We start from the raw sequence: 133,755 nt of genomic DNA, 5'->3' as shown, positions 1-133,755 counted from the left end.
CACTGCTGAATAAACAGGTGACACATATATGTGATCACCTTCGATTTTTGTATATAAAATCTTTGTATAGAGTAAGGTGCAATTTGTATAATAAGAGCACACATATTGATATAAAGGTAACTGCCTGGGAAGATGCATAGAAAAGCTTTGTCGTCTTGTTATTAGAACCAGTGGTTGAAGGAAAAAAGATTTTAACTTTTTGTATCATGACCTTCTGTACCTTTTTATTTTTTATATGCAGATATGATACTTTTTTAAAATTTTTATTGGAGTATAGTTGATTTACAGTATTGTGTTAGTTTCAGGAGTACGGCAAAGTGAATCTGTTATACATGTATCCACTCTTTTTTAAGATTCCTTTCCTAAACAGTCCATTGCAGAATATTGAGTAGACTTCCCTGTGCTATACAGTAGGTCCTTAACAGTTGTCTATTTGATATGTATATAATAGTGTGTATATGTCAATCCCAGTCTTCCAATATATCCCTCCTGGATCCCTTATCCCCTGTTAACTATATGTTTATTTTCTATATCTGTAAGTCTATTTCTGTCTCATAAATTCATTTGTTTCCCTTTTTTAAATAAGCTATATCATATGATATTTGTCTGTCCGTTTGACTTACATCACTCACTATGACTAGCTCTGAGTCCATTCATGTTGCTCAAATGGCATTCTTTCATTCTTTTTTAATGAGTAATAGTCCACTGTGGGCTTCCCAGGTGGCCCTAGTGGTAAAGAACCTGCCTGCCAAAGCAGAAGACAAAAAAGACGCAAGTTTTATTCCTGGGTTGGGGATCATCCCCTAGAACATTCCAGTATTCATGCCTGGAGAATCCCTTGGACAGAGGAGCCTGGTAGGCTACGGTCCATAGGGTCACAAAGAGTCAGACATGACTGAAGCAACGTAACACACATACATGCACACATATATATCTCACATCTTCTTTATCCGTTCCTTTGTTGATGGACATTTAGGTTGCTTCCACGTCCTGACTATTATAAATAGTGCTGCAGTGAATACTGGAGTGCATGTGTCTTTTCAAATTATGGAGGAAAGAAGTCTCTTCAATAAGTGGTGCTGGGAAAACTGGATAGGCACATGTAAAAAATGAAATCCCTAACACCATACACAAAAATAAACTCTAAATGGATTGAAAATGTAAGGCCAGATACTATAAAACTCTTCGAGAAAAATATAGGCAGAACATTCTTTGACATGAATTGCAGCAAGATCCTCTTTGATTCACCTCCTAGTGTAATGTAAATAAAAACAAAATAACCAAATGAGACCTAATTAAGCGTAAAAGTTTTTGTACAGCAAAGGAAATCATAAGCAAAATGAAGACAACCCTAAGAATGGGAGAAAATATTTGCAAACAAAGCAACTGACAAGGAATTAATCTCTAAATATACAAACAGCTCATTCAGCACAATATCCAAAAAACAAACAGCCCCATCAAAAAATGGGCAGAATATCTAAATACTCATAAAAAGACATATAGATGGCCAAAAAGCACATGAAAATTGCTCAACATCACTAATTACTAGAGAAATGCAAATCAAAACTACAATGAGGTACCACTTCACGCGGTCAGAAGGGCCACCCTCAAAGTATGCAGCTGTAATATTTTTGTAACTTGTTAAAAAAGACTTTTTGTTATCTCTCAACCTGTTTTCTTCTGAACTAAAGTTGTGTCTCAGTTCAGAGCATGCTGCAGTGCAGTGGCCTATACCTTAGACTTTGCAAGTAAAAGGGAGAGAATATAGCACTGTTGTGATGGAAAATGAGGGAAGTCCACCTGGACAAAGATATGAGAAGAAGTGAGGGATGAACACCCCTGCCAACTATTTCTTCTCTCTGAATTCACCCTGTGGCCTTCATGGCCCCATTTGTCAATAAATTACGATGTTTTATATTCTGACTATCTTACAGTCACCTAAGTGTAAAGGAAACCTTAACGTTTGTTTGGCCTACAAATAATACAGAGCACATGACGTTTAGGAAGAGGAGGGAAACTCCCAGCCATGAGGGGCCCCAAAGCGGTTGTAGACTTTTGCGAGCACTTCCCCATTGTCACTGCTGTTGACAAAGAAGCAGAGCAGTCAGGTCCCAAGAAGATTGTGCTGTGTTCTCGGAAACAATCTATTACTGCACTCTGGTCTGGATGGCCAAACTGAGGAGAACCAGCTACAGAGGAAAAGAAGGCCCTTGGGGAATGTTTAGCCTGCCTGGAGTCAACATAAACTATTTGAGATCAGTCTAATGCATGAAAAATAAATAAGCAAAACGGTAATATGTGGCTTTCCAAAGCGTCAGCTGAAATGACTCACATTTTCAGCTAATAAAAATAAATGTGTTGGGTAAGTTAAACATTAAGCTATTGTAAGCATTGTTCCCAAAGCTTTTCCAGTGATGGGAAGATACGTACCTTGGGTTGGAGATAAAGAAGAAAGAAACCTTTGGGGTTGTTCTGTCTGTGCGTTGTTTTTCAGAGCTTTGGTGTTTTGCCAGATTTTTTCTACCAGGGAATTAAGGTTTCTGTTTTTGGATCCTGTAGTGGAGGATCATGTGCTTTAATTTCAATGATTCCTTATGCATTTTACTTGATACTCATATGCTTCTTTCATCTGGATGGCTCAGAGCTCAGCTGTTTATTTCTTCATGAAGCTTCTGGTGCTCAGTGCTCGGTAAGCACAGAGTAATCACCCCTCCCATGATTTTGCTAATACAGTCACTCAGTACTTACAGCAGAGAAAGAATTCTTATGAGCAAAGAGAAAAGTAAGTTCTGGATGACTTGTTATTTGGCATGGTTCTGGATCAATGGAAAGAAGAGATCCAATAATTCAGATTCCTAAAGCAGTGACATTCAGATTTCCCTTTTAATTTGCAAGTTAACTGCAAGTTAAGTTACTTGAAAAAGGTATTATTGAATAGCAAAAGAAACACTTTCTGAAGTTACTCTTTTGTACCAAATTCCTTTCAATGTTTATTGTGCCATCAAAATTTATAAATAAACAAAAAAATGCATACATATATATATGTATTTATAAATAATAAATATATAATGTATATATACATTATATAAATGTGTATGCTATATATAATACTTGAACTCTAAATAAATGGAAAGAAATTAAAAGAAAATTTAAAATGATGCATCCTGTTGATGTTATAATAATTAAACACTTAAAGATAAATGAACTCATCACCTATATTTGGAATATAAAAAATTAAATGAAATACATTTTATTCCTGAGGAAACTTATGAAAACCAGATTCAGCTCTCATGTTATGTTTCTGGAGTCAGATTAAAATAAAAAGTAACTGGTCTTATCTTGGCCACAGTCCACACTTTTTTAATAAAAAAGACTTTTTTTAATAAAAATAGATTTACCATTAATGCGTCAAAGATTCAGCTACTTTGAGCTTTGAAACATATTTTAAAGGCCATTTAGTTAAAACTTTCTTTTTCTATATCAGGAAACCTCTAAGCACTTTGCTTTGTTGGGGAACAATGAAAATTTTAAGTCTCAGCCTTTTAAGAAGTAATAATTAGTAAAGTCATGAATTATTGTTCTCAGAAGCCCTGGAAGATTTAAAATTCTCATGAAGCCCTAGCTAAATATACTTTCCTCTCTCACCCACCCAGAGATGGTTGAAATCTAGTGCTTAAGTTCAACGTGTCTGTTTCTAAACAGCATTTAGAAGCCTCTCGATTCTGTGCTGAAGTTTCTAATCTGTGTTTGGTTAGATACTGAGTATTAATGATACAAAAGGAAATAAGGGAGAATGGGAGCCACAGATCCAATTGTTTGAATACCACACTTATTATCTTTTCTTAATTGAAAAAGCAAAGAACAAAGTCAGCGATGGGAACAGTATAGTGTATTGTACCGTTAGTCGTACCAGTTCTTTAGTCAGATTGCCCATTTCTCACCATTTAGTAGAGGAGTGACATTGAGCAGGTCACTTAATTTTTTGAGCTACCCTTTTCTCACTTATCAAATGGGGAAAATACAGATGAATACACCCCAGTGCTACAAAGACAAAAATACCACCTGCCTCGCAGGTTTATTGTGAACAGCAAATGGCTTAAACCAAGTCTGATGCTTAGGGCAGTGAAAGCCTCTAAAGTGACAAAATGCCTAGTGTCCACCTTACAGAAATGCAGTGTGTCCACGGGCAGCAAATGTGCAGTGAAAAGAATTGAAACCTGGCAGCCTGACGATTGGATCTACCTTGGCGGTTTTCTGCTTGGTAAGTAAACTGGGGTTTCCAGTACCCCACTTTATAATCATGACAACAGTGCCTGGCCCACTTTCCTCAGCTAAGGTGCCAGGGGAATCAAAGGAGACCTATTTGAAAGCATCTCACAAACCTTAAAGACCTGTCCGATTTTGCTCTTTACTGTCTGGGGTCAGTGAGTGAATAAGCTCGGGACACCATGTGGGAAGCTCTGAGTGACAGGTGACAATCTGATCATCATTTGTTGTGTCTACCTTTCACTTTTCAAATTCTATTCTTTTCTCATTTGCTAAAAATAATATCTAAACCTAACTAAAATATACAATAATATACAAATTTTCTAACAAATATGAGTTTAAAATAATGAAAATTAAGCAAATCATCCATTTATATGGAGCATAAGCTTTTTTCCCCTGAATGTTTTCTTAGCAACAAAAAAAGTTGAAATTATCCTATGCTGATGTGATAAAATCTTTCTCATTCTCATTTAGTTTGGTTTAGACCCTCAGTCAGGTCTGACTCCTTGTGACCCCAAGGACTGCAGCACACCAGGCTTCCCTGTCCATCACCAACTCCCGGAGCTTGCTCAAATTCATGCCCATTGAGTCAGTGATGCCATCCAACCATCCCATCTTCTGTTGTCCCTATCTCCTCCTGCCTTCAATCTTTCCCAATGTCAGGGTCTTTTCAAATGAGTCAGTTCTTCACATCAGGTGGCCAAAGTATTGGAGTTTCAACTTCAACATCAGTCTTTCCAATGAATATTCAGGACTGATTTCCTTTAGGATTGACTGGTTTGATCTCCTTGTATTCCAAGGGACTCTCAAGAGTCTTCTCCAACACCACAGTTCAAAAGCATCAATTCTTTGGCACTCAGCTTTCTTTACAGTCCAACTCTCACATCCATACATGACTACTGGAAAAACCATAGCTTTGGCTTTTTTAAAAAACTGTTTTATATTAGAGTGTAGCCAATTAACAATGTTGTGATGGTTTCAGGTGGACAGCAAAGGGATTCAGCCATTCATGTACATGTATCCTTTCTCCCCTAAATCTTCCTTCCCATCCAGGCTGCCATGTAACATTGAGCAGAGTTCCCTGTGCTATGTAGGTCCTTGTTGGTTATCCATTTTAAATATAGCAGTGTGTACATGTCCATTCCAAACCCTCTGATTATCTCTTCCCCCATCTTTCCCCCACAATTTTCATTGACTTTTGAAGTAAAATAATTGCATTGAATGTACTCTGTAGTATGTCCCTCAAACATATGTATTTATTAAAATGGTATTTAGAATGCATTTTGAAGGATCCTTCCTCCACAAGATAAAAAATATCAAGCCGAAATGCAGAAAAAAAAAAAGCCCTAAACTGGTTTAACCAGATTCAAAGGGCCCTTAATGGTGCTTCACTTGAGAAGCATCAATACCCTATTGAAAAGACTGGAGTGTGAAACAATATTTGTTCCACTGAAATGAGTCTAATGCTCTTTAGTTTAAAAAAAAAAAAAAGCTTTACATTTAAATAGCCTTTGCAGTTGACCAAGTACTTTCACATACATTACTTCCTGTTCTTGATCTTGTGGTCTGTAAGGAAGATTTTGGGTTGCTCATTTTGGATGTGAGAACCTGAGGCCTGAGGAGAGAGGGGCTCACAAGCTGATGAGGGGCAACCCTTGACCCCTTGACCACAGCCCATTCCTTATGATGTAGCTGTTTTCCATCATGTGTCTAAAGAACTAGCAGGTGGTGTTTGCCTGTGTATTATATTATCTGATAGAGTAGATAAGAATCCAAAGAGATGTCACCTGTAGCATCTGCTGCACTGTGGGGAACAGGCCACTGCCTGCCCCACCTGCCCCATAACTTGTGGTGGTGGTGGTTTAGTCGCTAAGTCGTGTCCGACTCTTGTGACCCCGTGAACTGTAGCCCACCAGGCTCCTCTCTCCATGGGATTCTCCAGTCAAAACACCAGACTGGGTTGGCATTTCCTTCTCCATGATAGCTGTGTACACTGGAGCAAGTCACACCATTTTCCTTCATTTTTCTTGTCTGTAAAATGAAGACCTTATAAATAGTAATTCTATATTAATACCTTCTGTAAGATTTTGATCCAGATGTTCAAGCTGGTTTTAGAAAAGGCAGAGGAACCAGAGATCAAATTGCCAACATCCATTGAATCATCGAAAAAGCAAGAGAGTTCCAGAAAAACATCTATTTCTGCTTTATTGACTATGCCAAAGCCTTTGACTGTGTGGATCACAACAAACTGTGGAAAATTCTGAAAGAGATGAGAATATCAGACCACCTGACCTACCTCTTGAGAAATCTGTATGCAGGTCAGGAAGCAACAGTTAGAACTGGACATGAAACAACAGACTGGCTCCAAATAGGAAAAGAAGTACGTCAAGGCTGTATATTGTCACCCTGCTTATTTAACTTATATGCAGAGTACATCATGAGAAACGCTGGGCTGGAAGAAGCACAAGCTGGAATCAAGATTGCCAAGAAAAATATCAACAATGCAGATATGCAGATGACACCACCCTTACAGCAGAAAGCAAAGAACTACTAAAGAGCCTCTTGATGAAAGTGAAAGAGGAGAGTGAAAAAGTTGGCTTAAAGTTCAACATTCAGAAAACTAAAATCATGGTATCTGGTCCCATCACTTCATGACAAATAGATGGGGAAACAGTGGAAACAGTGTCTGGCTTTATTTTTGGGGGGCTTCAAAATCACTGCAGATGGTGATTGCAGCCATGAAATTAAAAGACACTTGCTCCTTGGAAGGAAAATTATGACCAACCTAGACAGCATATTAAAAAGCAGAAACATTACTTTGCCAACAAAGGTCCATCTAGCCAAGGCTATGGTTTTTCCAGTGGTCATGTATGGATGTGAGAGTTGGACTATGAAGAAAGCTGAGTGCCAAAGAATTGATGCTTTTGAACTGTGGTGTTGGAGAAGACTCTTGAGAGTCCCTTGGACTGCAAGGGGATCCAACCAGTCCATCCTAAGGGAAGTCAGTCCTGAATATTCATTGGAAGGACTGATGTTGAAGCTGGAACTCCAATACTTCGGCCACCTGATGTGAAGAACTGACTCATTTGAAAAGACCCTGATGATGGGAATGATTGAAGGCGGGAGAAGGGGATGACAGAGGATGAGATGGTTGGATGGCATCACCAACTCAATGGACATGAGTTTGAGCAAACTCCAGGAGTTGGTGATGGACAGGGAGGCCTGGCATGCTGCAGTCCATTGGGTTGCAAAGAGTCAGACACAACTGAGTGACTGAACTGAAGATTTTGATAAGGCTTGAATGAGTCAACATGTGTGCATGTATTTTAGATACGGTACAATTTAATTACGCATTGGAGTTGCTATCTTTATTACATGACTCTGAAACAGGCTGGGACCTGGGACCCGGGACCCTTCACTGCAGGGCTTGCACCTGGATAAATATCTCCTAGAGCAACAAAATGCAAAGAAACATTCAGAGACTAAAAATAACTGTCTGCATGCAGCAGTTGGGGCAAATTATGGACAAAAGATACATTAAGACCAAAAGCAAACTTTCACTTCTGAAGAGCAAGGAGCAAATGCAGGGTGCTGCCCATGCCCTCTGCACTCAATACCATAAAGGAGGTGGGGAGACCACTAAGCCACCCCGCCAGCCCCACCCATGAACACGCTCCTACTCTCACCAGATATAAGGAACCAGCTCGCCTGGCACCAGCCCCAGGAGTGAGCAAAGGAACCTGTTACTTGTTCTCACTCCCTCCTGCTGCAACATGGGCCTGAATTACTTGTCTGACCCCTGATCAATTTCTAGTGATTAAAAAAGCCAGGTGGCGCTAGTGGTAAAGAACATGCCTGCCAATGCAGGAGACATTAAGAGACATGGGTTCGATCCCTAGGTCAAGAATAACCCCTGGAGGAGGCCATGGCAACCACTTCAGTATTCTTGCCTGGGAAATCCATAGACAGAGGAACCTGATAGGCTACCATGCATAGGGTCAAAAAGAGTCAAACACAACTGAAGTGACTTAGCACACACACGAGGAAGCTAAGAACTTTGGTCAGTAACAATTTTCTGTCTGAATTATATGAATTTTGAGCATTCCCCTTGTAAGAAGATGCCATGAAGGGGATGAGAGAATGGGATTCAAAGAGCTTCTGGCCTTTGGTCTTACTGTGGACGGCTTACTAAACCTCTCAAAGTAAGGCAGTCATGGAGAGGAAATGTATAATATATGTAAGGACATATTTTGGTGCTTGACACATGTAAATACTCACCGAATGTGAACTTTATGATCCATTTAAGAAATGTGTTTCTACATATGTAATGTAAAAACTCCATGTCCACACATGCTGTATTTGAGATAACGCTTACATCCCACGCTGGCATTGTAGAAAACTGGCATTATAGACAAAGCCGTGGTTCCCCCATCCTTCCCCTTATTGTCAATCCAGCCCCGCAGATAGAAGCCAACATAAGCAGAATGAAGCAGCTCTAGCCTGATGCCAATCTATTATCCTAAGTGAATGAAATTCAAGCCACCCTGGGGTATGTTTTTATGTTCTATCCACCAAAATAATGGGCATTCACTTTATCTAGCTGCTTTGTTTCTTTCTTCTTGGACTTTGTTGCTTTCATTTTCATCCCTGCCAAGAAACCAATTAAAAAAAAAAAAATACCGCAAACAATTGGCCATACTCTCCAAGGCTGTTCAACCTACATTTTGGGCTTGCTACAGAAGTCTGTGGTTTTTCCAATCTAATCTAGGTAAAGATGGTTTTAGAGAAATTAAGAGTTTTCTCACATGATAAAAAAATGGCACAGCAGTGTGGACTGTGAGATGGGGAGTCCTGAGCTATGATGTGGTCCTTCCCACCTCTGCAGCATCTGCTGTGCTGCGGGAGAAAGACCACCGCCTCCCCATCTTCCCCCCACTCCAAGGCATCTGTGTACTCATCCCCAGAGCCTGGGAATATGTCACCTTACCTGACCACAGGGGCTTCGCACACTGATTAAGTCAAGAATACTGATACGGGGAGAGGACCCCAGATTTTCTGAGTGGGCCCAGTGTCTTCTAAGCAGCAGCAGGGAAATCAGAGGCAGGGAAGCTCGGAGGCAGCGCGGAGGTCAAAGGTGTTGATGGCAGTCCTGTCACCTGGTATATCTGTCTCTTTCCCGCTGTTGACTGCTCTGTGTGGTTCACACACATCCCACTGATGTACCTGATACATGATGTAGGACCGCCCACTTCAGTGGACAACCACGCCCTTCTCTGGAGGAAGGGTGTTTCCCCAGGATTATAATGGATCTTGGTCTGTGCATCTCAAAGTGCTGCACTGCAAGCCACAGAAGCTTAAAAGGAAAAGAAACATAGGAATATTGGATAACTCACAGAATCACGAGGAAGACTGTGAAAATGGCGGAGGAGATGTAATTTATGTGTGAGTGAGTGAGTGAAAGTCACTCAGTCGTGTCTGACTCTTTGTGACTCCGTGGACTGTAGCCCACCAGGCTCTCCTCTGTCCATGAGATTCTCCAGGCAAGAATACAGGAGTGGGTTGCCATTCCCTTCTCCAGGGGAATTTATGTGTAATTCTACTCATTTCTGCCAGGAAAAGTGACCCAAAAGAATTAGTTGTGTTTCATTGGTTACATAAGTATGTGGATTTGGTGGGGGGAGGAAGTGACTTCTTTTAGACATAACCTTATTTAATAGTGGGGTCTCTTTATGTTGCCAAGTACATTACAGCATCTATAGTATTTTCCTGCCTGTCTTTCCATAGTTAGAAACCCTCCTTCCACCACCATAAAAATCATTGTCCATTTCCCAACACTAATTTTTTTTTCTTTTTTTCCCATCACATTTGAACATCAGGAATATGTAAAAGGTGGTGGGTAATCCCAGGAGTTGAGAATGTGGTCTGAGAATGAGCCAGCAGTGAAGCTCGGAGGCTGGGAAAAAAGAAGAGGAGAATCAGACGAAACTCTTCATCTTAGAGGCAGAGAAAAAAAAAACCAAAGGAAATGAGTCACATTTCAGAGATGAGCCTGGGAATACAAATCAAAACTGTGATTTATCACGGGTTGCGCTGAAGATACCAATTGTACAACTGAGCACAAATGCAGGAAAACCCCTGTGGGTCCATAGGCTGTCATCTCTAGACTCTGATTCTACTTTTTCATTTTTCATCTGTGGTTTAGTGGCCTCTCTATAGCACAGATTCTTAGTGACTGTCATTTTCTCTTCCTGATGGTACATGGTCCACCATGGACAGTCTATTTCATCTTCTTTAGACTCAGGGGACTGGACCAGGAATATCAACTCTCGTACCTATCTAGCTTGGGAGATGGGCCCAGGAAGCTTGAGGTTCCTCCCACTTCTGTGAGTGTGGCTGTGGTCCAAGAAGTAGGGAGCTGTGGGTTGCAACGCTTACCTAGCAATCCACATGTCTGTAGCAGTGTATGCAGTTAGCAGACTCTGCCATCCAGTGGGTAAACACTAACAGAGTTACCGAACCCTTCGAAGGGGACTAGACTAGGCTCCTGGAATTGAAAACTGATTAAAACCTCTTGAGGCATTTGTTTACAGTGCAGCTTTCTGGGCCCTGACCCTGTCATTCTAATTGATGAGTCTGTGGCTATTTGTAGGAATCTGCAACTTTAACAAGCACCCCCTTCCTCCACTGATTCTATGAAAGGTGGTCCACATTCAGACACTCCTGTCCAGTCCCCAGGGTAAGTCACATGCTCAGCGCTCCCGGCTCCCCTCCCTTGATGTCCAGTTTGGAAAATGAACAACAGGAACTCCAGGTGGAAAACTTCAAGAGGTTCTCAAGCAGATTGCAGTAGCTACAGATGACGTCCAGCCTTGGCAGTAACGAGCTTCTGTTAGCAGTCCCTTGGCAGTGCTCTTAGTGCAAAACCCATCTGGGAAGACGCCGCCTTCAATGTGCAGCTGGCAGTGGGAAGCCCCCAGCATGCAAGCCCTGGTTGTCCAGAGCATCTGGTTATGAAAGACCGCACCCCTGCAGGGTCCCTTTACAACCTGTACTGCAGCAGATGGACTTGACTGTACACAGCCTGGCCGTGAGAGATGTTTCCTGCCTTTGCAAGGTGATGACAAGCTCTTTGTTTGGTTATGTCCTCCCGGGGGTGCCCTACCCCCAAACTGGGAACCGCCAGGCTTATAATAGATGTGTTTCATCTCTCCCTGGAGGGTTCTGGGCTCTGGTCCAGTAGGTTCCAGAGATGATGGACACAGTCCAGAGAGCACCATCCGCGGTCGTCCTAACTCGGGAGAGGGAAGGGGACATTGGACTCACTTGGAGGATCTGGTGGGTTTTGCCACATCACGATTCTCCCCCACTGTCACCTGCTTTCCAGGTTACACTGCTTCTGGCAGCATGGATGATGAGCCTGATCTGGGCAAATCACTCAATTTCCTGATTCTTTGGAACTTCCAGCTACCATGCGGTGCAGGGTGTGGACAGGTACTGCCTGGTACCCTGTGGGGCCACAGTGAATGCTTGTGCCAGAGCTCACAGTGATTACCCAAGGACCCCACTTTTTCCTAATGTCTCTTGCAGTGAGGCTGGCCACGTCCTGGAGTTCCAGCCCCAGAAGAGATGTGCTCACCTCCCAGTCTAGACATAACCCACCTCACAGACTTTCCCATTTTCTTTCCCATCTGCCTGATGGGAAGAGGGGACCCTCTCCCCAGGGGACATCATGGAGGAGACAGCTTTGTCTGTCAGGCCCTTAATGACTGCTTATGTGAGAAATAAATTGCTCATGTGGGCACCAAAACTCAGGGTCTCTTTGAGGATTAGCCTGTTAACATAGGCTAACACAGTACCGGCTGGCAGCCTTGCAGATGGCTCACCCTAGTGATGCCAATATTTTCTGTGCCATATACAGCCTTCCCAGGGCAGGAAACTAAAGAAACTATTTTCCCTATACCCTGTCCATCCAAACTGGGTGGACCTGTGCCTTGCCCTCTTGTTAGGAATCCAGATTACTCCTTCTGTAAACAGAAAGCAAAGATGTGAGTTGGGACTTTGTCTGGTCTTATAGTCATCAGGTAGATTACTCACAATAACCGAGCTGTTGATACAAGTACCTGAAGACTGAACCCAGGGCTGTTAAAGCCTGTACTTCAGCTAGTTCCAGGATGCAAATTGACCACCACCGTGTCATCTCCAAGAGAGATACACACAGCTATCTGTGTGTACACTGAAGTGGGTTGCCATTTCCTGCTCCAGGGGATCTCACATCTCTTACATCTCCTGCAAGAGAGACACACACAGCTATCTCTGACCAGTACTATGGCAGCATTGTATCAAAGCAAACCTCACTTTATAGAACCTATGTTCTTGACAACTACACACAGTTGTCAAAACCATGAATCAAGTCATATTTAAATGGAACAAGGAAAGAAATTTAATGCAAGAGTCCTATAGTTCATGGTAGGATTGCATTAAATTTCATTGTCTTGAAAACTGAGTGTAGTATATTTATCAGCCCAAATGCTGCAGTTGCGACTCAGGAACAGACATTCCTTGATGGGACAGTGATGACACATGTACTGAAATTCCCTAGTGATAGCTTTGACCTAGATGATTATGCAAAATAGAAATAAAATATTCCGATTTTGAAAAAAGTTGGCATCCTATGCTAACCACATCCAGCTTGCAAACCAACAGGTTAGCTTGCTGCCTTCTCAAGAATGCTGATGGAAGACATGAGACCCCTGGGATAGTGGTAAGGACCACAGGTTCCTCACATCAGTGGCAGTAGCCAGAGTGGCCAGTTTCCCAAGTGCCAGTTCTCACAGGGGGATACAAAGAGGGCCACACCATGGCTGTGCATGTAGTGGGCTGACTTACAGGCAGGAGTCCTGAACTTAAAGAGCTGAATCCTTTCTGCTAGATGGTCAGCATGCCTCCCTTTGCTTCAGAGGGAGGTGCTATCTCTATTTCTAAGGCAGCTAACCATATACACATCCCTGAAAAGACAGTGTGAACCAAAGGCAGTCAGAACCTCTGGTCATGAGATGGGCACAAATATGAGGGGACAGAGAGAATTGTCTCCCAACAAAATCTACTCCTAGATCCACACCATCCTGGCATTTGGTGTATTTTACAAATATAGCACTTGGACTAATCTGATTGAAAACTGTGCCCAAATCTTTTCAATTTGGCTTAAGCTTCAACTTCATCTCAGTCGTGTCCAACTCTTTGTGCCCCCATGGACTATAGCCCACCAGTCTCCTCTGTCCAGGGGATTTCCCAGGCAAGAATATTAAAGTGGGTTGCCCTTTCCTCCTCCAGGGGATCTTCCCAACCCAGGGATCAAACCAGGGTCTCCTGCCTTGGTAGGCAGATTCTTTACCATCTGACTCCAAGTGGCAGTGAAACCACCCTGCAGGATTGACCCTAACCATGCCTGACCCCCAGGACTCTGGACCCAGCCAGCATTACAAGTCCATCAACCACCAGGCCTGTCTTACAGAGCCAGCCCTCTCCAGCTGGTCCTGTTAGTGATGGCTCAGCCTCCACCAGGACCTCAAGGAGAAAGTCCCGGCAATTTTATCATCATTCCTAAGGTCCCTGACCAGTGAGCTGGGTCTGAGTGCAGTGTCTTCAGGACCTGGGCGGTGTCTCTGACTTCAGCAGCCGACGGCATCCATTCTGCACACGAAAAGGCCGAGGAGCCACTACAGGAGAGGCTGGGAAGACAGGCAGTTGTGCAGGAGTTGCAGGAGCTGGAGCCAGGCCCTGCGGTGCTGATGGAATCAGTCAGTGTAAGGGAAACAGTGATTAGATCACAGTCAGGGTTGTCTGGCAGGAAATGGCAGGCCCAAGAATCAGTACAATTTAAGGCATTTAGAACAGTTTGGAGAGCCGCACAGGGCCTGTTCCTTCATGAGAAAGGCTCTGGGCAGCTCTGGAGGACAAAGACCAAGAATATTCTTCCTCTGCTGATCTGCGGTCAAGGGGGCCCCTCCCTAGGGACCAGGATCATGGCCCCCTTCTACCATCGTGAACCTATGACCTGTTTCAATAGCTATGACGTCAGCTTTTCCCCAGTTCTCTCCTAATTTAGCTCATACCATTCATCTAGAAAACTCAGGTACAGGAAAGACAAGGGTCTGGCTTTTGATAAAACTTAGAGACGTGAGTTCTATTCCCCACTCAGGCCTGGGTGAGGCACTGAGCGGGGAATGGACCAGAAGATGCTCTACCAAAAGCTCTTCATCCCTGTGATCTGGAGCCCGTCACTCTGGCAAGGGGACCCAAGCAGCTGAACCAAAGCTAAAACTGAACTTTCTAGGTCTTCTTGTTATCTGGACTGCCAACAGATTGAAGTATCGTGCATTCACAATGCTGTGTTAGTTTCAGCAATGTGTGTGTACAGCACAGTGATTCAGATACACACACACATATATTCCTTTTTCAGATTGTTTTCCCTTGTAGTTTACTACGGGATACTGAGTATAGTTCCCTGTGCTATACGGTAGGTCTTTGTTATTTATCCATTTACATACAGCAGTGTGTATCTGCTAACCCCAAGCTCCTAATTTATCCCTCCCCAACCCCCTTTCCCCTTTGGTAACCACAGATCTGTTCTCTATGTCTGTGAGCCAGTTTCTGTTTCATAGATAAGTTCATTTGTGTCATATTTTAGAATCCATGTATAAGTGATATCATATGATGTTTGTCATTCTCTTTCTGACTGACTTCACTTAGTATGTTAATCTCTCGGTCCATCCATGTTGCTGTAAATGGCATTATTTCATTCTTTTTATGGCTGAGTAATATTCCATTGTATAAATATGCCACCTCTTCTTTATCCATTCATTTGTCTATGGACATTTAGGTGGCTTCCATGTCTTGGCTATTGTAAACCATGCTGCTGTGAACATTGGGATGCATGTATATTTTTGGAGTATGGTCTTCTCCAGACATATGCTCAGGAATGGGATTGCTGGATCATATGGTAGCTCCGTTTTTAGCTATTCTTTTTATCCTGTTCATTACCCAGGAAGCAGCCCAAAGGAGGTGATTACTTTCTTCAACCAAGTGAAGTCAGTAACAGACTTCTTTATTAAGGTGTATAAATCAGGAGAGGTGATGGGGGTGGAGCCAATAGAAATTTTAGTCTATTTTTGAGAAGCTCACTCTCATGGTATGCAGTCCTAGGTGCCTGTGGGTGACAGGAAGCATGGAAAGTCAGCTGAATAACTTGACCATTAGCATACTGCTGAGTGGTTTCCACAATAAAACTACACCATTGTTAGATTATAAATGTTCCCCAAACCCGAAAACAGTATACAGCTTCTTTTCAAGGGCTATAATAATGTGACTTCAGTGAGCTGATCTGCTTGGAACTTCAACATCACAACCTAAAAAGGTGTCAAAACTGGTGGTGTCAAAGCCTGATGTGGCCTGTCTGCCAGGATTCGGGAAGGGGCGATACTCTGAGCCAGTAGGCAGTCTCACCAGTAGACAGGTGGGTCTACCTTTGGCAGGAGTCCCAAGCCTAGCAGGTGGGAGGAATCTCTGAATCTGAGCTATATTGGGGCCTGACCTATAATAGTGACTATGTTGTGTTTGGTACAATAACACATCCAAGTGGTAATGATGGGAATCTGAGCGATCCAGATTCATTCATCCCCAGGAGTCCTGTCACTGTCCTTGGAGAGCAGGCCCTTAGTGTAGGCATTTACATGAATGATTCAAACAGCATCAGCAATTGTGATTCATTTCCACAGTCAGGACTCCAAATAAAGGAGCCTTTAGCCTGTGGGTATATAATTTTTGAAGGATGTAGGACATTAGTATAACCCAGGAATAAGTAAAAATAGAGTAGGACCCTGGGTTTCAGCTCAGCTAATCTGTCAGCAAACCACGCCCAGACGAGTTAGAGGTCTCTGTGCACCAAGGGCTCTGCTGAGCCAGTAGCTTTGGGGGGAATAATGATGCCCCCCCAATTCTACAGTTGCTGCCTTTTCCTATAAAGCTGAGATGCTTCAGGGTTACACAACTGCATTCTTAAACCATTTTCACTTACTGAGTGAGGCTGTGGGAGCTTCCCACCTTGTTAATCACTGAGACTAAGTCAAGCTGCCCCCAGATGGAAGAGCAGGCCGGAGAGACCAGCAAACTCCTTCTGGTCAGGCATTCGGTTTTGACCAAAGCCTCAGAGCAGCCAATTAGGCTAGACAGTAGCGGTGGGGGGTGGGAGGGGGTTGTCATCGCTGTGAGGGAGGTGACAGGTCTAAACCCCAAGAGGGACCTCTGGTGAAGGCTGATTTCCTCTGCCAGGGGCTCTAGTCACCAATGATCAGACCAGAGTCCTGCAGCCTAAAGATTTCAGCTCCTCAAATCGTGGGCGCTTGTTTGGTCAGGAGCATCTCCTCAGACACCAGGAATCAAGGAAGCAGGAAAACAGAAAGGTCACTTCCAAGTGGACACTCAGAGCTGTAACAACAGTAGTGGATTAGCCTAAAAGGTCCCAAACACATTGCTTCCCGTGTCCACTATGTGTGTGCATGTGTGCTAAATCGCTGTCGTGTCCAACTCTTTGTGACCCTATGGGCTGTAGCCCGTAAGGCTCCTCTGTCCATGGGATTCTCCAGGAAAGAATACTGGAGTGGGTTGCCATGCCCTCCTCCAGGGGATCTTCCCCACCCAGGGATCGAACCTATGTCCCCCACATCTCCTGAATTGGCAGATGGGTTCTTTACAACTAGCGCCACCTAGCCTAAATCCCATTAATGTAATTCACATGCCCCATCTCACCAGGGAATGAGCTAGGATGTGACTTGTAAACACAAGTCATAACATTTCAGTTCCCTCCTCCCTTCCCACCCCTCCTACCCAATATTCAGGTGAGTGCTCATGACCTGTGATCCCATCCCGGGGCAGAGAGACCTTGACCTCATCCCTGTCTTTCTCCTTAAAGCCGCTGAGGCCTGAGTAGGAGAGGTCAGGGAATGCAGGGTGGGGGGGGCAGGTGGAAGGTGGCTCCCACCGGCTAAGTGAGGAGCCTTCACATTTAATTTGGAGGCAGCTCATGGCTCAGCGAAGTGAACGTCCAATGTTGGGGCCCGACACCCTGGAGCAGAAGTTGGGGTCCTTGGGCTCACACCGTCCATCTCAGCCTGGGGACCGTGGGCTCGGCAGCCTTTGCAACATCGAATTCCAGCTGGTGGTGTGGGGCTCGCTCACTGCAGCTGATGAGAGCTCCACTTGCAAGGCAGCAACTTCTTTTTAAGGAGATTACTTTAATCTGGGGTGTGTGTTGCCCTATTTCCAAGAAAATATCCTTAAATTCTTTCCCAGCTGACAGGTGAGGTTTAGGGTGTCTTCCAGGGCTGTGGGTGTCATTTCCATCACTTGTCGGAGCCAGTCTCTCCGGTCACATTAATCAGCATTGTAACCCAATTGAGGGCACAAAAGGTTCAAATATACGTCCAAGCCTACATGAGTTTTCTGGGGCTGCTGCCGAAACAAGTATCCAGGTGCTTAATAGCAGAAATTTACCGTCTCCCAGCCCAGGAGATGAGAAGTCCAAAACCAAGGTGTCAGCAGCTTGGTTCCTTCTGACAGCTGTGAGAACTGCCTGTTCCCATGCCTCTCACATAGCCTCTGGTGATTCTGGCAATAATTTGTATTCTTTGACTTGTAAAAGCATCACTTCGGTCTCTGCCTTCATATTCATATGGGTTCTCCTAGTGTCTCTCTGTCCAGATTTCTCCTTTCTCTAAGAACACCAATCATGTTGGATTAGGGGGTCTGGTCTATCTGCCCCATGTGACCTCATCACAACCAATTACACCTGCTCTGACCCTATTCCCAAATAGGGACCAGGGGCTTCAACATATGGATTTTGGGGGGACACAGTTCACCCCACAGCCTTCTCAGTGGTTTCCATGGGAATCTGTGTGATTCCCATGAGATTTCTCAGGGAAATCTCCCCCAAAGAACCAAGGTCACTTATGGCAGCCAGGACTACTGAAAAATTTCATCAATCCTGACTGTCATTTCTGCAAAGATCTGAGGTTCGTGTGAAAGTCTGTCAGGAGACCTAAACCTAAGAGTTCCCAGGAGTTGCATTCTTCCCTAACAGGCACGATGCTTCCAACATAGCACACGCACCTCACAAGTGAACTAGCCAGTGTTTCAGTGATTCATCTGGTTTCCGCTCACAGGGCATGTGGATTGTCTTCCTTTGTGTTGAGTGTGAATGTCCATTTCCATGAATGTGGTCTGAAGAGGCTGGAACCTTGCTCCAGTCTAGGACAGTTCTTAGTACTGGTTATGGTGACAATGTGGACTTGAGCTGGCAGCCTGACTGGGGAGAAAGCTCTCACCCAGAGGAGTGTTGCAACAACCAAGTCACTGTTGAGACAACTGAACTTGAACCTCCTGCCTGGTACTTGACATGAAACTCCCCACAAGCCTTCCTCACTAGCTGACAAAACAGACGAACACTTATCACCCCATGGAACACACAACTTGGTCATCATCATTGCTACCACATCCCATGGACTCTCCCTTCAAGTCCCGTTGATCAGCCCACAGGACCCTCACCTACCGTCTTCCAGGAAGCCACACTTTCCATCAGCCTCCCATCCTCACTGCCAAACTGTCAAGACTACAAAGAGTGAGATTTTACTCTACTTGTGAGTTAACAGGTTAAACTGCCATGGTTTCATGAATTCTGGAAGAAGACACATGCATTCTCTGGGCCAGGGACAGAAGACTTCATGGCTCACAGTGATGCCAGCAGACAAAGAGAATCAGAGTGTCTTGTACTGGCTTCCTGCCCCCAAACCCATTTCCACAAGACAATGTGATCTCTGCATGCAGTGGTTTGAGTTATAGGACAGAAACCCCCAGCTTAGGAACACAAACGTTTTATAATGGGTAGTAACTATGCCTGCCTTTTGCTCTGCAGGAAGGCATTATTGCTATTTTCTAAGGGTGCTTGTTGTACAAACATCCTTGAAAATATCATGTAGAACGAAGGCAGTCAGTCCTCCCATTTCTCTACAAAATGCAAGAGAGTGATGGAAAAACATCTAGCAGCATGCGACCAGGACAAACTGACCCAGAGCTGGTGCTACTAACCATTACACTGCACTCGGATAAGCTGAGCAGTTTTAGTCTTAAATTTAAGGCTATTCTCCTTTTTAAAAAAGATTTTATTTGTGATTTGAAAAACTTGAATATGAGTTTTGTCAGAAATAGGAGTTTTACATACCTAAAGAAATATATTTCAGTCATACTAGTAGTATGGGGGTTTCCTCGGTCTGAAACAGCAAGACCCACAAGGAAACAAAAGTATTAAATGTTGTTTTTGCTTAATTCGACAGTTCATTTTCTTTTTAAACAGAACTCATTTAACATTTTAAGATTTTTATTTAACACTTTTATTACAATATTTATGTGGCAGCAATATTTAACAAGCTTCTGAGACACAGGATAAATTTCTGATAGATTTTGCAACTCTGCCAGAAGTAGAACTCAAAATAAATGTGTTATTTAAAACAACTGTGAAAGTAATAATAAAAGAAGTGTTGTTAGTATTAAGGAGGTTTTCAGTGCAAGGCTCAATGGCTCTCCTATTTCACATAGAGAACAATGAAAAGAAGTACTTAAACCAGAAAAAAATTGCTAGATACTTAGAGCAATGCACAGTTACCAATAGCTTGAGAAAATACATTGAGAGATATGTTTAACATTTGCCAAAAAGAAAACTTTAGTTGCTCATATGTGAAACCCCATAAATCATTCCACAGAACCAAGAGTGAAAGAAATTATTCCCTTTGTGCTTCAAAAATCAACTGGTCACATCTAAGTCAAAATTCACAGACTTCTTCTGGTTCTTCATTCTCCTCTCATTCCAAATAGGACTTGCTATTTTCTCCCTTCTAGATAATAAGTTCTTAGTCTGAGGGTCTCTGCTACGCCACTGGGGTGGCCCAGGAGTAGAATCCAAGGAATCCCCAAATCTCTGGAAATTCACATCAGTCTTGGGGTATAAGAGCATGTGCACATGCTTGGGAGGGTGATGGTCTTATCTTTTATCTTTTATCCAGTTCTCAAAGTGATTTGTGACTCAGTTAAAGTGGAGACCCACCAGCCTGTTGTAACAGTTTTCAGAGTAAAATATAAAGACAATTCACTAGGGTAAGTGAAGAAAATAGTATAATTTCTATTTATTTTCATGCTTTTTTAAAGATAAGCTTCTTACTATATTTAGTATATCAGATTGAGAACAGCATATTACATTAATCATAAATATTAACAATACATATATGACAACATGTATTTTTATGGATTCATAATATATTGTCAGTTTACTAAAAAATTGTATTAATACTAATGGTGTGCCGAATCCAAAAGGTTGGAGAACGCTGCTTGAAATTAGTGATTATCAAGCTGTGTCATAGGATTCTGCAGGGCATCTCTAAATTACATGTGGGAGGAGGTGAAGGAACAGAACATTCTCAAATACTAATATATTTTTATCCACTTCAATTTTCCAAGATACAATTTATTTGGGGAAGCAGGCAGCTCACTGTGATTGAACAACCTCACTGGCCACCAGTGCTTCCAAAGGCACAGAATTTCTTGAGCTTCGTCACTGTGACTTCCCAAAAGGCTTCAGCTCTACCTTCTTCTTGGGTATATAATGTGTTGGAGTGTCCAACTTCTACAACAGCACCTTTGTTTTGCTTTTCTTTGTTTTAGTTCCCCCCAAGACTACCACATTGCTCTTTCTTCAGTACAGATGGATTTGGCAACATTTCAGACTAAACAGACAGTTTAAGATTTGGGCATTATGCAAAGTCCTTTTCTGCCAAGTGATTTTCTTCCCAATCTGTAAGGTTTGGTTGCAATTTAATATTTTGACATGAAATATTTGAAAAAACTGAAAGGCAGCAGACCTTTATCGCAAATCTTCTACCAAACTTTCTGAGACTAAGTCCTAGATCTGCAACTTAAATGTCATCCCAATTTCTATCCCATCTTCCTGACACTAAATTTATTATGATGAAAAAGAATTTGCATTGATAAGAAAAGAAGCCTGGCTTTTAGGATATCATTTTTTTTTTTTTTGCTTAGTTTTTTTTTTTAATTTGGAATCTATGCATTAATGAAACCTATTTTTTTTTTTTTGCAGGCACAGAATGCAGGAAGAATATTAATAGTTTTAGAGGTAAAAGTGTGTGGATTGTGTGAGCTGGTCAAAACAGATGCATGTGTGAGACAGGTCAAGGGCAAAGCTGCTTCAGGAGAAATATAGGTGGCACTAAAGTGTAGAATGTTGCAAGAGTGCATATCACCAAGTGAGTGCACATCACTCACAACATAAAAGAAGCATTTAAAGGGAGCCACACTTCGCCTACAATCTGGAATCAAACACACAAAAAGCAGAAGGAGACTGAAGGCAACTGGACTGCAAAGGGCTAATCACTTCCAGAAGCTCCCCGCCTCTCACACTGGGAGGGATTCCTCCCCCTTCTCAGGAGTGAACACAGAGTTTTCCCAGGACTGGAGCCGAATTCCCACAGAGACTGCGACACTATAAAGTCTGCTGAATAAAGCAAGCTGTCCCTGCTTTTAGCTTGTGCTTAGACCCAGGGGATTGCACTTCCCTAGCATCTCTGCGGCAGTCTCTGCAGGTTTGGTTGTGCAGGAGATGATAAGTCCTTCTTGACAGGCTTTGCAAGGCCTCTGGCCAGACTCCCCCCACCTACCACCCTCCCCCTTCACATGTGCCACATCTGTCAACCTTTACCCTGCAAACCCTCCTTTACTTAACTGTCCCCAAGGGAGACGCACTCAAGCCCACAATCAGGCACAGACAAGCTCCTTGTTCCATGGTTCAGGGAAGGGCAGTACCCAATGACACCACCCTGACAAATACCCATGGGAGAGTCCTTTCCTCTGGGGAATAACGACTTATCCAGGTAAAACCCACGCTCTTACAGCCAGGATAATCCACTAACCCATTCTCTTTGGGACGGTTGTCACTTTAGCAGAGACGTGAGCGTGTCTTTCCAGCATTACACAGCCTAGACGGCATTCGGGCTCTGCTCTAGTGCTCTCAGGGGTGGGGATCGGGGGCGTGCGTGCCCCCCAGTCACTCCTCCCTTCATTCCCCCTTACCTTGCCCAGCAGCCTGCTGTGTCCACAATTGCTCCTCACCTCACCATAGCTGCCCTGGAGGGTCTGGCTATGTCACAGACAGGTAATTTGGAGAAAAGTTTAGTAGTAAGAAAAAAAAACTACTGGAGCAACCATTCCTTCTTTCCCACCAAAGGGTGTGAAGGACAAGTGAAAGTGACATGAAATTTCCAGGCCAGGCATCCCAGCTTTGTGTTCATACTTGTGGTCCTACATCACTTTCTTCTGAGATACAGATGGATGCTCATTTAGTCATCTGCACAGGTAAACTCCATCCTCATCCACGCTGCTCCTGGCATGCTTGCACAGGCTCACATCTCAGCATCACATTCCTTCCTTTTGCGCTTGAAGTGGTTTGAAAACTGCTGGGGAGGGAGGCAGAAGCCAATGGTCTGCTTGTTGTGCTTCTTTCTTTTCTTTTTAAGCCATTTTGAACAAACGGTTCTATGGAAATGAATAATAACTAATAATAACGATGATTAACAATCATAGTCACTCTGACAAATGGTCTTTCTGTCCTTTCTGTCCTCCCCCACCCACCAGCTCATTCCAGGCACCTGAGGATGCAAAGTGCACCCTGCACCCCAAGCCTCTGTGTCCGTGTGGACACGTGCACTTGCCTGGCAGTCCTTCCCCTTGGCCTGATGAGCTACGTCTTTGAAGACCAAGACCTTTCTGCAGGCACTGAGTCTCCTCCTTCCGGTTCCACGGCGTTTTGTGATTATTTTTCTTATGTTCACCTTCCAATTTTCTTTCTTGATAAAAGAGGCCTTACTTGGAATTCCAAAAACAGCATTATATGTTTCTGGCACATAGTAGTCATTCAGTAAAAGATGAACAAATACATGAAATGAGTTTCTTCAGTGCTAGGTTCAAAAACTGTGTTTTCTTACAAAGTCCAGATGGAAGGAGAAAGAGAAGGAAAAATGGGAACAGATCTTTGAACTCTATGTATTTCACTTTGCAGATATCTCTGGGAGACGTCAAGGGAACTCTATGCTCACTTGAGAACTACATGTGCCAAGTGAATTTATTCTGTGTACTGGACACAAAATAATGGGACAAGAAGTCATGGAAACAACAGAACAGAAGAACAGCTCCTGGAATTCTTAGGAGGAATAGGCATCTGGGGACTCAAATTGTATTACAGAACAGTTGACTTGGTGGTAAGATTCATCCCTCGACCCTGTCAGAGACCCTCTGTGTCCACTCTTTTCTCCATTCTCAACTCCACGCCAGTCTCAAGCCTCTGTCTTGGTCCCTCACTTTCCTCGTGAACTCACCCTCAGGCTCTGTCCCTGGGCACCTTCAGTGATCCGGACCTGAATGTGTCTCTGACAAGTACATACTCTAGAATTGATAAGGCAGAGATGAGAAAGGGATTCCTCAAAGTTTTTAGCATCCAAGTTGCAGATTTTGAGCACATCCGTCACGGAAATGTTGTGTGTCCATCTGGTTATGTAGCATCCCACAGTTAAGGAGCCTTTGCACACTAGGCTAGGTAGTCTATAACAGGTGGTTGAATATTTTTGAGAAAACACATTTTAGTAACTCTTTCTTTGGATAAAATATCAAACTTATGGAAAGATTGCAGGAATAGCATAAGGAATTCCCATGTAGCTTTCACTCCGATTGCTTACATTTCCCTCAGATTTTTCCAACAGAATCTGATCAACAGAACATGCTGGTCATAGCAAATACCCTCATCCAACAATACAAGAGACAACTCCATACCCGGATATCACCAGATGGTCAATACTGAAATCAGATTGAGTATATTATTTGCAATCAAAGATGGAGAAGCTCTATACAGTCAGCAAAAACAAGAAAGACCTGGGGCTGATTGTGGCTCAGATCATGAGCTCCATATTGCAAAATTCAATCTTAAACTGAAGAAAGTAGGGAAAACCACTAGGCCATTCAGGTATGATCTAAATCAAATCCTTTATGATGATACAGTGGAGGCGATGAATAGATTCAAGAGATTAGATCTGGTAGACAGAGTGCCTAAAGAGCTGTGGATGGAAGTTTGTAACACTGCAGAGGAGGCAGTGACCAAAATCATCCCAAAGAGGAGGAAATGCAAGAAGACAAAGTGGTTGTCTGAGGATTCATTACAAAAATAGCTGAGGAAAGAAGAGAACCAAATATCAAGGGAGAAAGGGAGAGATATACCCAACTGAATGCAGAGTTTCAGAGAATAGCAAGGAGAGATAAGAAGGCCTATTTAAATTAAAAATGCAAAGAAACAGAGGAAAACAATAGAATAGGAAAGACTAGAGATCTCTTCAAGAAAATTGGAGATATCAAGGGAACATTTCATGCAAGGATGGGCACAATAAAAGACAGAAACAGTAACGACCTAACAGAAGCATAAGAGATTAAGAAGAGGTGGCAAGAATACACAGAAAAACTATACAAAAAAAACCAAAAAAGATCTTAATGACTCAGATAACCACGATGGTGTGGTCATTCATCTACAGTCAGATATCCTGGAGTGTGAGGTCAAGTGGGACTTAGGAAGTAATAGTACAAACAAAACTAGTGGAGGTGATGGAATTCCAGCTGAACGATTTCAAATCCTAAAAGATGATGCTGTGAAAGTGCTGCACTCAATATGTCAGTAAATTTGGAAAACTCAGCAGTAGCCACAGGACTGGAAAAGGTCAGTTCTCATTTCAATCCCAAAGAAAGGCAATGCCAAAGAATGTTCAAAGGTATGATGCTGAAGCTGAAGCTCCAATACTTTGGCCACCTGATGCAATAAGTCGACTCATTGGAAAAGACCCTAATGCTGGGAAAGATTGAAGCCAAAGGGAGAAAAGGGCAGCAGAGGATGAGATGATTGGAGAGCATCACTGACTCAATGAACATGAATTTGAGCAAATTCCAGGAGATAGTGGAGGACAGAAGAGCACGGCATGTTGCAGTCCATGGGGCTGTAAAGAGTTGGACACGACTTAGCGACTGAACAACAGATTGTTTCTATTTTCCTTCACTGGTTCTCTGTGTGTACATGTGTTTATACACACACGCAGAGAATATTTTTTGAATTCCAATTAATTTACAACTTTTGGAACATAAATTATTAGCAAATTTGAGTCTGCTTAAACAGGTGATAAATAACACACATTTTATGGTTTTTAATTTCCCTTAATTTCTAATATTTTGCTTGTAATATGGGCTCAGTTCCAGAAAGAAAAATATATTTAAGTCTTGATTTTACTTTTAAATACTTTTATTAACTTCATATGCTTGTAAGATTATAACTATATTTTCCCAAGTCCTGTGGTAGTCCCCAATAATAGGATTGACATTTAATGAGCCACATCAGTGCTTCAAGACACAGGATCATTATTGAGTAAATAAGAATTATTGTAACATATATAATAATACACAGGGATGCTAAGAGACCTATCAGAAATTATTGGTATTCCTGAGGTCGCCATGGACTAGCCTGGGGACCAATGGAGAGAATTTTTAAATTTTTAAGCTGAGTTCTTCTCAGATCCACAAATAAGAGTTTCCTGTATCTATAGCTCTGCTAATAGTGACTTAAACACTTTTATGTTCCTCTTTCTCTAGCTTTGAAGCTGTATTCATTTAAAAATCAGATCTTATCTCCAGCCAAACTCTGTATGTTATTTAGTTCAGCAGAGATCTTAGACTAACATCACTAAAAATAAATGTTTATGTTCTAGAAAAATGTTTTGAAAGTTCCAGAATGAAATCACAGCATCATTTTCTTCATCAACATTAACATTCCCTTTAAAAACATCATTGAGTTATTTCACTAGAATAAAATATTCACAGATGTGTACTTAAGACAAAAGCTTGATTCTGAGGACATATATACACACCAAAGTGCTCAACACAAATACTTAAAAATAAGCTATCAGCAAAAAGTACAAGTCTTATTTCTGACTTCTGAACTTAGATTTTCCTAATGCAACAACTTTCTGTGGCTCAGCCTGGCAATGGAGGGTGTCTGCTGAAATAGGTCCAAGTTACTCCTGTGTGTGTAAGTACTTCACTTCTGACTTTATGGCTCACTCCCTGAATGCTGCCTTTACTCCACGTTGCTTCAGTTAAAGTAAATCATAATAAGATTATTGCATGTTAATATAGGCCATAATCCTCTTTTACCCTGAAGATGGCACAAAAATGAATTAATAGAAATGAAATCACTATTATGAATTAAAATAGCCTTTACCATGTACAGACTTTTAAAAATGTCAAAAAAGGAAATACTTATGACATATTATGTTGTTATGAATATTTTTATAAAATCATCTTGATATTTACAGGAGAACTACTTTAGATTCATATTGCATCTAACCCATAATGGCTTATTTTGTTTAAGAAAAGGAAAAAGAAAAAAGTGCAACAGGAAAAAAAAAAAACTCAATCTATCTTATTATATATGCTAACTGTTAAATGAGGAAATGGAACACAATGTACAGTTGAAAGGTTCAAAGAGCTTATGGTATCAAGACTATCATTTCTATTCAAAAAGCGCTTTTAAGGCAACCAGCGCTACCAAAAGCACTTTAATAACCAGGGCAGGATATGCAGACAGCTCACCAGGTGGTACAGGTCACTACATCACCTGATTTATGTACAAGGTGCTGAGTTCTGAGGACAGGTAATAAGTGATTCTTATATAACAGAAATATCTCCTCAAAGTCACTTTTTGAGGCTTCTTTGTTTTTCACTGAAAATTTGAATATTGAAGTGAATACATTTTTGTCATGTTAAGTGGAAGGAAAAGTAGATGGTGACTTGGCTCCTGAAATGTTAATACTGGTCCTCAGCTCAACACCATACCAGTGTGCTCTCAGAGGGTCCACTCACGTTCCAAGGAGTCAAACCCCAAAGGCTAACAATCAGGTGTGTGTTTGGTTAATCTATTCCTGATGCTTTGCCTAAAAAATTGGCATTGGCTTCCTCAACATCTTTTTTCTGAAACCACGGCTTTGAAGTTGTTCCTTGCTGATACGCTTCCAGAAAATGACAGATCCCAGGAATGTCACTAGGAAAGTTTGGTGGAAGTTCTTCCCTTGATCGAGGTGTAAACACAAAACCAGGACAGTCTTTGAGTAATCTGGAAAGATTAAAAGGCAGATATTGATCATAAAACTCAAGATCGACATAACTGTCTAGTCAAGAAAAGGCAACATAACTAAGGGAACATTCCTGAGAATGTTGATAAACCCACCATCTTCAGTGTGATTGACAAAAAATCCTAATGATGTTTACAAACATCATCACAGAATAACAATGAAGAATCAATTCACAATAACAGAAAGTTCCACCAAATGATGGATTTCACTCATATTAGGAAAAATAACTATAAAATATTTTTGTAAACATATTATCTATGATGTATACAACAGTGTACTTCATAGTAGTGGGAAAAACCCAAATGATTCAAAGTCTAATAATATAAGAAAATAACATTATAGAACTGAAAGAGTTGAAAGATATAAGACACTATATCAATTCATTCATTTTGTAAATATTACTGAGAAATAATAATGGGCAAGAACTTGTGAAAGAAAAGTTCTATATAAAACACACACACACATATATATATGAAAGTGAAAGTCGCTCTGTCATGTCCACCTCTTGTGATCCCATGAACTATACAGTCCATGGAATTTTCCAAGCCAGAATACTGGAGCAGGTAGCTGTTCCCTTCTCCAGGGGATCTTCCTAACCCAGGAATCGAACCGGGATCTCCTGCATTACAGGCAGATTCTTTACCAGCTTAGCTCCCAGGGAAGCCATATATATATACATATACATTTGTATATATATATATATATACACACACATACACACATAATGTGAAAATGGGGTTTTTCCAGTGACTCACTGGTAAAAAATCTGCTTGCAATGCAGGAGATGCAGGTTGAGTCCTTGGACTGGGAAGATCCCTTGGAGGAGGGCATGGCAACCCACTCCAATATTCTTGCCAGGAAAATTCCATGGACAGAGAAGCCTGGTGGGCTATGGTCCACAGAGTCACAAAGACTCGGACACAACCAAAGCAACTGAGCCACACACAAAAAATGTGAGAATAACTTTGGGATCTCTTTGGATAAAGTTTTTATGAATTCTAGATTAGTGGGACTAAAGTGAGGTTTAGTTGTATATATGGATATTCTACTTACTATCTGATATTTGCAATATTTTTTCTTCTTAAATTCCTAAGAATTAAATTTCCTCTTAAATTCAGATGTTCTACCAGCTTTTATTATTTGCTTCATTGGTCCATGAGCATAAACTCATTTTAAATTCTAATCACACTGATTAAGTTACTGGCTCCTCTTCCCATTTGCTTCCCGAGGTCTCTGTCAAATGCAAACTTAATAAGCATCTCTCTGATCTATTATTCAGGCCATGGATGAGAACAAGATCTAAACCAGCTTCTACAGAAAATTACTCATATCTTCCCTTCCACTCCCCAGCCTACAATGGGACATCTAAATGAAAACAGTGATGATATTGTGCTAAAATTCAGAACTATAATGCTCTGTATGTGCTGAGGAAACTGTTATATAGACATGAAGGTCTCAAGGATTACAGACCTCAGACAGAATACATGAGAGTGTTCAATTAACTAATTTTATAAGTGCATCAATAAATATGTAGTCTGCAAAAGAATAAAACAAGTGAAATGATCTTTTAGTCATGGATTTGTAAATATTTCAAGTACCTATTATTTATAAGGCATAGTAGTTGGTAGTATATAGTGAAAAATTACAGAATTCCACAGTATTGAAAGTGTAAACTTCAAAGTCTGATAGATCTAAGTTTGAATAACAGCAAAGATGTCAGATTTCTAGCCTTTAAAAGGGAACTATAATAATACACAGGGCTTCCCTCGTGATTCAAATGGTAAAGAATTCACCTGCAATGTAGAAGACCTGGGTTCAATCCCTGGGTTGAAAAGATCCCCTGGAGATGGAACCCCATCCCTAGCTTCCTCTCTTCCATCCTTTGGAGAAGGGCATCGCAACCCACTCCAGTATTCTTGCCTGGATAATTCCATGAACAGAGGAGTCTGGCAGGCTACCATCCATGGGGTCGCAAAGAATCAAAACCGACTGAGCAACTAACACTTTCACTTCCATAATAATACACATCTCTTAGGACAGTTATGAAGATTAAATAAATTGTTTAAACAAGATTTATTAATCATCAACTGGATGTCACATAACACCTGCCATATTGGTAGCAATAAGTTTGATAATATAAGGCATCAGGAAATAGAAACCTGCAGACACTATGGAACACAGATGGGTTTGGACAGCTGAGTGATGCTGAGTAAAGCTGAAACTGAGTAATGAAGCTCACGATCAGGGAATATCATTCATAAGTATGTTATCTAGAGACATGTGTATAAGTATATTTATCAAATCACTTTGCATAATAATGAAAAACTGGCTATCCTGAAATGAACCATGGACAGAAGACAGACTGGCTTACTTATATCCTAGAATACATATTACATCACAGGCACATCTGGTGACATGTTAGATTTATCTCCTACCTGCCTGGGAGAACCAACTGTTAGATACTCAGGAATCTGCAAGCCAATTAAACCACGGAGAGTCTGAAACCAGCCACAGTGTAGTGTTTATACTTTAGAAATGGTAAATGCTAGAAGTCAGGGAGTATCTACTTCACTTCCCAAGCTGGCCGACCAGCTTACCACTGCATTTGGAATACTTTAACTGAATGAACTAGATTTATATGAACTGGATTTACATCTTATCAAGAAAAAAATCTCAAAAACATAATATTGGATGGATTCAAGGCAAGTTGTAAAAGAATATGGATAGGTTCAGTGGAAGTCTATTTTTCTCTGGTTTTATTTTTGTATCTGGCGCATTTAGAAGTGACTTTAAAGCAAATCATTAGAATGTATTAAGAGCCTTTCTTAAGATCACACAGCTGGTAAGCCCTGTACTGGGGACTGTAGGACATGTCTTCTGAATGCAAATCCCATGCTTTTTAAAGAAACTTACAGATAAACACAGTGTCATGGAATTAGATGTGTTCATTAAGTCATCTTTTTTAAAAGATCCAAATTTATAAGGAAAACAGATTGGAAATATAAAACCATTTAGATGAAAGCTTGAGGGAAGAAAGATCCGAGATTAGCAGCAACAGTCAGAAGGCAGATATTCACATGCGAGGGCGGTTTTCTTACTCCCGGCGACTGGACACCACGTCCTCCAAGTGGCTGCATCAACTCTCCTAATTCTATCATCTGCCCTTTACGCTCCTTGCTTCCTCATGGAATCCAAGTCCTGCTTCTGTGTCACCTCAGGAGTTCCTAGGTCAACCTTCCCACCCACAGGGGTGGCTCCATTATGCCCCATCTGCCAGTTTTGTCTTTAATGATCTTGGATCATCACACACCCTTCTCATCAATCCACTGATCCAAAACTTAAAACGATACCGAACCTAGTCTCTGTGAGTTCTCTGCACTTCAGTAAAAACAAATAAAAATGCAGGAAATTGTCCCCGAGAATAAAACTCCTCATGACATTTAAAAGAAAGGAATGTATAACTGCTATTACATTGCTACTTTCTAAATTACTGATTAGAATTTGAAAACAGAAGTTTGAAGGTAGTGGATATTTTTGGGTGTGGGGATGTAGTCTGTGTCCTAAATGTACATGTTTCATAAATATATCAAGGAAGGTATGCTTCCTAATATTATTTTGTTGAGAAATACCATTCCAGGATTTAACGTATCATTAAAGCTCTGCAAAGAAACAATCACCTTTTATATCTGCATAAATTCTCATAAAATCTACCCTTGTCCTGAACTTAACCATTTCAGGCACAGGGATGAACTGAGATGACCATGCGAGGGTATGTCCAGGGCAGGTGAGGAATGTGTCTTTGAACAGGTGGCATCTGACTTAAGGTCAGATCACGAGAAGGAGGAAAACCGGAGATGACCCGGGAGAGAAAGGGAAAACAGGCACCCTCCATTCAGGAATCAGTTTAGCAAGTCTGATGAATAAAAACGAGGCTGGGGTTGCAGGAGATCCATGAAATAAGGAGAAGGTGGAAGAAAATGAGGTGGTAAGAGCTGATGTGACTATGACCAGAGATAGCACTTGAGTCAGTGGTTACAAGTCTGATTTTATTCTGGTTGCAGCGGAGGCCACTGGAGGGCTTGTAGGGCAGGGATGACAGATCTGCTTATGGTTTAGGAAGAGAACTTGGCTCTTGTGTGGAGGATGAGCCAAGGAGCAGGCACACGAGATACAAGAGTGAGGGTGAGGCTGGGCTGGGGTGGTGGCGTTAGAGGAGGTGAGAAAGGCTATGTGCAGGACACACGTGTGGAGGCAGGGGTGGGGCATGCTGGGGAGAAGGGAGAGATCACTCTGAGGTCCCTGGTTTGAGAAACTAGGGAGACACTGCTGCCCTTTAAAAAGACTGATGGAGTTTCACTGGGTGGCAAGTAGATTTTATCCACATGGGGGTGGGGAATTGGAAATCAGTTGTTCTAACATCATCACATTAGCCATCTAATAGGTCAGTTAGTCATGTGAGTAGAAATACAGGACAGAATTATATGAGTTTAGCTCAGTGGAGAATCATGGGTCAGGCTAGAAATAAAAGTGGTAAATCATCAAATTTCGGAAACATGAGAATACAGACATGGCTCTGGGCAGGACAATTTTTCCAAAGTGTTGTGGTTTTGAGACAGCCTGGGACCTGGGGATCCTTTGCTGCAACGCTTGTACCTGGACAAACTTCTCCTCCAGCAACAAAATACAAAGAAACTGTGGTAGTGAAAATAACTGTATGCATATGCAGCTGGAGCAAATTTTGGACCGAAAGATACAAAAAGAGCAAAAACCCAACTGCCACTTCTGAGGAGCAAAAGCAGGGGATTGGGAGCAAAAGTAGGGTACTGCACATTCCCCCTGCACTCAGCGCCACCAGAGGGATGGGGAATCCACCTAAGCCACCCCTTCAGCCAGACCCCTGGACACACCCTACCCTCACCCCATAAAAGCAACTAGCTTATCCTCCACTCCAGGAGCAAGCAAGGGAAATTTGTTGTTACTTGGTCTCACTCCCTCCTGCTGCAGCAGGAGCCCCAATAAAGACTTGCCTAAATTTTCTATCTGGCCTCTAGTCAATTTCTATTGATTAAGGATGTCAATAACCCGGTGGGGAACGGTTTTGTGGAGACAGCAGCAATCAAGACAAGGAGAAGGTAGAGCCAGGAGGGAACCTGGTGAATCTGTTGTCACAAAAGCCTGAAGAGGAAGATATTCAGAACATCTTGAGATGGTGAGGAAGATAAGGAGAGAGAACTGACCCTGAGTTTAGCAAGGGGCACCCATGACCCTGCTGGGATCCATCGGAGTGGCCTGTGAGGGACAAACGCTGACCAGAGTGAGCTGAAGAGCAGGGGGAGGCCCTGAGCATAGACGACCTGTGTGCTGAGTTTTTCTGGAAAAGAAGCAGGAACTTAAGGAGACAGAGACAGTCTTGGAAACAAAACAAAGATGTTACCTTTAAAGAGGTAAGTAAACAGATATGGCTGTATTTTGATGGGAAGAATCATTTCCTTGGAGGAACTGAACATACAGAAGGCTGATATTTTCTAAAGAAAATGTTTGAGAGGACAGCAAATCCGGAGCAGGGCTGTCAGTCCCCAGGACAGGAACCACACACAGTCAAGGGTGCCAGGGAGCAAGGTGCACTGGATCTGAGCATGAAGCTGGTGCGGTCCTTAGCAGGTTTCAACCTTTCTTGTGCAAAAGAAAGCAAGGTTTTCAACTTAGAATCAGGGCTGGAAAGGAAAGTTGTTTGGAGTAGAAAGAAGATGCTAGGAAACCATCATAGAGACTAGTTCACTTGCTTGGAGTAGAAAGAAGATGCTAGGAAACCATCATAGAGACTAGTTCACTTGCTTGGTGTATGTTAGCTACCATATAGATCTGGAAAATCTTTTTGTTCTTCAAGGATTTCCATTATAATTTGATTTTTCAAAGCAGATAAAATGTATACACACCTGGCACATGAATTAAGGGCATTCTTTTCGGGGACCATGCCCATCAACTTGTGCGGTCTCTGTAACTCTGGTCAGAGTCAGAATACCTCCCAAGCCCGTGAGAAGGAATACATTATTACTCTTTGCTTAAAGGATAATAATGGGGGAGACAGGATATACATCCAGGATGACAGCCAGGCTGCAGGTATCTCAGGACTAAAAAGTAGACTAAAAAGTAGTTTAAAAACAGTTAAAATGAGGATGACACAATTATGGCTTTTCTCTAATATTATCTAAGCAAGAAAAAGTTATGAAGAATGAGACAAATCAATGAATAAAACTGACAACTGCATATAAAAAAGTACATTTCAGGCGCTCAGCGGGGTCATACCTGTAAGTGGTTGGGCTGACGTTGATTTTCCGGGGGACACTGCACGATTCAAATTTGTTAGCCAGGGTGACATTGTTTCCAAAAAGGCAGTAACGAGGCATTTTAACTCCAACAACTCCAGCAAAAACTGACCCAGAATGCAGTCCAATGCGCATCTGAAAGCAAAAAGTAAGTCAGTGTTCTCGCCACTGGAAAAACACTCCTGCTTGTCAGTGCTGTTTGCGGGACTGTTGAAATTATTATACTCTTCACTCTTCCCACACCTCCTCCTTCCTCCAAACCTCCAGCTGATGTTTCTCTACTCCTCCCTTCCAAGGAAGAACCCCTAGTGAGGCATCAGTCACCCCTCTTCGCTTCTCCATGGATGCACTTGGGTTTATCACACAACGTGTATTTCACCCGTCTTTCCTATCTGAGTCAAAGCCCCCCACAAACCTACCACAGTCGCCATGGTGACCAGACGCCGTCTCTGCGGGCTGCTTACATGAACCTGCTCTGTCCATTGGATGAGAGAGACAGGACTTTTGGAACCCAGAAGCTGTTTCCCAAAACACGGTCACTTCTCAGGATATAAAGTGTGGGTGTTCAGGTATTTTGCTCACAAGAACTTTATGCCAGACACTACCTCACTATTCAAATAGTCAACTCGGGGAGAAAAAAATTGTAATATTGAGGCAGAAAACGACAGAGGAAGCAGAAAGCTGGCATTGCTGAGCCTGGATCGCAGCAACTATAAACACTTCAGTCAACAACATCTGGATCCATGGAAAACAAGAGTCGTGCCATATCTGGGTATAAGAGGCAGTCAGAATACACTGAGGTGAATGTTTAGGAATTCTGAAAGCTATTGATAATCTGGAGAGCAGTTAAGACAATGTTTTAAACTGGGATCTTTTAGACTGAAAACTGGCTGATCTAGAGGAGGCACAGATTTTTAAGTCACTGCTACAACGAAGCAAGTGAGAGTAAGGATGTTTAAGATGACAATCAGACACCACCCGTTTGCTATTTCCAAGTTCTATGTTCAGTTGACCATTAAAACAAGTTCCATTAGATCCCTGTATTGTACACAGAGGCTAAGGACTTAGTCACTTAGATGTAATTTAGAATACAGGAGACTCCAGATTTCCCAAGTTTTATGGCTAATTTCAGACCTCTTCTAGAAACTTCTGAGAATCATTTGTTAAACCATGAATTCTGCAAAATTTTTAAACAAAAGCACGACATCATGAATCAGGGGATTTGTATTAGAAACCAAAATTCTGCTAATAGCTGGCAGTCTGACTTTTTTAATCGAAGTATACTTGACTTACGATATTATTTTCAGACGTACAATATAATTGTTCAATATTTTACAGATCATGCTCCACACAAATTTATTATATAATGTTAGCTCTTTTTTTGGCACTGTACATTACATCCTGTAACTTACTTATTTCATACCTAGAGGTCTGTAGCTCTGACCCCCACTCCTGCCCTCTCCCCCTACCTGCTTCTCACTGGTGACCACTGACTTGTTCTCTGCGTCTGGCTGTCTGACTTTCTCTAAATCTCCATATTTCCCCTGTACTCTTTCCTCACCTAAAAAACTCAGGATTGGGTTACTTTTAAAGCCTCTTCTTCATCAGTTTTACTTTAAGCACAAAAACATAGATTTCTATTGCGTCCGGCTTTTTCTTCCTTAGGAAAACATGGTTCTATACATAAACAATTAACAAAGAACAATTTAAACAAACCAAGAAAAGGTGACAAAAGGCTACCTTCTGCTTATAAATACCAGGCATACTTTCATAAGTTTTTTTTTCTTTGGGCACTCTTCTCATTAAACCAGTTTCTCCCTTGTACCTAGTTATTCTAGCTTTTAATAGGACAAGTTCATTGTAGTGTTTTACTTTCTATTGCATAATTAATATAGAAATACATCCTCCTTGTAAACATCCGAACAACACAGACAGGGCCAAGGTCCCTTTGCTTTCTCCCCTCCCTCCCTCCCCCAGCCCTGAATCGCACTCTTGACTCCAAAGCTTTCTTATCAGAGAACTTTGTAAATTTACAAGCACAAAAATGGTCCAAAGTATGAGGTGCCCATCATGCCCCAAATGGAAATCTGCTGAGGAGTCTCCCATCCAGGGCCACTTTAGACGGAGCCCTTCCACACACTGGCTGCTGGGCTGGGAGGGAGGCTTCAGAGCATGCAGTGAGTGCATTCTGCCCTTTCTGTCTCCCGCTGTGCTTCTCAGCCTGGGCAAGGTCTCCATCGTAAGACACAGTTCACCTGCGGTCTTCCAAGCCTCAGCGGGTGGGTGGGTGTTAGTGAGGAAATCAGTAGAATAAGTGAGTCGACAGTTAGTACACAAGACATGCGGGAGAAAGACACAGAGTTTGAAACCAAAAACATTTCCTATTCTTTCACTGTGATTCCATTTCATGGGGAAGGAGGGTAAGAAGTCGTAAAAGCCTGGGCTTTGCAGCCAGAAACACACAGCTTCAAATCCAGTGGAGTCTTGACCGCCCTTGTCCATCACTGAATTGTGGATTCCTCTACAACATGGTTCAACTATATCATACATTACATATACTACATATATACTAAGTAAAATGATGTTTAAGTCACAACTGCTCCTGTGACACACATTAGTGTTTTTTTCTCACTACTAAAAAGAGTCTGCACTTGTGGTAATTCATGAGTAACCCCTAAGGCCACCAGAAATTTCCTAGGTCAGTACAAATAAAAAGGCATGTTTAAACCTGAATTTATAGGTCAGTAAAGCTAAATTATTATCACCTGGGTAACCATCTTTGAAATTGGCTATAAATAATTCTTGCAATTGCAAAACTGTTAAGTACATTTCTACAAATGTCAAAAATCATGGCACTAACCCCCTTCCCCAAACATACACATCTTAATTATAGAACCCATTTAAGTGGAGATCACTGGGTTTATTATTAATCCGGATATTTTAGGCATTCACTTTGATGCTATGAGACTCCTTATCAAAAAAAAAAAAAGCAAAACATAATTATCTTCTAAAAAATTATAGAAATTAGCTATCTGGAAAAGTCAGACACTGTGATGCTTTTAAAACACAGTGGAGAATTGTTTCACACTCTTCCTATTGCGACCTGGCATCTACGTCTTCTCCCTTCTGGGCAGGCTTAAGGTTGCTTTGACCAATAGTATACAATGGACGTGTCACTGTTTATCTCCTAAGGCCAAGGTGTAAAAGGCCATACAGCAGATACCGACTTTGTTCCGTGGACACCCACCCCCAGGTAAGAAGTGTGACTGTCCCGAGGCTGCCCAGCTGGAGCAGGACATGGAAGCACTGGGCTGACAGTCCCAGTGGGGTCCATCCCCTGCCACGCCCACCCTCTGCCATGCCCAACCACAGAACCAGGCAGGTGAGACAGGCGGTATCTTGAAATAATCCTCTGGTTCAAGTGATGTAATTTCAGCTACTCTGCATGCCCTCAGCCACTGAGAATTCCCAGTGGAGGTACCAGATACTGTGAGAAATGACAAAGTATTCATGCTGTGCCTCATCCAAACTCCACTGCACAAAATCAATGCATCACGAAAGCTCTGTGGTTTTACACCACTAATTTTAGGGAAGCGTGTCACACATCAGTATATAACTGGGATGACCATTCTCTTAGAAAACAGTTGTGAAGGCTTACACATACAGCTTCTATTAATATTAACACTGGAGAGAAAAAGAAAGTGAAAGTTAATGGCTCAGTCATGTCTGACTCTTTGTGACCCATGGACTGTAGCCTGCCAGGCTCCTCTGTCCATAGCATTCTCCAGGCATGATGCTAGAGTGGGTAGCCATTCCCTTCTCCAGGGGATCTTCCCAACCGAGGGACTGAACCTGGGTCTCCTGCAATGCAGGCAGGTTCTTTACAGTGTAAGTGCTGGCTAAACTTCTTTTTCCTCCTTCTCTCTATATTTTATATCATGCCAGATAGGATTCCATATTATTTCAAAGGCCCATTTCTGAAGGTCATTAATTGAAGACTGTTCTATAAAAGTGGCAGATTCACTTCAAGTGGGACAAATAAAGATATCTGTTCATGTGTTATCTATTAAATCTATGCCGAGCATGTCTATTTTATTTTATCATCTGCAATAAGACATTATTGTTCTGGGATCTGGCTTATTTAGAAATTTTGGAATTTTATGTGTCCTGGAAAATATTGCTAGATTACCAGTCCACATTCATTCTAGTAAAATTCCTCCCCTGCAGGGCTCAGAAAACCAAAAACTATATTTTTCAAACTCCCTCGAAGTTTCTAGATGTACTGAGGTTTTGGTGAATCAGACACCCTTGCACGAGCTCTGGGAACCTGGATTTCTGCCTACAACTTCCCTTGTGAGCACAGCAGAAGACTGTGTGATCCCTCTCCCAGGCTTAGCAGGGATCCGGCTTCCAGTCATTCAATTTGTGAGAGTCACGATGCAGAATTTCCACGTTGCTGATGCAATTACAGTGGGTGCAAATCTGCAGTGCAGCCAGTAGCGGAGACAGCTACTTTCTGAGCACAATGGTTTCCTGCCTGGCTGTGGCTGTGTGTTTCTAGAACCAGCTTCCAGATCACAGAGGAAGCCATGGTTCTGAAGCATGGCTTTAGGATCCACTCTTTGAGAGCTCAAGTCATGGATGGCTTCCTTGTCCTAGTGGTCTGTAAGCCACTTAATACCATGAAGTAAATTTTCTGGTGCTTCAGCGAGCTGGAGATCTACTCTATGCAACTAAACCCTGATGGATGCACCATTCTACTGATAACTAACTGTAGGGAAAAAAGCTAATTAGCCAAGCTGGTGGTGGTCAGGCTCTCTCACCCCATGGCCTCTCACTCTGGCCCCATGTGTTGTAAATACATGGTTATGTAACAACTGAGATAACTTATAGCACTGCGCGTGCGTGTCACAATGTACCCACTTGGGCACGGGCCACTTCTGTTCTGTAAACAGATAGACGTTCCACCTGAAAAGCCCTTGAGGCTGCATTATGGCCACAGTTATGGCTGTGTCCGCTGGGTCAACCATGAGAAAATACAGCTTGTCTGCTGCTCTGGCTGCGGTACCAGTCAGGAGAGAATAAACGTGTCTGCAGTTTCTCCAGCTCCTTGACTTTGCTTCCAGCTTTCCCGCTGGCGCCTTGCCTACCCTGGGTTCAGAGAACAGTGAGATACAGCAAGACTAACTAACCAGCATTCACTCTCGTGACATCTCCTGAACAACACGTGATCAGCCTCACCTTGATGGGTTCTCCATGGGGAGACACGACTTCATGAGAGAGCTCCATCATCTTGAGGGCCATCAGCGCGATCTGAACAGCGTGGGTGTCACTCTCTTTGTGTAAGCCCCCGGCCACACAGTATGCATCTCCAATTGTCTCCACCTATGCACAACAGATTCTCCACATTACAAAAAAAAAAAAAAACCTAGGAAGCATCACAGTGTACATCATAGAGCAGAAATTATATCATGAAGCAGAAATCTCAGCTTCATGGGCCAATGGAACATCAGAGTCAATCACAGACTCTTGGAAAAGGCTCTTCTTTCCAGGAAATTCACAAGGTTTCTAAGCTGAGAGGCAGCACCCTGCTGTGAATACAGTGTCAGGAGGGGTGTCTGCTCCCAGACTTGTCACTGATTCCCCTACATCATTGCACCTCTTTCTCCCCGCACCATGTAAAATGGAGTTTGTAGAAGCAAATGACATACTTTGAATCTATTATAATATGTTTGAGATATTGGGTGATATATCCTCTCAGCATAAAATACAGCGCTTTGAACAAAGTCACTACTGAATCAAGGTCCTATGAATATAGTTAAGGTTAAAACTGACATTGCAACTTTTCAAAATAACTTTGGGTGCTGTCATAGCAATGATAAACTGTCTACATGAATATTAACCATAAAGCACAGAGACTAAGATGTCAAGCGGGAGGCAGAGACAATGGTGGTTGGAAAGCTATCGGAAATCAATCTCTGCTGTGAATTTCATGTATTGATCAGTTATTATTATTGTCATGATTGTTGTTGTTACGAGTGATTTTCATTTGTCATGCTGAATATAGAAAGCTAACAGTCCATTTAAATCCACAAATAAGCTACCAAATTGTAATAGGTGCATTTTTCTCCTCCAAATTCTTATTGTAACCTAGATCATATCATTGTTCTGATCCAAAGCTGACAATCTGGAGGGGTGAAGGTGAGAGAGAAGAGAAAGGGGGACAACATCAGCAATTGCTTATTTCACTCAGAATAAATGCCAGAGCCCTTAAGATGCCCCAAAGTTCTTGTCCTGCCTTTCTGCTGCCCCTGATCCTGATCCTTCTCCTTATTCTCTTTCTTGCTCACTTTGTCCCAAGCTGCTGGCCTCCTGTTTTCCCTCGAACATAGCAAACATTTGTCATTCCTTTGTCTGGATCAGTATTCCTGCAGGTGACCACTAGACATGTCCTTGGTTTCCTCAGGCTCTGCTAAAACTCACCTTGCAAGGAAGGCGATTCTAACCACTTCCGTGAAATCCCCTCACCCAGCTCCCCTGCACTTGCTCTATTTCCTTCCAGAGAGAGCACACCATCTGGGGTGCTGTGAATTCACGCCTTTGTTTTCTGTTTTCCTGGTAGAAAGCAAGCTCTCTGAGTCTGCTGTCTCATCAACTCCTCCACCACTGAGGCCCAGGATATTCACCAGTGAGTGAGCCCAGCATCCAACAGCATCACCTCGGCCACGCACACGGAGATGCTCTCAGCCTCGGGGCTAAGCTGTCACAGGGCTCAGAGAGGTACTCAGTAGGGGGAGAGGCCCCCTCAGCCCTGCTGATTATCGATGCTGCTGGAGCCCCTGCGCTGGCAAGCGTGGCATGGTGTCCCCGGTGTCACAGGGAGTCTATCCTGTCCCCTATCTGTGTGTCCCTCCCTTGCCCCCTCCCTTCTCTGGGACTCATCACAGGGACTGGACTCCACCCCCCACCACGCTGGCAAACTCTGGAGGACCAGCAAGGATATGCTAAACCACTAGATAAATAATCAAATAAGCAGGAAAATGACCAAAAGAATGAAAGAAAGAAAATGAAACTGAATGGAGTCCTGGTCCACCTGGGGACTGGGATAAACAAGCCCTGCTGCTCCCCAGAAACCAGCCAGGCACAGGTGAGCCGGTGATGGGAACACACTCCGTATCTTAAGTGTGTTCTGAGGGGAGGCCCCCTCCCCGTTTATTTACAGCATCTCCAGTGTTTCCACACAGCGTCGACATGAATAGCAGGTGAAACGAGGACACAGACTCACTGGCTGGGACAGCAGCCGGGTCCCCAGGGGACTCTGCGCCCCATCCTCGCCATGAGGAGTAAGGTTCTGAACGCTAGAGAGGAGTGACGACATTTTTAAACATTTCAGCAGGGAGCATCGTGCAGCAGTGGGCGGCTTCTGTGAGCAGCTGGGCAGTTTGCAGAGGACAGCGAGACCTCCTCACAGTTCTGAGAAGAGACCTTCTCAAGACATCAGCTGTCTACAAATAAATACAGTGAATTCCACAAGAGGCCATCAGGCTTAACCTAACCGAAGCCAATTATTTTATCTTTAATTATACATGGACCTCTTTTTTCCCAAGGGAAATACAGCTCTGTCTGGAATTTCCTGTTAGAAATGTTTTAAAGAGAAAGTTTCACCATGAGCATCTAGACTGGAACCAAGCAGGGCTTATGTTGTCCCATAAATAATTTTTGTTTCCTCTTTAATCATTTATTTATTTCATGTTAGGTTAAGCTCTGAAATGTCAGCTTTTTATGTGGCAAATTAAAACATGATTCAAGCCACATAAATGAGAAGCATGCTTTATTCTTCAAGCCAATGCTGAGAACTATGTAAAATACATTAAATCATAAGAAAACGTTTTACTTCTAAAGAAACAGGCAGAATCTCTTCATTGGTTCTCTTATTAACCATGCATGCTAAGTCACTTCAGTCGAGTCCAACTCTGTGTGACCCCATGGACTGTAGCCCGCCAGGCTCCTCTGTCTAAGGAATTCTCCAGGCAAGAACACTAGAGTGGGTTGCCGTTTCCTCCTCCAGAGAATCTTCCCAACCCAGGGATCAAACCTGCATCTCTTATGTCTCCTGCATTGGCAAGCAGGTTCTTTACCACTAGCTCCATCTGGGAATCCCCTTATTAACAATTAGTAACAGTTACATTAAAACTGTTACATTAAACATACAAAAACAGTTACATGAAAACATTAATAACAGTTACATTAAAAATAGTTTATTATGTTTCAGGGACAATCTCTGTGCATCCCCAGAGCCTAGAATGATGCCTGGTACCCTGCAAGCACTCAGTCAACCCTGCTGGCTGATGAATAACAGATATTTTTTTACCGTAATCTTTATAAGAGCTCTGTTCATGAAGATTACAGGACATAAAGCATGTTATTCATGCATATAAACTCTGTGAATGGATATTATATCCTCTGTTTCAGAAATGCAAAAGGTTGTTTCACTTTCTCTGCTTACACAGCAAACAAGGCAGAAAACGAGATTTGAAGACAGGCCGTCTCCTGCCCTTGGTCACCAGACAAGCAGGTGATTTGGGTTTCTGTTCTCTGACCGTTAAAAGCATCCTGTTACTCTACACTGAATGAATCTGTCGGAAGATAATTCATGTAATCCTCCTGCTTCTTTACTTTTGCAGATGGAAAGGCTACATCCTCCCTCTTTGAAACATCTCAGGCTTAACAGGCTGTCTTGGTATTTCCCTGGTGGTCCAGTGGCTATAACTCCAAGCTCCCAATCCAGGGGGCCCAGGTTCAATCCCTGATCAGGGAACTAGATCCCACATGCTGCAAATAAGACCCAGAGCAGCCAAAAAACTAAATACTTTAAAAAAAAAAAAACAGAAAACAAAACCAAACCAATTCATCTCAGTTTTCACAGTCCAAGTGTCAGGCTCACTGAATTTAAAACGTGACCTTTCTGAGGGTCTGGCAGCCCACTCCCTCACTGTCACCCTGCATTCTGTGGAAAGACACAGTGGCTGTCCTTTCTGGAATAATCATCTCTGAGCAGATTCAGAGCCAGAAGACACCCATACAATGAAGGCAGGATGCCTGCTCCCAGGACAGGCTCCTGGCCGAATGCCCAACTCTCCCCATCCGGGGCCTGGCCGCCTACCTTGTAGACATCCAGCTCTCCACACTGCCGGTCAAAGCGGGTGTAGAGTGCGTTGAGCATGGTGATGACCTGCAGCGGGGAGCACTGGGAACAGATGGCCGTGAACCCCACGATGTCCGAGAAGAGCATGGTGACGTTGCCGAAGCGCTTGGCCTGCACGGCGTGGCCCTGCCACAGCTGCTGCGCCACCTCGCTGGGGAAGATGGAACACAGCAGGTCCACCGTCTTCCGCTTCTCCTCCTCCAGGGCCTGGTGGGCCTGCTCCAGCGTGGCCTTCAGCTTGCCCAGCCTCTTCTTCAGGCCGTCCTGGGCCCTGGCCTGCTCCCCGATCAGCACCACATCCCTCAGCGCGTTGTGGATGGGGATGTCGGAGAGGTACAGCCCTCGGCCCGTGAAGTCCTCCAGTCTGTCCACACAGGGCGAGCCCAGGAATAGGATGGAGCTGGACTCCACCATGTAGATCATCTGGCCTTTGAGGTCCATCACCTGTGGAGAAGGAGGACCAAGCTTTGCAGCTTATTCACGTTCCCAACAGACAAAAAGTGAGGAAACAGGTACAGTGATAATCCCTTTTTTTTTTTTTTTTGAACAAGTCATGCACCTTGCAGGATCTTAGTCCCCCGCTCCCCCCAGCTTTGTTTTTAAACTTGAGTTTTTTCTACTTGTTGACAAAAACAATCGGCTCTCTTGTGCTTTAACTATGAGCTCTAAAATGCATGCAGACATCTGGAGAATATACTGGAGAATTGTTGCTGTTCAGTCGCTAAGTCGTGTCCAACTCTTTGTGACCCCATGAACTGCAGCACACCAGGCTTCCTTGTCCTCTACTGTCTCCTAGAGTTTGCTCAGACTCATGCCTATTGAGTTGGTGATGCCTTCCAACCATCTTATCCCCTGTTGCCCTCTTCTCCTCCTGCCCTCAATCTTTCCCAGCATCATAGTTTGCACAGAAATCATGATTTTCAATCAACAATGCCCCAAATTCTTGCTTCCAAGCTTTCTCACCACGTGCCACACTGATGCTTCTGCTCCAACGTTCTCTCGGCAGCAGCCATCAGCAGAACGGTGCACAGGACCCCTCGGTGAGGGGGCTTCACGTGCTCATCTCGGGTCACAGGCTCACGTGTGTGAAGGAGACAGATGTGTACATACGTGTTAACGAAACAGAGCCACAAAAGCAGCCTGGACGTCCTTCAACAGTGGACGGTTAACCAAAATACAGGACGACCACACAATGGGATACGACACGGCCTTTGAAAAAGTGAAAGAGACCAGTGTCTAATGACATGGAAGGACACCCACAGATATCATTTACTGATAAAAAAAGAACTGTAAAAAGTAGCTTTTTTGTTTTAAACAAAAATGTACATAATGTTTTTGATTTTGCAATGGACATCTTAAAGTATTACCTATTTTTAAACATTTAGCTGTACTGTGTTTATCAGAAAAAGTAATAAAGCTGTTTCCATCTGGGAGGACAGAGAGTGTGTCTTCCGGGTCCAGAAGTCAGGTGCATCGTGAGCCTTTCTATGAGCTCAGTTATTCTACTGACTGTGATTTCCAAACTTCTTTTCTAAATCATGCATGGTTCTCTACTATGAGATGAGAGCAGAACGCTTTCTCCCACATTTTCTAACAGTTAATCAAACAAGTTATTGATTTTTTCCATGTCTATTCAATATTGACTTAAGAATCCATTTAGTTGCCTCCTCTAAGAAACAAGACATTTTTGTTTCTCTGTTGTAGAAATCCTCTTATTATCCAAATTAAGTCAGCTATTTCGTGATGATCGAAGCCATATTTTTACATAAGTATTTTTATAATTCAGTTATAAAATACTCCATATTTTCCAGGTGACGCTAGTGGTAAAAAACCAACCTGCCAATATAGGAGATATAAGAGACGTGGGTTCCATCCCTGGGTCGGGAAGATCCCATTGGAGGAGGGCACGGCAACCCACTCCAGTATTCTCGCTTGGAGAATCCCATGGAGAGAGGAGCCTGGCAGGCTACAGTCCATAGGGTTGCAAAGAGTCAGACTCGACTGAAGTGACTTAGCACAACACAGCACACAAAGATTTTAAAAGGTAGATTGCATTCAAAAAATATTTGTGAAGTAATGCCTTAAGTAAGCAAGCAAATGAATGCACAAAGAATCTTGTTTTAAATTTATTCCAGCCTTTGAAGTATTTTAGAATTATTTTAAACAGAAATATTTTATTAAAAATTTTGGGGAATTCCTTGGCAGTCCAGTGGTTAAGACTCCGCAACCTGGTCAGGGAACTAAGATCCCACATTCCCTTCACCCAAAAAGCCAAAAAACATAAAGTAGAAGCAACACTGTAACAAATTCAATAAAGACTTTAAAAACGGTCCACATTAAAAAATGTTTAATATATTCTGGACTGATACAGTATATTTTTACATTTTTCACACCCAGTCTTTAAAAGCAAAATCATTGATCCCATATCACAACAGGACAACTGTTCTTACCCTGGAAGATTTCTTTACGGAGTTGTCCCACCTCCTCACTCGCACCAAGAACTGCATGTTCAGCATGGTCATAATGCCGCTGAAGGTCTGGCTGATTTTGGGGGTCAGGATCTCAAAGTACTCGTCAAAATGAGGCTTCCCTTGCACATCTCTCCTGCTCATCAGCCGCCTGATGCCGTGGCCGAGCTGCAGGATGCTCATATCTCTGTCCAGCATGAAATGGAAAGGGAAGGTCTTGCAGAAGAGCGAGGCGGGGATGACCAGCGAGGACACGGGCTTCCCAGAGGGCGGGTGTGGCCGGGCGCTCCTGACGTGGACGGAGTAGAGCTCGCAGGGCTGGTCCACGAACTCACGGCAGTCCTGGTGCAAGCGAGAAGGCGTCGAGGAAACCTCCACTTCCGTCTCATACAGTATGCGAGCAGCTGCCTTAATGATGCCGGGGAGAATCAGGGAAGTGATCCTCTTGGGGAAGAAATAGTAAACATGTAAGATATTGGGATCTTTATCCAGGCATAGGATGGACGCGTCCTCAAACCTGCCCTTCTTTTCTGCTTCTTGACAGTGGCTGCTCTGTTTCAGGAGAGTGCTGAAGCTATTTAAAAAATCTTTCAGGGTTCCTCCAACCACACCTAGGATGTATTCATCTTCTTCATAACATATTTTAAAAAGCTCCTCACCAAGAGATTCTTTGAGGATCTCCACTGGAACTCCTGAAAGCACAGAACACATTTTCTGCCATATCATAAGCATCATCTTGGCAGGGCTGTATTTTTACTACTGTTTTTAATACCACCTAATCTGACAATTTAGCTTGCTTTATATCTGCTAATAAGAGTTCCAACCAAAATTAACCATTTTTGTCCAAATTATCTGCATAAATTCATTTCTAAAATTCAAGTAACTCCAAATATAAACCCGAATTGGTTGATTATGAAAGAATGATCAGCTGAGTATAAGATATGACTTTTTATCACCCTGAAACTTAACTGTAAAAGAGCAATTGGAATCACAGGGTTAAGCCTCTTTCAAAAGAAGTTCTCCCACCTTGTTAACATCAGAAACAGTGGCACATGTTGTTAAGGGGTACTAGCCCCCTTGGAACATAAGCATCAGATACAGAATTAATTTCTATCACTGGTGGTGAAATTCAATTTTGTCATTTTCCCCAAGATGATATAAAGTAATAAATTATAATAGTAATAAATATTATTATTATTATTGAGCAAAATAGCATTCTTGTTGTGTAATGTTACCTGAATGAAAAATGTGTTGGGAATATATCATTTACTTTCCACAACTCTTCCTTCGCTAGTCTCCTTTATTCTTTAAACTCTTTGTATCACATTCTTCTAATCTGTAACTTAGGGGAAACATGGATGCCCTGTTCATAGCACTGTTGTGGTGTTTGTGGGCCCTGTTAGAACTGTGCCTGACCCAGAGAGAGGGTTCAGTGCACGTCAGCCATCAGCAGCAGCAGCAGAAGCAAATTCTTCAAATCTTCTACTTCAAAAAAACCTCACCAGTTGGTCCATGTACTCAAACTTTGAAAAGGACAGTATGACAAAGTCACTCGTCTGCTTGATTCTTCCAAACTAAGTATTAATATGTGAGCAGTGCTCACATTTCTCATAATTTCTCATAATTGCTTCCAACCTTTAAAAAGTTACTTCTGTTACTATGTTGAGTAGAACTTTTCATGCATAAATGAAGGACACTTAGTTACTAAGTTCAAGGCCAAAGCATATGAATGTCTATGCATCAGCCTGCCAGGCAGCTTTATCTATTTCTCAGCAAATAAACATTGTAAGAAGAGGAAACGTTTGAAGTCAAACAAAGGTATACGTATGAAAAAGAGCTATGCTATACATTAACACAAAACATGATATTAAACATTTCACATTGGATGTTACCAACAAATAAACATGAATATTTTAAAGAAAATATTAGTTCGCCAGGTAAATATTTTCTAGGAATAGAAAATTTTAGTTTAAAGGTGAAATAGCTCTATAAACAAATTATTTCCTAATTTCACATACTTAATTCTATTACCTGCTGCAATTGCTTGGTCTGCAATTATTTTTTCAAAGTCTTCTCTTTCCAAAGATTTCCTGAAATTATTTCAACATCTTAAATTATAAACTGACAAATGAATGCTAGAATTTCAGATTATAACATACAGAAATGATGACAGAAAATAATTTAAATTACCTTCTCTGTAGAGGCAAATCTTGACAGTCGAGTTTAAAGAAAAGGAGCAGTGACATGTACAAACCAAATCAATGTTGGAAAAGCCCAAATACACATGATCTAGACTGTTTCATCACTTTTTATAAAGTATAGTTACCTCTGAAACTAACTTCATATAAGCTAATACGACAGAGGTTTGTACTGACAGAAAACGCTGTGGTACAAAATGGCCAAGGATGATAATAAATCAGGATGGGCTTTTCTGATAAACCAACCAAGAAGAAAAATCTACCTACTGATGGATTTCACTTCTAAGTAAGTCCTTATTTATTTTCTAAAGCAAATACACAGAATACGCTACTTTTAGGTTTTAGGTTCTATATATTTAACTATCAGGCACCATCACATTAAACTTTTATCCTTGACCTAATATAAAATTAGTAACTAAAGAAATTTATTCCTTATTCAATTACTGAACTGCTTTAAGTAGCACAGAAGTTTATAATATATTTATATATTAATAATAATTAATATAATTTAATATATATGATTAATGATATATGATAATAGCATACATTTTGACTGATAGAAGGTTTTTGCAATTTCAACTGGGCAACTTGCTGATTCATGTTTGCTTAATTTTTTTTTGATGATTTCTGATAGTGGTAACTGATTAAAATCAAATTTACAAAACTACTAAAGCATATTAAAAGATACCCAAGTTATTTTGTGGTTCAGTTTGCTATTAGACAAGCCAAGATCACAAATAGGCATAAGTTGAAAATACTATATCAAACATATTTCAATAAAGCATGATACATGTAGAGAAATTACAAAAGAAAAAATTTTTGACAAGGAAAATCACGCCACTAGCTACTTGATCACATAAAGGTATACTGCTTATAACATGAGATAAAAGACTGTTCAAAATCGGGAAACAAGTATATCAAGGCTGTATATTGTCACCCTGCTTATTTAACTTATATGCAGAGTACAACATGTGAAATCCTGGGCTGGATGAATCACAAGCTGGAATCAAGATTGCTGGGAGAATTATCAACAACCTCCGATATGCAAATGATACCACTCTATGGCAGAAAGTAAAGAGGAACTAAAGAGCCTCTTGATTAGGGTGAAAGAGGAGAGTGAAAAATCTGGCTCAAAACTCAACATTCAAAAAACTAAGATCATAGCATCCAATTCCATCACTTAATGGCAAATAGATGGGAGAAAAGTGAAAACAATGGCAAATTTTATTTTCTTGGGCTCCAAAATCACTGCAGACAGTGACTGCAGCCATGAAATTAAAAGATGCTTGCTCCTTGAAAGAAAAGTTATGACAAACCTAGACAACATGCTAAAAAGCAGAGACATCACTTAGCTGACAAAGATCCATCTGGTCAAAGCTATGGTTTTTCCAGTAGTCATGTTTGAATATGAGAGTTTCACCATAAAGAAGGCTGAGCACCAAGAAATTGATGCATTCAAATTGTGGTGCTGGAGAAGATTCTTAAGAATCCCTTGGACTATGGCTGATTCATATCAATGTATGACAAAACCCACTGAAATGTTGTGAAGTAATTAGCCTCCAACTAATAAAAAAATTAAAAAAAATAAAAAAAAAAAAAAAAAGAATCCCTTGGACTACAAGGAGATCAAACCAGTCAATCCTAAAGGAAATCAACCCTAGATATTCATTGGAAGGACTGATGCTGAAGCTGAAGCTCCAATACTTTGGCCACCTGATGCGAAGAGCCAACTCACTAGAATAAGACCCTGATGCTGGGAAAGATTGAGGGCAGGAGGAGAAGGTGGGCAACAGAGGATGAGATGGTTGGATAGCATCACCGACTCAATGGACATGAGTTTGAGCAAAGTCTGAGAGATAGTGAGGGAGAGGGAAGCCTGGAGTGCTTCAGTCCATGGGGTCACATAGAGTTGGACATGACTTAGCGACTGAAAAACAACAGTCAGAAAGATATTATTATCTAAATAACTTGGGGATCAGGCTATGATATTACATCTAGTGTGAATTAGATACCCCCAACCCCTTGTTATATACTATATTAGTCAGTCTTCAGATTTGTTCCTTCTTCTCATTTAAGCATCTTTTTTTTTTTTTTTTTAAGAATTAGCCTAAAGCTGCTCAGAGAACTCTTCTGCCAATTCCAAAAGAAGGTATATGTCTGCATGTACACCAACAAATGAAGTGTGTTATACACACAGGCAGACATACACCAGCTATGAGTTCACACATGATGTGATCAAAAGGTACTAGGAAAAGATAAAAGCAAAAGTTTGAAACCAACCCAAAAGGGTATCATAATGAATGTATAAAACTCATTCACTTAAAACTGGTGGTGGGTATGCTGGATGACTCAGGGAACTCAAATCAGGGCTCTGTAACAACTTAAAGGGGTGGGATAGGGAGGAAGATGGGAGGGAGGTTCAAGACGGAGGGGACGTACGTATACCTATGGCTGATGTTTGGCAGAAACATCATGTTGATGTTGATGTTTGGCAGAAACCAACACAATTCTATAAAGCAGTTATCCTTCAATTTAAAAATAAACAAATTTAAAATTTTAAAAATGGTGGTGGGCGGGAAAGTGAAGTTCCCCTCAGCAGTCAGCACACTGACCTCAGTAGAAACGGCAGCCGACCTGCCAGAAAGATGGGGGAAAAGCCCAACATAGCCAAGAATTAAAGAAACAAAGCAGAGACAAGCCATTTGGCATCATCAGCAGGCAGTCTCACAAGAGAAAAAGTCCCTCTTCTTATTTCAACAGTGGTCTAATCATTAGGACAATTTAAAAGTATGATCAACTCTTTAAGAAGTCAAAGAAGAAGTAAAAAGATTTTTCAAAATTTCAAATAAAACCATTTCTTTAAGGTTTAAGTTTTTTGTTGTTTTTTTTTTTTAAAGAGCTCCATCTCTGGGAGCACATCCTAATTGAATATCAGCATCAAGCTTAGGCACATTTCAGGACACCAAGCCCTGGGAATAAATTCTGAGTCAACTGGCTGCCAAGGCCTCAGGCAGACAGACACAGTAGCACAGCTCCAGGACTTGCTGGCTATCTTATCAGCCGGACTGAGAATTAAGGTCAGAGGCTCCTGGAATGCTGTCCATATCACTCTGCAAACACAGCTTCTGTCAGACACATAGATTCACACTCTCTTTTTGGACCTGTCTCTGACCCCTTCTTGGCTTGCCTGCCGCCTGCAGCCTGGGACCAGTTAGTCAGCAAGCGAAATTAAGCCCAGAAAACTCACAGAGCAGATGATCCCCTCCTGAGCAGCAGACAGATGGATGAATGTATAAAATATTCCCGACAAGGGTACTGGTTTGCAAAAATTGCAAATTCAACTCTGAAATTTGAACGCAAGTGTTTATTGTAGTATTTACACAGCAAATAATCCTTCCATTTCTGGGAAACCAAAACAAAGCCAAATCAAGAAAATGAGCCAGCAGTAAATGTGCCAAGATGTATTTGTAAAATGAACTCTAAAAATCAGGGTTTGTTTAGTTTTTTTTAATTCACCTTATATATGAAACTGTTACAGAAAGCTTTCTTAAAGAAAATTTCAAAGACAGAGTAGAAGAAAAAGTATGAATAGAACAGGTATCTGAATATCAGTATAATCAGTATAACCAAGCTAGTTAGGAAAATACTGAAACACTTCCGTAAGGACTGATCCAGCTGTCGCCCCACTCCCGAGTTGCCCACCTCTTGCTCCCACATCCTTCCCTTCTGATGCAGGAGCTAAAAATTTAACCTGTGCAATACTGTAAAGTAATCAGCCTCCAATTAAAATAAATTAACGAATTTTTAAAAACTGTGGCTCAGGCTGGGGCGAGGGGACAGGCAGGCTGCACTGGGACCTGGCCCCAGATTCTTGGCACTGTTCTTCAGGCAGGAGTCTGCTCTGATCCACGCCTTCACTTTGTTAAATATTTCAGAAATTACACCCTAGCAGAAAAGAATAGGCCTTTGGGGAGTTTACTAAATGGAGCAGCCCAGGGTAACATGGTTAAAATCATGGGCTCTGAAAAACCCAGCCTTGAATCCGTTCTGCAATTTCCTAAACAGCTATAAAATTCTAGACATTTTATAGAAACCTGAGCTTAGTGACATATGAACTGTGAAAAATGAACACACTTCCTTTCAGATTAGTGGCAGCTAAAATGCTTAGCCCAGTTCCTGGCATACCAAAATGATTCATATATGCGATACACCACTAAGCACTGGTTATTAGTAGCTGTGTCAGTGACTGTAAGAGGAGATTCATGCAACTGAAATAATTCAATTTACCTGTTTTCCTTTATTTTGTGTTTTGCCAATGTTCTCTGAAGGGCAAGGTTCAGACGCTCAAACTGAAAATTGAAAAGAAAAGTTTTAAACACTCCCTTAAATAATCATTTTCTTGAAGATACGTACTTCACGAAAATTTCTTCTGAGAGCTTGTCAGGAAGAAGCAGAAGCATTGCTACTTTAATGACAAGTGTAGTTGAACTACCCCTGTGGAAAAGAGGACTGATTTTCAACGGCTCGCACATTTGGGAAGAAGCCAAGGACTCAAACGAACTTGAATCTGGATGTGGGCTGTGCCCCTGGTGGGTGGTTCCGACAGCCACCGAGCTGGTATCACACAAGAGACTCAGTTTGGTGAAGTCAGGCACCCCTTCCTCCAGGTCAGGAAATCCCTTGGACACGCAGCCAGGACTTCAGTCTCAGCGGGGGTCAAGCCAGGAGACCCTCATTCCTTCCACAGACCCATAGCAGCCCCCTACCCCATGCTGAGATCCTCCACCCTCCCACAGTCTCACATTCTGCTCATGTATCATTCCTGTCTCTTCCTGCTCTAGAAACTCCAAGCATCTGTCTCTTCCCTTTCTTTTATCCCTTAAATCCAATCTGTCACCGAGTTCAGTTGATTACTGATTGAAACAAATCTTGGATTTCCCCAAACTTGTACTCATTTCTTTTCCTTGAACAAACAATCTTCACAAAATACTTACAGTGTTCTTCTCTTTTACTGATTTCTGAGTATCTCATGAATCTTCCTAGATTGCAAAATACTTGTATGTAAGCCTGCATAATTTTAAATATTGGTTGACAATATCTCTTAGCAGCTTGCTCTCCCTAACCAGTTAATAAGTAGAAAGTAAATCATTGGTAACTTCTTTACATTCCATAAAAAAAAAAATTCTATGTATCTGCATGTGTATACAGCCGCCTTCTGTAATTTATCCAGAGGACAGTGGAGAATTCTCTGGCTCTGTCCCAAGTTGTGAAATTCCTTTTTCCTTAAGAACTATTTATATCCCTCTTAGACTTTCCACTGGTCAAGTGAGACAGTAAAGTTAAGCAAAATCGACCAAGCTTCTGTTTTAATGAAATTATGAAAAGAACTTTTGGTTTCTAAACAGCATATATTAATAGAACTTAAAGGTGAAATTTCTTGAAAGACAATACAAGTGCTGAAAAGAAATAAAATAGAACTTAAATTTACCCATATACCAATTTTTATGATGGTTTAGATAAGGAGAGAGAGAAAGAAGGGCTGGAGAGTGCCAGGCCAGCAGGCAGATTCTGAGCAAGGGCCCAGAACCCTGTGGCAAACGGTGATTGCCTAGCAGGCAGAGAGCAGGTTTAGGAAAGGAAATGTGGGCATGTAGTTTTAAATCAGGGAAGGAAGAAGGAAACATTAGACTTGAGACCCTAAAGGAGGCAGGAGCAGACAGCCTAGGGTGCTTAAGAAGGCTTCAATATCTCAAGGGCATTTTTGTTTGTTTTTTTCTTATCCTTATGTACTGCTTTTTATTTCTATAGGTTATATTCTTTTAAGTGGAATCCTTAAAATCTATGAATTTTCAGCAGCTCAATTTTCAGTAGCTCTTTCCAGATCAATTTCATAAAAGTTTGTAGCCATTGGCATTCCCATCAGTTATATCTAAGACTGCCAGTATCAGCTTCACCCCATCAAGGGGCTTTGACTTCATAGAGAGTGACTCTGGAATCACAAACACCAGCAAGTCTTTGTGGATGAAAACCCACGAAACTCTGGGTTGCTGGGAGTTTTGTCCTTCTCTAAAACCTATTCAGACAGAAAGTGAGTACATGTGTGCATGCTCAGTTGTGTCTGACTCTTTGCAACCCAAAGGACTGTAGCCCACCAGGTTCCTCTGTCCATGAGATTTCCCAAGAAAGAATACTGGAGTGGGTTGCCATTTCCTCCTCCAGGGGATCTTCCCCACCCAGGGATAGAAGCTGCGTCTCCCACAACTCTCGCGTTGGCAGGCAGATTTTTTTACAGCTGAGCCACTATAACGAAGAGGGGTCATCAGTGACATGATGGTCACTGCCTGCACAGAAGATCTTGGTTGTCCTTCAAGCATTTGCAACCTGACATTTTTTTTTTCTTATTTTCTGTCTTCTCCACTAGAATAGAGACTCCAAAAGGGCAGGGAAGATCTGTTTAGCTCACCACTGCATGTCAGGCACCTAGAAAGTACCTGGTCACAGGAGATGCTACCTACATACTGATGGAATGAAGGGAGAAAGGAATGAATGAATGCACATCATCTCCCCTGTCAGCCATTCCAAGTCCTGAAGGCTTAGTCTGTAACATCTATATCAGTGAAGCAATATAATTCAGTATATAATATAATTCAATATAATTCAGTACAGAGATGTTACCATTGCAGCTTGCTCGAAAACACAATTTATATTATTTCCAAGTTAAAATAATTTGAATTACATTTGCCTATACATGATTTATTGCTCTGACCAGGAACTTGGGATGGGCAACAAGGAAAGAAAATCCATCCATTTCTGCCCCTGAAGACTTTCTCCTTCCTCACCTCGAGTACTAGTGGAAATATCACCATCCTCTCTCCTCCTCTTGACCTTTTGGTTAAACATTAGGACACATTTTTACTATTCTCAGTCTGTATTCTTCCTGGTCTTTCATTTCCTTCCCACTGCCACCAGGAACTTCTTTTTCTAGTCCTTTCCTCCTAACATATATGCTGTCATTGTAAGAAAGGACAAATGGTCCCTCTCTCATTGCTGGAGTTCCTAGAACAGGTGTCTTCCTGACTTTCTATGCTGAATCAGAACTCAGGACCTACTGTATAGCATAAGTCCCTCTACTCAATATTCTGTAATAGCCTATAAGGGGAAAGAATCTGAAAAAAGAATGGATACATGTATATGTATAACTGACTCACTTTTCTATACACCTGAAACTAGCACAACATTCTAAGTCAACTCTACTCCAATAATTTTTTTTTTTAAAAAAGAATTTGCTTTTTTTAAGTAAAAAGTTCTGAAGTCCTAGCCAAGCTGTAGCAGCATACGTTAGTGATATTACAGCTAAACAGGCTTTGGTGTCTGCTTTCATCATACACCATTGCTCCTCTGGAATACTGTTATAAATTCAAAACAAGACAAAACAAAACCCACAAGTTTTTCAGACAAAACATTTATTGGTAAAGGCTGCCGGTGCCTAGAGCTTCCTACCTTGGCCCTAAGGCTTCTCGAACACATCCTGAGCCCACACCCTGAGATGATGCAGATCACAAGAAAGTCAGGAGCAGGACTCAACTTCCCTGAGATCTCACGCCTCCTGATGCAGAATCAATGACTGCAGGATGGCCCTGGAGGATACTAGTATATTAACACTTCAGGTGCAACTGCCGTTTGATCCAGTATTGCTGGGAACACTCTGAATGGAATTTCATCGGTCTGGTTTATGGACTAGTTGCTCTTTCAGATGATTTTTAACCTTTCTGCCTTTTTTTCTTTTTGCCTAGAGGCTACATTAAGAAAGCTTATGTTTATGTAAGAGCAAAGAAAAGTCACTGAAAGGTTTTAAGTATGGCAGAACCTGGGATGGGATGTTTTCTATAGTTCTTAATGTTCTTCTAGACCAAGGAAATTTTAGCTCATAAGGATAATGGAATACTACTACTTTTTTTCTTCTTGCAACCCAATATTTCACAACACATTCAGAGATTTCAGGAGCTCCTTCAGATCCCCTTAGTCTACAACAAGGTGTTTGACTTGGGATAAGATCCTTCATATAAGCGTGGGCTGCTGTGTGCCGTGCTATCGCTTCAGCCGCGTGTCTGACTCTTTGCGACCCTCTGGACTGTAGCCCATCAGGCTCCTCTATCCATGGGACTCTCCAGGCAAGAACACTGGAGTGGGTAAGCCATGTTCTCCTCCAGGGGATCTTCCCAATCCAGAGATCGAACCCGCATCTCTGATGTCTCCTGCATTGGCAGGTGGGTTCTCTATCACTAATGCCACCTGAGAAGCCCTCATATAAGCATCTGTGACTCGATTCACTTCAGGAAATGGGTTCTGATTTGCTATAACTGTAGCTAAGATCATGATGCAGTTATTTTAAAAAAACACTCTGCTTGAGGAGTTTACAGGATTATTGGGGAGAATTTCTATGAAAAATCAGCTAATAATATAATAGAAGAGCAACAGATTATGAATGAAGTGCAGAGACCGTTCCATCTCCCCTAGTTATCTTAAAGCAAGTGATCTAACTTTTATGTGTCTTAATTTCTTCAAACAAATGAAAAGCTTGCACTAGATGAGCTATAAGACCTTTGTAACCTACGATTCCATGACTCTGGAATACCATCTCCCACTCTAAATCTGCTAAGAATAACAAACTATAATAGTTGCCCCCCGTAAAACATAACTGGAGTTTACATCTAATTATCGAAAACAAGAACGAGGATGCCATCAAATGCTCTCTGGAGTCTCTTCTTTTGGGCTACTGATGGGACTGAGATTGAACAGTAGGCTAAGCATTAAATCTGTCCACTTAAAAAAGATCAGTTTTTACAAAAGCCCTATTTAATCAAAGACACCTAGGTGTTTGAATAGCCAATGAAGTAATTTAGTTTGGTTGCTATTCAGCATGAATGTATCCGGCCCTGGGATGTTTGCTGAAACATGAATGAAAACGGCCTCAGTTGTGGGAAAGACTCCTGGTTCTTTAGGTCAAGGGCAGCCCTCTCGCCTCCTGAAGTCCTCAGACTGGCTTTTCCCTGCTAAACGACAGCACACCCAAAGCTCCTGTGAGCCCGCAAACAAATAACACAGATTATCCTAAATAAAGGAAAATAAGAATGCATGTATGAGATATTCTGAATGTTTTTAAAAAGAGATTCCAATACGTGCATGACTTCCATTGTAGGAATTCAGAATTTATCAAACAAAATAATGAAGCCAATGGGGTAATGACAGGACCTGGGGAAAGCATGGCCGCTCTCCAGCTTCCCAACCTCACCATCTGCTCATCCCCATGCTCTGCCCTTGGAAATGAGGGTGCCAACCGCTTCCCAGACTGACACCAAGCAACTGCCCGGGAAGAGCTGCATCCCTCATCCCAGCCAACACTGGCTGCTGGTGACTGGAGTGGGGAGACAGTAATTAAATCTTTCCATCTCAAAAGCCACTAGCCAGTCTACTACTGTGCTTATCTTACATTTGAAATAAGTTCCCTCAACTTCCTGCCAATTCTAATTTATCCATTCTTCAAGCTTCAAGTCTCTTCTTTGCCAGTTGAGCCCATATTGCTGACAGCAGTAATTGCTGTATCCTACAAAGGCTGTGTGACTTTGGTCAAGTCACTCAGCCTCTCGGGTCCTTCTTGGGAATGAAACAAGGTTACCCCTGAAGGTCCTTCCAGTCCTAAAAGTCAGCAGCCTGTGGTCCTCCAGTGTTTCTCACAAGGCAAAGGGTTGGTGTGGAGTCAATTAAAAATCATCAATAAATTATGAGAGCCAGAATCTGATTATTTCAATGCCCAATCTCCTAGGCTAAGTGAATTTGCATAAAACTGTGAACACTGTCAGAGGGAGGAACACACACCATGAAGACTTTCAGTGGTCTTCTCTTTAGCCCCATGGGGTGAGGAGCTCTCCACAAGCCCTGTCTATTCCAAATATATTTTACCTAATTAGGTCTATGGCCTGTCCCCAGCATTTCCTGTTTTCTCTTTTCCCCCCAGTTTTATTGAGAAATAATTGACATACATTACTGTTTAAGTTTACACATGCAGCATGACACCTTGATTTACATCTAGTGTGAAATGATGACCCCAATAAGGCTCAGCTAACATCCATCTTCTCATATAGATGCAGCACAAAGAAAAGAAAGGAAAACAAAATCTTTGTCTTTGTGATGAGAACTCAGAGGATGTAACCTTCCTACACACCACACAGGATGGCAGGGTCACCATGAGTTACACCCATGGTACTCATTTATTTTATCTTCCAACATCTTGGGACCACCTTCCTCTAAACCCCTTCCCCCCCCTCTGCCTCTGGGGACCACATGTATGATCTCTTTTTCTATGAGTTATTGTTGTTTTTTAAGATTCCACATATGAGACTATACAGTGTTTGTCTTTCCTGAATCCCTTTAAGGGTGGGGCTCCAGATCTCAAAACAGCATTAGGCTGTGCAGCCCACAGACCTACACCAAGACACGTCCAAACTGGTGACAGGGGTGACATGAACAGGCCTGTGACCCTGACCAACCCAGCAGAACAAGGCGGGGGATGGGGGTCTCCCCACTTCAGCAAGTTGGCGGGAACAGATTATGCTCTTAGGAATTAGATGAGGGAAACCCAGCAGAGAATAAGCTATTCTCCAAGGAATTTAGCTCTAAAAAAACAGCTAATGAATCTATAAAAAAAAAAAAAAAAATAGCTTGCCATCCATAAGTAACTAATGGGCCTTGGTGGGTGGTGAGAGCTGTGGATTATTTCACCTAATGCTTGTGCAAACTCTAGGGACCTGGGACTGTCAGTGTGTCTATTTTCAGGTAAGGATGCTGAGGCCAAGAGGATGAAACAGCTGCTCAAAGTCATAAAACTTGTCAGAGTGCAGGATGCTTTGGAAAAGAATGCAAGACTGTAAACATTTTAAGATTAAACACAATTTAAGAAAATGATTGCTTTTTAAAAATGTTTTTAAATGTTTTCAGAAAATTGTCAAATTGTCTACATCTACTGCAGCCTTGAAAGTGAGAAAGCGAGTGTTCACATTTTCCTTAGGAAAACACCCTATTACCATTTTCAAAATGTCAGTAAGATCTTGAAAGGGCAGGCACTCACCTCTGGGAAAATCAGTTTGCAAATACTCTCTGCCAAAGTGTGAAGATAGACCCGGCTGCGGCTGGTCTTCCTCCGGGGAAGCCTTCCGGGCGGGTTCTTGTCAGGGACACCTGGACAGATGCCCGGCTGCCCTGGGGTAGCTGCTGGCCCACTCCCTGTGGCTTCCCCCAAGGGCTCTCTGGGGACCTGCCCCGGGGCCAGCAGGGAGAAGGGGCAGTCCCCTGTGATCTGCAGATCCTTCAGCTTCGCGCAGAACATGGTGATCGCTCCTGGGCTTGGTTCTTTTTACCAGGATGGACACACAGAAGCCACTAGTGGACCAGAGATGTTGGTGACCAGGGAGTCCAGGGGCTGCAGAAGGTCAGAGGAGAAAGAGGAGTGACTCTGTATTCCTATGGAAAAAGAAAAATACAGGTATGAAAAAGTGAAGACCATACAGTCCTATGTCATTTTCAAGTTAAAAAAAAAAAAAATTCTGGTGCAAATGTCCATTATAAATGGATGGAACATTTGGTAAAGATCTTATTCCTACATGTGCATTCTGCTGCTGCTGCTGCTAAGTCACTTCAGTCATGTCCAACTCTGTGCCACCACATAGACGGCAGCCCACCAGGCTCCTCCGTCCCTGGGATTCTCCAGTCAAGAATACTGGAGTGGGTTGCCATTTCCTTCTCCTGTGTGCATTCTAGTATACTAGAAAAATACTTGCTTTTTGTATGTTAATATTTTTCAAATGGAATATAATTTTCTCCAAAATGTCTTTAGCACAAACTACTGATTCCCATTTTTATAGCCCATTTGGTCTCATTTGATTCCACAAGGATGAAATATTGTGGTTTTATGACAGAAGCTGGGTCTAAAACTATGTCATATCACTGCTGATACTACTAAATTCTCATTAGTCTGTATTTTCTAAAAAATCAGAATAGCATGCATAATGTCTCCTAAACATACCTAAAGAAAAAATGTATATAATGATGCCCAAGTATATGTTGTTAGATCTGAAACATTGTCTTTTATATGAAAAAATTAATTGAAATGATTACTGCCAAAGACACTTATCTTTTCAAATAGTAAAATATATTTAAAATATCACCAAAATGAAAAACAAATAATATTTTTTCAAAAGACTCCTGATTCCTAAGAATAGGCCACTGGATTTACAGGAGACTTTGAATCCAAATCCAGATGACGCTGGAGTAATCCAAGAAGGCCTCTCTTCCTAGGAGTCCCCAAAGTCAGGAGCATGACCCTTCTTGCTAATTTTCCCCTGTACATTTGTTTTTGTTGATATTGTAATGGAGTCTCCATAATTCACAACCCATGTCTCATTAGTTAACTTTTCAGTGGAACCATCTGGTTGTAAATTCAGCTTGTCAACAATACAATGATGTTGATTAACTGGGTCCACCGACTATTTCCATACTTGGAAAATCAAAAAACTCAAAAAAGAGGGAAAAAGAACACATGGTCTGGTACAGTGCTAAGAACCCTGTATTTACATTTAAGCTTCACAGCAACCACTTGAAATAGGTATTCTTATCACCAGTGGGTCAGAGGCTCAACGTTTGTGTCATCTTTGATTTGAAATGCTAGAAAGTGCAAGAGCTATGGTTCAAACATAGGTCCATCAATTCCACAGCCAATGGGTTTCAAATAACTCAAACTCATAGATTATTAAGTTACACTTGTTTCTAAACAATCAGGCTTAGTTTATACACTAGAATTAATTTATCTCGAAGATATGGTTTATAAGTTTACATTAGAAAGCAAACAAGAACGTAATTATCCTGCTCGCTGGCTGGTGGTACTTGAATCATCCAGCATAAAGGATTATACTTCAGTCTTTGGAATTGGAGTTCAATTACTTTGTGTCTTTTCTATGCACCTCAGTGTTCTCAGTATGTTCCTAATGTATATAACATCAGCTTATAATTTGTCACAGATAAATTACTGATAGGCTTAGAACAATGGACAATTCATTTTCCAAACTGGGACAAATAAGGAAGCTGAATTCACATCTGACAGCCCCTGGGGCATTGCTGGGTTATCAGGTTTGGGGAAGATGATGGATGCTGACAGTCTAGAAGAAACTGTTGGAACTCTCTGTTTATTTTTATTTTTTTAATTTTTATTTTATATTGGAGTATAGTTGATTTACAATGTTGTGTTAGTTTCAGGCGTACAACAAAATAGTTCACTTTTACATATACATGTATCTATTCTTTCAGATTCTTTTCCCTTAGTGTGTATTTATTTTTTTAATTGAAACATAGATGCTTTACAGAATTTTGTTATTTTTTTGTCAAATCTCAACATGAATCAGTCAGAGGTATACATTTACTCCAAACTCCTAATTTATCCCTCCCCCTTTAACCATTTGGTAACCCTAAGTTTGTTTTCTAGGTCTGTGTGTCTGTTTCTGTTTTGTAAATAAGTTCATTTGTGTCATTTTCAAAGATTTCACCTACCTGACTCTGTTTCTTAAAGTCAAACCCCAAATCCTTGTTCATACATGATTTATGAATCTTCAGGAAGGTACAAAGGGAGATGCTTTCAGCATTAAGGAGCAGAAACCATATTCTGCCAGCAGAGAAGAGGGCATGGTCTGTCTCAAAGGCTGCTGGGTGCCCAGAGGTGATCTGGTGATGGAGGACCAGTTACTGGATTCTGAAAGACCTGCAGATCTACAGCTCTCCACCAAGATCTGTTTAAGATTCAGTTCTACAAGTAGCTGCTTCTTAGTCTTTAATGTTTCTCAACAACACTATTAAGCATGCATGCTAAGTCACTTCAGTCCTGTCCGAGTCTTTGTGACCCTATGGACTGTAGACCGCCAGGCTTCTATGTCTTTGGGATTCTCCAGCCAAGAACACTGGAGTGGATTGCCATTTCCTACTTGAAGGGATCTTCCCACCCAAGGATCAAACCCACATCTCATATGTCTCCTGCATTGGCAAGAGTACCACCTATTACTATTTATTAACTCCTGTCCTCTGGCATGGTGTAGATCAGGGGTCCAACCTCCCCATAAAGGCAGAGTGGGTCACTTCAGCTTGTGGTCAACACCTCAACTCTGCCAACTGCAGCAGATACACAGAGGAGAGATCATGGACATGGTCCCATGAAAACAGGCTGCACAGGCCATAGTACTGACTCATGTTTGCAAAAAGCTAAGCAAATTAGATGAAGCGTTTTAATACAAATGTAATTTTAACCATGGGGTTAGAGTTACTTCCTCATCACCTCTTCCCACTCCCAAAATAGAGAACCTCTCTGGATTCGGTTTTGCACAACTTGAAAGTAATTAAGAGTCTAGTAGATAATTCTTAATAAATATTTATTAATAAAAATCAAAATACCATTATTTTATGTGAATTTTTAGGAAGAAAAATTGTATTAATTGAATGTCATAGTTTCAGTTACATAAAAATATAATAACTAGAGAAGAGGGCACTTAAAAAAGGCCATAAAAATAGAAGATTATATGTTGGAGCTGATGCGGGTCTGGAATTTCTTCCTAAAATCAGTTATTCTGGTACATATTATAATTTTAGTATTGCACTGAGGATTCCGACATAATGTAGTTTATGAAAATTCTTCCATTATGCTTAATCTTCCATTTAAATTGGATTTCAACCCTTGTTCTCAAACCCAATATTTTATCCTCGTCTCTTCAATCTCATTAGAGCAGGACACAACTGACCAGTCAGACTTCCTGGAAATTCTTTTTTCTCCAAGATGACACAGTGCTCTGATTTCCAGCCAATGTGCCTAACATGTTTTTTTTTTTTTTAATTAAAGTAAAAACAGCAACAGGAAACAAACTGTGCTTACTTCAAGATCAGTTAAGTGTTTAGTCTCATTAAATCACATATGTATCAACAAACTAATTAGCGTCCCTCGTCTGTGCAGCTGATGAAATTACACTACGAACAGATGCAGCCAATGCCAATACCTTGGAAAGTCGTGTTTGTCAGTCATTTGCCAGGTTGCCAGGAAGATAAGACTATGCTCTTCAAGGGAACCAGTGACGATTCTTTCGTATAGCATTAGCAGCAACTTCAGAAATGGTTGGGTCAGTTCCTGAATGCAGTACAGAGCTGGGTGTAGATGTGGTAGTGACATGGGAGGGAAAAAAACAAGTGAACTGAAGTGATAAATTTGGTGACAAGGCCTTGGCAGGCAGTGGAAGAGATATTCTCAGAAATTCAAAGAGGTATTTGCCATCCCCCAGGCTGATGATTAAACAGCCTCCAAATTGACTGAACGCTTTCTCCTTTTACTGGTAAGTGATTAATTCCTCTAGAGTGACAATAAAGACTCGTCTATTGACCTCATATCAATAACCAGGATGCAAAAGCAGTATATATATATGTATATGTATCAGTGTTTACTGGCCGTACACCTGAAACTAACACAGCGTTATAAATCAACTATACTCCAATATAAAATTTTTTAAAATAACCAGGATGCATTGCTGTGTAGGTAATGAGATACTCCATCATTAATCTCTAAGGAAAGAATTAAGCACAAACCCTTGTTTTCCACATGTGAAAAACCTGGGGGTGGGGGGAAGCACCCCATATGTACTTTCTCACACAGAAAGCCTGTTTTACAACAGGTCACAGGTCAGGCTTAGCACCCAGCCACACCGAAGTCTGTGATTCAAGAAATATGTGTTTTAAGATTAAATTCCAAAGTCCAGATTTAGAACAGTAGCTGAAAGAAGAGAGAACTTCAAAACAAACTCCCTTGGTAAGGATAAAGTGTGCATGTCCCACCCAAATTGTGGCAACCATCTTCATAAACAAATGTCAAGAAGGCAGCTTAATATTCAGAACATCAAACGTTTTCATTCCTCTAAAGCTGAAAAATTGTTCAATAGAATTTCAAAAATCAGGCCTTCAAAATGTGTTTCTTTTCACTTGGCAGGAAGCAATATTTACAGAACAGTGCCCTGTGACAGACCAGGGAAGCTGGACAAAGTAGTAGAAAAACTGTGCCTCCCTGAGTGGAGGGAAAGGGCAAGGGAGAGCCAGGTTCCTTCATGATGCCCCTGCTCCCAGCTCTAATGCCAGCTCTGCTTTTTTTCCAGTCACAGCCCCGTGCAGCACTCACCCCGTTTACACAAGATTTATTCTTCCACCTACCAGGCTCTGGCTTTGCTTTCACTGTGTCACCCAAACCTCCTTGCTAAATTCAGCCATGAGCTCCTGAAAGTTAAAGTTCCAAACACACCTGACCTACCCCTGGCATTTTGCTTTTTGTAAGCTCCATTCCCACAGATTCTCTGATGCATTAGCTTGCATCCTGCTTCCTGCTTCATCCCTTCATTTGTTCACGTCCCAGTCTACTCAACAAGCATTTATGAGTGGCCTACTATATATGGGACATTCTTCCAGGTGCAAGGGCAGAGCCATGGGCGAAAGTCATCATAGTCAGGCGGAGCTTACAATCTAGCAGGAAGACTAGACTATTTTTAATTTTTTACTCCTAATTTAGCCCCTCCCCATCTTTCTTCCCCTTTGGCAGCAATAAGTCTGTTCTCTATGTCTGTGAGTCTGTTTCTGCTTTGCAAATAAGTTCATTTGTGTCATATTTTAGGTTCCACGTATAAGTGATATCATACGGTATTTGTCTTTCTCTGACTTAGTATCATAATATCTAGGTCCATCCATGTTGCTGCAAATGAAATGATCTCATTCCTTTTTATGGCCGAGTAATATGCCATTGTATAAAAACACCATATTTCCTTTATCCATTCTTTGGTTGATGGACATTTCGGTAGTTTCCATGTCTTGGCTATTGTAAACAGTGCTGCTGCGAACACTGGGGTGCCTGCTCTTTTTGAATTATGGTTTTCCCCAGATATAAGCCCAGAAGTGGGGTTGCTAGATCATATGGAACTTCTATTTTTAGTTTTTAAAGGAAGCATCTCCACACTGCTCATAGTGGCTGTCCATAGTGGCTGTACCAGTTGAAATTCCCAGCAGTGGTGTAAGAGGATTCCTTTAGGAAAACTACTTCTGACACGCAGCTCCAAGTATGACGTGTGCTATCAAAGGGGGCACACCCCCGACTCCAGGAGTGACACCAGGGATCCCAATCCAGTACCGGGAGGAAGAGACACCCAAGCTGAATGGTGACTGTGAGCCAAGAGAGCCCCAGAGAAAACAGCATGCTTGGAGGCCAGGACAGACCAGGGCACGTCCCAGGAAATGAATGGGCCCAGCCCGGCCGGAGCGTGCAGCCAGGGAAAACCTGGGGAGGGTGATGCAGATGAGCCAGCGGAGGTCAGGACGTACTGATGGGGGGCATGTAAACCATGCCACCTAAGCCACCACTCTCTTCTAAGGGCTGGGGGACTAAGAAGTGAGAATACCATTGTATTTTCAAGAGATTATCTGAAATGCAGGATGAGGGCATGAGGGACAGGTCAGAGTTGGACAGGCGGCTGATCTGGGCTGGATCAGAGAGTGGCCCTGTGGATAAAAAGCAAATCAATTTCGAAGCATCTCCGAGAGACAACCCACAGGCTTTGTCTCCTGGTGGGACGTGGGGCTGAAGGCAAGGGAGCCCACAGGCTCCCGACTCACCTTATCAATAAACCATAGCCCAGGGGAGACCAGGATCCAGAAGAGTACCCTTTAAAGTTGTCCACAGCTCATTTCCCAAGACCAGGTTATTCAGCCATAACCAAGTCCAGATATGGGGTTTGCAATATTACATGACCATTCATGGGGACTGGGCTGCTCCAATTCTCCTCTGAAGCCTTCTTTAGGGAAGCAGCTCCTCCTTATTCCAAAGCACAGACATGGGCAAGCCGACAGCAGTTCAGATTCTAGGCCGGCTACTGACCTCCACAGTGCAAGGCAGTTCCAGCTCTCTGCACAAGCGGAAGATGCTTAGTTTAAATTTTTGTTACTAAGAGCCCATGCTGGTCACCCTCCACAGAATAAGGAAGTTACCTCTAAAGTTCATGGCAACCTCAGCCCTGGGGACCCAAAACACAAGGAACTCTCCTTTTCCTAAAAATAACTGCCTTGCTAAAGCTACAGCACCGGACACAAATGCTTAACACATTACATTAATTCTTTCTTAAAAATAAGGTGGGCATGATCCATACCTTTCTTAGATTCAGCAGGCAATTCAGTGACAACTTTGAAATAAGAGCAACGTTGATACTCTAGAGCTGGGAGATTTTAACTCTAAGAATTATCACTTTTTGATTCTCAATTTGTATAGAAAACTGTTACAGGATGCTTTATGACTAATTAAAGAGTAAAACTTTGGGGACTATAAATTCTAAATACCTGTGCTTTTAAACCTCTCTACCAGGATTATCACTGAAATCTGAGGGCATACAGTTAGTAGCTCTTCAAATTAAATACCATTCCCTCTTAATGGCAGGTCACAAGGAAATCAGATAAATGTTTCAATATTTTGTTCCAGAAATATGTGGAATACTTTCCAGCTCTTCCTAGAATCCACATCATACTTATACTGCTCAAATAGTTCCTTACAATGACTTCATCTTTTTATTAATATATTTACGGAAAATATGGTGATTCTTATGCAGAGTTACGAGAGACAAGTGATTCCTTTTTACCCTATAAAAAGCCATTTTGTTTTCAACTATTTGCAGATAAATACTGTGTATTTCTGTGATGTGGTTTAGCTCATACCCACTAATGAGGGATAACGTCAGTGTAAAATAGGGGTCACCTAGACCCCCATTCGCCCCTGCAAGTCCCCTCCGCTCAGCTTGAATACACACCCTGTCTTGTTACAGTTTCCTTTTTTAGTTCCCTTTCTCAATAACTCATCAGGCTCTTCACTTTCCTACAGTCCCTTCCCATCAAGCTACCTCTTCCCCTTAAACCAGTCCTGTAATTACTGTAGTGCAGTATTCATCAGAATTCAGCTTGTCTTTTTAACTAAGCTTGTATGTTTGTTAGGACCGTTATAGCTCTAGCTAGTGCTGTTAAGTGTTGATTGGTTTCACTTCAACACATTTTCTTCCCATAAGTCCATTTATTTTTAGTGCATAATTCTGCAGCATACAGAGATTTTTAGGAACACTTGTATCATGTTATATGAGAAATGCCTGTATTTCAACAGTGTTTGATTGAAATTTACAAGTAAGGTGAAATCCTACTTAATTACTTAGGGAAAAAATAGTCACATTCTCTAAGACTATGGATTTCATTACTATTCAGGTAGTAAATACTGATGAAACTTTCAAAACAGATCAGGTGTGAGGACCCAAGTCAGGTTCCAAAACCAAAGGCTGAGTTAGGTTCCAGCACCAAAGGCTGTGTGTTTAACTCTTGACTCTACCCTTTATCAACTCTGTGATTTTAGTAAAATTCCTAAGCTAATTCACCCCAACTCTCTCCATATGGAAATAGGTATCCTAATAAGAACTATTTCCTACATGTGCTGTGAAGTCAACCATCCCAATTACTTCTCAGGAATACAATGAATATTGAATCATTTTCTTAACTTCACTGAGCTGCTGTTACCTTGCCCATAAAATGATGAGGAAGCAGGGGTATATGAATGATTAGGGAAAAGTTATGCAAAAGCATTCCACAGAACAATCAGGCTCACAGAAGCAACTAAATAAATGATTGACAAATGTATTCTATCTTCTCAGAAAGACAGGTAATATGTTAAGCCTATGACACTTTTAATCATCACTTTTCAAAGCCAAGTAAACTCATTTATAGCAGGTGCTTCACTTCAGTTCAGTCGCTCAGTCGTGTCCGACTCTTTGTGACCCCATGCTAAGCACGCCAGGCCTTAGTGTACTACAAATACAGAAAACGTTCTCCACTTGAAGAACATTACAGCATACCAAGAAAGTTGTATCTATGTCAATAGTTAGGTTCCGTTTATTGAATTATAAAATAATGGAGTATACAGCATAACCCAGAGCACTAAGATTCTATTTTGGTTTCATCTTATGTAATTCTATTAACTAATAAGTTGCATGCCAAATTTCTTTAATAAAATATTAGAATAAACATTGAAGAACTATGCTAGTTTTTAAATCTCTTTTTCCACTCATTAAACCAAACTTGTTATATCAATCAAGCAAATCTTATATCATTACAGTGCATACTATTTTCAATAAATCCAAATTATTTCCAATGTGGAACATTTTTAAATTAAAACCAAGCTAAAACAGGAATCCCATGGTATCTGATTTTCTTTTCCTAGAATGCTAGATTGACAAGTGGTTAGTATTTATTACACAAAGAATCTTATCTCCAACTTTTGCTTTTATAAGTTACCGATTCTTCTCAAAATTGATTCAATGGTAACCTTTTTATCTATTTACCTCTCAAAGTTAGTTTATTTTGTAGAAAGGTTTAGGTGATGAGGAAGGAGAGGTGAGACACTTAGGACAATGTTTAAGATACTTGTGAAATCAAGATAAGCCACCCAACATCTGACTAAAATAGGTTTGTGACAAGAGTAAAGTCAATTCTGGTATTGACTGTCACATCTGTGGAGCATCTGATTTAATATTTTGAACAATGAAGAGGCATCCAAGTGACTTCTCCTTGATGAGAAAGAAGGGTGACCTCATGAGCATGGATTCACTCTACAGTGGAAGAAAGTCAAATTATCTGAACTCTAACCTATCACATTTGGAAGGAAGATTCTGGAAGAAGACACAATAGTGAGTCTTAATTCTTCTAGTAAAGCCCTTGGAACTTTTACCAAGATCCTTGAGAAAAAAGGACCACAAACTAACAGAGTCATAAACACATAAGACTTGTAAGCTCTGCTGGAGATGGAACCTTCTCCAGCCTAACCAAGAACAAATTAATCAAGACATATAGGCCTGGCCACATGGAAACAAACAAAGAGCAAAACAAGGAGACCAAGAAGAAATGCATCGTGATGGAGGCGTGGGTGGTGGAGGAGATGTTGGTCCTGGAACAGTGGGAGGGTCAGAGGAAAGTAAACCAGCCCCGAGGAAGACCCGGAAACTCAGGGGGCTGGCAGACCATGGCCTGTGGGTCAAATCCAGCCTGCTGCCTGTTTTTGTCCAGCCCTTGTGCTAAGAATGGTCTTCATATGATGAAGTGAAGGAAAACCGAAAGAATATTTCACGATAAACGAGCACAACATGAAATTCAAATTTCCATGTCCATAAATACAGCTTCACTGGAACACGGCCATGTTGTGCCATAATAAGAAATATATATCTGGTCTCTGCCCACTCTTGCTCTTTTCTGCTTCCTGGCACACAGCTCCCTAAACCCTCGGAATCTCCAGAGCGATGGTCTTTTTTTTAATGCTAATGAGGTAGCTGGTGGCCGGGGGCCCCTGGGTCGCCTAGGACACAGCAAGCAACCTGGGATTAGAGGGTTGGAACTTTACATCCCATCCATATCTCTAGTGGGTAGGGGAAGGAGAGGCTGAAGTTTGAGTTAATCACTGATAGCCAATGATTTTTCTTTTTTTTTTTTTGCACTTTTATTTTTTTAATTAATTTTTATTTGGGTATAGTTGCTTTACAATGTGTTAGTTTCCGCCGTACAACAAAGTGAATCAGCCATGTGTATACATACATCTGCCTTTTTTGGATTTGCTTCCCATTTAGGTCGCCACAGAGCACTGGGTAGAGTTCCCCATGCTATACAGTAGGTTCCCATTTGTTATCTATTCTATCTGTAGTAGTCTGTATATCTCAATCTCAATCTCTCCCACCCACCCCTACCCCCTTGGTATCCACATGTATCTCTTTCAGCTTTGCAAACACGTTCATTTGCACCATTGTTCTAGATTCCATGTATAAGTGATATTACATCATATTCACTTTACTCTGACTTATTTCACTCTGTGTCTCTAAGTCCATCCACGTCTCTGCAAATGATGACCAATGATTTAACCATCATGCCTACACAATGAAGCCTCCATAGAAAACCCCAACTGTGGTGGCAAGCTCCTGGGCTGGGGAACATGTGGAGGTGCTAGGAGGGTGGGGCGCCCAGAGCCCATGAAGTTCCAGGTCCTTCCCCACACCTTCCCTGTGTGTCTCTTCCATCTGACTGTTCTTGAATGTATCCTTTTATAATAAATGGGTATACAGTAAGCAAGCTATTTTCCTGAATTCTGTGAGCTCATCTAGCATATTATGGAACGCAAGGAGGGGAGATGTGTGAACCTTTCATTCACAGTTAGTTGGTCAGAAGCACCAGAGGCATGAATGTGAGATTAGGAGCTGAAGCCAGGGCAGTCTTGTGGGACTGTGCCCTCAACCTACGGGATCTGACACTAACTCAGGGATATGGTCTCAGAACTGAACTAAACTGTAGGACACCCAGCGGGTGTCACAATTTCTGGGGAGAGGAAATACACACATCTGGTGTTGGAAGTGAAGTACTGATAATACAGGGAAAACAGGAATTTTCATGTTTACAAATTCATTCATTTACACGTGGCCTACGACTGCAGCTTTGGATCAACAGTGGCAGAACCAAGTAATTGTGAGAGACCCCCAAGGCCACCAAAGCCTAAACTATTTACTGTCTGATCCTTTATAGAATCGGTTTGCTGACCTTATAAAACATCATATACATTCTCTCCTTGAATCAACACTACCATCCTATGGGGAGTGTGTATTTATATCTTTTACATAAAAAGAATCTAAAACATAGATTATTTGTCCTTGATCATTGCTAGTGAGTGGCAGAAACAGGAAGTGAACCCAGGCCCATCTGATTATAAATCCAATGTGCTAGGGTGCCTTTGATAAACAGGGGACCTTTTCTATATCACAGGGATTATTCCTCAAATTCCTCCACCAGTACATACAGTCTGGGAAAACAAAGATTAAATTTACCTGCCATTGGGCCTGTGGACCGAAGGAATGTAGCCAGGACATCCCAGAAATGCAGGTGTGAGATGCCCTCTCAGGACCCCATGAACTCTCATAAGACCCCGTTGTGCAAAATTTTACTTTTATCTCTATGGTTTGGGGAAGCAAGTAGAGTCAGAAGACAACTAGAAAGTCTGTGGGTGTCTCTGACATGCTCAAGGGGTCTTTATGGTAAAGCAGAGGAATAAATTACAGGAAAGTATATTTTTCTGAGAAATTTTCCTTTAAAATCCTAAGGAAAAGACTAAAAAAGGTGAAAAAATAGAGGTGGATTGGAGTAATGCTGACACAGAAGAGTGTTAGATTTTGAGTAAGACTCCCTCCCCTCCCCTACCATTCACCCAGGGGTCCATCCTGGCAACACCGGAGGAGTGTCTCTCTGGTAGGTCCACGGGGCACAGGCCACTGACCATTTAGAGGCCACCAGGCAGGAAGGGGTCTTCTCAAGTGTTCTGTTCAGCTCTGATTGATGATTCTTGAGACAGAAAACAGTCTTTTGTCATTGACACTGACACACAGTGCTCGAAGCTTATGCTGAAACCAGGCCAGCCAAAGAAATGCGGCAAATCCCAACAGAAATTCAATTCTTTCTGAATTTTTACTTTATGATTGAAAGTGTTAGTTGCTCAGCTGTGTCCGACTCTTTGAGACCCCATGGACTATAGCCCACCAGACTCATCCGTCCACGGGATTCTCCAGGCAAGAATACTAGAGTGGCTTGCCATGCCCTCCTCCAGGAGATCTTCCCAACCCAGGGATCGAAACCGGGTCTCCTGCATCACAGGCAGATTCTTTACTGTCTGAGCCACATTGGTTCAAAAGAAATCATTACCAGAAATGACACTTGGCTTCTGACCATGGGTTTGCAGGTATACATCTGGATACCGCAAAGGACATGTTGAGAGAGTGAGTCCTTTCCCATTAAATCCAAAACCACAACAACATTGTTTTAAGGCCTTCTCATCTCTAACTGCCTGGAAATAGGGAAAGTTTCAAGAAACTTTCCTGTTCACAGTGAACCCAAACAATGCTTCTCCTTCATTTCAGTATAGTTTACACAAAAGTCAACACAAAGACACAGCATTTACATAACACGAGTTCAGAGCCTGAAGAGACAGTAGAGATTATTTACTGCAATCCTTCCCACTCACAGATGGCAGAACAGAAATCCAGATTCTTGTGACTTGGGCCAAACCCAGAGCTGCTGAGGGTCAGAGGTTACTCAGAAAGGGAGGCCATTTGACCTGGAGTCCAGGGTTCACTCCCATGCACTCTGACCGCCTCCTCAACTGAAAGGCTGGGAAGCCCCCGCCTTCTGTGGGCACCCCACCACAGCTGCAATGGCTTCAAGAACTTCACACTTGGTACTCTGAGCTCAAGTTTCACACCTGAAAGTTACTGTACATGCTACACTTCATCTTCATACCACACCAATATGAATGCACACTACAAAATTGTTTTGGCATCTACAGCTTCTAAAACATTTCCCCAGGCTCTTTTTCATGATTTTCTCATCACCTTTTGCACTTTCTCAAGAAGCTATCTTTAGTCTTTCTTTAATTCTCCAAACATATTTTCTAAATAGCCTGACTTATTCATTACCCTGTCTCTGCCACTTAATTGAAAGTTAAGTATGTTTCCAGCCTTAATCTAAGAAGCCAGTGCAGGTCACAATTTATCCAGCTGTAGGCCTCTAGTAAATTATTTTATGCTGAAATTAAAAGACAAGACTATCAGCTTGGAGTCATCTGGTATAAACACGGAAGGGATATAGATGTATTAAGCCCTTATTATATGGGTCACTCCATCTTTTCCCTTTATTTTCCCTAGGTCCTTCTGTACACGCAACACAAACACAAATATGTAACAACTGGAGGAGAAATTATTTTGAAAATGTTTTCCTATATATTTTCCTTTCCTATTTTATTGTTTTGTATGAGCTGTCCTATTCATTTTTATTATATTTGTCAATTATCTTCCTTTTCCATTTTATTATTTAATGTTTACCTTTTGGGGAAGGGAAAAAAATCTCATTGCACATAGAAATGCATGAAGTTCACTAAGGTCATTTGAAAATGACAAGAGATTGGATGTGAAGTCATGAGCAGAAGGGCATGCCGTCAAAGAAGGACAGTGTGGGTGAACGGAGGGGAAACGGGAAGTTGTGGGGAGCGCAGGAAAGGATGGTGCCAGAGATAGTCCAAAATTAAAGTTGGCATCAGTGACAACTGACTAGGTCCGAGGAGCAGGATGACTCAAGTTCTGCCTGGGAGGATGATGTGCCATGAATAGAAACTGGCAGCAGAAGCCAGGTTGAGAGAAGGATGGTCCACTGTGTTTTGTACACATGGACCGTGAACTGTTAAGTGGGACATATGGATAGAGATACATCTAAAAATTCAAGTCTTTAATTAAATAGCATAAAACAGATTAGAGATATGAATCTGTGGTTCTCCACATAGAGGAAGTCATTCAAATCAGGACTTTAACTCAAACTGTTCAATGTTAAAGGGCAACAAAAGAAATAGAAAATAGCCAAATTGAAGATTCTGGGAATATTCATACTTAAAGGTGTTATGATTCAGATGGAGAAGCAGAAATAAGGAAAGTGTGCTAAGAAGGAAAAAGAAGAGGGCACTGTTCAAAAAGGGGTGTTTGTTGGGAGTCTGAAGACAGTCAGGATACGGTGGTCAGACAGGCTGCCATAACACAGCTCCATAAACTGGGTAACCAGGCGGCATGAGCAATATTAATGCATTTTCTCAGGTTCTACAGGTGGGAGACCAACGTCATGGCGTGACCATGAATGAGTTTTGGTGAAAGCTGTCTTTTTGGCTTGCAGATGCCTACCTTCTCACAGTGCCTTCACATGAGGGGGAGAGAGAGACAGAGAGAATGATAATTCTCAGGTGTCTCTTGTTAAAGGGGCACCAACCCCATCACAAGTTACTGTAACAGGGAAGAACACATCTGACTCCATATTGGAATTGCTTCTTTTTCTTTACCCTTTCTTTTCTATTGCTTTTGCTACAAATGAATCACTAAAGGGATGGAAGTGTACAATAGCTGGAATATCTATTCCAATAGCTAGAAGTGTACAAAATAGACTGTCTCTGGGAACAATGCTTCCCATGCCTGAGCATTAAGTTAAAATACCTTTGTTCAGCTCACAGGAAACATTCTGAAGAGGCCCACTTGTGAATGGCTGCAAGAAAGAAAAAGTTAACCCATCTTCTCCAGGGTCTGGCTGGAACCACAAAATACTTGCAATAATTTATTAAGAGCCTCTTGATGAAGGTGAAAGAGGAGAGTAAAAAAGCTGGCTTAAAACTCAACACTCAAAAAACTAAGATCATGGCATCTGGTCCCATCACTTCATGGCAAATAAATGGGGAAACAATGGAAACAGTGACAGACTTTATTTTCTTGGGTTCCAAAATCACTGCGAATGGTGACTGCAGCCATGAATTTAAAAGACACTTGCTTCTTGGAAGAAAAGTTATGACAAATTTAGACAGTGTATTAAAAAGCAGAGACATTACTTTGCCAACAAAGGTCCATATAGTCAAAGCTATGGTTTTTCTAGTAATCATGTACGGATGTGAGAGTTGGACCATAAAGAAGGCTGAACACCAAAGAATTGATACTTTCGAACTGTGGTGTTGGAGAAGACTCTTGACAAGAGTCCCTTGGACAGCAAGGAGACCAACCAAACAATCCGAAAGGAAACCAATCCTGAATATTCATTGGAAGGACTGATGCTGAAGCTGAAGCTCTAATACTTTGGCCACAGACTTATTCTATTCTATTAGAATAGACCTTGATGCTTGGAAAGATTGAAGGCAGGAAGAAAAGGGGATGACAGAGGATGAAGATGGTTGGATGGCATCATGGACTCAATGGACACGTTGGAGCAAACTCCAGGAGATGGTAACGGATAGGGAAACCTGGCATGCTGCAGTCCATGAGGAAGGAAAGAGCAGGACACGACTGAGCAACTGAACAACGACAACAAAATATCACCTTCTATACTTTACTGCCTCACGTCCCCTTCTTTGCTTTACAAAAGAAACTAGAATCCAAACCCAGGGAAGATGGTTCTTTGGAACACGAATCCACCATCTTCTTGATCTGGTCGCTTTCTGAATAGAGCCAGTACTCCTTCCAACAACTTATCACTGGATTTATTGGCCTGTCATGCAGCAAGCTGTATGAGCTTGTACTTGATAACACTCCCACCCTATGATCTCACCTAAACCTAATACTAACCAATAAACATCTCTTTATGTCAATACTATTAGTCACGAGACAAAAACCCATTAGAATGTCTAAAATTTAAAAGTGACAATGTCAAGACTTTATGATGACAGGAAATAACTGGAATTTTTCATAAACTGCTGGTGGGAATGAAAAAATGAACAATCACTTTGGAAAGCAGTTTGGTTGTTTCTGAAAATACTGACATAACCTATCATACTACCCAGTTATTCCATTTCTAGGTAATTGTCATGAGGAAGGTAAATATATATACAAACAAAGGCTTGAACACAGATATTCATGAAGCTGCTTTACTTGTAATAGTCAAAAACTGGAAACAACTGAGATGTCTTCAATCATATGAATGAATGAAAAAGATGCTGAATAAGCCATACAGTGCAAAGGACTATTATCCAGCAGACACACGCAACAAAGATAAATCTCAAAACCATTATGTGAGTGAATGGGACTGAACACATGAGTCCACACTGAAATATTACTTTGTATAAAATCTAAGCACTGCAAGCAAACCTATACCTCAGACAGCCGATCAATGATTTCCTGCAAATGGAGGACAGGGTGCTGATTGGAAAAGGACACAGAAGAAATGACAGAAGTGATTTTTATCTGGATTGTGGTGGTGGTTTCATGCGTGTGTACAGCTGTCAAATCTTATCTAATTATTGTCTGTTTTTTGTATTTGAGGTTGTTTGTATTAATATATGTTGTACCTTAGCCAAGTTTAAGAGAAAAAAACTCAGTGGAGGACTACAAGAAACCTAAATGAACTAAATCCCAAAGTAAACAGACAAGAAGCCCCAGGAGAGATGAGACCTGCGCTATTTTCTTCCCAGTAGTGGTAGAAGATGCAAAATCTCCCACAGGTCAGAGGCTTTTTATCAGACTTTTAGCAGCTGCAGGAGAGACCGAAACACTAAGAACCCCTCAGCTAAGATGCATATGTGGTATATGACACACGCCCGATACACGACACGAGGAGAGGAAGAAAAAAGTGACCCACAATCCAGAGAAAACAGTCAACAGAAAGAGAACAAGAAATGGCCCAGATGCTATTATCAAACAGAACTTTAAAACAACCATGAGAAATATATAATAGAATCCGGTGGTATAGTTGAATAGCAGCCATAAGAAGGGGTTTCCATTAAGAAACAGAATGCAAAGAAAAAGAAACAATCGGAAATGCTAAAAATCACAGCAACAGAAATAAAGAATTCCATTTAACATCAGAGGAAAGGATCAGTGAACGTGAAGTCAAGTTAACAGAAATAGCTCCAGCAAAGCCACAAAGAGAACAAAGACTGATCAAATAGATTTGAAATCTGTAGGACAACATCTAAAGGCCTAACATATATGCATTTAGAATCCAGGAAAAAAAAGAGAGGAAAGGGAAGTAGAAAAATATTTGAACAAATAATGGCTGGAAACATTCCATATTTGATGACAGAATCAAGCACAGATCCAAGAAGTTCATTAAAAACCACACATGATAAACACAAAGAAAACTACACCTAGGCATAATGTTATCAGACCTCTGAAATTCAAAAAGATAAAAAGAAAACTTTTTAAAAAATATCCAGAGGTTAAAAAAAAGAAACAGAGAGGAAATGATATGATCTGTACCTACTTTTCACCAAAGGAATAGAGACTAGCAGATAGTGCAACAAAAATATATGGGCTGAAAGAAGAAAAAAAACTCTCTTTACCTTAAGTTGCAAATGCAACAAAATATTCTTCAAGAGTTAATATGAAAACAATTTCCTAAACATTGCAGTCATAACTTTAGACTGGTGGAGTATTTAATGATACTTTTATTTTCATTAAACTGAATTTCTATCATTTGTACTAAACGTATTAATTTTTCTTGTCTTATGTGTTTTATTTGGAAGTTCATAGACCATCAAAACCTAATTCTAAAGCTCATTATGCTACAGAGTCTAATCTGACTGTTTTAAAAACACTATTGATCATATGCAAACCATCAGAAACACTTATATGTAAGTAGTTAAGGTGGTAAACATAGTTTTTTAGAAGATGCTTGGCTAAAAAGACTGGTTCCACCACTAATTTGATGTATGATATTTAGGCAAATTACTTTTCTGCTCTTGACTTTGCTTCCGCATCTTAATTAAATGATGAGGGTAGAACAATTCCCAGGGGGTTCAAGAAGGGTAATTCGGTTTTACCAGTGCTTGGAATATAGTATGTACTTAATGAATGGTGACTATTATTGCCTGAAATTAGGTTTATATCTTTCTAGCCCCTTGATGTTTCTTTGTTCAAGGCTTGGTTACCAAAGCAGTAGTTGTCAAAGTGTGCAAAGTTCTGCACACCCTGCGGGATGTCTCAAGAGTCACTCACAGGACGTGCAAGGTCAGAGCTGCTTTCATGCCAGCACTCAGATGCCCTGTGTCCTTCCCAGTCTCATTCTCTCCCAAGGGCACCGTGCAGCTTCCTGGAAGTCACACGACAACTGCAATGTCATCATTCTACAACTAAAGAAATGCTGCCTGTGTAGACTTTTCTAGGGTAGGAGCTTTAGGGTATTAATGTGATAAATGTATGTATTTTTTGGGGGGTAAACTCAATTTGTTCTCAGAACTTCTACTGTGCTCCTTCTCCCTGTCATTGGTTGTACTTGCTCTGATCTCTGTTAACTTCATTATTGTCCGATAAATCATTATTCCGAAATTCCCAATTTGTTCTTACACCTACATGTAAACACAAGAAGTAACCACTCTTGTGGGTTTTGTTTTGCAGTGATGTTAAATTATAATAACTTTTCCTAACTTGAAATTTTCAACTTAACTGTTATTTTAAAATTTAATAATATTTATTCTAATTTAAAAAATAATTTATTTATAGTTTTCTTCTATTTAAGGACAGATTTTTGACTTGAAAAGAGGGAACTGGAAAACTTCCTCAACCCACAGCTGCACCGTGTACATCTCCCATGGTAATTGGACAGCTTCCCAATACTTCAAGTTTTCTTGATGAGATCATGGTGATATTAATTAATGTGATTATTCTGCTATTCTATAATAAAGTGTAGTTTGTCAACATCTGGAAGATCTGCAAAACAAGGGGACCTGAATTTTCCAGTGACCATGATGTTCCAAACTCATGCAGGAATAAAGGCTCCATTCACAGAAGGATGGATTTTAATGGTTTCAGATCCTATATGGCAAGGAACCTTTATGAAATGATCACTCCTCAAATTTCAAAATTTTTATACCAAAAGAATATCTATAGCTGTATTAAGATACATGAAACCACTCCTTCCTTTTCAATTGTGCTTCAGGGTAAGGCTGGATTTTTTCATACACTTTAATTGTAACAACCTGAATGTGTTAAATATTGAAAATATATTCCTTTTTATTTCAAACAATTATATACTGATTGTGAGTTCTTTTACCAAATGCATAGTTACTGCTCACAGATGAAAAACTTTAAGTCTCACTAACTGTGTGGCTACACCACCGCTTTACCTTCATCTCACACTCACTCTCCATCGACCAAGGATGCATGCTTCTCTCCGATCCTGGACAAGACTATAACTTTCCTCTTAAAGCTCATTTTCTGCCCTGGAATTCACCACAAGTGCTTTCTTTGTGTTCAGTCATTCAGTTGTCTCCAACTCTTTGAGGCCCCATGGACCATAGCCCGCCAGGCTCCCCTGTCCATAGGATTTACCAGGCAAGAATACTGGAGTGGGTTGCCTTTTCCTACTCTAGGGGATCTTCCAGACCCAGGGAGCAAACCTGCGTCTCTTGCATCTCCTGCATTGGCAGGTAGATTCTTTACTACTGCTCCCCTTGGGAAGCCCATGCCTTCTTTAAGACCTTTCTTTATAAATATTCTACCTATGAAAATCTTTAATCTTTCTGTCTCTCTGAACTCCTGGATGTACCCATCCATCCAACCATTCATTTATTCATTTGTTCATACATCCTGCAAGTTATTTATCAAGCACCTATTACTGCATTCTAAGGGATGTGGTTTCAGGAATTAAAAACAAAACCAAACAAAAACAAGCCAACACTAGAAAATAAAGGAGAGTCTCATGTAGGAGTCAGTGTATGGACATAATAAAAACATAGAAATTTAGTGAAGTGTGCTCTATTATGAGGTGTTCTGTGTCATGGGGACACAGGAAAGCCTGTTTTAACCCTGCCACAGTACTTTGGTAAGTGCTTCCTCAAATAAATGACTGAAGATGAGCCTTGTTGAGTTAAGTAAGAACAACAAAGCATAGGAAACAAGAAAAAGGATTCCAAGGAGCAGAAAACTTTGTGCAAAGGAAAAAGACAAAACAAGAAAGAGTCTGGTGACGAATCACAGCCAAGACAATAGAGCTGTAGCACAGTATTCAAGGAGGAGCATGACTGGAACATGGGACCAGAGTTAGTCGTAAAGTATACTGTCAGATTATCCACCTGATGTTGTGAGCACCACGGGGTTTCGACACCACTTAAAAGGGTGTGTGACACCTAGCATGCAGCAAAAATTCTTGGTACTCAAAAAAAAAATAAAAAAATTTAAAAAATTCTTGGTACTCTTGCAATAACCATTGTTTTTTTTTTTTTTTTTATCAAGGACAGCTACTGCAAAAAAAAAAAATAGCCAAGTGCCATTTTACTGTGTGTAAAACAGATTGACTGCACCCCAGCTCCCAACATCCACTATGCACTGAAACAGAGTCAATATTAAGACAAGAAGAACTAAACAGATTTTACTCGGTTTGATTTAGACAGATAATCAAGGCAGGTGAGCAAAAATGTTCTAGCCACCTCCAGTTAAGACATTCCTTCGTCAGCAAAGAAGAAAACTAATAGGGAAGAAAAATACAGAACAGTTACCCCATGTCCACTCCAAAGGAATGGATCAATCCAAAAGAGTTGACCGTGGGGCAGGACCAATGGAAGAGAAACTTTTGTAGAGCGTGACCTTATGACACCCGTGACACCTGGCCTTCTTGATCCTGGCCAAGACATCAGGTGAGTTGCAGGGATAATCCAGCCTAAGTAAGATAAACTGGGACAGAGGAGGGGAGAGATAGTGACTTCAGCTAGGATGACCTGCTACCCTCAGACTCTATCCAGAACTATCACATCTTGCTCCACTGGGAAAATTCTTTAGCATAAGATGACACAGTAGAAGCTTAAGAACATTATTCTAAACAGTCCCCACAAAAAAGACCCAGAAATAGAGGCTGTGGCATATTAAACTGTTATTTGCTGTGAAGATGAACAAAGAAGAATTATCATTAGTGACTGCAAATATTTTAAGACATTGAAAAAAAATGAATTTTTACCCAGAGTTTTCATGGGGAGGACTGTCTTTTGCTGATTACACTTGGAAACATACAATGTTAATCCAGCATAAAAATCTGTCGCTTCAAATCTTGACACATCAAGTCTCAATAATGTTAGTATGTTTATCCAAGTGTCTTCCACATTATATTTGTAATCCTCTAAATTCTTCATCCATGGTGAAGAATTAACCTATGTTAAGCTTTATATTCCAAATACACAACTTAAAAGTTCATATTGTAGTAATGAAACAGTGAAATTGTGTCCCATGTTTACTTAACTTAATCATATGAGCGACATATCATTTAACTACTTATAATTGAGCACATCTGAAGTTGCAAAATAGTTGAAAATTGAGAATGAGGAGCTAACAATTCCAGTGCATACATACACAATTCGACTAGTAACACAACATAACTAATAAAAATACACAGCATTGGAACTTCGCTGGTGGTCCAGGGGTTAAGAATCCACCTCGCAATGCAGGGGACACAGGTTTGATCCCTTTTTGGGAAATGAGGAACCCCCATGCTGTGAAGCAACTAAGCCCATGCGCCACAGTTAGAGAGTCTGTGTGCTGCAACAAAGATCTGATGCAGCCAAGTAAGTAAACAAATCTTTTTAAAAGACAGAGTATTAAAGTTCTAAGCTTTGTCAACCTCATGGATGGAAACACCTGATGTAAGGTGAGGAGTCACACAATTTCCTTGTTATCTAGAGATGCATCCCAAACTCTGAAGTGTTCAAACTGATGTATGAAAGTCTAATTAAAAGTGGTGCCTAAACCACACAGCCCTTCCCCAAAACTCAAAAAAAAACAAAATGGTTTCACATAACCTAATAAAGAAAGGTTCAGTGGCCATCCTGATCTTGTAACCTAACCCCATTTTACTGTAAATCTTTTTACCAATATTCTCCAACACTCACCGCTCCCAGCTGCCCATTTCACATCATACGATTTCAACTGAATGCTCATGATCTCTGGTGCACTTCTATTACATGTCTGTGAACAGAATGGGAACTAACCTGAGACGGTACCTCCTCTCATTGTAGACAATTCAGGAAGCAGAAGATAAGACAGAGAAACACAATACCGTAGGATATTGTTTATACGTGGAATCTAAAAATGGTACAAATGAACTTGTTTACAAAACAGAAACAGACCCACAGACATAGAAAACAAACTTACGGCTACCAAAGGGGAAAGGGAGGGAGAGATAAATCAGGAGTTTGGGATGAACATATACACACTGTTATATATAAAATAGACAAACAAGGACCTACTGTATAGCACAGGGAACTATACTCAACGTTCTGTAATATTGTATAAGGGTGAAGAATCTGAAAAGAATAGATACATGTATATGTATAACTGATTCACTTTGCTGTATACCGGAAATTAACACAATATGTAAATCAACCATAGTCCAATAAATAAATTATAGCAGAGGATAATAGGATGGGGGATGAACAGAGAGGTGCAGAGAAACATAACAAGCTCTTGCAAATGTGGAAGAGCAACGAAGGTTCTGGGAAGCAGAGCCCAGATTGAGATGCAAAGGCTGAGTAGGTACCAGCCCCTCTGAAACCCAGAGAGGGGCAGGAAATCTAGAAAAGGATGGGATGTCATCCTACTTCCTGCAAAGGGGCACTACAGAGCCGCGGGGCGTGAAGAACTGCCGATGCAGTTCTCCGTCCATAAATGGTTTCACACACTCACACTCACAGCCTCACACACACCCTCTCACACTCACACACCTACACTGCCACACACCCTCTCACACACACACACTCACCCTAACATACTCTCACACTCTCCCACACTCTCACCCTCATATACCCTCACACACACATATCTTCACACACTCTCATCCACACATACCCTCACACCCTCACACACACTTGCACACCTCTCACACCTACACACCCAGCTGCCTCCTGCACGGCCCCTTCCTTTCGTCTGCCTCTGACACCCTCCGCCCTCCCATGTATTTATACCCCACAGGTCCTGCAACATCCAGCAACCTCATCCTGCTGCAAAACCTCCGCTAAGCACCAGACCTTCCCCAGAAAGCCTTCTTCAGCACCTCCCTCCTTGTGGGACTGTGGCTTCTGAGGTTCTCGAGAACTTATAAAACTGCAGCACAAATACCAATCTCCCGGTCGAGTGCTGACGTGTAATTCTGAGACTGTTGCTGGTGCTGGTATCTTCCACACATGGACTTTAACTTCCGGCAGGCAGGACTGTCATAAATTTTGCATCTTCCTCAGTGACATCCATAATCCATAATACAATTCATCACGGGATACGGAAGAGTGACTAACCTCTGAAAAGTGTGTCCTAAAACATAAAGTAAGCTGAAGCTTTCGAAAAATCATGTGTTTTGAAAAATCACAAATTCAAAACACGTTCTTTCAATTCTCATTCTTACTGCCAGATACAGAAGTGCAACCGTGTTCTTTAGCTTTAGGAAGAGCACACGGATTGCTGGCAGCAAAGATGCTCAAACGATGCCACCTGACGGACAGGCAGAACTACCGGATGCTGGCCTGGTTTCATCTCAGCTCTTCAAGAGAGTATCACTATCCTGGCAAAAGCAAGACAAAAATCAAAGTAACAAATTTAAGGCCCAAGCAAGAGTATGAAGTTAAATATTCCGAAAGAGTTTAAATCCATTAATTTGGAAAACTTTCACCACAAAGTACTGAAAGCATGTGTGGATGTGATAAGGGAATAGTTAAAATCATCTTTTAAAATATTATGATGAAGGAAAGGTTGATAGAGAGCAAGGAATCTGGCCATGGTCTCAATTCTCAAAATACAGAAGGTGGATTCCACCAACTTTATAGCCAAGAGCACTTGACACTGATTCCAAGCTCTACTCCCACGAGATTCTCAACATTATGGTCTGTATGCACCCAAAATGTGAAGCGTTGTTACCTACCAGCTAAGGAGAAACAAGGAACCCATCACAAGGAACCCGTCATTACAGAGGAGCCTAGGGTTATTTCCTTCTGTTTTTACAGGTTTACTTGATAGCTAGTCTGCAGAAAGTGGAAATGCATACCAGCAAGGAATCTGATCAAGTCTGTCACAGCATACACCCACTCAGGCCACACAAAGGAATGTAAACTCTGAGGAATGAGTTACCTGACCATAACACAACATGAACAGCCTTCTAAAGATGGTTAATTAATTCATGGGCTCGTGAGGGGAGGTGTCTGGGGCTAAATGTTCTGCCCATTCTCCATTCTGTACAGGTATTGGAAGAAGGTATTAATTGTATCCTGATTAAATCTGCTCATGCCTCTAAATGAAGAAGAATAGCTAATCTGTCTCATTGAATTAAAATCTGAAAATATCCTGATCCTCTGGAACAATAGGCTAAGTAAAGATAAAGATTATATTTAGTTGCAGTAAATATCTTTTAAAGCCCCACATTTAGTGGCCAAATGTGCAAACTGAGGAAAAGTAGTATACTTGCAAAGGAGAATGCAAAAAGATGTCTAATTAAACAGTGTAGTATGGATGCAAAAACTATAGTGGAAGAGAGGGCAGATTTGATTTTAGGATGATTTAACATATGGGACGCAGAGGAGATTAATTATGCTAGTCCTATCCTCTAGCTTCAGCTCTCAGAACCACACTTTCAGAAAAACAGGAATACACCCAAAGGAGAAATTCCCTAATGGTAATGAGATACTCAAATTATGCCAATTAAGGGTGAGTTGAAGAAAATGAACATTACCACAGAGATCTCATGTCCGACTCTTTATGACCCCATGGACTATACAATCCATGGAATGCTCCAGGCCAGATCACTGTTCCCTTCTCCAGGGATCTTCCCAACCCTGAGATCAAACCCAGGTCTCCCACATTGCAGGTGGATTCTTTGCCATCTGAGCCACCAGGGAAGCCCCAGAATACTGGAGTGGGTAGCCTATCCCTTCTCCAGCAGATCTTCCTGACCCAGGAATCGAACCAGGGTCTTCTGCATTGCAGGCGGATTCTTTACCAACTGAGCTACCAGGGAAGCCATACATGTCTCAAATATTACATATAAAAGCTTTCTGAAAAAAAAAAAAAAGCTTTCTGTATAAGTACTCTAAAAGGTAAAAATTGGGATATGAACATTATAAAGGCAAAAAGTATAGCTCAATATAAGGAAAGAATTATGCTCAGAACAGGTCAAATAAAGGAATGCCTCCCACATTCAAGATGAATCTTGTTAAGTAGCTTGCTAAATCAATCTTAATATTCACCTTGAATTTGGAAATAAGGTCACCTGCTAAGAATGAAAAAACTAAAGATAATTTGGACTGGAAAACTCCGTCACATGTCTCATGGAGAAATTGATAGGAATTATCCAAGAAAGAATAAAATAACTGCCTAGAGCTATTAACCACCCCTGAAGCTGAAATTGGAGGGAATCAGGAGCTAAAAGGTCTAGCAGCAAGACAGCAGAGGGATGGAGCACAGCTGACATTTCTTGCCAAAATCATTGCACCGAGTAAAGACAGGAAAACCTGAGATAATTGGAAATGGCTAAGGAGCAGTCACCGGAGAGGAGGGTGTAAGTGGTTTTGAGTAAAGGGGCTTATCGGAAGGACAAGGGGTTGAGGTCAGAAAAAGAATATGAAATGCTCAGCTTTTTCAGCTGGGCAGAAAGGCCCAGGGAGGCGGGCTGCAGTCCTGTGGATCCAATGCTTAGATGTTGAATTAAGTTATAGGCGATTACAGTTAGTCGAAGTGTAGAAAACAAATCCTCTGTTAGTGAAGATTCCCAAGGAAAGTGGAATGTTCAGGAAGTCAATAAGCACAGGTCATGGGGAGAGGGTAAAAGGTGTAAACTTAGAAAGACAAAAGGTAGTTGGGCAGTGGTGAATGAGCAGTTACAAACAGCTCTGAGCCAGTGGCAACCCCATGGGAAAAAAGCACAGCAGTGCTCTTCCTTGCAGGCTCCTCACAGGACAGATGCTAGTCCAGAGACAGTATTCCCAAACCAAATACCCACAGCACCAAAAAACTTGAATCGATAACTATGAAGAAGAAAAAAATAATTATGAAGATAACACAATTAAAGCTTATTAGGCACCCACCATGTGCCAGGCATCTTGAATCCAAGGATAAATAGCCTGAGGGTGATTTGAGTTTGGTAGTGATGCAGATATATGAACAGGTATTTTTTTAATTGCAGTATAGTTTATTTGCCAAGCTGTCTCAGTTTCAGATGTACAGCACTGTGATCCAGTTATACACACTCACACACACACATAGGTGTATCCTTTTTCAGACTCTTTTCCCCTTATAATTTATTACAAAACACTGAGTATAATTCCCTGTGCTATACGGTAGGTCCCCATTGTTTACTTACTTTATATATAGTAGTTTTGTATGTTAATCCTAAACTCCTAATTTATCCTTTCCCTTCTCTGCTTTGGTAACCATAAGTTTGTTTTCTGTGTCTGTGGGCCTATTTCTGGTTGGTAAATAAGTTCCTTTGTACCAGTTTTTTAGATTCCACATATATATGACATCACTTGATAAATGTCTTTCTCTGTCTGGGTTACCTGTCTGAATGGGTATTTTTGATGTAAGGCAGCACAGCGAAAGGGCAAATACAATTACATCAGACCTGGAAAAAATTCAGAATGAAGAAGTCTGAATTTCCCTGGTCTGCCCAGATCCCTTTTCCGGAGTGCTCACTCCCAAAGTCACTGTCTTCTTTGGGCTTTTTACTAATTCCTACTGTGGTGAGAAGGAGGTGGTGAGTGAATTAACTTGAGCTGCTTTTGATTTTCTGCAATGGAGGGTTTATTTTAATAATAATAATTTTTTTTTTAAAAAAAGAAAAGATTATTAACAGAAAGAATTCCAGGAAAGCAACTACAAGCAGTTGATAATCACATTTGTGTGTTTGGAGGGGTAAGGGGGTGGGGGGGGGGGCGTGTCCAGAGTCTGTCCAGTTTTATAACCTACTGCTGCTGGTGGTGACTGGCCTAAAACCCCTCACTCCTAGCAAATAATTCTGTTCATACTCTATAAGCCTCAAGGCTATAGGAAGCACAAGCCTGTTGGCCTACACTCAGGGGACAGAGACATAAACTAGGTCAGACACTTCCAAACTGTTTGAGAAAAGCATAAGAAGCATAAATAAGTCAGGATAGCCAAAAAATTACTCTAGCGTCAAATGAGTCAACTAGTCTATGAGTGGCTGAATTTATTCATCTAAAGACCTAAAATTTCCAAAAAACTCTTCTTGTATCAAGAGGGAGAGACCCAACCAAAACTACCACCCAGCCACCTAACAAACGCTTACTGAAAACATCTAGAAGGCTAGTGATGAAAAACCAGTGAAATTACTGGTATTTTAGAAAGAAAAACATGTTTCCACAAATATGCAAAAAAGTAATAAATAGTAATATTTAACAAAAGTTGCTTGGGTAAATATTTATAATTAAGTGGTATAAAAATCAATGACATAAAAGTTTTATTTCCTAGCAAATAAAAGGAAGCTAAGCAACTTCCTGGCAAATTTGACATTCATAATGGAAATAACAATTTGAATTCACTTACTTCTTTACTTTTTAATCCAATATTGAATTAAATACAATTAATTCCAATTAATTAATCCAATTTTAATCCAATATTGATTGATTTAAAGTTTTTCAAAATAATGTCTTAAGATCATTTAATAAACCATAGTTATAAGAGATATGAGGACCAAGTCTTGTAAAGCTGCATCTCCTTCTATGTTCTCCAGAATGACAAAAAAGTACCTTGGACATGTTATTTTATACCCAGGTACCTTGTAGCAGACCTATAAGGTGCTTTTTGTATTCATACATTATAAAATACCATACCATGCATAAGTACTTTCTATTATATTTGTATTGGGCTTCAAAGAGAGAAAAATAAAATTCCTTTTTTCTCTGTCATGCACTGAAAAAAAGATCTTAAAGCATAAGAAGCAACAGAAGGTAGGCATCTATTAATTACAAATTTCTATTAAATAAACTTAAGCTACTTAAGTTTCCTAACAGATACATTTTAAAACATACAAGTGGGTCTGTTTTATGTGAGATGCTTCATTACTGTAACAATATTTAATTATTCTAGAATTTTCCTACACAGGCTTTATGCAAAAAGCCTGCTGTTTTGACATGAAAAGAATAGCTTATTTATTTTAACTCTGTGGTTTTTATTTTTCTATTGGGTTGAAAAATCACTTTAAATTATCTGAGAACCCCGGATTATCTCCCTTGAAATGCAGCGACCCAAATGTTTAAGTAAAATTTCTAGACCCCTGGAAGCAATCCACAAACCAAGCTGTGTAATAACAGAATGCAGACTACACCGGCAACCTCACCAAATGCCTAATAAAGTTTGCATGGCTTTTTGACAAATTAAGATTTGCTTTGAAATTTTTGACATTCATATTTTTGTTATATTGTTGCCATTATTGACTTTTACCACTCTTCATAATATAGTACCGGAAATGACTACTCCTGAAGAAACAAAACAAAAACAGCCGTTTTAGGAAAAGCAACAGATTGGTATTACACTATGAACCAAGATATAAAAATCTACAGCCATCACTTGAAGACTCCAACGCTTACCCATGTGTCATCAAAGGATCAAAGATGTTCCTCCTAAGAGCAGTTCTAGTGAAGAGGTAAACATTTAATAAAATCACCATCATACAACAGACGTTATAAATGAAGCTGTAATTTAGAACTATGTTTTATGACCTGTTCTTAAAATTCCGAAGGGGTTCAGTTTGTTGGAAACCAAGATGCACTAGTCACAATTAAGCGACACGTTCAACCTTCTGGTTTACTTCGGAAGATATACACTGTTCACCAAGTGTAAAAGGAAGGCACAACCTGTGAAGTGAGGGAGCAAAAGAAGACGCAGGGAATCCATAGCCTGAAACCACGTGACCACAGTGCAAAGCAGCCTCCACACAAGTGCCCCTGCGAGGCTGCTCAGCCCATCCAAGACGGGCTCCGGGCACGGAGACGCAGACCCCTGCTCACTGCTCCCCCAAATCACAGTGGGACTCACACCCCCCGCCCAAGCAGCAATTAACACAGGCGCGAGCGGGCACCCCGACACAGACACGCGCGCTCACAAACACACACGAACACACACCCAGACACACATGCACAGACACACACGCGCGCGCGCATATTCACTCCTCGGTGGAGCCCCGGCAGCCCCCCGGGAAGTTTGAGGGCGGCCCCGCTAAGCTATACGGGATCGCAGCCGCCCGCCCCGTAGGAGCGCGAACCGCGCACCGGCGCAGCGCGGCCTCTCTCTGTGGGCTCGGATCTCCTGGCGCCCGGGCCGTGGGAGAGCAGCGCCCGGCTCCCCGCGTTCTCACGCCAGGGCCCCTGGAGCGCAGCCGCCAGTTCGGCGCGGCCCGGCGCCCACCCACGGCTGGCCTTCCGCCCTCGGCCGCCGCGGGTCCCCGGGGCCCTGAGCTGCCCCGGGCGCCGTCTCCTTTGCGCCCTCGCTCCTCCCGGGCGTGGGAACCCGGCCGGCCCGGGGGCTGGACAGCTGGGAGCTCAGGAAGTCTTCCCAGAGGGGAGGGGGATAGGCCTGGGCCGGGGGCCGCGGAGAGGGCCGCTCCCCTGGCAGCCCTGACCCGCGCGGGCAAACGGCGACCACTTACTCGGCTGCGTCCCAGACCTCGGGGCTGCGTTCTGGGATCGCCGGTAGCTCCCGGGCGCACCTAGCAGATCCGCGCTGCCACGCAGAAGGAGAGTGGGAGGCAGGGGTGGGGGGTGAGGGGGCGGGGGGCGGGAGAGGAGACCCGGCGGCGGCACCTGCGGGTCCCTGCACCGGATTCCCCACAGCCAGCGCTTCCTCGGCTCCTGCTCAACAGGCGGGGCGGGCGCAAAGCGCTGCAGACCCGGTTCCCGCGCTGCGCCCACGCTCAGCCAGCTCCAGCCTGGGTCTCTCCCAGCGTCTCCATCTCGCGCTCGCTCTCGCTCTCTCCCCCCGCCCCAAGGATCCCTTACAGCCTCTCCCTGCTGCCTTTGACTTCTTTTTGGAACCCCTCCCCTTCCCTGCAACGAAAAGACTGAAAAAGAAAGTAGAGGCTGAAACGCACCATGGTGAGGTCACTCGGGGCCTCTGTCCGCTCGCGGCGCGCCCTCCTCGCAGGAGTCGGTCGGTCGCCTTGGGGGGGTGGGGTGGGAGGGTTCCGAGGCGACTCCCTGCTTTTTGCCCGGAGTCTAGCAGCCAGAGTGGAGAAAAACTGCAGTGAAACCAGCTCGTGGCAAATCAGCTCGGTACTGAGTCCCACCCACCGCGACGACCCGACTAGGGCCGGGGAACTGAGTCCTCCAGCCGCCCAATCGCTTTCCCAGCAGTTCCTGTGTGGTGACAGACACCAGGGGACGGGGACAAACGAGGAGAAAGGAAAAAGAGGGAGGGAACGCGAGGAAAATTTGGCCCACTTAAAAATATATATTTTCTGTTGTGCACTGGGCAGGAAAAACTGTAGTTCTCCGTAGTTAGAAACTCCAGCATTTCTGCTGGAAATTGATGTCTGCGTGGATGGTTTTCGTGCCCTGGTTCTCAGGTTAACACCAATCTACTCCTTTGTAAATGCAGTTCTACGGTTGCAGAATATTTACATCTTTCCAGTAGGGTCCTGATTCTGCTTGGTTTGGTACATTTAGTTCTGTTTGGTGGGTGTGCAGGGTGTGTGTGTGTGTGTGTATGTATTCCAGCACAGAAAAATAAGTTCTTATATAAATGTTTTTAGTCACCTTTCTGACTAAAAAAAAAAAAACCTCATTATGCTGTTTCATTTTGAATTCATAATTAATCATGATTATTATGCGATCTTTCTTCAAGCCCAGGAACTCAGATAGATTGTTTATGGTTATCTCCAGTTCTTATATTAATATTTCTCCCCAAACTTACTTACCTAGTCTGTCCATTTTAGACTCATCTCCCAACCTTGACAACTTCGCTGTTCTCATGGCAAACATCAGTCAGACTAAGAAGACATTTAAATTAGAAAAAGTGCATTTAACTAAAATTTGTCTTAGTATTGAGGGAAAGTCCAGACCTGCAAGTTTGTGTTTTTTGGTTCTGCTGTCTCTGGAACCTTCTATTTCTCTACTTGCAACATTTGATAATCTCTTGGGTCAAAATAGCTTTTGTCCTCAGAGTACTTAGAATTTAAGACCTAGGAGAAAACATAAGAAGAAATACTCAATAACACTTAGTTGAAAGGGGATCTCACGCTATTTTAGGAAAGATAAAGTTAATGATTTGAAAACTCAGAGGAAGAAGAGAGATCTTCTGACAGGAGAAATACTTTGCAACAGAACACTATTAGAGAGAGGTAGACAGGGTAGGTCATATTTGAGAAAAGATAAAATAGAGAAAGTTTTTGTCTTTTGTGTTTTTCAGGCAGAGGCAAACTTGTGAGTGAAGGCCTGGAGGTGGGAAGACAGGACCCTGATGTTCCAAAAGAGAATGATGAACACACTGGCCAGAACGGCCATCATTTAAAAAGTCTATAAATAATAAATGCTGGAGAGGGTGTAGAGAAAAGGGAATCCTCCTACACTGTTGGTGGGAATGTAAATTGGTGGAGCCACTTTGAAGAACAAGCTCCATATGGAGTTTCCCTAAAAAACTAAAAATAGAACTACTATATGATCCAGCTATTCCATTCCTGGGCATATATCCAAACAAAACTATAATTCAAAAAGATACGTGCACCCCAGTGTTCATTGCAGCACTGTTTACAATAGCCAAGACAGAGAAACAACCTATATGTTCTAGATGAGCAGATAAAGAAGATGTGGTACATATATACAACAATATTACTCAGCCATAAAAAAGAATGAAATAATGCCATTGGCAGCAACATGGATGCAACTAGAGATTATCATACTAAGTGAAATAAGTCAAACAGAGAAAGATAAATAGCATATGATATCACTTATGTGGAATCTAAAATATGACACAAATGAACTTATCTGTGAAACAGAAACAGACTCATGGACATAGAAAAGAGACTTGTGATTGCCAAAGAGGGGGGTGGTGTGCGGGGAGGGAAAGGATGGATTGGGAGTTGGGGATTAGCAAGCATATAGAAACTATTACATGTAGAATGGATAAACAACAAGGTCCAACTCTTTAGCACAGGGAACTATATTCAATATCCTGTGATAAACCATCATGAAAAAGAATATGAAAAAATATAATAATAATAATATATATACATACATACATATATATATATATATATATATATATATATATATATATGAAAAAAGTCAAAGTGTTAGTTGCTCAGCTGTGTCCAACATTTTGTGACTCTATGGACTGTAGCCAGCCAGGCTTCTCTGTCCGTGGAATTCTCTAGGCAACACCAGAGTGGGTTGCCATTCCCTTCTCCAGGGGATCTTCTCCAGGTCTCCCACATTGCAGGCAGATTATTTACCATCTGAGCCACTATGTATATATAAAACTGAGTCACTTTGCTGTATAGCAGAAATTAACACAACACTGTAAACCAACTTCAATTAAAAAGATTTTAAATAAGAAGGAAGTGTGCCATTTCCAGAGTACACCAAAAAAAAAAACAAAAAACTACAGGCAAATGAGGTGGAAGAATAAGTTGAGTCCCGCTGCTGCTGCTGCTGCTAAGTCACTTCAGTCGTGTCTGACTCTGTGTGATCCCATAGATGGCAGCCCACCAGGCTTCCCCATCCCTGGGGTTCTCCAGGCAAGAACACTGGAGTAGGTTGCCATTTCCTTCTCCAATGTGTGAATGTAAATCCATGGCTGATTCATGTCAATGTATGGAAAAAACCGCTACAATATTGTAAAGTAATTAACCTCCAACTAATAAAAATAAATGGAAAAAAATAAAATAAAATAAAACAATGAAAAAAAAAGAAAAGAAAAGAAGCATGAAAGTGAAGTCACTCAGTTGTGTCCGACTCTTAGCGACCCCATGGATAGCAGCCTACCAGGCTCCTCCATCCATGGGATTTTCCAGGCAAGAGTACTGGAATGGGGAGCCATTGCCTTCTCCAGATGGTCTCATTTGTCCACCTCCAGTTGTCATACGTTGCAGGCTTGTATGAAACCTGGTTTTTTTGTTGTTGTTGTTTGTTTTCCTCTACTGGCATTACTTTTCTCAACATGCCTTCATCTTGGATTCAGTTCGGTTCAGTCGCTCAGTCGTGTCTGACTCTTTGCAACCCCATGGACTGCAGCACGCCAGGCTTCCCTGTCCATCACCAACTCCCGAGCTTGCTCAAACTCCATCGAGTCGGTAATGCCATCCAACCACCTCATCCTCTGTCATACCCTTCTCTTCCTGCGTTCAATCTTTCCCAGCATCAGGGTCTTTTCCAATGAATCAGTTCTTTGCATCAGGTGGCCAAAGATTGGAGTTTCAGCTTTAGCATCAGTCCTTCCAATGAACACCCAGGACTGATCTCCTTTAGGATGGACTGGTTGGATCTCCTTGCAGTCCAAGGGCCTCTCAAGAGTCTTCTCCAACACCACAGTTCAAAAGCATCAATTCTTCAGTGCTCAGCTTTCTTTATAGTCCAACTCTCACATCCATACATGACCACTGGAAAAACCATAGCTTTGACTAGACGGACTTTATTTGCAAAGAAATGCCTCTGCATCTTGGATTATGACTTGCTTAACTCATTCATTCATGCCTTTACCACCCTAAGACACAAACTCTTTAGGAAGGACCACATTTACCTCAGTCCTTTCTACCAGGACCTACTCAGTTTCACCAAGGTTAGCCCTCAGCTAGAGAGTGTCCTGTGCAGGCAGTTCCTCAGACATTATAGATTCAGTTCCAGGCCCCCAAACTAAAGCAAATATCACAATAAAGTGAGTCACATGAATTTTTTTTCCTAATGCATATAAAATATGATGCTGTTAAAGTGCTGCACTCAGTATCCCGGCAAATTTGAAAAACTCAGCAGTGGCCACAGGACTGGAAAATGTCATTCCAATCCCAAAGAAAGGCAATGCCAAAGAATGTTCAAATTACTGTACAATTGCACTCATTTCACATGCTATCAAAATTATGCTCAAAATCCTTCAAGCTATGCTTCAGCAGTATGTGAACCAAGAAATTCCAAATATACAAGCTGGATTTAGAAAAAGCAGAGGAACCAGAGATCAAATTACCAATATCTGCTGGATCATAGAAAAAGCAAAATAATTTTTTTAAAAAATCTACTTCTGCTTCATTGACTATGCTAAAGCCTTTGACAGTGTAGATCACAACAAACTGTGAAATATTCTTAAAGAGATGGGACTACCAGACCACCTTCCCTAATAGCTCAGTTGGTAAAGAATCTGCCTGCAATGGAGACTCCTGTTCGATTCCTGGGTTGGGAAGATCCGCTGGAGAAGGGATAGGCTACCCACTCCAGTATTCTGGCCTGGTGAGTTTTATGGACTCTATAATCCATGGGGTCGCAAAGAGTTGAACATGACTGAATGACTTTCACTTTCACTTTACCTGCCTCCTGATAAACCTGTATGCGGATTAAGAAGCAACAGTTAGAACCAGACACGGAAAAACTGGCCGGTTCCAAATTGGGAAAGGAGTATGTCAAGGCTGTATGTTGTCACCCTGCTTATTTAACTTATATGCAGAGTACAACATGTGAAATACTGGGTTGGATGAAGCACAAGCTGGAATCAAGTTTGCCCGGAGAAATAGCAACAACCTCAGATATGCAGATGATACCATTTTAACAGCAGAAAGTGAAGAGGAACTAAAGAGCCTCTTGATGAAATTGAAAGAGGAGAGTGAAAAAGCTGGCCTAAAACTCAACATTCAAAAAACGAAGATCATGTCATCCAGTTCCATCACTTTATGGCAAATAGATACGGAAACAATGGAAACAGTGCAGACTTTATTTTCTCGGTCTCCAAAATCACTGCAGATGATGACGACAGCCATGAAAATTAAAAAATGCTTGATTCTTAGAAGAAAAGCTATGACAAATTTAGACAGTGTATTAAAAAGCAGAGACATCACTTTGCCAACAAAGATTCTTGTAATCAAAGCTATGGTTTTTCCAGTCATGTAGGGATGTGAGAGTTGGACCGTAAAGAAGGCAGAGCACTGAAGAATTGATGCTTTCGAATTGTGGTGCTAGATAACACTCTTGAGAATCCCTTGGGCTGCAAGGAGATCAAACCAGTCAATCCTAAAGGAAGTCAATCCTGAGTATTCATGGGAAGGACTGATGCTGAAGCTGAAGCCCCAATACTTTGGCCACCTGATACAAAGAGCCGACTTACTGGAAAAGATCCTGATTCTGGAAAAGACTGAGGGAGAGAGGAGAAGGGGGCATCAAAGGATGAGATGGTTGGATGGTATCCCTGACTTAGTGGACATGAGTTTGAGCAAACTCAGGGAGATAGTGAAGGACAGGGAAGCCTGGCATGCTGCAGTTCACAGGGTTACAAAGTTGGGCACGACTGAGTGAACAACAGCGCATATAAAAGCTAGGTGTACACTACACAGTAGTCTCTGAAGTGTGCAATAGCAAGGTGTCTAAACACAATGTGTCTGCCTTGACTAAAAAAATGCTTTGTCACTAAAAAATGCCAACCATTAGTCAGTCTTCCGCAAGTCTTAGTAGTAAAATCAAAGATCACTGAGGGACTTCCCTGGCAGCCCAGCAGTTAAGACTTCTTCCAGTGCAGGGGGTGGGTGTTCCATCCTTAGCCAGGAGCTTTGGGGCTAAAATCCCCCATGTTTTAGGGTCAAAAAACCAAAACATAAATCAGAAGCAATATTGTAACAAATTCAATAAAGATTTTCAAAATGATTCACATAAAATATATCTTTTAAAAAATCACCATAGCAAATAAAATAATCAGGAAAATCTTTGAAATTACCGAAATGTGACGCAGACATGAAATGAGCAAATACTCTTGGGGAAATGTCTCAGATGGACTTGCTCAATGCAGAGTTGTCACAAACCTTCAAGTTGTAGAAAGAAATGCAATAAAGAAAAGTATAATAAAAGGAAGTCTGCCTGTGGTCCCTATTCTCTTTGGGGCCCTATTCTCTGTGGGGTGTGTGAAAAGCAAAAGATACAGTAACCACTGAAGGGTGATGAACATTCTCTAATCTGAATGATTGATGTGCCCTGAAAACTTACCAAGAATTCCTTGATGTTAGGGAAGACATCTTTCCAGCTAAGTGCCCAGAAATGAACATGAATTGAAGTAGGGATTCAGTAAAATGATCCTTGAGTGGATAAATGAACACCTGAATATTTCATCATCTTTGAGATCAGTTCTTTCTTGTAGATGATGTGTAGTTTAAAACCTACTTGTCTTCACTTTATTGAGCACAGGAAAGTCGTCATGACAACTTCATCAAAATGTTAACAAGGACAAGTATTCAATTTAAACAACTTCCCAGTAACTTTGTCTCTCAGGCAGAAAAGATAAAAATTTTCTTCTCAGGATGCTTTGTTTTCCCTGTTTGCACAATTGGCAATAGCACACAAGCATTCAACTGTGTATTCTTTTCACACTTGCAAATGACAATGACAGAGATGCCGTCTAACTCCTTGCTACTCAGAGTGTGGTCTGTGAATCAGCAGCCACACCATGACCTGTGATCTTGTCAGAAATACAGGCTTCAGGGATTTCCCTGGTGGTCCAGAGGCTAAGAGTCCATGCTATCAATGAAGGGGCCTAGGTTCCATCCCTGGCCAGGGAACTAGATCCCATATGCCTCAACTAAGACTCAGTGCAGCCAAATAAATAAATGAATAAATAAATATTCAAAAATAGATAAAATAAAACTTGACTTAAAAAAAAAAAAGAAATATAGTCCTCAGGCCTCACCCCAAACCTGAGTCAGAACTTTTATTGAACAAATCCTAGTTAACTCATATGCATATTATAGTTTTGGAAGCACTGGTCTACAGTCAGTTCATTAAGTGTGCTCGACCTGGAAATGGGTTTTATGAATCTGTTTAAACCTGGGGATTTTTATAACCAGTGTCTTTCCTTTTTATCTGGGATATTATTACCATTCAGTTCAAATTAACAGTATTGAGACTGAAGAATTCATCTCTGGCTTCTTGGTCTAGTTCATAAACCAGAACCACAAGTTCACAAACCAAGGGGGATTTAGAGAAAAGCAGGGGGGGGCAGGAGGGAGAAATGTGAGGAAACTGGGTACTAGTGCACATGTACTTTTAAAAAATATTTCAGAAGCAGAACTTCTCTTTAATTTTTAGCAAGCAAAGCACTGGCTGTACTGTTTACCAAGGTAAATTGTCAAACTTCATTATATTTTTTCCTCTCTATTATTCTTTTTTCCTCCTTAAGGTCCTTTACTTTCAATTTGTTTGAAATGCACCTGGTTAGATATCAGGTAACTTGTGATGATTGGGACCATGAGAGCATCCACGTCACTTTTGCAATGTGAGATTTTAATTAAGGAAAGTGGAACAGCATGAGGTCAGAGTCCCTAAATTTCTGGCCCTGTTATAGACATTCATGAAGTAACATGGGTTTGGGGATTCCAAAAGTTAAAAAATGAAAGTGTTAATCTGTCAGTTGCGTCTGACTCTTTGTGACCCCATGGTCTGTAGAATTCTGTCCATGAATTCTCCAGGCTAGGATACTGGAGTGGGTTGCCATTTCCTATTCCAGGGGATTTTCAAAGGTTCATTCATTCAAGGGTTCATATAGTTCATTCTACTTTCTCAAAACAATGGTGTTTGTTAGCATTAGAGTGATCTCATCAGCAGAATAATGCCCCCCATACCTGCCGCTCTGGTCTTGGCCCCAAAATGCCACCTCCTGATCCCTGAACCCTGTGAATAGGTTATGGCATGTGGCAAGGGGGAGTTTTGTTGCTGTTATTCAGTCACTAAGTCATGTCCAACTCTTGTGAACCCATGGACTACAGCCTGCCAGGCTCCCCTATCCTTCACTAGCTCCCCAATTTGCTCAGATTCATGTCCATTATGTAGGAGATGCTATCTAACCATCTCATCCTCTGCCGCCCCCTTCTCCCTAAGGTTGCACATAGAATCAGGATTGTAACCAACTGACCTTGAGATGGGAAGATCATCCCAGATGATCTGTGTGGGCCTAATGTAATCACAAGGGTCCTTACATATGAAAGATGGAGGCAAATGTGTCAGTGTCCTCATCAGAAAGAGTCAGAGGGAGGCAGCGTGAGAAAGTCTTGACCAGAATGACTGGCTTTGCAGATGGAGAGGAGTGAGTACCCAAGAGATGTGTCCAGCCTCTGGACAAAGATGAGGCTGGAAAACCCTTTCTCCCCAAGAGCCTCCAGAGAAGCAGCAGCCACATACGCACTTTGATTCTAGCCCAGTGAGACACATTTCAGACTTCTGACTTCCAGAAATGTGAGGTAGTGCATGCCCATTCTTTTAAATAACTAGATTTGTGGCTTTTCATTATAGCAGCAATGGGAAACTAATACTGATTTTGGTCCCAGGAATTGGGATCCTGCTGTAACAAATCCCTAAAATGTAAAGTAGCTTTGGAGTGGGGCAAGACTGGAAGAATTTTGTGGAGCATGATTTTTTTAAAAGCCTAGGTTACTTGGAATGTCTTGAGAAGTGGAATATTACCTGGAATGTCAGTAAACAAAGGATGTCACAGTCCTCAGTGATTGCAGCCACCATAGCTGGTGAGCCCAGAGGAAAACACAGGACGCAGGCCCCAGACAGCTGAGGCGCCCCAGACAGTTCACTGAATGATTTCCGTGAACCCAGACTCTTGCATCTTCCCATACATAGAAAAGCACTAAATCCCTTAACTTGGGAAATCTGATTCTCTTTCGTTAACAATAACCTCTTGATGTTCAGACTACCTGCCCTTTGTTGCCAAACCTCCTTATAACTTGGTTCCTCCCCTCGCCTCCTCAGAGAAGTTCTCTCAGGGTTTCTTGAGATGCTGCCTCCTGGGCTCAAGTCCTAAAAATTTCTGTTGAATGCAGTATAACTCTGTCCTAGACTGTGAATATTTTTAAGCTTACAGTACTGTTAGTAAACATATGACTGGTAACTCTGCTAGTGAGGAGTCAGAAGCAGGGCAGAGAAAGCCTCCATAATCTGAGAGAACTCCTAACACATCATGAATAATCTGCTGGCAAAAGTACTGCCAGGGAAGGCACAGATGGAAATGAACCCGTTATCAGAAAATGGAGGAAAGGAGGTCCTTCCACAGTGGCAGACATCAGCAGCATTGTCGTCTGCAGCTTATGTAGCAACGACGAATTTGGATATTCACCAGAGGCAATTTCTAAGCAATGTGTTGAAGGAACAGGCTGGCTTCTTCTTGCTGCTTGTTGGAAAATGTGAAAGGAAAGAGACAACTTGAAGGAAGAACCATTAAGCAGAAAGAAACCAGGACTTGGTGATTTGAGAAATTCTCAGCTTATCTGGCTGCCACGCCATTCTCTTCTAGATGATGTCCTCTTGCTTTGGCAAGCCTGAGAGGTTTTGTTAATTTTCATATTTGAAAAATCTGCTAAACGTATTAATACAACAGATCCCTGTATTTTAATTTTATGTCCCAGAGTATTAATTATATTGACTCTTTTAACCCTGCTATCATTACATAACACTGCTATTCATAAATTGTGTGTGCTCCAAAAGGAAGCCAAAATGTTCTTTTATGGATCTCAACATATTTAATGCTGCTTTTAAAATGCTTCCCTCACAGGAATAACTTACCACTGCACTGACTTCAGGAAATTGAGAGGAAAACATAAGATAGAAACAGTGACAGAAAAAGGTCCTGAGATAAATGGACTAATGGATACTGCAAAATAAAGTTTTGGCAGACTAGTTCAAAGGTATTTATTGAGTGTAATTATGTTGGATTGCAAAGAGTCAGACAAGACTAAGCGACTAAGCACAGCACATGTTATGTAAAGATATTTGTAAAAAATATGTAAAAGATATTTCATATGAGCAAAACTTGACAGGTTTAAAAAGAACAGTTCAGTCACACGAAGATATGTTGTCCGAAAAGGAAAAAAGAGTCCACAACTAAGGTAAAGCTTTTATTCTAACTTAGTTACAAAATACACTTAGGGAAATTCCAGTGGTTAGGACTCTACCCTTTCACTGCCAAGAGACTGGGTTCGATCCCTGGTTGGAGAACTAAGATCCCCCATGCTGCATGATGTATCCACATAAATAAAAAAAATTTTTTTAATACACTTAGTTTTCAATATTGCTCTTTCTCCCCCAGTTTAGTCCCTCAACACCACACCCTGTTCTTACAAGTCCTCGAGGTTTTCCGAAATTGATCATATGAAGACAGACTATTTTCTGAGTCCTTGACTTTAGTCTTTTTTAAATAGAAAAATGAAACTAGCTGCCAACAAAAAAAGTTACTTGAGTTACTTATAGTAACCCCAAATAGGAAACAACTCAAATGTCCAGTAACAAATGGGTGGATGAGCAACTTATAGTACATCCGTAAAATGAAACACAGCTCAGTAGCAGAAAAGAAGCTACTAACCTAGACAGCAATACAGATGAATTGCAGAAACGATGCTGAGGGAAAAAGAAAAACAGGCAAAAAAGAGTACATGTGTCTTGTTTCCATTTACATGAAATTCTAGGAAAGGTAAAACCAAATCTATAGTGATGGGCAGACCCTGGTTGCCTGGACCCAGGGTTGGGAATTGCCAATAAAGGGGCAGAAGATACTTTCTGACTGGTGGAAATGTTCCACATCATGATTGTGGTGGGAATGATGAGGGTGTATGTATTTATCAAAATTCATCGAATTTTGCACTTAAAGTGGGTGTTTTATTGTATGTACAGGTGGTGCTAGTAGTAAAGAAACTACCTGCCAATGTAGGAGATGTAAAAGATGTGGGTTCAGTGTCTGAGTCTGGAAGATTCCCCTGGAGGAGGACACAGCAACCCACTCCAGTATTCTTGCCTGGAGAATCCCATGGACAGAGAAGCATGGATGGCTACAGTCCATAGGGTCACAAATGATTGCACATGACTGAAGTGACTTAGCATGCACACACACTTATTTCAATAAAGCTGGCTTTAAAATGAGAGCTGAAAACAAAAACTTTCAAAGTTATTTAAAGAAGGATGAATGAATTATTTTCTGAGGTTGTAAATGTTAAGCGTCAGGAAAGAATCATAGTAGATTGCACTGTAGGGTGTAATTATATATTAGACACTGTTCCAAGCACTCTGTGTGTTAGGTTAGGTCATTCTTTTCTTCCAGGAGTCCTTTGAGGTGAGTACTATTATTATATCTGCTTTACATACAAGAAAATTGAAGTATGGGGAAATTAACCAATTTCCCCTAAATCCACAGGTAGCAAGTGGCAAAAGCAGGTGGCTTAGTTCTAAAACTAGAGTGTGAATCCCTCTGGCCATCTTGCAAAGAGCTGGCTAATTGTGTAAGACAAAGAAGCCCAGGTAAGGCTGATGAAATCTGATTCTCTGGGTACTTGCAGGTCCCAGGAACCTACATTTTAACAAGCACCTACAGATCATTCTGATGTTGCGGGTCACAATCAGAAACACTGAATATTTCATGGTAGTAAAGATGTCTTAGTGAAGAAGTCCCTGGGTGGGTACACATTCCCGACACTGTTATGCAATAGGATTTTCAACATTGGCACTTCAAACTGTTTATATACTCCCTTGATTTCCTTGTTTGACGCTAGTTTAAGCTGCATGTGAGCAGTGAAGAACATGAGTTTCAATAGCTTTATGTCATTATGGAATAGTTAACTAAACTGGTGTAATAATGAGTTTCCATTTATTTATGCACTTATAGAATGAAAGAGAGGAGACACTGATTCAGAGATAGAGGGAAGAAAGAAAGGAAGGGAGGGAGGGAGGAAAGAAGGAAAGAAAGGAAGATTCCTGAAATAAGTAGACAAAGCATTGGAAGTATATTAATAAAGCTGCTTATAAAAGAAAATAAGGCAATCACACTCAGGTAACCTTATCCCAATTATTCAAATGTTACCAAAACTTGACTTGTCACACCTTCCTTTCATGGCAAGGCATATTAGAAAATAAGCCTTTGACAAAAAGCTGAAAATTCCTTAGCATCTGCCATGTCTGGTCAGTGGTGTTTGGAAAAAACCCCAGAACTCCTACAGATGAAGCATCTTCCTTACCAGACTGAGCATCTCCCGATTTCAGGGGGTCCTGCAAAGCTGAAATGAAATAGAGTTTAAAAAATCACAGCCTTAAAAGAATAACACTTTTAGAGGAATGCATTTAATCCAAATGAGAAGAGGTTTTTATGTAAATACGAATACAGGAAAATCTTTGAGTCCTTCAGTTTTTTTATTTATTTTTAATTGAAGGATAATTGCTTTAGAGTATTGTATTGGTTTCTGCCAAACATCAACATGAATCAGCCATAGGTATACATATGTCCCCTCCCTCTTATAAGTCCCTCCCACTTCCCTCTCCATCCCACCCCTCTAGGTTGCCACAGAGCCCTGGTCTGAGTTCCCTGAGTCAAACACCAAATTCCCATTGGCTGTCTATTTTACATATGGTAGTGTATATGTTTCCATGCTACTCTCTCCATTCATCCCATCCTCTCCTCCCACCTCACCCCATATCCATAAGCCTGTTCTCTAAGTCAGCATCTCCATTTGAGCCCTTAAGTTTTAAGAGGAACATTCCAAACCAATATGACATACTCACCTATAGGAAAGAGAGTCATCTGTGTAGAAAAATATGTTTTCAACATTTTTTTTTTGGTAAAAGGAACGAAAAGAATATTCTAGTCAGTAACATGCCCTGTCTCCTTTCAAATATTGTAACAGTTAAAATTTTCTCTGCTTTCACAGTATGGAGATTCCTTTAAAAACTAGGACTAAAACTACCATATGACCCAAATCCCACTCCTAGGCATATACCCTGAGGAAAACAAAACTGAAAAAGACACATGTACTCCAACATTCATTGCAGCACTATTTACAATAGCTAGGACATGGAAACTCCCTAGAAGTCCATCAGCAGATGAATGGATAAAGAAGCTGTGGTACATATACACAATGGAGTATTACTCAGCCATAAAAAGGACCACATTTGAGTCTGTTCTAATGAGGTGAATGAACCTAGAGCCTATTATACAGAGTGAAGTAAGTCAGAAAGAGAAAAATATCATATACTAACACATATATATGGCATCTAGAAAGACGGTACTGATGAACCCATTTGCAGAGCAGCAATGCAGACAGACATAGAGAACAGACTTATGGATATGGGTTAGGGGAAGAAACGAGAGGGTGGGGCAAACGGAGAGAATAACATGAAAACACATACACGACCATATGTAAAATAGACAGCCAGTGGGAATTTGCTGTATGGCTCAGGGAACTCTAACCAGGACTCGGTGACAACCTAGAGGGGTGGGATGGGGAGGAAGGTGGGAGGGAGGTTAAAGAGGGAAGGGACATATGTATACCTACAGCTGATTCCTGTTGATGTTTGGCAGAAACCAACACAATACTTTAAAGCAATTATCCTTCAATTAAAAATAAATTTAATTAAAAATTTAAAAAATGTTTTCTGCTTCCTATACTTTATTTTATAATTTAAAACCACAAAATATGGCATGACAAAAATAATATGCCTCTCCCTGAGCAGTCTCATGGGAGTACGCCTGGATCATTTTTCCAACACAGGATCCTCACCCTGAGGATGTATTGAACCAGTGAGCTGATGAGTTTATGCCAGAAGTACCTAAGGAATGGATATCACTATTTCTTTTGGTTTTCACTTTACTTGCAGAGACAAGATGTTTCCTTTGAGTCTTGCTCATAAGTGTTCGCTTCTTCTTCTGGGAAACATGAAAGACATAGATCTCAAAGCTACAAAAGGCGTCCAGGGAGACTAAGATGTTCTTAAGGGATCATCTCGCTGGATGGGGCCCAAAGGCCTATCTTGAGCCCTGGTTCAAAACAAGAAAATGATCTGAATTTCAGAGTAAAGAGAACTCTGTTTTGACATAAAGAAAAGGCGGATTATGCAGAGGCAGACTTGTTGAAATCTCACTTTATGAAAATGACAGTTATGGCTGCTGCTCTTATATTTATAAAATACAGTGTTTAAACAGTTGACAATATTACCTATGGGAAGTAGTGTCTTACCAGATTCTTCTTCCTTTCCAGAGGATCTATTTTGGTCTGGTTATAGAAATAATGCAAGCAATTAAGAGGGCCTCCCCTTTCCAAGACGGGGGCAGACATGCAGAGAAGCCCTCCCGGGTAGAGACCCGCTGATGACGCTGGGTAAAATTAAAACGGGATTTTAGGGTTTAAGTGGGCTGGATGTTTAGAAAGGGTAACAAGCTGAAACGAGGAATAGAGAGGGGAGAAAACAGGCCTCACTGGTAGCAAATACAGTAGCAGGAGTTCCTGGGAGCTCATCACCTGAAGCTGTGGGTGAGGGCCTGGGAGCTCAGTCAGGGGACAAGACAGAACCAGCGCAGATAGGAAGGGATGCCACAATAGAAGTCTTATACGGTGGGGGTGCATTTTCTCCTCAGTGTTGGCTCAGAACCTAGAGAAGACAGTCTCTCCTGAGTTTTCCTGATCTGAAGCCTGCATGTCCATGGTTTCAGCTCAGAAATTCATACATATTCAGTGGCTTGAAACTCCCGCAGGTGGAACCTTGAATTTAAAAGTGATCCTGTGTTGGGAAGACTGCAGGAGCCTGGCAGAAGCAAACACAAATTCTCTCCAGAATAAAAAGCGTTCCCTCAGAATCACCCATTCATTAAAACATTTTGGTAGAAAAACAATCACACAGCAAGCACTGTTCTAGAAAGTGGAGACTTAACAATGTGTAAAACAAAGACCTTTGTTGCCATGGTGCTTTCACTATGAGGGACAATTAAAAATATTAACAAAAAATGTAGGTCATCAGATGGTGGTGTGTGGTGTGAGAAAAAGAAAGCAGAGAAAGACGATGGACACAGGGTGGAAAGGTGGGAGGGAAGAGAAGTCACTGTCTAACCAATGTCATCTTTTTAATATCTCAGGCATAAAATATATGTTTTATTATGAACACTATGTCAGATTGTTTCTTTTCAGGGAAACAGAAATCACTTGATGCGTTTCAGACAGAGTTGTATGAAGACCTTGGCGAGGAGTGTGGGGATCAGAGGAAGCTGTTGGTGATGCCAGCTGCCTGCACGTGGTGCTAAAGAGACCGTAGCAAAGGGCAGGACTGATGACAAACCATCTGGCGTAACAACATAGCTTGAAAACATTATTGCAAACACCACACCAGTATGTTTTTGGCCTATTCCCACATACAATATATTTTATAGGATATTGACTTTGCTCATCTAAGTTGTAAATAAATCCACCAGTTCTGAGTTTGGCCACAGAGAGATGGTATTAGAAAAAGAGCAGGTTGCAGAGGAACACTGTGGGAAGGTGAGTGAGAGGAAAGACAGCTCTGCGGGGGGGGGGGGGGTTCCCCTTTTGGGCTGGTTGGTAGACTGAGAAAGCTCAAGACATCGAGAGTGATTGGAACATTAGTTCATCAATTACATTTCATATTTATTAATTAAGTTCACACATTTAAACATACAGTCTACCATTTCATGAGACAACAAATGCCATTTAAAGGTAATGCTTCAATTAATTAGTTAATTATTTCACTTGATTCAGTAATATTTTAGTTGCCTAGTAACCTAACCGCTGTGAATTTTAAGAGGTGTTATCTAATTATAGTCCCTCCTGGAGTTCACAGTCTATGGGCAGAAAGGACATTGAAAAATAATTGCAAAATAGATACACAGAGTGCAATAGAAAAACTTGGAGGGTGTGTAGAAACCCACAGAGGATCATGAGTCATTTCAGAGAGTTGATGAGCTTAATTTGGGATTTCCAAGTTGTCTAATTTTCTGTGGAAGTTAAATTATTATTCCAATTTTATGGACTAGGAAATTGTTGCTCAGAGAGGTTGGACAGCCTTGTAAAGCCGTGCAGCACCCAGCACAGTGCCTGACACAGAGCAGGGCTCCCAGATGTTTGCTGAGCAGGCGGATGGGTGAGAGGTGACTTGGTGTCGAGAGAAATGAAGATGAAGATGTTATTGCATGCCCTGGTGTTTTCTAAGGTATATATTCTCAAATTTCAGAAAATAAAGAGCTTAGTGCTCGATTCCGATTCCTTTTTTGACTCATGATGTACTTTGAAAGAAAAAGAAGTAAATTTTTATTGTCATAACAAGCTACCAAACAATACTGACAGTGAAAACACACACACTCACACACACAGAAACTGCTTAAAGGGTCGCACATAATTGTTAGGTAACTGTAACAAAGGGAATCAGGAAGGCAAGGAAAAAAAGCTTAGAAGAAAGTTCACAACTATATTCATACTCTTTAATAATGGTTTTATATTATCTTTACTAATTCGACAAACGCTGTAAAGAATACCCAAGTACTTTGTATCTGCTTTTGTTGTGCGTTTGTAATCTAATTTAAGATCAAAAGATATAAGAACCTTCTGAGACTGATGGCTTTTGCATAACAATAATTTTAGCCTAGAAGCCAGGTCCAGGCACTTTTAATAAGTTAGTTATCAAGTCAAGTTAATTATTTTCATCATAGTGGAGCAGCAGGAACCTTGTTAGAATTACTTATGTGCTTTCTCTCTTTCTTTCTGCACATTATGATTGTATTCTTTGGGGAGTTAAAATGAGTGAATCAAAGTGAACTAGAAATGTGGTATATTAGAACATTGCTGCTAGATGGGAAAACAGAATCATAGTGGTAAAGTTGCTATGTATCAATTTTCCTTTCTTCATGCAAGGTGAGACTGGTGCATAGAATGGGATAATTTTAAGGACATTAGGAATTGTCAGCTGAAACATGGAAATAATATACAATGAAAAATAATTTAACATATTTGATATAGACTTAAGTATGGGAAAGTAGTCAAATAAGGCAGGCATCATTAGTAGATGAAAAATCTTGGCTGCATTAAGTTACTCAAAAACTGAGAATTGGTGACCGATCCTAGGCTGACAGAATGATTTATTGTCTAAAGTGCATCATTTATGAGAATGGAGAGCGTGCTATAATAATGATATTGGGAGAGCAGGCATGGAACAAGAATTCCTCCTGGCAAATTGTCTCTGTTTCCTTCTCCATTAGGACTGCTCCTCCTGCACCCTCCACCCTCCTGCACGCACACATGGGTTCTCAGTACAGAGGACACATGTTACTGAGCACAGAGCCTCTGCTCACCTCACCCATCGGCTCTTCAGCACTGTCCGTTGCTGCATGTCTTTTCTCAATGTCTTTTCCCTCAAGTTTTGTCGTGAGGGGCCTCTATTCCTCTTTACAAGGTCATGATGTACAGCAGGAACAGTGGTCTCTGGAGAACGGACTATTGTGCGTTTGGAGCCATAATTGTGGGTCAGTGAAAGGAGCGAGAGACCCTGAGAGGATATTGGACTTTTCCCTAATATTAAGAAAGGGAAGTTACCAATACCAGTCATTTCTATAGATATCAGGGAAGCAATAACAAAGAACATGAACACCTAACACGGCCGTGTGGTTGAGTAAGTGGATCAGCAGACACATATGCAGCAAATTAACAGTTAACATATGATCATTGTTTCTAGTTTACATATTTTACTTGATTGTCATTTCTCCTTTTGTTGCTTCAGCAGTATTTGTTGTTGTTTATTTTCTAAGTTGTGTCCAACTCTTTTGTGACCCCATGGATTGTAGCCTGACAGGCTCCTCTGTCCACAGGATTTCCCAGGCAAGAATACTGGAATCCTGGAGTGGGTTACCATTTCCTCCTCCAGGGGATCTTCCTGACTCAGGGATCGAGACCATGTCTCATATATTGACAAGCGGATTCTTTACCTCTGAGCCACCAGGGAAGCTTCAGTAGTAAGACTGCTCTATTTTGGAATGCTGCAGGCTATTACCTTTCTCAGGAGCTCAGTGCTGCTGCTGCTAAGTCACTTCAGTCGTGTCTGACTCTGTGCGACCCCATAGATGGCAACCCACCAGGCTCCGCCGTCCCTGGGATTCTCCAGGCAAGAACGCTGCAGTGGGTTGCCATTTCCTTTGCTTCCAATAAATAATTTGTGCTTGAAGTGATTTTTCAAAAAACTCTTAATTTTCCTTGTGAGCTCTTATTTAAACCTATTTTATGGTTATCAGCTTGATATGCAGCAGTCACACCATTTGTTGAGGAGACTCTGTTTGCAGATTATAAGCCTTCTAACATCTCGTGTCTAAGCTTCCCTTCCATATGGGGTGTGGGTGAGGCTAGCTCATCTCTTTCACTCTTGCTGTTATAACCTGAGATCATATTAATGTCGTAGGGAGGTCAGAGGGTGGGATAAAATTTAGAGAAGAATCTTCTCTTTCACTTCTCTCATATGTGCTAGAAATATGCTTCCATAAATTAAAGATGGGGTCATCTACTAAGTAGAAATTAAAATTCTAAGTTCAAATACTTAATTTTGTATAACTTAACCCTGATTAAAGTTAGGTTGAGAAAAGAGGGTAAAACCCCAGAAACAGACACTTTTAGCACTTGCGCTAGTTGTCTGAGTACAAGCAAAGAAGGAACTGGGTAAACATCGCCTTTTGTTTAGGCTAAAAAATATTTCTATATCTGTGTGCATAAAGCAAGTTTAATTTATACTTATTCCATATTTTATGTCAATAACCTATTCTATTTTAATCCTGTTTCCTAAAAGAGGCAAAGAACATTCCTGTTATGTGAATTTTTTTTCAGTATTTTCAAGGTCTTTGAGCTACACCACTTAAGTCCTTTACGCTATCTTCACTCTTTCATTCTTTTTTTCTCTGCCTTTCTGATTGAATGAGTTTCATTGCCCTGTCTTCCAGTTCACTGGCCCTTCCTTCTGTTTTATCTGGTTTGCTGTTGAGCCCTCTACTGTGTTTTCCAGTTCAGATATTGTATTCTCCAACTCTGGGACTTAAAGTTGGTATTTTCCTTTCTTTTCTACCTCTTCATTGAAGTTCACACTTCGGTCACGCATTGTTCTCCTGAACTTGGTGAGAATCTTTATAACATTTATATTGTACTCTTTTATTTTTCATTTGAGACATAATTGACAAGTAGCAGTGTATTGATTTCAGGTGTACAACATAATTTTTTTGTTTTTTCTCAAACTTTAAACTTTTTATTTTGTATTGGTGTATACTCAATTAACAATGTTGTGGCAGTTTCAGGTGAAGAAACTCAGTCATACATATTCATGTATCCATTTTCCCACAACCCCCTCTCCCATCCAAGCTGGCACATAACATTGAGTAGAGTTCCACGTGCTATACAATAGGTCCTTGTTGATTTTCCATTTTGAATATACCAGTGTGTACATGACTTTCCCAAATTCCCTAACTATCCCTTCCCCTTAGACAACCGTAAGTTCACTTTCTAAGTCTGTGAGTCTCTTTCTGTTATGTAAGTAAGATCATTTGTATCATTTCTTCTTAGATTGCATGTATAAGAGATGTCATACAATATGTCTCCTTCTCTAGCTGACTTATTCCACTCAGTACCGCCCTCTCTAGATCCATCCTTGTTGCTGCAAATTGTACTATTTCATTCTTTTTAACGAGTGAGTAATATTCTGTTGTATATTTGTACCATATCTTCTTTATCCAGTCCTCTGTTGATGGATATTTAGGTTACTTCCATGTCTTGGCTATTGTAAAAAGTGCTGCAATGAACACTGGGATGCATGTAAGCTTTCAGATCATATTTTTCTCTGGATATATGCCCAGGAGTGAAATTGCAGTGTCATATGGTAGCTCTATTTTTAGTTTTTTAAGGATCCTCCATATTGTTCTCCACAGTGGCTGTATCAATTTATATAACATAATATTTGTAGAATAACAAATATTTGATATTTGCATATATTACAAGAGTATCACCACACGAACTCTAGTTAACATGAATCACCTCACAGTTACAAATTTTTTCTTGTGATGAGAACCTTTAAACCTTACTCTCTTGGCACCTTTCAAATACAAAAGAGAATTACTAACTATAGTAACTCTACAATACATGTGACATTTATTTTGTAAATATTAGATATTTGCACCCTTTGAACAATTTATAAGGTAAATCACTTATCTCTACTTCAGTAATGTCTTTTTCTGAGGTTTTAATCTGTCCTTTCATTTGAAATATAGTCCTCTGTTTCTTCATTTTCCTTCACTGTCTGTTTTGAATGTAGTTTTTTAGAAAAGTTTACTTGTTCACTTATAGTTATAAACCATTTTTGTCATAAGAAGTAAATAAACTTAGTAGTCTTTTATAGACTGAAACTTTATTTTTAAATACTTTTATTTTTAAAACCAGTTTTATATTTATAGAAAAATTCAAATTAGTACACAGAGTTTCTATATACCCCACCTTCAGTTTCTCCTATGATTTTACATCTTACATTAATTTCATGCATTTGATATAATTAATAAGCCAATTATGGAATCAGCGACAGACTTTATTTTCTTAGGCTCTAGAATCACTGTGGACGGTGATTGCAGCCATAAAATTAAAAAAGATTCTCCTTGGAAGAAAAGCTATGACAAACCTAGACAGCTTATTGAAAAGCAGAGACATCACTTTGCCGACAAAGGTTCATCTAGTCAAAGCTGTGGTTTTTCCAGTAGTCATGTATGGATGTGAGAGTTGGACCATAAAAAAGGCTGGACCCTGAAAAATTGATGCTTTCAAACTGTGGTGCTAAAAAAGACTCTTGAGAGTCCCTTGGACAGCAAAGAGACCAAAGCAGTCAAAAACCCCAAAGGAAATCCAGCCTGAATATTCATCGGAAGGACTGATGCTGAAGCTCCAATACTTTGGCCACCTGATGCAAAGAGCCGATTCACTGGAAAAGACCCTGATGCTGGGAAAGATTGAAGGCAGGAGGATAAGGGGATGACAGAGGATGAGATGGTTGGATGGCATCACCGACTGAATGGACATGAATTTGAGCTAACTTTGGGAGATAGTGAAGGACAGGGAAGACTGGCATGATATAGTCCCCGGGGTCGCAAAGAGTGGGACATGACTGAACAACAACAATGCTAAGTCAATATTGATAAATTACTATGTAATTCCATAGAGTATTCATATTTCCTTAGTTTTTATAAGATATTTTCCCCCCAGAATCCCATCATTCAGCTTCTTCCTTTCCATACTATACACTTTAGTCTGTAGTTTTCCTTTTTTGTAATGTCTACCTGGTTTTAACATTAGGTTAATATTGGTTTCATAGGATGAATTAGGAGATGTTCCTTCTGCTCCTATTTTCTGAAAAATTTATGTAGAATATTGTCATTTATTCCTTAAATCTTTGGTACAAATCACCAGTGAGACCATCAGGGCCTGGTGACTTATTTTCTGGAAAGTTATTCATTTTTTAATTTGATTTCTTTGATACCTATAAGTCTATTCAGCTCATCTATTATTCCTTGTGTGAATTTTGTTAATTTATGTCTTTCAAGGAATTTCATCTAAGTTATCAAATTTATGGCCATAGAGTTATTCATAACATTCTTTTATCACTCTTTAATGTCCATGAAAGCAATAATGATAGCCCTCTGTCATTTCTGATATGTATAATATGTGTCTTCTCTATTTTTTATTTATTAGACTGACAGAGATTTATCAATTTTATTTATATTTTCAAATGACCAGCTTTTGATTTGATTTTCTCTACTTTCCCTCCTTTCAAGTTCATTGCAATATGCACTACTTTTTGATATTCATTTTCTTATGCTTGTCAAAATCCACCCTAGATACTTGATAGTTTTCCTTGTACTGAAGTCAGCTTGCTCTTAGATTAATTCAGCTGCTACAGTTTTCTTTTGATTGGTGTTACCATGGTATCTCTTTCCCCATTGCTTTGTTTTTAGCATCAGTTTTTTATATTTAAAGTGGGTTTCTCATAGATAATGTATAATTGAGTCTTTTTTAATCCAGTATACAATCTGTGTGTCTTATTATAGCTATACAATTTATACTTAAGATGTTTATTGATATAGTTGGATTAATATCCACAAAATTTGTAACTGTTTTCTATTCATTGCATGCATTCATTGTTTCTTTCCTTCTCCTGTTTTCTGTCTTCTCTGGCTTAATGAACATTTTTACATGACTTCATTTTATCTCTTACCTCAGTGTATCAGTTACTTGTCTTTATAAAAATGAGTGCTGTCCTAAAGGTTTTTTTGTTTGTTTTGCTACTTTTTAACTAATCTGTTGTCCTTCAAATAATACTACACTGATTCATATGTGGTGTAGGTAACTTATAACAAAATATCTCCAATTCGCCTTCCCCTCCCTATGACATTATGTCATTCATGTCACTTACATTATACATAAGTTACAAACACTCAATATATCCTACTATTGTTCCTTTAAAAAGCAGTGGTATTTTAAATAAACAAGAATAAGAAATAAGAAAAAGAAAAAATACCTTTATTCTTTCTCCAGCACTTCCTTTATTTAAATAGATCTAAGTTTCTGACCTTAGAATTTCCTTTCTTTGTGAAAAATTTCTTTTCACATTTTTTACTGGCCAGGTCTGTTGGCAGTGGATGTCTTCAGTTTTTGTTTGTCTGAGAAAGTCTTTATTTTTCCTTCACTTACAAAAGTTAATTTTGCTGGATGTATAATTCTAGCTTAGAGGATTTTTTTTCTCTTTTAACATTTTATCTTACTCCTGTTTCTTCTTGCAGTTTCTCATGAGAAGTGCAGTGTGATTCTTACCCTTATTCTTTTTTAGACAGCATTCCCTCCCTTCCTCCAATGTCTTTAAAGATTTTTTCTTTTTCTTTGTATTTTTGAAGCTTGAGTATTATATGTCTAAGTGGCACTTTTTTGGAATTTCTTCTGCTTGGTGTTCTCCAAATTTTCTGTATCAGTGCTTTAGTGTCTGTCATTAATTTTAGGAACTTCTCCATTATTATTACTTATATATTTCTTCTGCTGTGTTCTCTTTTTTTCTCCTTCTGGTATTTCAATTATACATATGTTTTACATTCTTAAATTTCCCCATAGTTCTTAAGTGTTCTATTCTGTTTGTTTCTTTCTTTGTCTTTGCATTTTGGCTTTAAAGATCCCACTGATGTATCTTCATAGCTCCTGATTCTTTCCTTGACTGAGTCATATTCTACTTAAAAAAAAAAAAAAAATCGGTCAAAAGCATTCATTTCTGTTGTACTTTTTTTGACTTCTACAATTTCTCTTTAAAAAAATCTTTATTGGAGTATGGTTGATTTGCAATGTTGTGCTATATACAATATACTAGTATCTGCTAGTATACTTTCAGGTGTATAGCAAAGTGAATCAATTATATCAATTCTTTTTCTAATTCTTTTCCCATATAGGTCATTACGGGGCATTGAGCTGAGTTCCCTGCACTATACAGCAGGTCCTCATTAGTTATCTATTTTGTATATAGTAGTGTGTATATATATCAGGGCTTCCCAGGCGGCTCATTGGTAAGGAATTCACCTGCCAGTGTGGGAAACACAGGAGACATGGTTTAGATCCCTGGGTCAGGAAGATCGCCGGAGGAGGAGATGGCAACCCACTCCAGTGTTTTTGCTTGAAAAATCTCATGGACAAAGGAGCCTGGAGGGCTACAGTCCATGGGGTCGCCAAGAGCCAGACTTGACTGAGCATGCACACGTGTATACATCAACCCCAGTCTCCCAATCTATCCCTCCCTCTGCTTACCCCTGCTTACCCTTGGTAACCACAGATGTTTTCTACATTCTTGACTCTATTTCTGTTTTGTAGATAAGTTACTTTGTATCCCTTTTTGACTCTGTTTTCCAGTTCCCATCTCTCTGCTTACATTACCCACCTGTTCTTACACATTGTCCTCTCTTCATTAGAGACCTAAACTTACTAATTTTACTTACTTTAAATTCCTTGCCTGATGATTCCAACATCTGTGTCATATCTGAGTCTGCTTCTGATGCTTCATTTGTTCCTTCAGATCATGTCTTTTCTTGCCTTTAGCATGCCTTGTGATTTTCTGGAGAAAGATGGACATTTTGTATTGACTAGTAGAAATGGAAGGAAATAGGCCTTTAGTCTGAGAAGTTTTGTCATGGGAAACATTGGGGTTTCTTGATGTTTACTTGAGCTGTAGGTGCAAGAGGCTTCAAATCCCTTCAGTGTTCTTGTTTGTATCTCTTGATTCTGGGCTTCAGAGAGAGTCTGCATTTTGCAGCAAATTTCAGCTATACAAGAACCCTGTTGGTTTTGTGGTAACATGGAGAGGAGGAGTGGTCTATGGACTCAGGTCCAGGAAGATACCACATGCTGTGGAACAGCTAAGCCCATGTGCTGTAACTACTGAGCCTGCGGACCAGAACTACCGAAGTCTGTGCGTCCTGTAACCTGTGCTCTGCAACAAGAGAAGCCACTGCAGTGAGAAGCCCTTGCACTGCTAGTTTCTGCTTGCCACAGCTAGAGAGAGCTCATATGCAGCAACAAGAACACTGAAGGAATTTGAAGCCTCTTGCACCTACAGCTCAAGTAAACATCAAGAAACCCCAATGCTTCCCATAACAAAACTTCTCAGACTAAAGGCCTATTTCCTTCCATTTCTACTAGTCAATACAAAAAGTCCAACAAAGCTCATACACAGCCAAAATTAATTAATTAGTTACTTAAAAAAAGGAAATAGACATTTTTTTAAAAATGCATATCTCCATAATATACTAATGCTGTCTTATTAGAAAAAATAAACATGTCAAAAGTCGCATAATTTCAGTTACTTGTATTATCCTCTGTACTCTCAGAAATTCTGGTTTAGACTATAAGTTACATGGGAAGACTCAGGCAGCTACAGTTACAAAGCCCTGGACAAGTGTTTGACTTCAAGGCCGTCGTTTCATCTATAGAGACTCACTATTTTCATTACAAGATTCAAATATTTGATAAACATAAAATCATGTTCTTACATTACCAGCAAATGGTATTTCTTATCAATAATTAAATTATGCTTCTCTATCTTGTGTACAAACTGCAAATATTCCCATCAAGTTGATGAGAATGTGGTTTGACCTCTGTTTCTCTAGGTGAAGCAAATCAATTTCTGTGATGAGGAATTTTCTTGAATTTATATTATATTCCTTTTATTCCTAGGTGGGAATAGATGTTAACAATAATAATTTTCTTAGAAGTTGTAGAAAAGGAAACATCTGACTTCCTCTGTTTATAACAGAAATTTCCTATGCCCCACATTAGAAGAGCCAGCAGTTCAGAGCACTTTTCTTTCTCAGAAGAAAATTTTTATAACTGTCAAGTTAGATATATCAAAAGAATAGCAAAGATGAAAAGTGGACACTAAGGGTTTTTCCCTTAAGTCTTACTCTTAAAAAAGCTAAGATTATTTTTCTTTGGATAGAAGAGAAGGTGCAATGGAAAATGAATAAAACATCTGGTTGAGAATTTCATGCTGAGGTTCAGATATGGGGGATAGCACAGAAGTAAACACAAGAGGATAGGGGAGTGTTCTCAAAGAGGACCTTTTTAGATGGATTTAATGATACTTTTATTTATTAAATAGAGTTAGCTACATATTAACAAAATACCGTGGTGAGCAAAACAGTTTAGGATTTTGCCCACAGCCCTGTAGCTAGAAACAAGCCAAGTGCTATAAAAGGAAAGTACAGAGAAATATGAGAACCTGATCTTTGCAGGTGCAGGTGAGAGGTGGAGATGTGGTCAGAGGGAGTGAAGCTGGAGGTGAGATACAGATGGTGCATGGGAACTGGATGGAGTGTGAGGGAAGGAAGAGGGTTTCCCACAGAAGGAACAATATACAATATTGAGATCCCTGAGGACAGGAAACAGCAAGTCGGAAGGACTGAAAGCAGATGAGTGTAGCTGATGTGGAGACTGAAAGGAATAAAGAAGAGAATGAAGTATAATGAATCTCTACTTATAATGAAGTAAAGAATAGATTAAAAAAGACCAAGTGGAGAAATGGTGGCCTTGGCAATGCACAAGAACAAATTCCTCTGTCTCTGATCTGTGGTCCAGGGAGAGATCAGAGTTCACATTCTGTTGTCTGTGTATCCGTTTGGGACCCCTGCTGCACTGGACTCTCCTATACATCTATTCTCCCCAGGAGGCATCTCCAGCTCCGGGATGCAGGTAAAGTTGGCTCTGTTGTGAGCAAGCTCCAGCCTCAGTGCCTTGCAGACCCTTCCAAGGAGGTTTTTGTTACTCTTGAGATTAGAGAAGCCAAGAGTGGTGTTGGCACAGTCCTGGATCCCACCCCCTCCCCTTGCCTGCTGTCACTTCCTCTCATGTGTGAGGTCTTCCTTTCCCATGCCCAAACGCTGAATGCAATTTGAGTTTTGTCTGTTTTGTTCATATGAATTTTTGGGATTTAGATACTTTATTGTAGCATTTTGTGTACACCTATCTACTTCTTAGGCTTCCCTGGTGGCTCAGAAGGTAAAAGAATCTGCCTGCAATGCAGGAGACCCAGGTTCAATCCCTGGGTTGGGGAGATTCCCTGGGGAAGGGAATGGCTACCCACTTCAGTATTCTTGCCCGGAGAATCCCATGGACAGAAGAGCCTGGGGGGCCTACAGTTCATGGGATCAGAAACAGTAGGACAACTCAGTGGCTTAGCATGCACGTGCTCCTTGACTACAAGTTCTTTGAGATCTGAGCTCCCTTGACTGGTCTGAAATTGAGGGTCCAGTTAATTCTTCAAAGTAGAGATGGTTTTCCTTGTCTGTCCCACACAGAGAATGATGTGCCCCAAGCCACTCATTGTCATGAGTCTAGTAGGAAGGAGGTTCAGACCAGAGAGGGTGCCAGATCACAGGGCCTCAAGATGCTCACTCTGATGTCTTTCCTCACCTCCTACCCAAGGAAACGCTGCAATGCTATAGGGAGAAATTTGACTCTAGGGTCTACTATAACTTATTTTTCAAGCAAATCACACATACTTGATTGCTCTGCTGAAAAGTAAAATTTTGAAAACACTTCAAAACTGATCTTGACTTGCAAACTATTACATATAGAATGTATAAACAACAAGGAACTATTGTATAGCACAGGGAACTCTATTCAATACTCTGTAATAAACCATAATGGAAAAGAATGCAAAAAAGAATATATATATATATACTATATATAATATATATATATATAACTGAATCACCTTGCTATACAGTAGAAATCAACACAGCATTGTAAATCAACTATACATCAATAAAATAATTTAATTAAAATTTTTTTTAAAAACCAGATCTTGACAGATCATGGCTTAGAAGTTCTCTGAATAAGACTGAGTAAATCTTAACAAACTGAGGGACAATCTTGACATAAAGTAAAGAGTCATATCATGGTTATACTGTCTCATTTTCTATCATCAAAACTATTGATCAAAAGCATTGATATCAAGCCTTTTACAGGTGCTCAGAGCTGCTAAGTGTTGTCAAGTTGCAAGACCCCCAGACTCTCAGTCACGTGTGCCCTTCACATATACATTTTAACTCAAGGTCACAGAGCGTCTGTGACCTCGTGGGGGTATTATGTGACATGTCAATACCAAGTTACTGATCACTGCTTTGCCAATATTGGATTCCAGATGGTTCTAAGTTCATTCAGCAGATTGGTTTTCTATTATTTTTGATAACAATATTCCTTTCTGAAATTTTATGCATTTATTTTTGGCTGTACTACACAGGCTTTTCTCTAGTTGTGGCGAGCAGGGGTTACTCCCTAGTTTCAGTGTGTGGGCTTCCCCTTGCAGCGGCTTGTCTTGGGTTCTAGGGTACACGGGCTCGCTAGTTGCAGCTTCTGGGCTCCAGAGCACAGCCTCAGTAGTTGTGGTGCTCAGGCTTACTTGATCTGTGGCATGTGCGATCTTTCCAGATCAGGGACTGAACCTGTGTCTCCTGCAATGGCAGACAGATTCTTTACCACTGAGCCACCAGGGAAGCCCCTGATGAAAATATTCTTGAGAGGAACTCAAATTGTCAACTCTGGTCTACTCATCTATATCTGTGAACATATTAAAACTTTTACATTTTACATTGCTCTTTGTTTAAGTGGACTGACATTTCACTAGTTCTATTGTTATCTAATAAAATCTTAACAACATGTCATATAATTAATTTAGAAAACCTCAAATTATTGATTTCTGGTTCAAAGAGCAGGAACACTCATTTCCACCCCCTCCCCATCAATATGCTTCAGTCATGGAAATTAGACCTCTTAAGTTCTCTGGTAATTATCAAGGCCACACAATCACAGCATCAGTCATTTTAATTCTCATTTGAGACATGTGGTTATTCAGGAGAGACTGACAATGCTGTGATGTAACCCATGAATTATGAGCCTTTCTGAAGCAACAGAGGACTTTCTATAGTAGAAACTATAAGATTATCCAATGTAAGTAGTATGACTAGTGATTTATGCAGTCTACTTTAATGAGTATACAATCACAACTACACCCCAGCAAAAATACACAATAAAAATATATAATAAAAACCAGCAAATACACAATAAAAAATCAACAAATAGCAATTTATGTTAGTTTTTTTTTTTTTACATAAAGAGCCTTTTCTAATTAGCCATCAAAGACTTATTAAGTTGATTCAAAGTGAGTTTTAACTGGGAAGACCCAGAGGAGTCGGGTGAAGAGGGAGGTGGGAGGGGGGATCGGGATGGGGAATAAGTGTAAATCTATGGCTGATTCATATCAATGTATGACAAAACCCACTGAAATGTTGTGAAGTAATTAGCCTCCAACTAATAAAAAAATTAAAAAAAAAAAAAAAAAAAAGATATTTACCCAAAAAAAAAAAAAAAAAAAACAAAGTGAGTTTTAAGTGTGGGCTATCTACAAAGAGACATATTATGTGTTGATACCAGACACACTTCTGAAGCCAATATTTTTGGATGTGTTTTTACTCAAACTGTATTTTTAAGATCTCTTTGTTGTGCTATAGACAATGATATATTATTGCATTTTCCCTAGCACTTGGAAATTGATTTCATGCCATCAAGTAAGAACCGTGTACTACAGCAAGGTTGCCAAAGGCTCCCCACCAGGGGTACGGGGTAAAACTCACCGACTAGTTTGTTACAAGGCTCACAACTGTACCAAACCAGACATTCACTATTAGATGAGTGACTAAGATGAATCTGTTGAAGATTTGACTTGAAAAGGGGACAGATAGAAAATGTGGTACAACAGATGGAATGTATAAAACAAGAACAGCTGCTTACCGTCAACTTGTTTTCTTGAACAAATCTCCTTTCCTAGTCATTAAAACACTTTTTTTAAGGCCATGCACAAAGTTTGAAGTAACTATTTTGTCAACACACATCTGCATGATCTCAAGAGCTACATGGTGCAATTTTACAATGCAGTTAGTGGACGTTCATTTGGAAGAGTCCAGTGGAATGTGAAAAAGGAAAATGCCTCTCAATAAGAGGCATAGGATGTGCTCTGGAAGAATAATGATAACTTTCCACATTAGTGCACAATAAATGTCCATTTTATTACTGCTTTACAAACAGTAATGAAAAGATTAGCTGAGATTTGAGAAAATAGACTGTAGTCATGGAAGTGATAAAACAAAAGTTTGCATAAGATTTAAAATCAACTTACTCTTTCCTTCCTAAATTCACAGTTTATTTGAAATGAGCGTAGGAATGATTGCTAAATAGTCATTAGTGATTAACAATTAGCAAATACTTCATCATTTTGGGATGGTAGCAAAGTGTGACAGAGACAGTAGTAGGAGAGTCATAATTTATTATTCCATAAGTAGTGTTAATACCTATTAAAAAAAATAGGTAGTTGCCTATAGCTTTAGTCCTTATAGCATAGGTTAAGTGCTATGGAAGATTTTTTATATTCAAAGATAAAATTTGCATACAAGATACATCTACTATAGATAAAGTAGGATGAAATACGTTTGACTATTGGTATTTATCACCTGTGAAGACTGCTGGCCTCAGGGTGGCAAACAGGTAAGTGACTGGACGTGGCTTCCCAGAGCATTGTGTTAAGAAAGATTCTAAGGACTGACTGAGAACATATAAAATGATAGTGATGTTTGGGGTGAGTGTGGTGATTAATGGTCTGTATACCTAACATTTATTACCCCTCCAGCTTGTATATTATAGCTTAGAAATGAACTCAAGGACAAAACAAATTCTTTTATGTATATGCACTAAGCATGTTTTTAACAAAGCTTAAAGAAACTTAATTAAATGTGTAGTGAAGTTCTCTTTCTCTCTAAATTGTAGTTGATAGTTCTTGTGGAATATGATGAATTTTATCATGTTTTCACATTTGAAACACTTTTTGGTTGTGAAAATAATAAAAACTATAGTAAGCTGAAAGCACCGGTACCACTCTTGACAGGGTCTTTAAAATAACACTTGACCTACAACTAAGAGTCCAAAATTTCCCATAACCTGCTTGGATAGAGGGCACTACAGTGATCTAAATGGGAGTTTACAAGAACAAAACATGTAAGCAATGACAATGAAGGTTACTGTAATCTAAATAAATAAAAAGTGTTGGAAAGGGGATCATAATTACTGTTTGAAAATGTCAGTTATAGAAAACACATTCACTGGACCGTTGGCAGTGGAAACACTTTAATTCACATCTCTAGAGAAATCTTCTAGAATTAATCTTCTTTTAAGTATGTGGATATTCAAAGCTTTTGGTTAATACTGAGGGCTCCATAAAAAAGATCACTGAAAATTTGGTGACATAATTGGAAAACTTAAATATTTTACCACCATTTAAATGTATCTGCCTGAAGGGGAAAATATAAATATTAGGGTTAGGGCCAGGGCCACAGGCTAAATCATGTGTAAATAATAACAGACACCTCAAAAATGAGCAATGTGAAAAAATAACAGTCTCAGTCCAACAAGATTTCTTAAAAGTGTTATTTTCCTATGTTCTCCTCTAGGAGTTTTATAGTTTCTGGTCTTACATTTAGATCTTTAATCCATTTTGAGTTTATTTTTGTGTATGGTGTTAGAAAGTGTTCTAGTTTCATTCTTTTACAAGTGGTTGACCAGTTTTCCCAGCACCACTTGTTAAAGAGGTTGTCTTTTTTCCATTGTATATCTTTGCCTCCTTTGTCAAAGATAAGGTGTCCATAGGTTCGTGGATTTATCTCTGGGCTTTCTATTCTGTTCCATTGATCTATATTTCTGTCTTTGTGCCAGTACCATACTGTCTTGATGACTGTGGCTTTGTAGTAGAGTCTGAAGTCAGGCAGGTTGATTCCTCCAGTTCCATTCTTCTTTCTCAAGATTACTTTGGCTATTCGAGGTTTTTTGTATTTCCATACAAATTGTGAAATTATTTGTTCTAGTTCTGTGAAAAATACCGTTGGTAGCTTGATAGGGATTGCATTGAATCTATAGACTGCTTTGGGTAGAATAGCCATTTTGACAATATTGATTCTTCCAATCCATGAACACGGTATGTTTCTCCATCTGTTTGTGTCCTCTTTGATTTCTTTCATCAGTGTTTTATAGTTTTCTATGTATAGGTCTTTTGTTTCTTTAGGTAGGTATACTCCTAAGTATTTTATTCTTTTTGTTGCAATGGTGAATGGTATTGTTTCCTTAATTTCTCTTTCTGTTTTTTCATTGTTAGTATATAGGAATGCAAGGGATTTCTGTGTGTTAATTTTATATCCTGCAACTTTACTATATTCATTGATTAGCTCTAGTAATTTTCTGGTAGAGTCTTTAGGGTTTTCTATATAGAGGATCATGTCATCTGCAAACAGTGAGAGTTTTACTTCTTCTTTTCCTATCTGGATTCCTTTTACTTCTTTTTCTGCTCTGATTGCTGTGGCCAGAACTTCCAACACTATGTTGAACAGTAGTGGTGAGAGTGGGCACCCTTGTCTTGTTCCTGATTTCAGGGGAAATGCCTTCAATTTTTCACCATTGAGGGTGATGCTTGCTGTGGGTTTGTCATATATAGCTTTTATTATGTTGAGGTATGTTCCTTCTATTCCTGCTTTTTGGAGAGTTTTAATCATAAATGAGTGTTGAATTTTGTCAAAGGCTTTCTCTGCATCTATTGAGATAATCATATGGTTTTTATCTTTCAATTTGTTAATGTGGTGTATTACATTGATTGATTTACGGATATTAAAGAATCCTTGCATTCCTGGGATAAAGCCCACTTGGTCATGGTGTATGATTTTTTTAATATGTTGTTGGATTCTGTTTGCTAGAATTTTGTTAAGGATTTTTGCATCTATATTCATCAGTGAAGTAAGCCAGAAAGATAAAGAACATTACAGCATACTAACACATATATATGGAATTTAGAAAGGTAATAACGATAACCCTATATGCAAAACAGAAAAAGAGACACAGAAATACAGAACAGACTTTTGAACTCTGTGGGAGAAGGTGAGGGTGGGATATTTCAAAAGAACAGCATGTATACTATCTATGGTGAAACAGATCACCAGCCCAGGTGGGATGCATGAGACAAGTGCTCCGGCCTGGGGCACTGGGAAGACCCAGAGGAATCGGGTGGAGAGGGAGGTGGGAGTGGGGATCGGGATTGGGAATACATGTAAATCCATGGCTGATTCAAAGAATAAAAAAAAAAAAAAGTGTTATTTTCCGTAAATTTCTATTTGAAAGGAGCTGACCCTTATCTGATAGTCGGTTTTCAAGAGAAGAATGAGTCATGTCAAAAATGTTGTCAATTTTGCTTTTATGAGATTTGGCAAAGCACTTTCTATTTCCTTCATATTTTATGAGCTCTCAAAATAGATCTTGGAATTTCCCCTCCTCGGGTGAATGGTAAAACGCCAACTTGTATTTAAAAGGCACTTCAAGTTTCAAGGAGCTTTCACCTGTACTATGTAGCTTTCCCAGCCTTGATAAACTCCTTCAGGAGGGAGCTGAGGTGTTAACACCCCCGTTTCAGGATGGGAAAGTTCAGACACTGCTGATTAAGGTATTTCCCAAGTCACTCCTCAAGAACATCAACCCTGAATGCTCGTTGGAAGGACTGATGCTGAAGCTGAAGCTCCAATACTTTGGCCACCTGATGCAAAGAGCCGACTCATTGGAAAAGATCCTGATGTTGGGAAAGATTGAGGTCAAGAGAAGGGGGCTACAGAGGATGAGATGGTTGGATGGCATCACTAACTCAATCGACATGACTTTGAGCAAACTCCGGGAGTTAGTGAAGGGCAGGGAAGTCTGATGTGCTGCAGTTCATGGGGTCTCAAAGAGTCAGACACAACTTATCAACAGGATAACAACACAGACACATGGTTGCTATGAGCAAAGCTGAAAATTGGAACCCAGGTTGCCTCATGTGTGGTTTAATTGTCCTTCTGATCAGGCTATGTTGAGAACTGTAGGAAAACCTGTCTCAAACTTTTCTTTGGGAATGAGAGCACTTCCTCTAAGACAGAGAAACAGAAGTCTGGAAAGTGTGTGTTTAATAAAGGGCTAGGAAATCTCAGCTGGAAAGGTTCTGTGTTGTGCTGTCTTCTTCCATCCTTTCCCCTCTTTCACACAGCATCTGGGTGACACCAGCCATTCAGCTCAGTTCATGCCTATATCCTGATGAACTCTGTACACCTCTAGCTCAGATTTCCCTTCTTCCATAACCTTAGACCTAAATATGTCCTGACTCACTGATACCTTTCCTGGAATGTCTTCCAAGAGCCAGAATCAAAAGTCCCCAAGTGGGATTTACCATCTTGTTCCCTAGCCTGACCCCGCTCTGTGTTTCTATGTCGGGCTTGAGACCACTCTCCTGGGAATTGAACAAAACTTGGCTGCCTCCTTTCATGTTCTGCTGTTAATCCCTCATATACAAGAGTTCTCCAACCACTGCTGATTCAATTTTCCAAACACCCCTTAAATTCTATTATCTTTTTCCTACTGCCTTTATTCAGGTTTTGTAAATTTTCACCTGGCTTAATGTCCACACTTCCCTCAATCTGACTTCTCTCCAATCCAGTTTCCACAGTCCAACCAGCCAGAGCGTTCATGATGAAATCCTCTCTCTAAGGCGGCCTGTGGAGCCTGTCTGCCCCAGCTCTTGCCTTGTCACTTTCCACTTCGTCATCTAAGATCACAGAGCACGACAACCGTTGAAGTCTGAGACTGCACCACTTCAATGACTAGTCTGTCCCTTTGTTTACAACATTAATGGATGGTCTCAGCCTTCTGCTACCAACTCCAGTACATAGTGTGGTTTCTGGCCACGCCCTTTGGGAATTACACAACCTGGCCTTATGGACTTGGCCACATGATTTGCTTTGCCCGGTGAAATGTAAGCAGAAGTGACACGTGTCACTTGGGGATAATAGCTCTGTGCTTCAACAGGATGTCTGCCTTCTGCCATAAGACAAGTGATGGCCCATATGAAGAAGGACCTCTCAGCTCATGTCTTAGAGAAAGAAGGTAGAGAGCAGAGCAGAGCTGATACCAAATGGGGGTACTTGCCCTTCCCAAATCAGTAGAAATTGATGAGAGGCCAGACAAGAAATTTAGGCAAGCTTTTATTGGGGGCCCTGCTGCATTCGGGAGAGCAAGAACAAGTAAATGGTTCCCTTGCTCACGCCCCAAGAGGGGGCAAGCTGGTTCCTTACATGGGGTGAGGGTAGGGGTGTGTCCAGGGTTCCGGTGGGAGGGATGGCTTAGTGCAGACAGCTTGTGTAGTATCCTGCTTTTGTTCCCAACCCCCCTCCTTTTGCTCCAGGCTCTTCAGAAGCAGCTGTTGGATTTTTTTTGGTCTTTTTTGTATCTTGCTGTCCATAATTTGCCCCAACTGCCCATGACAGTTATTTTTAGTTCCTTATAGTTTCTTTGTATTTTGTGGCTTGAGGAGATGTTTGTCCAGGTGCAAGCACTGCAGCAAAGGGTCCCAGGTCCCAGCGTCTCAGAGTTGCAGCCAACCCGTGAGGGACATCAACCACGGAGACCGGCAGCTCTCTTTTGTTCTCTCAGCATGATTTAGCCTGCTTTCACTGATGCATGTTTCTGCAAGAGTCTTCTCGCCTCAGCTAACTCATCGTCTCATCTGAAGTGTCATTCTCTTCAAAATCCATTTCTCACTCCTCGACTGGGTGCACCTTTTGTGTTTCTATAGCACTTCCCGTAATAGTAGCATTCACTGCATTGCAGTGATTTGGTCATTGTATCCCCTCCTGGATGGTAGGCTCTGTGAGCCCAGGGCCCCTTTCTTTTTTTTCACAACTTTATTTCTATTTCTTAGGACCTGGAGCATAAATTTTACACAATAGCTAGGTTGTGTGAATGAATGAGAAATAAATAAATGGAGGAAAAGTAGTCAAGAGTAAACTAGATCTGTGGGTCTATTTCTGTTTTGTATATAAGTTCATTTGTATCATTATGATTGCCAAAGGGTAAAAGGGGGAAGGAAAAATTGGGACCTTGGGATTAACATATACACACTACTAAATATAAAACAGAGAAGCAACAAGGACCTACTGTGTAACACAGGGAACTCTACTCAATAGTATGTAATAACCAACAAGGGGAAAGAATCTGGAAAAAATCGATACATATGCATGTATAGCCGAGTCACTTTGCTGTATACCTAAAACTAACACTACAGTGTAAACCAACTATAGTTCAATTTAAAATTTAAAAAAAAAAAAACAGCAGAAAAGAGTAAACTTGTTCTCACATGCAAATCCTGTGGAAGGTTTTCAGCTTCAGAGCTGCCTGAGCACAGTGGTACTTGGGGATTTTTGCTGCAGTGACAGATGGAAAGCTAAGAGGAAAACCTGTCACCTTTGACCTCCAACCTATACTAGCCTCACTTTCTGTCCTCACACATTTGCAAAGAACAGAGCTGAGAGGAACGTTTTATTGGTAGATTATAGCCTCAACTACATCTTCGTCCCAAGAGTCCCCTGAATGTGTTCGTGGTCAGTGTGGTCATACCCAGTGACCACTCCACAGCCTGAAAGGGCAGGTTCGTCCTCCTCCACAAACGTGAGGTGGGGGTGGGGGGTGTCACCAAGTTTCAGGCGAACCCGCAGGAGCTTCACAGAAGGCTTGGCAACTCACAGTCTTTCCTAACTCGTCTGCTGTGCATGCTTTCTTCTTTCGTCTGTGTGGTTTTCAGCGAAGATCCTAAGCAGGGTAATTTTAGTCTAGCATTGTGGTAATTTTAGTTTTACATTAAAATCATGGCACGGTTTGAGGTCCAGGTTTGTGTAATATGTTGCTGACTCTTTAGAAGCGACATATAGACATCAGTAGGTTCTCAACAAGCATTTGTTTTCAATCGATACCCTCTTCTAACTGTGACTTATATTTTTCCTTCACTATCCAATGTCTTGAAAGCATTAACAGAATAATTTACATATATTCACATTCATTATATAATATCTCATTCATATTTTAGCCCATTGGTTTTTTATCTTTAACCTCTCATACTCCTTTCAAACTAGCATTCACACACAGACACAAAGAGACAGAGAAACACAGGCACACTCATACACATGTACACACACACACAGACAGAGCCAGGCCAGAGTTTTAGCCAGAGGACACGATCATCCTTTGACAAAATTCTCCTGAGAGAAAATTTCTAGGATTTTTCTCTGCTTCGTATATTGGGCTGGCCAAAAAATTCGTTCGGGTTCCCCCACAACATCTTACAGAAAAACCTAGATGCCCATCAGCAGACGAATGGATAAGAAAGCTATGGTACATATACACCATGGAATATTACTCAGCTATTATAAAGAATACATTTGAATCAGTTCTAATGAGATGGATGAAACTGGAGCCCATTATACAGAGTGAAGTAAGCCAGAAAGATAAAGACCAATACAGTATACTAACACATATATATGGAATTTAGAAAGATGGTAACAATAACCCTATATGCAAAACAGAAAAAGAGACACAGATGTACAGAACAGACTTTGGGACTCTGTGGGAGAAGGCGAGGGTGCGATGATCTGAGAGAACAGCATTGAAACAAGTATATTATCAAGGGTGAAACAGATCACCGACCCAGGTTGGATGCATGAGACAAGTGCTCAGGGCTGGTGCACTGGGAAGACCCAGAGGGATAGGATGGGGAGGGAGGCAGGAGGGGGGATCGGGATGGGGAACCCGTGTAAATCCATGGCTGATTCATGTCAATGTATGGCAAAAACCACTACAATATTGTAAAGTAATTAGCCTTCAACTAATAAAAATAAATGAAAAAAAAAGAAAAACTGGAAAAAAAAAAAAAGAAAAACCGGAATGAATTTTTGACCAACCCAATATGTTTTTCTCCTGTCTGCCTAAGTCCTTTGTTTTTTTAATTACAGTATAGTTGATTTACTATGTTGTGTCAATTTCTGCTCTACAGTACAGTGATTCAGCTATATAAATAAACTTCTTAATATTCTTTTCCATTATGATCTATCATATTGAGTATAGTTGCTTATGCTATATACAGTAGGACCTTGTTGTTTATCCACTCTCTATGCAATATTAAATAGTTCACAACTGTTAAGCCCAAACTCCCACTCCATTCCTCACTGACCTCCTCCGCCTTGGCAACCACAAGTCTGTTCTCTACGTCTGCAAGTCTGTTTCTGTTTCATAGATAAGTTCCTTTGTGTCATATTTTAGACTCCACCTACAAGTGATATCATATGGTATTTACCTTTCTCTGTCTGACTTACTTCACTTAGTATGATAACCTCCAGTTGCGTCCATGTTGCTGCAAAATGGCATTATTTCCTTCTTTTCTATGTCTGAGTAATATCCCATTGTATATATGCAGCACATCTTTATTCAGTTATCTGCCAATGGGCACTTCAGTTGTTTCCATGTCTTGGATGGATGGCCCAGCTCTTTAGGTGGTTTAGGTTTGTTTGGTGGTCTGGTTGGCTTTGACTCAGTCTTCCTAAGATGCTGTCCTGGGTTACCCCTCTCTGCACCACACCTAGCAGCCATGGACAAGCCCTATCTTACCCTTGACAAAGCCTCTCAGGTTCTGCACCTGACCCCGGCACAGCATCGCGGGTCCTGATTTCTTAGGATGGGGACACTGGGGAATTGCATGCTCTCTGGCACCCCTCTAGTAACCTGAGCACCTCTTGAGGCCTGCTGAGGTCTCTACTTGACTCCAGGGCTCTCTCATAATCTAGCTTGAGGATTGCAACCTAGAAAACAGGGATTTCTGAAGAAAGGTCATAAAGTGTCAGGACTGGAAAGATCTCATGCCACACAGACTAATACCCCCATCTCATAGATGAAGTTACTGAAAACCAACGGTGTTTAATGGTTTACTGGAGCTAACTAGTACGAGGAGAACCAGTTCTCCCAAGTTTTATTGAGTGCTCTTTTATTTACATATCTTATCTTTCCTTTTCTCCCCTTGCTTTCCTCCTTCCTTCCTTTCCTTCTCCCTTCCTTCCTTCCTTCTTTCTTTCCCTCTCTACTTCCTTCCTTCCTTCCCTCCTTCTTTCCTTTTTTTCCATTAACAGTGACTATTTCTCAAATAGTTTCTTAACCTCATTGGACTTACTATTGTTAACATTTTAAATGAAACTTAGCAGGGGACCTGTTGCAAAGCCAAGTCTTTCTGCACACAAGGTCACTAATGGATAGTAAATTAAATAAACTGATATCTCAGATGGACACGTTGGAAGAGAACATAGGAACCAAAGCAGGCATGTACTGAGAATTAAAAATAACTAATGGTTTTCAGCCTGGTAAAAGGCTAGCTGTACAGATGTCCTTGGAATAATGTGGCTTTAAGGTTTCTTTGGAAAGAGGAGAGGGAAGAGTATGCATTTAGGTTTAAACATATTGAATTTGGGATGACAGTAATTCATCCAAGTGGAAATATCTGTCAGGCAGTGGAGATTTTTTAAAAAGAGATGAGAAGAAGAAGAATCATGAGGGTTGATAAAAGATGCAGGCTGGGAGAAGTTTGCTTTTATGTGAAGAGCTGAGACTGGCATCTTCCTGGAGAAGCTTGGAGGCTGAACTGTGCAAGGTGTCTGCTCCAGCCACAAGGACATGTTCTCATCAGCTTCCCACGGTCCACGAGGCCCCCACCAGCTGGAAACTGACTATTTTTCCTAGGAAAAGACTAATTAATAATCTGAGTTTTAACTCATTAGTTCTTTATTTACTTTTCTGTGGTACTTAATATTTTGGTGTGTTTCTACAACTTCTAAGGTGGATTAAGGAGTAATGTATATGACTGATTTATCTGTTTTTATCTTATCTTATTTCTTTTTATCCTTTGATCCCCTTCACCTTTTTCTCTTACCCCACTCCTGCCTCTGGCGACCACCAATCTGTTCTCTGTATCTAGGACCTTGGGTTTGGTGTTGATTTTGGTTTGTTTGTTTTTAAATTCCACATATAAGACAGATCTTATGATACTGGTGCTTGTCTCTCTCTGTCTGGCTGACTTATTTCACTTAACATAAGGACCTCAATGTTGTCACCAATGGCAAGATTTCATTCTTTTTTATATCTGAATAATATTCCATTGTATGTACATACGTGTATGTATGAATGTACCACATCTTCTTTATCCATTTCTCCATTGATGGACACTTAGGTTGTTTCCATGTCTTGGATATTAGAAATAGTACTGCAGTGAACATGGGGATGCATGTATCTTTTTGAGTTAGTGTTTTCATTGTCTTCAGATAAATACCCAGAATTTGAATTCCTGAATCACATGGCAGTTCCATTTGTAATTGTTTGAGGAACCCCCATACTGTTTTCCATAGTGGCTCCACCAATTTACATTTCCACCAACAGTGCATGAGAATTACATTTTCTCCACATCCTGGCCAACACTTTTTATTTTTTGTCTTTTTGATAATAACCATTCTAACATGTGTGAAGTGATATTTCATTGTAGTTTTCATTTGCATTTTCCTGATGATTAATGATATAGAACATCTTTTCATGTACCTGTTGGCCATCTCTCCATTGGCCTTTGGAAAAAGGTCTGTTCAGATCTCCTGTCCATTTTAAGATCAAATTGATTGTTTGTTGCTATTGAGTTGTATGAGTTCTTTATGTCTTTCGGCTATTAGGCCCTAATCAGATATATGGTTTGCAAACATTTTCTGCCTTGAAGTCAGTTGCCTTTTCATTCTGTTGTTTCCTCTGCAAGACCACTTGTTTATTTTTGCTCTTGTTTCTTTTGATTTTGATGTCAGATTCAAAAAATTACTGTAAGGCTTATGTCAAGAAGCTTTCCTCCTATGTTTTCTTCTAGGAGTTTCATGATTTGGGGGCTTCTGTTCAGGTCTTTAATCCATTTTGAGTTAATTTTTGTGTATTGTATAAGATAGTGGTTTGAGTTTCATTCTTTTCCATGTGGTTGTCCAGTTTTCCCAATAAGATTTATTGAAGAAACTGTCCTTTCTCTATTGTATATTCTTCTTTATCATAAGTTAATTGACCACTTATGAGTAGGTTTATTTCCAAGGTCTCTTTCTGTTCTATTGATCTATGTGTCGTTTTTTAATGCCAATAACATGCCATGTTAATTACTAAATATTTGGATATTTGGCGGGTATTTTGGTTTCATCCTAACTTTACAATTATTTGTTCTACTTCTATGAAAAATGCTCTTGGAATTTTGATAACAATTGTGTTGAGTCTGTAGATTGCTTTGGTTAATATGGACACTTCAACAATATTAATTCTTTCAACTCATGAGCACAAAATTTCTTTCTGTTTATTTGTGTTCTTCAATTTCCTTCATTAATGTCTTGTAGTTTTCAATATAAATGTCTTTCACTTCCTGGTTAAATTTATTCCTAGGTATTTTGCTTTGCTTTTGTGGATGTAATTGTAAAGAGGAATGTTTTCCTCTTTTTCTCTTTTTGTTGTTCAGTTGCTCAGTTGTTTCCAACTCTTTACGACCCCATGAACTGCAACACACCAGGCTTCCCTCTACTTCACCATCTCCCAGAGCTTGCTCAAATTCATATCCACTGAGTCAGTGATGCCATCCAACCATCTTTTCCTCTGTCATCCCCTTCTCCTCCTGCCTTCAATTTTTTCCAGCTTCAGGGTCTTTTCCAATGAGTTAGCTCTTTGCATCAATACTTTGGTGGCCAAAGTATTGGAGCTTCAGCTTCAGCATCAGTCCTTCCAATGAATATTCAGGGTTGATTTCCTTTAGGATTGACTGATTTGATCTCCTTGCTGTCCAAGGGACTCTCAAGAGTCTTCTCCAACACCACAGTTCAAAGGCATCAATTCTTCAGTGCTGAGCCTTGTTTATGGTCCAACTCTCACATCCATACATGACTACTGGAAAAATCATAGCTTAACAGTGGCTCGTCGTATATGAAGGCTGGACTGTATGCCACAGGCCTGCAAGCCCAGCCTTGAGACCAAAGAAAGAATCTGGAGTCAGTGATAGAGACATCAGTGGTTTAATGGATAGGGAATCTTTCATGTCTGAAGCAAGACCCTGGAGCAACACCCCACAGTGTGCTGCTGACACTGGGCAGGACAGAAAATGGCCACAGTCTTTGCTTCTGGGGGAGAAGCAAGTACCCGGTTACAGGGGAAATCGACCTCAGGTTGGCTGAGGGGTTTCCAGGGAAACTGCAGAGCAAAATGCCCCTCACAGTTCCTCATGTCAAGGACCAACAGGGGGGGATGTTTCTCACTGATCCACTATCATAGTGGATCGATAACTAGCTGAGGACCATGGGCTGGGGGCAAACACATAGACAGTTACTGATTGGGGCTCCATCATTTAAAACGAAGGTCAATCATATGAGTGGGTGGAGGTTATGCATGGACTGGTCAGGCAGGAGATGCACAGAAATCAAGAGAGCAGTCCTCTTGGGTGGGCTGGCCATCCAATGACTTTATGATGTGGAGGTACCACTCTCTACACCTGCTTTATTTTTTTTTTTTTATTTTTTTTTTTTTATTTTTTTTAATTTTTTTATTAGTTGGAGGCTAATTACTTCACAACATTTCAGTGGGTTTTGTCATACATTGATATGAATCAGCCATAGATTTACACTTATTCCCCATCCCGATCCCCCCTCCCACCTCCCTCTTCACCCGACTCCTCTGGGTCTTCCCAGTGCACCAGGCCCGAGCACTTGTCTCATGCATCCCACCTGGGCTGGTGATCTGTTTCACCATAGATAGTATACATGCTGTTCTTTTGAAACATCCCACCCTCACATTCTCCCACAGAGTTCAAAAGTCTGTTCTGTATTTCTGTGTCTCTTTTTCTGTTTTGCATATAGGGTTATCATTACCATCTTTCTAAATTCCATATATATGTGTTAGTATGCTGTAATGTTCTTTATCTTTCTGGCTTACTTCACTCTGTATAATGGGCTCCAGTTTCATCCATCTCATTAGGACTGATTCAAATGAATTCTTTTTGACAGCTGAGTAATATTCCATGGTCTACACCTGCTTTATTAAGAGTCTTTATCATCAGTGTATGCTCGATTTTGTTCAATGCTTTTTCTGCATCGCTTGTAATGATCATGATTTTTTTTCCTCTGTCTCGTTAACTTGGTGCATCACATGACTGCTTTGCAGATCCATCCACCGCTGCATTTCTGAGATGAATCCCACTTGATCATGGCACACTACCTCTCTATCCTGCTGGATACAGATGGCCAACACCAGTTTCTATTGCAACAAAGCCACTTGTCTGACACACAGGGTGCTGCTGCTGCTGCTGCTAAGTTGCTTCAGACTTGTCCGACTCTGTGCAACCCCATAGACAGCAGCCCACAAGGCTCCATTGTCTCTGGGATTCTCCAGGCAAGAACACTGGAGTGGGTTGCCATTTCCTTCTCTAATGCATGAAAGTGAACAGTGAAAGTGAAGTCGCTCAGTCGTGTCCGACTCTTCGCAACCCCATGGACTGTAGCCTACCAGGTTCCTCCGTCCACAGGATTTTTCCAGGCAAGAGTACTGGAGTGGGTTGCCATTTCCTTCTCCAATGCATGAAAGTGAACAGTGAAAGTGAAGTCGCTCAGTCATGTCCAATTCTTCGCAACCCCATGGACTGTAGCCTACCAGGTTCCTCCGTCCACTGGATTTTTCCAGGCAAGAGTACTGGAGTGGGGTGCCATTGCCTTCTCCGGACACACAGGGTGACTTCATACTATTTCTGGGAGCCTAAAGAGAAATGGTTTCTACCAGTAGCACTGGGGGTGGCAAAGATAGAGGAAGGGTATATTTAAAGATGAAGAGTCTTTGATGATCTTGTAAGGGTCAGACTCAGTGGTCCGTGGAAGGGTTGTTGTTTCATTGTAGAGGTCAAGGAATGAGTAGCTAGTGAATTAAAGAGGGGCATAATACAGACAAGTTTGAGAAATTTGCAAGCATTATGGTCTTCAAATGTGGTTATGGAGAGGGTGTGCATATGTGAGTGGTGGGGTTCAAATATCACCATGAGAAAACCAAATACAGCAGAATTGGGTTAGATCAACAAACACGTAAGAAAGTGTTGGTGGAGTGGGTGACTGAAAAGGGAAGCATTACAGCCACTGAAACAAATAGAATAAGTTACAAACGTTAAGTTATAATGTAATGGGTTTTTACTACTATCTTCCTATCATCTTCCTCATTTGTACCAACACCACAACTGAGATATTAATAAATTATATTTCATCAGGAAAAAATTAAGAAATTTCTGCCATTAACTTACTGTTGAATTACCCAAACATCAACGAAAGCAGGATAATTATTGTTTAAGAGGGTAATTTTTATCAGTTAAAATGGTGAAACACATTTGACATCTAAAAACTCCCTACCTTGCGTGAGGAAAATTTTCCCACCTAGTGTATGAAAAGTATTATTTAATGTACTGATTAGATCTCTAGACATATTTTAGCAGACCTCAGTTACACTTCCACCAGAAATCATATTTTGATCACATATAGCATTGGAGGCAATATGGTTAAATATAGAATAGCTTTAATTTTTTTCCATCACTGTTACCATACATAAATAAGCCATATCACATGAGAGATGGTAAGCAAATTTCACAGTTCTCAACAAATTTACAAAATATTGCTTTTAGCATTTCCATAAAAAGACTTATTTGCTTTTATGTTTCTATTGTATTTTGAATTAATTTGAAGTAATGGAACTCTAAAGTCCAAGGAATATGAAAAAGAAAGTGATCAAATTGTAGAATCTAAAATAAAGCAAACCCTAAAAGGAGACATTAATTTTTTCAGT

The 133,755-nt window shown here is 40.8% G+C and overlaps 1 protein-coding gene across 7 annotated transcripts; it reads right to left on the bottom strand.

Moving 5' to 3' along the window:
• Nucleotides 1-25,690: 25,690 nt before the first annotated feature.
• Nucleotides 25,691-89,781, bottom strand: GUCY1A1 (guanylate cyclase 1 soluble subunit alpha 1). Of its 7 annotated transcripts, none has more exons than XM_043902267.1 (10): nt 89,524-89,781; nt 62,874-63,018; nt 58,916-59,307; nt 52,078-52,139; nt 47,624-47,682; nt 45,575-46,284; nt 43,083-43,568; nt 39,161-39,304; nt 33,900-34,054; nt 25,691-27,574 (listed from the first exon to the last, which is right to left on the bottom strand). In XM_043902267.1, the coding sequence occupies exons 3-10, from the start codon at nt 59,171-59,173 to the stop codon at nt 27,373-27,375; spliced, it is 2,076 nt and encodes a 691-aa protein (XP_043758202.1). In that variant the 5' UTR covers nt 59,174-59,307; nt 62,874-63,018; nt 89,524-89,781; the 3' UTR covers nt 25,691-27,372. The 7 variants fall into 7 exon arrangements, with proteins under 7 accessions (XP_043758202.1, XP_043758201.1, XP_043758203.1 ...); XM_043902266.1 differs by lacking the exon at nt 89,524-89,781 and adding an exon at nt 89,083-89,402; XM_043902268.1 differs by lacking the exon at nt 89,524-89,781 and adding an exon at nt 89,083-89,402 and having other exon boundaries at nt 58,916-59,266.
• Nucleotides 89,782-133,755: the final 43,974 nt, after the last annotated feature.

The sequence above is a fragment of the Cervus elaphus genome, chromosome 5 (genome assembly GCF_910594005.1).
Source record: "Cervus elaphus chromosome 5, mCerEla1.1, whole genome shotgun sequence".
Lineage (NCBI taxonomy): Eukaryota > Metazoa > Chordata > Mammalia > Artiodactyla > Cervidae > Cervus > Cervus elaphus.
The sequence above is the reverse complement of the archived record's forward strand: the minus strand, read 5'-3'. Positions and strand labels throughout refer to the sequence as shown.

Excerpts from the sequence above, each read along its gene's own strand:
- GUCY1A1 (XM_043902267.1), bottom strand. The coding sequence starts at position 59,173 with ATGTTCTGCGCGAAGCTGAAGGATCTGCAGATCACAGGGGACTGCCCC. Across the intron at positions 52,140-58,915 it reads GCAAACTGATTTTCCCAGAG|TTTGAGCGTCTGAACCTTGC; the intron begins GTGAGTGCCTGC and ends TTCAATTTTCAG. Across the intron at positions 27,575-33,899 it reads GTCAGCCCAACCACTTACAG|ATTACTCAAAGACTGTCCTG; the intron begins GTATGACCCCGC and ends TAATCTTTCCAG.